At 34.3% G+C, this 144,179-nt stretch overlaps 6 protein-coding genes and 1 long non-coding RNA gene across 14 annotated transcripts; 1 reads left to right on the forward strand and 6 right to left on the reverse strand.

The window, feature by feature from the left end:
* Nucleotides 1–15,981: 15,981 nt before the first annotated feature.
* On the reverse strand, nt 15,982–24,401 carry LOC124826602 (uncharacterized). Its single transcript, XM_088113036.1, has 4 exons — nt 24,396–24,401; nt 23,174–23,917; nt 22,259–23,047; nt 15,982–16,047 (listed from the first exon to the last, which is right to left on the reverse strand). Exons 1-4 carry the CDS (start codon nt 24,399–24,401, stop codon nt 15,982–15,984), a joined length of 1,605 nt encoding a protein of 534 aa, XP_087969162.1.
* On the reverse strand, nt 24,398–25,089 carry LOC148200745 (uncharacterized). The gene is made up of 3 exons (XM_088113037.1): nt 25,081–25,089; nt 24,956–25,036; nt 24,398–24,826 (listed from the first exon to the last, which is right to left on the reverse strand). Exons 1-3 carry the CDS (start codon nt 25,087–25,089, stop codon nt 24,398–24,400), a joined length of 519 nt encoding a protein of 172 aa, XP_087969163.1.
* Nucleotides 25,090–25,134: 45 nt separating this feature from the next.
* Nucleotides 25,135–53,852, reverse strand: LOC124846071 (uncharacterized). The gene is given in 8 exon segments (XM_088111646.1): nt 25,135–25,191; nt 25,193–25,282; nt 46,333–47,160; nt 47,282–48,022; nt 48,495–49,307; nt 49,477–50,187; nt 50,300–50,533; nt 50,687–53,852. Coding segments are annotated over 8 exon segments (6,495 nt in total). The 5' UTR covers nt 53,708–53,852.
* Nucleotides 53,853–76,096: 22,244 nt separating this feature from the next.
* On the reverse strand, nt 76,097–79,816 carry LOC124833593 (uncharacterized). The gene is made up of 4 exons (XR_007028426.2): nt 79,612–79,816; nt 79,408–79,503; nt 79,213–79,267; nt 76,097–76,638 (listed from the first exon to the last, which is right to left on the reverse strand). It is a non-coding gene; the product is annotated as an uncharacterized LOC124833593 (long non-coding RNA).
* Nucleotides 79,817–88,320: 8,504 nt separating this feature from the next.
* LOC148200746 (uncharacterized) lies at nt 88,321–89,007 on the reverse strand. The gene has a single exon (XM_088113288.1). It carries the CDS (start codon nt 89,005–89,007, stop codon nt 88,321–88,323), a length of 687 nt encoding a protein of 228 aa, XP_087969414.1.
* A 12,784-nt stretch (nt 89,008–101,791) lies between these two features.
* Nucleotides 101,792–102,307, forward strand: LOC148200747 (uncharacterized). The gene has a single exon (XM_088113039.1). The coding sequence runs from the start codon at nt 101,792–101,794 to the stop codon at nt 102,305–102,307; it is 516 nt and encodes a 171-aa protein (XP_087969165.1).
* Nucleotides 102,308–110,739: 8,432 nt separating this feature from the next.
* LOC148200748 (cuscuta receptor 1-like) lies at nt 110,740–120,211 on the reverse strand. 8 transcript variants are annotated; one of them, XM_088112431.1, is made up of 12 exons: nt 119,827–120,208; nt 119,573–119,716; nt 119,230–119,388; nt 119,010–119,159; nt 118,837–118,920; nt 118,552–118,707; nt 116,473–116,628; nt 115,884–116,039; nt 113,748–113,822; nt 113,360–113,512; nt 113,123–113,272; nt 110,740–112,986 (listed from the first exon to the last, which is right to left on the reverse strand). In XM_088112431.1, exons 1-12 carry the CDS (start codon nt 120,179–120,181, stop codon nt 110,816–110,818), a joined length of 3,909 nt encoding a protein of 1,302 aa, XP_087968557.1. In that variant the 5' UTR covers nt 120,182–120,208; the 3' UTR covers nt 110,740–110,815. The 8 variants fall into 8 exon arrangements, with proteins under 8 accessions (XP_087968557.1, XP_087968561.1, XP_087968558.1 ...); XM_088112435.1 differs by lacking the exon at nt 115,884–116,039 and having other exon boundaries at nt 119,827–120,210; XM_088112432.1 differs by lacking the exon at nt 113,748–113,822 and having other exon boundaries at nt 119,827–120,209.
* Nucleotides 120,212–144,179: the final 23,968 nt, after the last annotated feature.

The raw sequence follows: 144,179 nt of genomic DNA on the forward strand, positions 1-144,179 counted from the left end.
ATGTATTCTTAGCAATATAATCATTTTATTCTATCCTAATATTTGAGATGGTATTTGAGCGTTCAAATCCTGATAGCAGCCTCTGAGTCTGCTTCCCAAAAGCCCTAGATGACACAACTTGTCAATAAAGGCCAACTTCAGCAGATTCAGCAATGCTCAAAGAATATATTGAAATGTATAGTATTTTTAATAAATAATTATTTAATATAATTGAAATGTACATAATTATTTATCAATAAATGTCTGCAATTTGTTTGTAGTTATGGATCAATAGTCTCGAATTAGCTAACTTTTTATAATTTTATTCTAAAAAGACAACTCAGATAAGTTGGAGAAAGAAAATATTTATAAATTACCTTTCTATTAATCAATGTTAAATCAATTTGATGTGTCAGCCTAATACATCATATAAAGTTTTACATCATTTATGTAATATGTTTAAACAGAAAAAGGATTGAAAACAATAAAAAATAAATAAAACTATTGTTTCTTATACGGAAATGGTGAAAATTTAATAATGTTTTCTATAATAATTTTCATATCTTCACAACTTTTTTTATGGAAAAGGGTAATTTTTTTAAGTTAAAAAAATATTAATAGAGTAAAAATGGTCTATTGTGCTTATCAGCGTGTTTTGGTCTATTTTTCTAATGCCTTTCTTCTCTACTTGTGGTGGCTTATCCTATGTTTAGTTATGCTGATAGATAATATTTTGGTACCATGCCAATGATGGATTTCTCTATCTAACTTGCTGCCTGGGTTTTCTTTTGCTTCTGAGATGCTCCTAAACCTGCCATTGCTAGCAAAAACCTCCCTAATAATCATTCTCAATTATTTATTTTGGACAAATGAGTAATATATATGGTTATTTTCTTACATGTATTATTAAGTCATGCAGAATCTTTGATTCCAAAATTCTTAAACGTGGAGGATGTGCAACTTCTAAGGTTATTTTTACCTTCTTTTAGATTTCTTTGTAGCACTATGTACTTTGTCTTTTAGCATGACAGATTTTAAACTCTTGTTTAAGTGGTTATGCATGTATAAGTCATATATAGGTGGGGTTGAGTGTGATGCATTAGCATTATGGTAGCTGCTTATGCCACTTGATTACAATTAGAAAATGATTAGTCATCGTCACAACGGTTTCATGTTACTTTCTATTTATATATTTATGATTTAATTGTCTTTTTTTCTTAATAATTAGAAAAGTAGTTAATAATATGGAATATTTTCTGGTAAGTGGTAACAACTATTTGAAATTCTATTATGCCTCTGTGCCATTTCCAATTGATACATAACCTGTTTGACTATACTTATTTTCTGCAGGTTAATTCTGCGAATGGTATATGTTTTGGATGTGTAGGGCTGTGTCGTCTAATATCTTCACGTCCTCCTCTATTCGTACTTTGTGTGTCCGGTCCTCCGTACTCGCTTCTCAATTTTCTCTTCAGTCTGCGGGTGGGAGACCTGCGAAAGATTCTCCGATGCCAAAGTCAGTTGAGAGCAACGGCGTTTTTCTATCGAATAGTAATAGATGTGCAGTAAATGCAACCTGTCTACCACTCACCCTGGATCTGTATTTATAGTTTTCGCTATGGGCTTGGAATTAGTGAAAAGTTAATCACGGCCCAAATTCAGCCCAATACCTTTTAACCTCCACTTACCTTAAACCAGACTAATTAGCAGTATGGCCGACCGGTCTCCTAAGTTCGGCTCTTGGATCAGTCGGCCCTTATGGGCGTCATGTGTAACAAACGGCGTGTCCGGCCGGCCTTCATAGTGTATCCGGCTGATTAGGTAAAATCACGGACGACCCCTATGGGCGTCATGTGTAACAAAACGGCGTGTCCGGCCGGCCTTTGTAGTGTAGCCGGATGATGAGGTAAAATCGCGTGGTCTCGGACGTGTGGGCGTCCGGTTTGTTGCATCGATCCTTTGATGATGAACCAGAATAGCGCTTTTGGTCTAATGTAGATGCCTGACCTATCTGGCGTCCGGTCCCTACAGGTACACAAGCCCCCCAAGCCCTAGTATACGCAGTATACGTAGAACTTAGGGTGTGATGCGGGGAGAACTGACGGGCTCGTACTGGGCCGGATTTCATGGGCTTCTGGATTTGGACTTTTGGCGGGAAACACGTGTCATCTCTGCAGTGGCGGAAATCGAAACGGCTTTGAATTTGGAACGTTGATCGTGCTGGCGTTTGACGGTGCGGATGCGTTTGACGGTTACCGAAATTTTTCTATAAATAGGAGATAGGAGCGCTGTCATTTTCACTCTCTCCGTTTCTGCTCAAGCTTTGAAATTCTTTTTCCCTCAGGTAATAAATGACTGTTGTCCATATTGAGTCTGCTTCTGAGTCGTCGAGCGGAGTCCAAGGCTGTTGTCCATATTCAGTCTCCTCTCGTTTTCTGGAGGAAGCCGTCAGGTCCTCAGGGCCGAATCCGGAAGAACCGGCAACGACGGGCGACCGGATATTCCACAGCGTCCCTCTCTTCTTACTGAAAGGCGGTGTCCGTGTAGAGGGTTCTCCCTTCGAGCCGGACGGTCAGGGAATAGTGGTGTCTGACTGGGCTCCTTACGTTGCTAGCTTGTATGCGTCGGCTTACGCCGCCCGCAGGGATCTGGAATGGAGGGTCAGTCGCACCCATGTTGTCCGGGACGTAGAGGACTCGAGACTGATCCGGGCGGGGGTCAGTTTGAGAAACGAAAAGGTCTACTACGGGAAGAGGTCAAGCCCGGACGACTTCTTCTGCATGTACGTTAATGTCTTCAGTCAGCTTTTCGTCCGGGTTCCCTTCACAAAATTCCAAACGGCCGCCCTCCGGCAAGCCAACGTGGCCCCAGCTCAACTGCACCCCAACTCATGGGCGGCCGTGCAGGCGTTCTTGGCTATGTTCTTGGCCGTGGGCGTTACTCCAACGATCCCGGTCTTCTTTGATTATTTCGAAGTCCGTCCGCCTCCCAATGGCGGTTGGGTGTCCTTCACTTCGGTTCGGGATAGGACCCTCTTCCGCCCTTTCTCGGATTCATTCAAGAATTTCAAGCACTACTATTTTAAAGTCATTATCGACGCCGCCGGTCACCGTGAATTCCACGATGGCGAGGGGAACCCCTTGTTCCCATTTTACTGGACGAGGGAGCCCTGAAAAATAAAGGCGTTTCCTGCGGGAGTGTTGAGTCCGGCTGACTTAGAGGCTGTGCGTACCATCAATGCCCTCCCCCGCTGGATTTCCGCCCGTCACTTGGTCGAATGCCTTAGTCTTGAGGACTGTGGACAAAAGGCGTTCGGTATGGTATTATTATATTGGGTTTGTTTGTATTTAGTACGCTGATCTTAACGTTTCTGAATTGTTCTGTTTCTTTCAGATCTCTTTACGACTCCTGCTCCCCGTCAATCCAATTACATGGCCGCCAGGAGGCGAGGTGGGGCGAGCTCGTCCTCGGGCAAACCGAGGGTCGCGTCGAACGCTCCCCGTCCTCCGCCCTCGAGACGATCTTCCTCGACTGGCCGCCTGACTCCGGTGCTTTCCGCGCAACCGCAACAAGTCCCCCCAGCTGAAGCGGCCGGGGGTTCTACTCGTGGGAGCCGGGCGCCGGGTCTGGACCTCCCCCCCAACCTTGTGGCCGTTCATGTGGATCCGTCATCTGAGGCGGCCACCGTCTCTGTTGCTCCGTTGATATGGAAGAGGAAGGACCCTTCGGGCCATGGTCACAAAGAGAAGGAGGTCTCGTCCTCCCGGTCAGCTTCTAAGAAGGCCCGCAAGGGTAAAGAGAAGGAGAAGGTCCCCTCGATTCCTCTGTCGGGCGGGATCTTTAGTCTGGAGTTCAGCATGAGCGACCGGACAAAGTTTCATATGAGCTCCTCTCAGCGAGCTCTTATTGAGCCGCTTTCGGAGTTGGAGCTGACCAACGCCATGCTAGAAATGTCAACCCGGGCGGCTTCCCTTGCATGGTATCTGAAGGAGTTCGCCGACCGTCCGGGGATGGAGGACATCCGTGTCGAACTCTTGGCCGAGAAGAAGAACTCGACCAGCCTCCAATCGACTATGGAGCAGCTGATCCTGAATCAAGAAGAATATGACAAGAGGATCGAGCAGCTGGAGGTGACCTTGAGAAGTCTAAGAGGAAGGTTGCTGATGCCGACGACCAGCTGGCGGTTGTCCGAGGGGATCATGAACGGCTGCAGGAGGAGTGCACTCAGCTGAAGATCAAGGTTTCCCGGCAGAGGAGTTCTGAGGTCGGGCTCCTGAAGGTGAACCAGGCTTTGACCAGTGATCTATCCAAGGCCATAGAGAAGATTGCCGAGCTCAAGGCGACCGTCGGCTTTGAGCTTGAGGAGGGTTTCAATAAAGCCCTCCGTCAGGCGTCCCTTCTGGCTGGTGTACAAGAGTCGATCACCCTGGGCTTTGACATTGAGAAGGACTTTTTCAATGGCGTCCTTGTGGATCTTAACTCCCTGGTCGAAGACGAGGAGCCGGGGATCGAGGGGCCCTCCGGAGCTGTGGGAAACGTTGAGGCGGGGGAGGCGGAAGCTGGAGAAAGGGAAGAAGATGGAGGAAACAATTAAAACTTTTGCTTTTATACTTTGATTTTTTGCACTGTGTATTCTTGTGGCCGCCCGCCCAACATCTTGGGTTGTCGAGATGTTGGCCGGGTCGTCCTTTTGTAAATGCCGGCACGTTTTGGTGCCATTGCTGATTAATACACAACTCCATTTACTTCGCCTCTTTTAAGTTTCAACGATATATTTATTGCTCATTTTTTGTTTCGCGCATTGATTATCCGGGGATAAACCCTTAGACCTTTTTGGAAAGACCCTTCCATTTACCGTCCGTCCAAGTTTTCAGTGGTTCCCGGGGGAACTCTCCATTCATCAACTTGGATTTATGTGGCGCGGACGACAGTGGTTCTTCGGAAAGAACTCTCCGTTCACCGTCCGGCCAAGTTGACATTGGTTCCCGGGGGAACTCTCCGTTCATCAACTTGGACTTTTGAGGCGCGGACGGCAGTGGTTCTTCGGAAAGAACTCTCCGTTCACCGTCCGGCCAAGTTGATAGTGGTTCTTGGGGGAACTCTCCGTTCATCAACTTGGACTTTTGAGGCGCGGACGACAGTGGTTCTTCGGAAAGAACTCTCCGTTCACCGTCCGGCCAAGTTGACAGTGGTTCCCGGGGGAACTCTCCGTTCATCAACCTGGACTTTCATTGTGTTTTAACGAGGCTAGGGGTGAGATAAGGCGGACGTCCTGTTATTTGAATTAATCATTGAAAACAAAAATACAAATTGGATAGCTCATCGAAGCAAAATTCAACTGAAATAAAATTTTAAGTGCGTGGTGTTCCAAGTGTTGGAAATCGGCCGTCCGTCCGACCATTGCAGCCTGTATGCCCCGTTTCCTAGTGCTTCGACCACCCGGAATGGTCCTTCTCATTTCGCCGCTAGCTTCCCATGCGTAGAAACTCGGTCGGCCTCTCCAACCTTCCTCCATACTAGATCTCCCTCTTGAAACCTCCTTGGCTGGACCTTGGAGTTGTACTTCCTCTCCACCATTCGCTTGCATGCTTCGGCTCTTAATGTCGCTCGGTCTCGTCGCTCGTCTAGAGAATCCAGTTCAATCCTCAGCTCTTGATCGTTCAGCTCTAGGTCTTCCACTTGTCGTCGCAACGAGGGCTCCCCCAGCTCAACTCGTAACATGGCGTCAGTGCCGTATGTTAAGTTAAAGGGAGTATCCTCGGTCGTCCCATGAGGCGTGCATCGGTAAGCCCACAAGACTTCCGATAGCTCGTCGACCCATGCTCCCTTCCTTTCTCCTAATCGCCTCTTGAGCTCGACGACCATAGTCTTGTTCATTGCCTCCACTTGCCCGTTCGTCTGGGGATGCTCTACCGAGCTAGTGACATGTTTAATCCCCAGGCCTTTGAAAAATTCGGCCAGTTTCTTGTCAACGAACTGACATCCGTTATTTGTGATGATTGTTTGAGGAGGCCGAAACGACAAACCAGTTTCCAGCAGAACTTCTGGACCTGGGCGGCCGTTATGGTTGCCAGAGGTTCGGCCTCCACCCACTTGGTGAAATAGTCCAAGGCTACTAGAAGGAACTTCTTCTGGGCCCGGCTTACGGGGAATGGCCCCACGATGTCAATGCCCCATTGAGCGAACGGCCATGGCGACGCGATCGTATGCAAGGGGTGAGGAGGCAGGTGGGTGTTGTTGGCGTGCGCCTGGCAACTGAGGCACTTTTGGACAAACGTCTTGGTGTCTGCTTCCATGGTCGGCCAGTAATATCTCGCTCTCATCAGCCGAGCTTTCAAAGTCCGCCATTCGGTGTTAAAACCACAAATGTCGTTGTGGAGTTCGTCCATCACATAGTGTGCTTCTTCTGCCCCCAAGCACTTGAGAAGGGGGGTGGAGAACCCTCTTCTGTACAAGTTGTCCCCCACCAGCAGGTAGCAGCCGATCCTTTTTGCCTCGCTCGGTTTGACGGGTCGTCCGTCATCCTGCCGGGACATGATGTCCCTGATCTCGGACTGCCAGTCCCTCTTCCCGCTTGATACCGCCAGGCACTCTATTGAGGGTTTGAGCAATACCTGACGTACGACAGTTGTCAGCTGCCTTTTTTCTTTTCTTGAGCTCAGTTTGGACAGCATATCCGCCCTGGTATTTTCCTCCCTTGGGATGTTTTGGATGTCGACTTCGAACGTCCTTGCCAACTCTTTTGCGCGGTGGAAGTATTACAGCAACTGCTCCTCTTTTACCTGGAAGTCGCCATTCATCTGGCCGACAACCAACTGAGAATCCGTTCGGCAGGTGATTCTCTTTGCCCCCACATCTCTTGCTAACTCTAGACCGGCCACCAGGACTTCGTATTCTGCCTGATTATTGGAGACCTTGAACTTAAATATCAAGGAGTGTTCCAATAGGAATCCCTTGGGGCCTTCCAAAACTATGCCAGGCCCGCTGATTGACCTGTCGGACGCCCCATCCACGTATAGATTCCACTCGTCCCGGCTGGAAGAGGGTAGTTCGGCCGCGAAATCTGCCAAGTGCTGGACCCTGACCGACCCCCTTGGTTTGTAGCGTAGGCCGATCTTTGACAGTTCTACTGCCCATGCCACCATTCGCCCAGCCAGGTCCAGTTTTCTCAGGATTTTGAAGATGGGGAAGTCGGTTGTGACAATCACCTGGTGACTTTGGACGTAAGGGCAGAGTCTTCTTGATGCATTTAGCAGGGCCAACGCTACCTTCTCCACCTGCTGGTACCGGGTTTCTGCATCCAAGAGAGTGCGGTTGACAAAGTATATCAGCCTAGGTTGGGGCCGCTCCTGCGTCAATACGGCGCTGACGGCCGAGTCTGACACATCGAGGAAGACATGTAGATCTTCTCCTGGTACGGGGCGATTCATCACGGGCGGGTTAAGCAAGATGGTTTTGACATTCTCAAAGACCAGTTCGTACTCGGCGTCCCATATGGGGCCGGCTCCCTTCTTCATCCTCCACAGGACGGGTTTGACCCTCTCGGCGAGCTTAGGGATGAATCGCGATAACGCTGTAAGGCGTCCGATGAGCCTCTGGACTTCTTTAAGGGTGGCCGGGCTCTGCATCTGTACTACCGCCTCGCATTTATCGGGATTAGCCTCAATCCCTCTGGATGTGAGCATGAAACCTAGGAATTTTCCGGCAGCTACCTCGAATGTGCACTTGGCCGGGTTTAGTCGCATCCTGAACTTCCTAACCTTGTGAAAGACCTCCTCCAGGTCCTTGACGTGTCCAACTCCGTCCGTCGAACGGACGACCATGTCTTCCACGTAAACGTCCATGCACCTGCCTATTTGCTCCTGGAAGATCCGGTCCATCAGCCGCTGATAGGTGGCCCCGACATTCTTCAAACCGAAGGGCATTACTTCATAACAGAAGTTCGCCCTCTCCGTGATGAAGGCCGTCTTTTCTCGGTCCGGCCCATGCATTGGTATCTGGTTATACCCAGAATACGCGTCCAAAAAGCTTAGCATCCGATGTCTAGAGGCGCCGTCCACCAATGCATCAATGCTAGGTAAGGGATGAGAGTCTTTCGGGCAGGCCTTGTTCAAGTCGGTGTAGTCAGTGCACATGCGCCACTTCCCACTAGTCTTTTTTACCATCACCACATTAGCTAACCAAGTAGTGTAGCTGACCTCCCGGACAAAGCCTGCCTCCTTCAGCTTTCCCACCTCCTCTTCGACGGCTTTCCGCTTCTCTTCGCCCATCCGCCACTTCTTCTGGGCCACCGGACGGGCCTCCTTGAACAGTGTCAGCTTATGGCACATGACCGTAGGGTGGATCCCCGGCATGTCGGCCGCCGTCCATGCGAACAACTCCCTATTCTTCCACACGAGCGACCTAAGCTCTTCCTCCACCCTAGGCTCCAGTCCCCGGGCTATGGTAGTCGTCTGGGAGGGGTTCATCCCTATCAGGATGGGTTGGGTTTCTCCCATCGGTTCCAGCCGGTCTTCTGTGTTCGTCCTCGGGTCGAGGTCGGCCATGGCGACCTCGAAACCGGTCGCCCTCCGTTTCATTTGTCGAGTGTGCAATTTCAAACCGGCGACATAGCATTCCCGGGCCGTTTTCTGATCGGCCCGGACAGTGCATATGGTTCCCTTCTCGGAGGGATACTTCATCGTGAGATGGGGTATGGATACGATTGCCCCGAGGGCATTCAAGCATGGTCGCGGATGTCTTTCTTGAGCTTCCCTGCCCGGATCAATTCTTCGATTTTGTCCTAAAGGGTCACACATTCCTCGGTAATGTGGCCCATATTCTTGTGATAGGCGCATTGTTTGCTCCCGTTCGCTCCCGACGGAGTTGGTCGCTTCATCGGCTCGGGGAGCAAATCCGCGCTCAATGCCTCCCGGAGGATCTTCTCCCTTGGGGCGTTCAGGGGGGTATATTGTTGAAAGCGGGGCCCCCGCCTTGGTTCCTTCTGTCTCTAGCCGGCCGACTTTCCAGCTAAGCTGCTGGGCTTCCCACCGTCCGTCCTTTCCCCCCTAAACTCCTGGCTTTCCTTCTTGTAAGATAATTTCATCTCTTCTACCCTTATCTCGTCTGTCGCTCGTTCTCTCAACTCTTCCATCGTTTTGGGAGCCCGTCGGCAGACGCTGTCCTTAAACGGTCCTGGCTTGAGAGCCGAGACGATGTAATGAAGGGCGAGCTCGGGGCTTAAAGCCTTCACTCGCCGGACGGTCTTCTGGTACCGGTCCATGAATGCTCTTAGCGTTTCTTCTTTTCCCTGCTTGAGGGTGACCAATTCGAACACGGTCAAGTCTTGCTTCCTGTTGGCCGCGAATTGCCGATTGAACAGTCGTTTCAGGCCGGCGAAATTCTCTATAAAGTTGGGGGGTAGAGAGTTGAACCATTGCAGTGCCTCGTCCTCCAAAGACAGCGAAACGCCCGGCACCAAATGGCGTCGTTGCCTGTTCTGAACACCATGGCGTTTGAGAACGTTTTGATGTGGGCTTCGGGATCCGTAGTCCCGTCATACATTTTGAATTGCGGTGTCATGAACTGTTCCGAAATCTGAACGTCCATTATGTTTTGTGTGAAGGGAAGTAATAGCGTGGATGAAGGCTTCGGCTTCACCACCATCCGCCTATCCTCGGTCGCGCTCTCTGCGTGCACTGACTTAGCTTTGCTCCCTTCGGCCTCGGATTCTGTTGGCCTCCAAGTCTTGTCACGCCCGGTGTCATGTCCCGTGTGTTCCTCTGTGGCGGCTTTTCCCTTCTCTTTTGCTCGCTCGTCTTCCCCGTCCTTTCCTCCGATCTCCTGGGCTATCTAGGCCTCACAATCGGCCTTCACCGTCGCCAGCTCGTCCTCATGACGCTGTTGCATCTCGTCCATCTTCTGCTGTAGAAGTCTGATCATCTCAATTGGGTCATCCATGCTCATATTTCTCGTGGTCACCATTGGGTTTATAGAACTACACGACCCCACGGTGGGCGCCAAATGTTTCGGATGTGTAGGTGATAACAGTTGAAAAACTGTTATTTTCATGCTTAAAATTGATACTAAAAGCAACCTTTAGACTTAGAAACTAGCTTGAAATCATACTTTTATCCATATTTTCATAAATAAGAGAGCTGGACAGGTTTATGCTTGATTTCAGTGTTTTTGTGCAGGTTTTAAGGTGAATTTAGTGAAAGAAGTGAAGAATGAGAGAGATGGAATCAGAAAAGGAATCAAAGAGTGCAAAAGGAGAAGCCGAAGGCACCGCTCAGCGGCACTTTACCGCTGAGCGGCACTCAAGAGGTCACGGGAGGTCCGCTGAGGGGCAAAATGGCCGCTGAGGGGAAGAAACGAGACGCGCACTCACCGCTGAGCGGTACTTTACCGCTGAGCGGCACACTTATGGGCTTGGGCCTAGATTCTTTGTAATTTTAGAATAGTATATAAGCTTTAGGACGTCCTAGGGTTTGTATCTTTGGCAGAAACGAAGCAAACACTCTCTTTTCACCCCTTGAGGGTAGATTGGGAGATGGTGACAGCTCTCCTCTTCTCTTTCTCGGGTTTTTCTATCTCTTTCATTCTTTCATTATTGTTCATCTAGGTTCACCATGAATATGGTGAACTAAACTCTGTATGTTTGTTGGGGAATCAATGTAATCTTGTGAAGCTCTCATATATGGAATCTGTTTTTACATCTTTTAATTAAGACTTATGCTTTCTTTCATCATTAGTTAGGGCTTTTCCTCTTTGCTTAATGCTTGCATTGTTTAACTCATTCGATGCATGATTATTGGTTTTGTCGATACGGGAACGTACGGGGAAGTCTAGATCCGGGGAATTTCTCCCAATATTATGTTGGTTGTCGTTAAGCTCCTGAACTTATGAACTGATCATTAGGAATGCTAGGAATTGTATGAACTCGTGATTAGGGAGAAGCCTTCTAGAAAGGTACTTTAGAGAGTGGCATTAACAATGATGATTTGAATGTTGAATTCCTAAAATATATGAGAGTGGATAAGATGAAATTGACCCCCAACAACATATTCATTCATATATTTCATTGAAAGTGTTTATCTTTTGCTTTTGCCATTGATCAAAAACTCATGCATACATGTTTATTTTCTGTCTTGCATATTAAACTTCAAATATTTCGTTCTTAAGTCTTAGCTAATCAACAAACCACACAACTAAACTAGGCCGTGAGTCCTTTGGGAAGAACGATACTTGGTCTTACCAAGTTTATTACTTGAACGATTCGGTCATACTTGCCGATTGTGAAACAAGTTTGTGACATCATATTTTGGTGCTCATAAATTTGTCCATCAGTAGGGCTGTGTCGTCCAATATCTCCACGTCCTCCTCTACTCGTACTTCGTGTGCCCGGTCCTCCGTACTTGCTCCTCAATTTCCTCTTCAGTCCGCGGGTGGGAGACCTATGAAAGATTCTCCGATGCCAAAGTCAGTTGAGAGCAACAACATTTTTCTATCGAATAGTAATAAATGTGCAGTAAATGCAACCTGTCTACCACTCACCCTGGATCTGTATTTATAGTTTTCGCTATGGGCTTGGGATTAGTGAAAAGTTAATCACGACTCAAATTCAGCCCAATAGCTTTTAACCTCCACTTACCTTAAACCAGATTAATTAGCAGTATGGCGGGCAGGTCTCCTAAGTTCGGCTCTTGGATCGGCCAGCCCTTATGGGCGTCATTTGTAACAAACGGCGTGTCCGACCGGCCTTCATAGTGTATCCGGCTGATGAGGTAAAATCACGGTCGGCCCCTATGGGCATCATGTGTAACAAAACGGCGTGTCCGGCCGACCTTTGTAGTGTAGCCAGATGATGAGGTAAAATCGCGTGGTCTCGGACTTGTGGGCATCCGGTTTGTTGCATCGATTCTTTGATGACGAACCAGAATAACGCGTTTGGTCTAATGTAGACGCCTGACCTATCTGGCGTTCGGTCCCTACAGGTACAGTACAGTTTTTAAGATTTGGGGATGTTAAGATTGTTGATAGAGGTGCACTGGTTTAGCTGAACCTACAATCTCAGAGCTTCTAGTTTTTTATTATGACAACATAATTAATATTTATGTGTTACATGTTCTATTGCTTACATGCTATATGTTTTAATCAATGTGTAAATTTGTTTAAAGCATTGAGAAGATGATTGTGTTGATACATTGCATTTCACTGTGCTACATAATTGATTTTATTTGTGAATGCATATATGATGTTTTATAAAAGGAAAACCACAAGCACTTATGTTGAACTTTTAATTGTGTGGCAAAACAACAGTTTTAAGTCGACTGCATTATGAAGTGAGTCGATTAAAACTCGTGGCTTTGCACAAACCATTTTCAAAGTGTGCTGTGAGATTTTCAAAGTGAAAGTTTTTCAAAACTTTGTTTTTTGTGTTACATAATCGATTACATGCAATCTCCATTCAACTAAGTCTGTTACAGTTTTGAAATTCTGTTAATGCTTGAATTAAATTTTACAACGACTATATTTTTAAATATGTTGTTCAATTAACTGCATTGATTGCTGCTAACTGTTATAACATAATTGTTATATTCGACTGCATTAGTAGCTAAGTCGATTAAAATGCGTCATAATTGTGTTTATCTATAAATTGTCGTGAACTTCATTTTTGTAAGAACTTTTGTGAATCTAACATTTTTGTGATATCTTTTGCAGAAAGTGTATACTTACAGAAAGAGGGAAAGAGCTCCAAGAAACAAGAAGTGACCGTGGTGATCATCTCCTTGTGGGTTATTGAAGAGCAAGTTAACTACACTTACAAAGGCTGATCAAATCTGCACATTGGGTGTAATTGAGAGATCAAAGGCTATAATCTTGTAAGGATTAGATTGAGGTTCCCTGTTGTGATTACAGGAAGAAGAGCATGTTGTGTTCTTGACTTTGAGGGTGGCTCAAAGGGTTTAGACTGCAGGAGAGGAGATTCTTGCTCCTAGTCTCTTTTGTATATGTCTATATTTTGATTAGAGGGTTAAAGAGGTGTTGTATATTTTTGACGTGAGGTTGCTATAAAAATCTTGTTGTAAAAACCTTGATCATTATAATGCATTGGCTTCCTGTGGTTGGAAAGACACTGGATGTAGGCTTGGCTGGACTAGTATAAAAACTCAGCGTTTGATCTTTCTATCCTTGCACTGTTTTATTCAGTCAACTTCTTACTATAAATCGATTTTATTTTCGCTGCATAAACAAATCTTTTTCCTTGCGTTTCAAAAAAGTTTTTAAAGGCATCCACTTTGCGAAAAAGATTTAAAGAAAAAATTATTTTTATATTTCACCAATTCACCCCCTCTTAGTGTGAGAAATTAAGTCATTTTATTTTCAACACGGGAGTTGAAGGGGGCAATAATTGAACAAGTTAAAGGGTTTTTATATTGAATTTTTTCTCTTCTTGGTGCAAGCCCTTTCCTTCCAAGAACAACATATATGGTGATATAGAAGAGAAGCATAATGAATCAATAACAATTAATGAGATGAGCATGAAGTCATGTTGGAGTGTTTTAAAATATTATTGTATCAGTAGTTTTTTTTTTATTCATATTAATAAACATTCTTTCTAAAACTTTTTGTTTTATCATAATTTTTTATATGATAGAATAATAGATTTGTACATAGTAAAATTAATATTTTATATTTTTTCTAATTGTTTTTGAAATATTTTATTAAAAAAATTATTTTTTTAAAAAAAAAATTATAGCACTTATTTAAATAAACACTATCTATTTTAAACTCATACTTATATTTTTAAGATAATCTGATGTTATTATTAGGCAGTTCAAATATTTTTATATTACAAGTTTTTTTGTACCATGTATTCCTCATTTCTTCAACCGGGTTTACCCTTATGAGTTTACTATATTTCTTACTGCATAAATACTTAGTTGTCTACAACTAGTTCACAAATATGTTATTTCAATCCTTATGTTACTTCAATCCTAACAAGCATTTCTAGCTTTAGCTGAATAAAGATTCCAAAATTCATAGCAGTTGTAATTATTCAACAAATTCAATTATTATGCATTACACATGTCTGATTTATACCTCAACATTATTAATGTAAATTCTAGAAGAATATAGAAAATCTTAAGATAGAAGTATTGAAAAGTAATACAATATTTTAAATAGGGTTAAATATGTTTTTAGTCTTAAACTATCAAGCGAATTTGTTTTTAGTCCCTCTTTCAAAATAAAGTACATTTTAGTCCTCCTTCTTAAAAAAACCTTAATTTTTGGTCCTCCAAAACTAACAGCGGGAGGATAAAAAATTAACGTTTCCTTAAAATAGAAGGACTAAAATGTATCTTACTTTGAAAAAGGGACTAAAAACAAATTCGATTGATAGTTTAGGAACTAAAATCATATTTAACCCTATTTAGAATATTGTAGAAAGTCCTAGGATAGGAATAAAAAAATAAAAGTCGTTCTATATAGGTTAAAATATAGAACATTTAGCACAAGTTTGTGGCTAGCATTTTCTAAAATAGTTTATACCCATGTACTCTACCATTTTAAGAAAGACACTATCTAACAAAACTAGGACAACTACAAAATATATTACTTCCAACTACTGCTTTCACATTTTACTATCTCTATATTTTCTTTATCTCATCAACTATTCATTTCACAACCTCAAAATATACTAACAACGATACCAGAGCTACATTTCGTCATTTACTAGGTGCAGATGAATTTTCTCACCTCCTTTAAATAAAATATTATAACTCCATTCTATACTAATTCCAAATATTTTCTACACCTATAGCTACTACCAATTAAACATCATTAATTCCAATACCTATTTTCATTTGAGAAAATTATGATTTTTGTGAATAAAGACATCTCTCAAGACTTGGGAGCTCGTAAACTACACTCATTAAAAAAGACATCATTAGAGTGAAATAGATATATAAAACAAAACTCAATCATGCTGAAACTATACAAAAAGCATAAGGCAAGATTTGTCACTAAAGGCTACTCACAACAAGCAGAAATCAACTATAATGAGACCTTTGCTCCAGTCACATAACAAAAGACCAAATTGCGGATATTTTTATGAAGGCGTTACCAAGACCAAGTTTTGAATTAGTGGGCGCTATACTTGGTGTTATCAAATTTGCATCAAAGAGAAATATTAAAGTGTAATGCAAATTCTAGAAAAATATATAAAATCTTAAGATAAAAGTATTGAAATGTAATATAATGTCTAGAATATTATAGAAAAACCTAAGATAAGAAAAAAAACATTTTACATAGGTAAAAATCTATACATTTCAAATGTTGTGGCTAGCATTTTCTAGAATAACATATAGGTCTATAAAAAGAACATCTAACACAACTAAGAAAACTACAAAATATATTACTTCAAACTACTACTTTCACATTTTATTATTTCACAATTTCTTTTGTCTCATCAACTATTCCTTTCACAACCTCAAAATATTAACATTCACCAAACTACCCCATTCAATGCGTATAATCTTTCTCCCCTTTCCTTTTAGATTCTTACTTAGTCTCCACAATGATATATATGAGATAACTACGTTAATTAACACCTAATTCTATTCACGGCCTCAAGTTATCAAACCTTTGGTGGTTCTTACCACCTTATTCATGACCTTACTGGCTCTTCCTAACATTTTACTCGCAGTTACCCTCACGCCGGTCTATTTGAAACCCGATAGAGATATGTCTCTATGTGATGAAATACATGTATATCCTGCCACCGCTTCCAAAGCCATGCCCCCAAAATATAGCAAAAATACAAAACTTAAAAATAACAGGGGTGGGAGAGATGACATTGTTACGAAGTTCAATCTTCAAAGTATTTTAAGTTCAGGACTAACATGCATATACAGAATATAACTAACTTAATCCCATACAAGATGACCGTGTAGGTCATCGTTATTTGTATTTCAATCATTTCAAACAACAAAAGAGAGACTTAGAATAAACTTTTGTTCATGACACTGGTATCATCATTGTTCCCTCCGCGTCTGAGAATGCAATGCGGAAATCACAGCTGACCTAACAAAAAAATAATAAACAAAAGCACAATTATATGTACAGAAGTTTAACTAATTTGTTTCAAATAAAGTAATCAAATTCATGCAATGACAATAAATTCAACTATTTTGGTGGGGGGCATACAGTCCCTTGTTGTAAATAGTTACGAAAAAGTATGTGGTAAACAGCATACTCTTAATTACTATATTTCTTATATTGCCAGTGATCCATGTGTGTAGTTGGCAACCTAATTTATTCAAATGAAATCCTAATTATTTTAAAAAGAATTCTTTTTATTGTATTGAGATTTAAAGTCCGATCTTATCTTTTAATGTGTCTCCACTTATTAAATAAGAGAGAATTAAGAGAAACGAATAACACACTCCATACTTTACTTTTCATGTAACGAAATTCATCAGACTTATCTTTTGCTTATTTTAAACTAGTTATTATAAAAACTCGGTTGGTTTATGAGCATTGTTACTGCTCCCTGTTTTTAATCAATAATAATAGAATAATTATTTCCTTTTGCACCCTTTTATCTCTTTCTGCTTATATGGTATTTAGAGCAAAAAATCTTCTCCATGATTTCGTCATCTTCCGCCAATATCAACCTGATTCATCTCCTTCCTCTTCCAATTTTCTTTCTCATACTTTTCATATCCCAATTTCTCTAAAACTTGATGATGACAATTTTCTTCCTTGGCAAAGCTCTTGCCACCATTCGGGGACTCAAATTGATGAATTCTTTGGTGGATATGTGCCTCCACCAAAATCCGTGTCCTCTGATAATGCGACAACCCATTTCTCTCAATCCCGCACATGTTGAATATGACCAAAGATCAATTGGTGGTTGCTAGCCTGCATGACTACTCCAATCTTAACAAAATTGGTAGGCGTTGATTGTTTTTGTCAAATTAATCTGGACTTTTAGAAATGTGTAAACCTAATTGTGTGTAGTTGGGCTCAACCCATATTTTCATTATAAATAGGCTATCCTATGTGTTGTTTCAACTCAAGGGGATATACCCCACACCTAATCTCTCTCTATTTTCACATTGTATCTAGAGCTAGGGTTCTCTAATAAACTCACAGATATTGTCACCTTTGTTGCCACCGTCGACTTTGTCACCGTTATCTGTCATTGAAAGATTTGTCGGAGCACTTGTTATGCTGTCGAGAACGCCACAATCGAAGATCCAATAGATAGCGCTTTTTTTAAAATAAATGTTATCTATTGGTAATTTATTCATTGTCAACCACCAATAGATAACACTTATTGGTGGTTGACAATGAATAACGTTTTTTTTAAAAAAGTGCTATCAATTGTCATCCACTAACACTTATTTAAAAAAGCGTTATCTATTGATGATTGATAATAGATAACGTTTTTTTTTAAAAGCGCTATATATTAATAGATAGTCTATATATAGATAGCGCTCAAAAAGCGCTATCTATGATAAAGGAAAAAAGCGTTATCTATGTACTTTCTTATAGTGAAATAATGATGTGAATGCTCTAGCTAGAACAAGCCAAATCTAGAAGCAAATCAAGTCATAAGTTCATGGATGAAGATTGCGAAATTTGATGGTGGTGAAAGGTGTTAAGAGCTCATGGTTTTGGTGAGTTATATGGTGAGGGAAACCTTTGTTTTTCCTTCCTAACTCTTGCATCAAAATTCACATGTCAAAACCCCCTTATTTGAACTTAAAACCTTCTAAAACCATCACATTGACCTATACCAATTTCCTGATCATATTTATACCAACTCATAATGCTAACAAATCTCAAATGACATATAAAGAGACCTGCAATACCATATTCCTCCATCCAAACACTATATCACCAAAATGCATATTAAAACTTCCATTTTAACTACCAAAACTCCTAGATTTTCAATTCCTTGTTCCATAAACTTTACAACACATATTCCTATTAGTAATACAACATATTCACATAAAATTCATGACCAAAGTATCATCCAAGATATCTCACATTAGAATTTCATCATCAAATACTCAAATAAACCCATTTAAATGTGTTAACACTAGCACAAAAATAGAAATCACCAAATCAATAATACTCATACAAATACCGTACTTACACCACAAACATCAATTAAAGAAATAGTCTACCTTCCGTTACGTAATATTAGAGCAACAGAGCTCTATAATCACTAAACCCTTCATTAGAGCTCAAAGAACTCTAGAAACGTCTACAAAACATTGAACAAAGATCGGAGAAAGTTCTTAGGACCTCTGATCAACAGATAATTAGGAAAAGACATTACAATTCACAATCGACAAGAGATCATTAAGCATGATCTCAATTAAGAACAAAACGAGAAAAAGGAGTCGAAACTTACTTGTTCTATTGAAGAAACTAATCGGGTAGAATCGTAGACCTCGTTGTCGTGGTCGTTTAGGTACCTCCTGATCATCAAAGAGATGACTCAAGAGTTAGAACTCTTAGAGAGAATGTGGAGAACTCTAGAAAAGTGGTTTGTAAAGAGATGGTACGTTTTAAAATAATGGAACTCGTTTATAAATAAACTATTTATAAATAAACCATTTAATATTAAAATAACGGAGTCTCACTATTTTTAAGCAATCACCACTTCTAAAATACCATTTTCTAGGGTTTTACAGAAATGGATGAAGACATCGGTGCAATTTTGTGTAACAATAGGCAGGAGTGGTTTGATTTCTCAAAAAAGAATTCTGATTGTTGACAAGTGCCTAATGAGTACCAGTTTGGCAAAAAAGAAGAACAACTTTGCCACCGAGAATGCAAAGAACAAGTCTTCCAAAAGCAAAAGGTAGTCTCCGTTAAAGCATTAAGGTTGAATATAGAATTGTAGCTACTATTTTTATTGAGATACTTTTCATATAGTCTCTTCTTGATGAACTTTACATCAATGAAGGAATACCAAAGCTTTATTATGATAATTTGTGTTGTTCTCATAGCTTTAAATCCATGGATGCATTCAAAGTTAAAGCATTTTTAAATTGACCATCACTTTGTTTGTGATCATATATCCAACAACATCACATTTAGTTGATTCATATTCCAACCATGTGTCAAGTTGTCAACTTCTTTACCAAAGAAGTTTCAAGATCTTCTTTTTCTACTATTAGAAATAAACTTATGGTTGTCCATTGATATGATCTTGAAGGGTCTTTGAGAATTAAATGAAATATTAGTGGATACTAAATATTTCTTTTTGTGAGAGTTTTTTGGAATTCTACATTTAGAACAACTTGATAATTATTTACATGACTTATCATTCACATTATCATTTTTTCTTGCTACAATCCTTCCTCAAACTAAATATCATACCCCTGATTTTTTATCACCAATAATCTTGAGGGATATTACATAGTGTAATCTATTTATGTTAACTAATAAGTGTTTTATCAGTTATATTGTGCTTTATATAACTCTCTACTCTCTATTTTTAATCAATATAATAGAATAATTCTTTTTTTTTATTTTCTTCCTTTTCACTTTTTTGTGTCCGTCTCCTTGTAAGCATTTCTAATTAAGCTCATTAAACAATGAAATATTTATGATTGATATTTGAGACAAAAATAATTTAACAATATAATGAATATGTTGAAGATATATACAATGGAAAGGTCTCAAAGAGCACAAAGAAATATATAAGTTGTTAATTTTGAATTGTAATTAATGAATTTTTGTTAGAAAAATAATTTTAAAAGATTAATCATTTTAGTTAGTGTTGTCAAAACGGATAATCTGGCATGACCCAGCTCGATCTACTACGGGTTGGTCATTTAGTAGTCAATCCAACCCAACTTATTTATTATTGAGTCAAAAAAATTTGAACCTGACCCGGCCCACCATGGGTTGATAGGTTAAACGGGTTGACTCACTGTCTCACTTGATTACAAGTTTTTTTCAAATTAAAAAAATTACAAATTTTTGTAATTCAAATATAAAGAAATTTCACTCTAAAATGATATTAAACTCCAAAGATAATTCAAAAGAGAAAAACTATCATACAATGCAAATGTAATCCAAATGTAATCCAAAAGCAAATACAAAAGGCTAACAAATAAGTTTTTAATATTGATCATTTTTTGTGTTTCTTATCCGTATATAAGAATCTTGAATAGATAAATCTACAATATTTTTGTATCTTGAAACATCTTGTTTTTTTATCCCAATTTACAATACACAATACAATAAAAAAGCAAAAAGTGTCAACTAATAATATTGAAATACAAAACAATAAATAATTAAATTAAATTAGGTGGGTTGGTGGGTTGGTGAGTCAATCCAACTCACTACGGGTTCAACCTAAGTGAGCCAGATTCTAAGTGGACCGGGTTAAAAATTAACTCATATAAAAAATTAACATATTTTTCAAATGGGTGTTGCTCCCTCCACCACCCCAAGTGTTCCTGCATCTCCCCACTATTTTCTTTTATTCCAAAAATACTCTACACCTCTTCACTATTTTCTTTTATTCCAAAAATACCCTCATTCATATGGCTCAGATTTAAACTTGTGATATATTGCAAAATTTTATTTACACTTTTCCTTAAATAAGTTTGATTCAATCTTATTTTCACTGTTCAATATATTTTTTTTTTCTTCAAATTACTTAATAAATGATAAAATTTTGTTCTAAATTTCTAGAAAAATGTTTATATGTGTGTGTGTTTTTTTTACATTTAATATCTATAATTTTTAACATTATATTATGTTTTAACTTACCCACATGTTTGACTCAAATAACTTGAATAAAGTATTTAATTTATTAGATAAATAATATAAAAATATTATTAAATACTTAAAATATAAAAGAAAAGTTATTTATTAAATATTTGAAATTTATTTAGTTCTTTCGTCATTATAAAGTTATTATATAATAATAAAAATATATTATTTACTATTAATTTTATTATATTTATTATTTTGTATTTGCATCTAACTTTTAAGTTTATCAAATGGAAGTGGTAAACGCACTAATATTGAAGTTTTCTTTGAATTTTATATTTTGCAATATATCACAAGTTTAAATCTAAGCCATATGAATGCGTCATTAATGCAGAGAGAAACAGAAAGATTGTTGAGGATAGTGGGAAGATGTAGGGTATTTTTTAAATAAAAGAAAATAGTGGGGATATGTAGAGTATTTTTGGAATAAAAAAAACAGTGGGGAGGTGCAGAAGCACTTGGAGTGGTGGAGGAAGCAACACCCTTTTCAAATCCAACTTGGCCCGACCTATAGTGGACCGGATTGGTTCGTGTATTCTAACCCATTTTGACAATACTAATTTTGGTGATGTTGAAATAAAAACAAAGAGAAAATTTAAGAGTTTCGAGATATAAAAAGATTATAGTGAACGAATTTTATTGTATTAGTTTTAATATATAACTGCAATTAAATTTGAACAAAAATAAATAAGTCTCACACAATCATAATAACATAACTAAGAGTATAGTTATACCTAAAAAAATATAACTGCTCTTTTCAAATTTATGTATACAACGAAAGAAAATATATAATTTTGGGTGTGGTATTAATTGGTAACTGCTCTCCAACTTGGACATGTAAAATGCATATCTTTGCAAGATATATTGTGTAAAACATAACATTGGGAGTTTTGAACTTTGTGAATCGTTGAATGCGACTAATCTTTCTATTCTGATTTATTTCAATTTCAATTATAATTTCAATTTCTAGTGTTGTATATAAATATGACGAAAGGGAAATTACGCTGAATAAAATATCAAACACTAATAAGATTTTAAAGGAAGGAATTTGAAGTATGGTTGACATGCAGGAATACATATATACCTACCAAATGGTAGAGGAAGAAGAACTCCAAACGCTCATTACTGTCATCATGACTGATGGATTACCTGAATATACGAAAAAGATTCAGGTTTAATTTTTAAGCTAAAAGATTTTATAAAGAACCTGGAATTGTTTGTAGGACAAAGATTGTAATGAGATCTTATTCAATTTACTATGAAAGTTTTGATATTGTAAAATTCATTTGGAAAATAACATATTGCATCAAAATAACGGACGTGCACCAATGAGTTTCATTCTCTGAATAAATTAACAAGTATTGATTTTGAATGTTAGTATGATTAGTGAAGAAAAGACTTAGGATATATAACATCATTGTATTAGAAAATATTATTTAAATATACAAAAAATAGCAATGGAATTAGGATATTAATGAGTTCTTACCTGATTGGGAAACAACTTTTGGATCGTTTTGTAAAGATCGCCGTGAAATGTTGACACTTTAATGACTCCTTGAGAGAAAGTCATCGTATTGGGACATTCAGCTACCATCACGTTTTTCAAATATGAGCATTGCAAAGTGGCATTCCCTGAATAAAAACTTACTAGCTTTGGTAAGGAATTCAGCTTAATTGATCTGAGTCGTCTACATATTATCTCATCACAACCATCTTCATTCTCCTTTTTTACAATTTCTTTTATTGATTCACAATTCTTTATGCTTAGAGTTGTAAGTTTCACCAAACTTTTGAGTGTTGCAAACGTGAATAAATATTCCATCTTTTCACATAGCTTCACAGATAACTTTGTAAGATTGATGAATGACACTTCACAAGAAACTATGCTTTCTACTCGAGGGCAAGTGCGAAGCTTTAACAATTCAAGCATTTTGGAGTATGGTTGTACCCACGTGTGCTGTAAACCTATGGACTCTAACTTAGGTAGTTCGAACAAATATAATTGTTTCAATCCAGCAAGTACATTGTCGTGAACTTGAAGCTTTTGAGAGGGAAATATCTCCTTCAGACCAAAGCATTTTTGTACTGTAAGATATTCTAAATTAGGTAGCTTGTGAAAGAAATCAAAAGGCAAACTATCTTTCCCATTGTTATCATCCTCAAAGGATAGTATAAGATATTTTAATTTACAAAGATGGTCTTCTGACAAACGTGCATCACTCATTAGCCTAATGTTTTCCTCATTGAGTGTCAGTCCCACCGGTTTGGGAGATACCTGACAATTGAAGTCAAACAAATTCAAAAGACGAGATGTGTTGATGTTAATTAGATACTATAAGACAAAAATATATCAATGAAAAGAAAAGGAAACACAAAAGGTTAAATTATAATACTTCGTTACCTTTTCAATCGAGAACAAAGGTTGTTGTAAGTTAATTGGAGCCTCTAAAACTTCTTTTTTACTATCATCATCAAAGCTTGATCTGAATACCTTCAGCTTAGGACAACATTCCACATATAACCTATCTAACAAGGGACATTCTAGATGATGCTTTCCAGGGTAAAAGCAACTCAATAGTGACATCTTTTCAAGAACTAGATATGACAAACATGGGAATTCAATCAGTATTGTCGTTCCATGTTCCGTTTCATCTGGCCTTCCAACTATTTCCACCATTTTCTCACACTCCTGTATTTCAAGTGTCTCCAACTTGCCAAGATTTTTGGCAAGTGATAAAGGGAACAATGTTACTAGGCTTCCACAACCATCAACCTCCACTTCTTGCAAATTGGAAAAGCTGACAATTTCTTCGAGATTTTCTTTCCACACACAATTTAAATGTGACAAGTGTTTTAAGGTAAGCTTTTCCAAACCAAATATTATTCCCTTTGTCTCAACCTCAATCTCATCAGTGTCAAATATTATTTCCACTTCATCGGAGCTATGCACATTCAATTCTTTTAGGTTCTTCAAGTAAGGAAGTATATGAGATGGAATTACGAAGGATCTATTGCAAGTTATACCGAATTCCAACTTTGTAAAGCTGCCAAAAAAGTTGTGTGATACAGTAGGTTTTGTGTGTTGAACTCCCATCATCCCAAGATAATCATCAAGAATCATAAGCTTTGAGTAGTTGAAGAAATCCTTACAAGACAAGAAAATCAATGTCAAGAAAATCATGATAATCGAAAAGTTTCATATGCTTGATATTTGAATAAGATCATTGGGATTTGAATGAATACTTAAGTCAAAATTTGTTAATAGGCCTGCAGCTTATTTATTTTGTATTTATGTTTATAATAGGTTCCAATTATCTAAGATATAAAAAGAGTAGGGAATTAACCTTCTAAGTGATAGGATGAACCCATTGGTGATAGTTCTATACAGTAGTAGAGACCACCACAAATGCATGTCTCTAGTGAGTTCAATGTTAATGCATGTATCTTGATAATTGAGTCTAGAGAATTTGTAATTATATGTTTGATTATTCTATGAATTGTTTAAAATATGATATTTTATGATTAATCAGTTTCTATTATATTCTCATTTCTTTTATAAACTAGCTTCCACTTTCTAATGTTTGTATTTCTTGTGTTTGTTGTTTTTATTCTATAATTATCACCTTCATTTAAGATTGGTGAATGACACCGCACAATAAACTATTATTTCTACCAAAGGACACTCGTAAAGCTCTAACAGTTCAAGTCTTTGAGTGTATGGTTGTACCCACGTGTGCTCTAAACCGATACACTCTAACTCACTTAGTTCCAACAAAAATAAACGTTTCAATCCAGCAAGTACATTGTCGTGAACTTGAAGCTTTTGAGAGGGAAATATCTCCTTCAGACCGAAGCATTTTTGTACTGTAAGATATTCTAAATTAGGTAGCTTGTGAAAGAAATCAAAAGGCAAACTATCTTTCCCATTGTTATCATCCTCAAAGGATAGTATAAGATATTTTAATTTACAAAGATGGTCTTCTGGCAAACGTGCATCACTCATAAGTTTAATGTTTTCCTCATTGAGTGTCAATCCCACCGGTTTGGGAGAAACCTAGGAATTGAAATCAAACAAATTCAATAGATGAGATGTGTTGATTTTAGTTAGATACTATAAGAGAAAAATATATCATTAATGCAAAGAAAAGGATTAACAAAAGGTTAAATTATAATGCTTCATTACCTTTTCAATCGAAAACAAAGGTTGTTGTAACAAGTTAGTTGGAGCCTCTAAAATTATAATGATTATCCCCTCTGTCTCAACCTCAATCTCATCAGTGTCAAATATTACTTCCACTTCATCGGAGCTATGGACATTCAACTCTTTTAGGTTCTTCAAGTAAGGAAGTACATGAGATGGAATTACAAAGGATCTATTGCACGTTATATCGAATTCCAACTTCGTAAAACTGCCAAAAAAGTTGTGTGATACAGTAGGTTTTGTGTGTTGAACTCCCATCATCCCAAGATAATCATTAAGAATCATAAGCTTGGAGTAGTTGAAAAAATCCTTACAAGACAAGACAAAAAGCTCAATGTCAGGATAAATCGACAAGTTTCATATGCTTTTTATTTAATTAAGATCACTTTGGATTTGAATGAATACTTAAGTCAAATTTTGGTAATTGGCCAGTAGCTTATTTATTTATGTATTTATTTTTATAATAAATGCCAATTATGTAAGATATAAAAAGAGAAAAATAAAAATAAAAGATGGCTAAAGGTTTTCTGACCAAAATGCAAAAAAAAAATGTTATAAAAGGATAATGGAGTGATGGCAAGTAACTTTGTTTTGAGAAATAGACCAACCAGTTGAATCCAAAAATCCGTTAACTCATTTAGTGTTTGGCCTTTTAGAATTACAGACTCAATCTTCAATGAATTATTCTATTGTATATGGTCAATTACACTTACAAATCCGATCTCCATTTGAATGATCAAAAACTGGAAAACTGGAACAAAACCAGCTTCTAAAATTAAAAGTTTTGTTGTGAAGAATCAATTGGAATTTTTTTTAAATGTTTTGTAAATTTTATTTGGATATTTCCTTAAAGGTAAAAAACATGAAATATTTTGTATTTCTTTCGAGAAACCATTTATTTTTAAATAATATTATTTTGTATTGTTGAACCTTAAACCTAAATACTATGAAAATATTTAATTTTTATGCAAATTTTGAAATAACTACGAGTTGAATGATTTAGTTTGTGATGTATAACTACAAGTGTAAAAGTAGACAAATTCGAAAACTTGTTGCTCTTCTATTTGATAACATTGAATCAAATGATGAATGGGTAACTAAAGAGACATATGATGTTGTTGAAATTGAGCATGTTGAAGATGAAAATATTCACTTAGATGGACCAACAAGAGATCTTGTTCTAGATTATCTTGATCTTGATAACATAACATTTGGAGACAATGAGGATGCACAACATTTATTAGAGGAAGAGTTGGATGAAGATGATGACAGAGATGATGATGTCATTATTAGAGGATTAGACATAGAGACTTTGACATTTCAGTTTAAGCTTTACAATACTTCTATGAACAATATTTCTATGAACTTATGTATTTGAATTTATATAATTTTGTTAACTTATTTGAATTAGGATGTTATTTATTTCTTTTTTTTCATACAAAGTAAACTCTTATGAGTTTAAGAGTCAAGTTTACAAGTCAAGTTTGCTGGACTCTCACGAATTTACGTAAACTCTCGAGTTTGAAAACCTTGTGCATGCCTCAGTGATTGTGTATTAGATGAGTACGCTTCATTGAATGTGTGCCCAACATGTTATTTATCACGGTTCTAAGAAAAAAGTTAATGCAAAAAATGGTTATGAAGACAATGATGATCCACCTACTAAGATGATGTGGATCTTTTCTATACTACCTAGGTTGAAACAATTGTTTCCCATTAAAATAATGTGAAGAACAATAAATGGAACGTTGATGAAAGAAACTGTGATAATCTTCTTCAACACCCAGCTAATTCCCTACAATGGAAGAAGATTGATGAAACATTTTCAGAATTTGGTTCATAGCCAAAAAACTTAAGACTTACATTTGCTATTGATAGTATGAATCCTTATGAAAAGTTAAGTAGCAAATATAGTTTATGGCCAGTGTTGTTGATGATTTATAATTTATCTCCTTTGTTGTGCATGAAGAAAAAATATATAATGTTGTATATAATGATATATTGGGTCATAGGTAACCTGAAATAACATTGGTGGGTATCTAAAATCGTTAATTAATGATTTGAAAATGTTGTGGGAAGAGGGCATCGAGATCTTTGATTCATATTCTGGTGAAACTTTTCATTTACTTGCAATGTTGTTTTGCATTGTAAATGATTTTCCAATATATGGAGATTTGAGTGGTTACAATGTTAAAGGTCATTTTGCATGTCTTATTTGCGAAAAAGGTACTAGTTATCTTCAATTAAGCATGGTAGAAAACTATGTATACAAGACATCAAAGATTTATTCCTCGAAATCACCCTTATTGTAGATTAAAAAAAGCATTTAATGAAAGCCACTAGTGCAGCGAGGGACTTTTACCGCGGTTCATTTTCACTATACGTCGCGGTTTAAGAACCGCGGCATATTCAGCCGCGGTAGTAAGTCAGACACTTTAGGCCGCGGTTATAACCGCGGTATATAGGTTGAGGAATATGCCGCGGTTGTCGAGGGAACCGCTGCCTAAAGCCATTTTTTTAAAAAAAAAAATTAAAAAATCCACTATATGCCGCGGTTCAACCGCGGCAAAAGACGGAAGAATATGCCGCGGTTAATGTTAAAACCGTGGCCATATGTCTCGTTTTTAAAAAAAACGAAACACTATATGCCGCGGTTGTGGTTAGAACCGCGGCATATTCCCCTGCAGTTTTTTAAAATTGCAGGTCTGTTTTTGTGATATCCACTACCACAAAAACAGACCTGCATATAAAAACATGTACACAAATTCAATTTGAACATAACAAACACATGTTCAAATGTATTTCAACATCAAATAAAGTACAAAGTCTAAGAAAATTCTATCTAATCAAATGCATTGTTTAAATCTAAGAGCTATTGTATAATCTAACTATATACTTCGCAGCAGCGTTCCTAATGAATAATAGTGACTTCTCAGGAACTGGTGTAGTAGTCTTGAATCTCTGCAAAAGACAATTCATTTTAATTAGTGTATATGAATTCAACATTTGTTAAAAAATCAAAATTTGTTAAAGTTAAATATTACCGTTTCCCAGCGACTTGTGATGTGAGAACGAACAATATGGGTCATCCAATACATTACATAGTATCCACACTCATATGACCCATTTTGTCTGTTACACTACAATATATCATCACAGTTGATAATAGTTAGTGAATAACATTTGTTATAAAACAATCATAACAAAGTATGACTTTAGCATATGTCAAACCTTGAGAGAAATCCAAGCAATCTTTCTACTATTAACAATTGATCTCCCACCCATCATCATACTTGCTGGAATAGAACTGTATATAAAAAAAGGTTTTAGCATTCAGTTATATAACAAAGAAAGTCCAAACATTGAGGTTCTTACCAATCAATTGCTTGTTTGAGTTGTGTGGGAGGAGGCCTGTGCAATGAGCAGAACCACAAAGCATAGTTGTCTTGCGTAGACATAACAAGAAGTTGCCAATGGCGCCTGAAATTCATAATAACGTAACTATTAAATATTAAAATCACATATGGAACATTATCATGTTAACAAAGTTGACTTACCCGGATATATAAGGCAAAAAGTATATTTTCTTGCCCCTTCCAAAACTTCTTATCATACTCATGTTGATATGCTCAAAATCATTTGATTCATGAATTGATTGGGGATCAATGAATCCATAATCATCAGAACGCCCCAACTTATTAGTGACCCCAAACATATACCTGAAATCAAAAATTAACTTTGATATAAGGATACTTGATATATAAATCAATTTTATATATAAATAATTGATCATAGACTTACATCGTCCATAGTTGAATAATTGAAATATTCAACTCTTGTGTTCCCGACGCAAGCTCACGGACATCTTGGCTATTAAGGTATATTGGGACCTCAGAGCCTGCCCCAAATACATTAGCGTCATAGTCAACCTCCAAAGGCTTATCATCAAGGATGTCAGCAAGTAGATGCAATGAAGAAAGAGGGTCATCCTCAGATAGAGGAATCTTCTCTTGTGCCTGCGTCTGTTGTTACATGAAAAGATAAGATAAGTTTTGACATCAAAAACCTTTAAAATTGAGAAGTGTAAAGAAGAATTTCATACCGAGGGGTCAGAAACTGGTTTAACCAAAAATTTAGGCCAAGTGATAAACGACTTATATGCTTGTTCCACAGTGAAAATCTCTTCCGTGGACAGAGGAACCGAGACATCTGGTATGATCATTTCATCCATTGAGACCTTCACCTCATCCTCTAATAGTTGCATACCATGACATACAGTCGCTGACCTAAACTCTGTTCCACGAGCTACCAGCACCATCTCAGTATCCTCTAAAATGTATAGCAGACATGGACTACCATCGTCCATGTCATCCTTTGGGATGGCTGATGCGGAACAACTTCCTTTGCCGCTTCTCCCTGTCAGAGTAAATGTTAGATTATACAAGAGATAGAAATAATTGCACATAAATGTTTATTAAGTTTACCTGTGGGAGGGGGAGGGATAACATGTTCCCCTATAGGAGACTGCACCGGGCGCATGCTCTGAAACTGCTGCTGGTATAGCATCTGGAATTCAGCCCTCACCTCGGCCCTGATCTCCTGTATAAGGTCTTGTCGGACCTTTTTTGTGATCTCTTCTGTCATCCTTTGTGTATCGCTGTATGAATATGAAGGCTGACGAGAAGAGCTCCCAAAATAATCTGTAATTCCTACTCCAGGACCTGCAGCACGTACACGTCCAGGGTGCTCAGGTCGTCCAATTGCAGCAGCAAGAATATCCTGGCGACCCTCTGGAGTGAATTGGCCTTGGGAGCTCTGCTCAACCAAGGCGTCCTGTAACATTACAAAACACCATTATTCTTTAAATAGTTTAATGTAGTATGTATAATGACAATATTTATTATTTTAGGAATAGTGATAACTTACAATTTTTTCAGAAATCTCTCGTGCAGTGTCGGAAGAGTAGGTGCCCGATGGTCGCATACGGGCCAACTTCCATTTCTCATGTCTAGACGGTGGAGAAGGAGGCTGAGGAGGGCTACCACCCTGAGATGGTGGTATAGCATCTGCCTTTTGCTTGAGGATTTTCTCCTCAAGCTTCCTATACCCACCATGAGATAATAGGTGGGGGTTTTTGTTCTGAGCACTTGTTCCTTGTGCTTTGCTTCTAATTGCCTGTCACATACACATTAATTAATTAGTTCATATGATATATATTTGTTAATGAGGAATTGAATAATATGAACTACACTAACCTGCCATTCCTCTGACATCCGACTCTCTTTAAAAAGCCGCCAAGTCTCCTCATCAATGGACTTATATGAACTACATGGACTTTTATGTTTAAGGTGTCCAAAGATGTACCTTGATGTCAACTTGCTTTTAAAGTTTTTGAAATTTTCTGCAACAGTTGACAAACACTTATTTCTAAGTGTTGGGACATTTGGAATGTCAAATGTCATCTGAAAAAAACATAATAAAGTTGTATTAGTACAAAATTATCAATATAAACAAATTTTAATTCAAATGCTATTAACTAACTTACCAATATATCTTGCCAAATAATGTTCCGATCACCCTCGGACACATGATCAAAAGATGGAATGAGAATGCTAATCTTATCACGTGCCACTACTCCAAGGTATGATCGGAAGTCATCTGCATGGGGGCCAGTTGCCACACCCGTGGTGACATTCACATTCACCGGAGTTCTTTCACCACTATTTTTCCTTATCAATAGTTATTTCATCCTAGTGGGTCCTCTAGTGGATCTGGTTGGGGGAGCCTCATCCCCTGAAGAATGTGGATGATCAGCCATATATCTGTCAAAATAAATAACAACATTAAATTTTCTTTCAAGACTTATGTAATATCATATAAATTAACAAAACATGTAATAGTAATCATAGGAAATGTATAAAAGGAAACCTTATGTTATATTAATAAAATACTTATACAGAAATTGAAAATTCATACATAAAGACTTGGATTCATCATATGTATATTCTCTCATCATGATCTGACCGAATTGCATGTACATCATCGTCAACTACAGATTGGTCATCCAAATTTGTTGTAGTTTGAAATGAATGGTTGTCAGCAATATAAATATTAATCAGATTGTCTTCGTTAACTTCAATTTGTTTTTTGCCTTGAAGAGCAACATACCAATGGTCAGACGCAGGATCTTTGACATAAAAAACTTGAGATGCTTGATGTACCATGATAAACGGTTCGTCTCGGTAACCCACCTTGCGAAAATCAACCAGTGTCATACCCGAGTCATCTATTTTCACACCACTCTTATTGTCAAACCACTTACACTTGAACAATAGAACAAAAAACTTGGTGTAATCAACCTCCCATATCTCTTCTATTATACCATAATATCTCATTGATCCAAGTACAGGAGATTGATCTTTTGATGTGGAAAATTGAAGTGACTCAGCTTCTAAACTGACTCCACTATTTTGTACTGTGCTTTTATCATCCAAAGTCTTCGTATAGAATGTGCAATTATTGACTTCATAACCTGTACAACACACGACATCAAACTTCAAACCATTTGCAAGCCACAATAAAGTTTCAGAAGAATGTGGCTCTTTGTCAATTTCATATTTGAACCAAGACATAAATGTTTTGTTATGCTCCATCAATTGCCATTTCTCTGATTGTCTTGGATTTTTATTCTTAACAATGGCTTTGTGTGCTTCCAAAAAAGGGATCACCTCATCTGTGTTGTTCAATATATAAAGATGCGCTTGCAACAATTCTTCGCGATCTTTTGTCACCACATTGACACCTCGGATGCTTTTACTTGTAGAAAATTTATTCAACCATGCTGTGCGAGGAACTCCTATTGGATTCGTTGATGTCATGTAATCTGAACAAAACTCAATACTTTCTTCAGCAATATACCTTTCAATCATCGAACCTTCAAGACGATATGGATTTTTAACGTACCCTTTCAAAATCTTCATATAACGCTCAATAGGATACATCCATCTTAAGTATACCGGTCCGCACAACTTGATTTCTCTAACCAAATGAACAAGTAAATGTACCATGATGTCAAAAAAAGATGGAGGGAAAAACATCTCTAGTTGACACAAGATGATAACAATCTCGCCTTGAAGTTCATCTAACTTTGTAGGATCGATGGCTTTACTACATATTGACGAGAAAAATGAACACAAACTGTTTATGGTGTGCCTAACATTTTTGGGCAAAATTCCACGAATAGCCACCGGTAACAACTGTTGCATTAAGACGTGACAATCGTGAGACTTCATGCCAACAAGCTTTAAGTCCTGCATTGACACTAAACTCTTCATATTTGAAGAGTATCCTTGTGGTACTTTGATATTCTTTAAACATACACAAAAACTTATCTTCTCTTGTCTAGACATTGTGTAACATGTAGGGGGCAAATAAGTACGTTTACCAATCTCCTTGGGTGCCAACTCTTCTCGGATATTCATGTCAACCAAATCCAAACGAGCATTCACTCCATCTTTTGTCTTTCCCTGAATGTTGAGTAATGTACCAATCAAGCTATCACACACATTCTTTTCTACATTCATCACATCTATGCAATGTCGAACATCTAACTTTGACCAATATGGAAGATCAAAGAATATTGATTTCTTCTTCCAAGGGGTCGTTACAGATGACTTCTTCGATGTTTTCCCAAATACATGATGTATTTTATTAACTTTTTTAAGAACTTCAAGGCCAGTAAGTGGATTTGGTGCTTCGTCCCTCTCTTGATCTCCATTGAATGCTTTTTTTAACCTTCGATATGGATGATTACGTTTTAGAAATCTCCGATGACGCAGATACACCGTCTTTCTTCCATGTTTCAATTGATGAGCTGCAGTGTTTTCTTCACATATAGGACACGCTTTATGACCCTTGACACTGTACCCTGACAAATTACCATAAGCAGGAAAGTCATTAATGGTGCAAAATAACATTGCACGCATCATAAAAGTCTCTGAAGCGAATGCATCAAATATTTCAACCCCATCAACCCACAAAACCTTCAAGTCTTCAACTAGTGGGCTTAGATAAACATCTATGTCATTTCCAGGATGCTTTGGACCAGATATCATCATAGACAACATCATGTACTTCCTCTTCATGCACAATGCAGGAGATAAGTTGTAAATTATCAATATAACTGGCCAACAACTGTGATTGGTACTCAGATTACCAAATGGGTTTATTCCATCAGTGGCTAAACCAAGCCTAAGATTTCTACACTCTTTACCAAATTCGGGAAATTGTCGATCAATATTTTTCCATTGCTTTGAATCAGCTGGATGACGAAGCAGCCCGTCAATTTTCTCTCATCTGCATGCCATCTAAGATTTTTAGCATCTTTGGGATTCGCAAACAAACGCTTAAGTCTGGGCACTATTGGAAGGTACCAAACTACTTTCAAAGCAGATCCATTTTTTTCTATCTGACCATTATCTTCACTATTGTTTTTTGACTTGTATCGTGATAAGCCACATTTTGGACACTTTGTCAAAAATTCAAACTCTTTCCTATACAAAATGCAGTCATTGGGACAAGCATGTATCCTTTTATACTCCATACCCATTGGACAAAGAATTTTCTTCGCATCATAATTACGAGTGGGCAGTGTATTTCCATCTGGCAACATTTCATTCAACAACGTCAACAGTTCTGTAAAACTCTTATCAGTCCATCCATTGCTCGCCTTCAAATTCATGAGCCTTAACACCGCTGATAAACGTGTGAACTTAGTTGAACCGACATACAAAGGTGTTTCCGCATCAGTCGACATCGTCTCATACACATGAGCTTTGGCAAAATTTTCTGCTCCAACATCGCGGATCATGTCCTCCAATTTGTCTTCATCCGGTCGATCTTCTTCCATGGTGGAATCAGTAACATTTACACTTTGAGAGTCAGTGGGAAAATGCATTTCTTCGCCGTGCCAGATCCATGTTGTATAGCATCTTAGAAAACCATCACATATAAGATGTTCTTTAATTTGAGTTGCGTTCAACTTTCTCCCATTCAAACAGTTCACACAAGGACATCTAAACTTCACTTCATCATCACTTCTCCCCTCATTACGTTGTGCAAATTGTATAAATTCCTCTACACCTCTCTCGTACTCAGTACTAATACGTGGTAAATTAATCCAATTTCGATCCATATTCCTAAATATTACATAAAAAGATAAGCTACTAAAAATCAAACTTGCAATTTCATACATATCATTGAAACTTAGTGAATAATATTTTAAGGTTTATAAATAATACAAGAACTACAACACACATTACCAAAACTATAGCAAAAACCATACCATACATTACCAAAACTATAGCAATTTCATGCATTACCAAAATTAAAGCAAAAATTATACCATACATTACCAAAACTATAGAAACTTCATACATTACCAAAACTATAGCATTATGCAAAAACTAATGAAGAAATCACGTTAACAATGCAAAAGGGCATAAATACCTGGAAGAGGAACGGCGAAAACGCTTGGTGCAAAGAAAACGAAATCGCAGCGGAGAGGGAATGACGCGTTTCAAACGATTTTGATCGGCTAAAACTGTTTTTTCTCGTCAAAAATGAATAATGACCGAACAATATCAAGTTTAAACGGTGAAAAATGAAGAAACGGAGATGAACGGAGTCGGAGGGAGAAGAAAAACGCGAAACAGAGACGGGCACGCGAGGAAGACGACACTGTTCCAAGTTTTAATTTTTAACCCTGAACGGGAGAATCTACCGCGGTTCACTACTTAACCGCGGTATAATATGGGTATATGCCGCGGTTTCACGCCCAACCGCGGCATATACTGATTAAAAAAATAATCCTAAATGGCATTTTTGAAATTATTTTCAAACTATATGCCGTGGTTCAGCGGGCAACCGCGGTATATACCTCGAAATATTTCAAATATATATTAAATTAATTTCAGATAGGGGAATATGTCGCGGTTTCTCGTAGAACCGCGGCATATACCCCTGTAACGTGCTAAACACAACTGTCTCCCCAACTGCCTTTTGGGGAATTTCAGTAGATGACAGGGGTATATGCCGCGGTTGCCCTGCGAAACCGCGGCATATACCCCCTGTAACTTCTGAAATTCTCTGACTGGCAGAGAAGTTGAGAAGTTACTGCGGTATATGCCGCGGTTCTCTGGACAACCGCGGCATATACCCTTGTAACTTTTGAAATTCTCTGACCCAGTCAGCACCTGCAATAAATTGGCAGGGGTATATGCCGCGGTTGTCCAGAGAACCGCGGCATATACGCTGTTATTTAATTTTTTATTCACACGTGGCGTCAAAGGTAATGGTTGACTGGAGTATATGCCGCGGTTCGGAGCAGAACCGCGGCATATGTGTTCGATTTATTTACAAAACTGCCACCGCGCACCATTATGTTGCGGTTTCCATTGAACCGTGGCATAATGTGCGCTGTAAAAACCCAATTTTTTACTAGTGAAGTGTTGAAGATGATGTTGTGTCGAGACCTCAAAATGAAGAAGAAGTATACAATCAAGTGAAGAACATTGATGTTGTGTTCGGAAAACATCAAAAGAAGACCATTGAGAAAAATATTTGGAAGAAATAATCATTATCCTTTAATATTTCATATTGGTGTAAACTTGATGTACGACAATACATAGACGTGATGCTCGTTGAAAACAATGTATGTGATAGTGTTATCGGGACTTTACTAAACGTAAAAATAAACACAAAAGATTGAGTAAAAGAACGACAAGATTTGGCTAACATGGGCATTCGTTCTGAGTTACATCCACAATCAATTGTAAGATGAGCCTACTTTCCTCCAACTTGTCACACTTTTTCTAAAAAAGAGAAACAATTTTTTTGTTAGTGTTTAAGTAGTGTAAAGGTTCCACAAGGTTACTCATCAAATATTAGTAGTCTTGTTTCTATGCAAGATTTAAAATTAGTTGTTTTAAAATATCATAATTGTCATGTCTTAATGCAACAACTTTTTGTAGTAGTTATTCGAGCCACATTACATGCTTGTGTTAGAGGTATTCTCACACGTTTAAGCTTGTTTTTTAATGTCATTTGCAAGAAAGTTATTGATCCTCGACCGTTACATGATTTGCAAAATGAAACCATTAGACTATTAAGCCTATTAGAAATGTATTTCCACCCTCATTTTTCGATATCATGGTTCATTTGATAGTCTATCTAGTGAAAGAAATTCAAATATGTGGGCTGATTTTCTTGAGGTGGATGTATCCTGTTGAAAGATACATAAAGATCTTAAAGATATATGTTAAGAATCAATATCGATTACAAGCTTCGATTATAGAGCGTTACATTACAGAAGGAGTCGTTGAATTCTGCTCAAGTTATATTTCCAAGTTGTGAACCAGTAGGGCTTTCAAAGAATATACATAAGAGTAAGTGTGAAGGTAAGGGTGTTCGACGACTGAAGATTCAAAGTGTTAATAGAAAAGAAGTTAACCAAACTCATTTGTACATCTTAAACAAGACAAACGATGTTATTCCTTACATTTCGCAACACATTGATAAAATAAAGTCTGCACACTCACGGATGAGTGAAAAATGATTACTTACCGAAAATAACAAAAACTTTCTTATCTCGGTTTAAAAAAATATTTATGCGACTTCAAATGTTTCTAAAACTCTATTCAAAGTAGGAACATAACAAAAGTAGAATTCAAAATAGTGGAGTTACTCTACAAGTTGAGGTTGTATATTTTGCTAGTTATACGGACAAAAATCCAATTACAGTATCCATGAGTTATTTCAAAATAATACAAGAAATATGGGGAGATGATTATGTCAGTTTTAGAGTTCCAATTTTCAAGTGTAAATGGATTTATAGAAATTATGGTGTAGTGACAAATGACCTCAGGTTAACTTTGGTAGACCTTAACAAGATGAGTTATATAGATGAACCATTTATTATGATTAGTCAATCAAGACAAATATTCCATGACTGATCCAGCGAATCATAATGGTTAGTGGTATTAGAAGGTAGAACCATGCATGTAAATGATGATGAAGACTCTCTAGATATACTTGAGACAATGAAATCTCAAGTATGGGAGAAAATAATTTCACAATTTGAATTGATCACAACGAAAACATATGGGAGAAAACAATTTCACAATAGATGTCTTTTTATTATTTTTCACACTTTTACAATTTCTTTATTTTGTCTCTTGTAACTTTATAGAAAAAAATTTGTTTTGTTCATTATATATGATTTATTATCATTGTGTTTTGAGGAATGACGAACTCTGGATCAAGAAACAGTGGACATGGAAGATTTGTGACTTGGTTTCCTGATGTCACATCCCATCAAATTGCCATGGAGAGGTTGGTGGTGGAGATTGATCCTTGATCGGGTACACCTAGTGGCCCACATGCAAAAAAAGTTTCAAAACTATTTGGACATGTTGGCCAAAAGGCATGTCTCAATTGTCATTGCCTCTTGGGATGACATATCGGAGACAAAGAAGAATCTCCTATGGTAGGATATTTTAGAATGTTTACTTAAAACATATATATTGTTTAAAATGTTTTACTTCAATCATTAACATTCCTTTTGTTTTCAATAGTAAAACTTTGACATTCCGAATAATGAGAAGATAAGAAAGAAAGTTTTATCTTGCATAGCAATGAGATGAAAGGGCTTTAAGACTAGACGAACACGTCTATACATTTTCAGAGACAGACAACATGACACTCCTTACTAAAGTATAAAATAATGGAGGAGGAATGGGTGTAGTTTAGTGAAAATCTGGAGAGTTTGGAGACTTGTAGGTTTGTTTCTTAATATTTTCTAATAATCAGACAAGACATCCATTTCTTATTTAAACTTATTAACTTTTATGGTTTAATAGGAAAAATAGATTGTCGCTCAACAAAGACATAAACGTAACGCCACACGTACTCTTGTGTTGTGGTTATGCATTATTAGAGAAAAAGATAAAAAAGTCTCGTGCAGAGGCTTTAGGTCTTGAGTTTCCTAGCCTAGCACCTCAGCTTGCTAGACACGAGATGTGAAAGGTTATACAGACTAAGTTCGATGATCAAATGACATCACAATAAGCTCAACACATATCGCAAAGAATTGTAAGTACAAACTTTTAACCCATTACCATAATTTATATCAATTTTATGTAACAATTTTTTTAACATATCAAACTTCATTATGATATGTAGGAAGAGTTTATTTACTAACAGACTTTAGGAACATATGTTAGCTAAGGTATGGAGGACATTCTCATAACGACCATTGGAAAGTGAAACCACCCAGGTCGTGTGTGTGGTGTTGGAGGAGCTATTGGAATGAAAGACTACTTTTAGCCCTAAAAAGTGTAGAATCCTTTAGTCAGTAAGTGTTAAGGAAGTCGGAGCTCCAAATGGAGGCAAGACTAAATGAGCATATGACTGTTATGGAGCAATGCTTCATGGAACGCCTGCAACGACAACAAGAAATTGAAAGGGCACTTGAAGAAAGACTTAATACCATGACCCAGGAAAAGAACGATCCCCCTACAAAAGATCCAACAGTATGTTGTGTGACTACCAAAGGCTCATGCTCTACTATAGATCATACTGACTACACTTGTTAGTATGAGCTATTGGTTGATGGAGATCCCCTAGGCATAGTGGCCATGGGATGACAACTTGTAGGAGGGAAAACTATTCATTGTGATCATTTATTGCCCCACTATGTGCACGTGAGAATTGATGAAGTCAGAGACCCTCACGCTCAAGTACGTGTTCCAACTTCTGAAATACAATTCGTGGGGAAGGCCTTAAGCACATTTATAGTTTGGTCTAAGACTTTAATCATGCCATATTTTGGCCCACCACATGTATTATATTTTTATTCATAGTATTTTTATTTCCAAGTTAGAAATAAATCATTCAAAACTTTTAAAATTTTTATTTCAGTTCTACTGTCCTAAGAAATAGCCCATGCTTGAACTTGTGAGCCATAAGATGATGACATTGCAGAAAAGGATGATCCTCTAGCAAAGTTGATGAAAAAATTACACAGGTTGAAAAAGGATCGATAGAGTTGGAGTAGGACTTAAGAGTATTTGGCATCTAGTGTCATATATCATTATATATTACTCTAAATGATGTACTAAAGGTCATATGTAGAGAAATGATGTTAAACATTTCAATCATACAACTATGGTGCATATTGTCTTCCCTTTTTAAATATTCAATTTGTTACTTTTTAATATATATATACTTAACTTTATTGTTATAGGTACATTGACAATATCATTCTGGACAAAGGTTAGGCATCCATGTATGAATGTTTTGAAACTCAGATGATTACACCATTTGAAAACACAGTTTAATTCAAGCAATCATATATGCAAACATAAATGGTTGAGTCTAAAAGAGAGATGTACCTTACACCATACATTGATGGGTATTGTGTTAATGATTGTAAAATTTTATGAAGGTTTACTTAATTAACCGAGTCACTGTTTTTGATTCATGATAGGGGTCATTGACAACTAATGGTGATCATACCAAGACAATGCACAGTTGTATGGTTTTGTTTCCTTCACAGAAAGATGAAACATAACTTGAAATCCTTATTACAAACGTAAGTATTACATTCTTTCATATCAATTCATTATGATATTAATATATTAACCTATGTTTCAAATTTAATTAGAGTTGAGAGTAGGCCTAAAGCACAACGAATTTCAAATACTATATCCAAAGGTTGGGTTCATTGATCTTTAACTTATTAATTTTCGTATGTGAAATTTACATTTTTATACTTGATCATTTTCTTTGTCATGTTCAATGTAAAAAGCAATCAGATTCATAGGCATGCGAATACTACATCATGCCTTGGATCAAGGTCATCATTAGAGAAAAAATTAAAAATAATTGGACTAAGGTAAGAATATCTTGCACATATTACAAATCACATTCAAGTTTGAACATTAGAATGCAAATATAGCAAAGTTGTCTTGTTTTTATAGTGATTCAACAATCCATCACCAATCACAAAGGTCACAATGATAAAGATACAATAAGAATTAGCAGCATATCTTTTGGAGAGATAGAGTTAGGACATTCAATAATAGTTTAGTTTCAATACTTTGTATTATGATAGCTTTAGTTTTTAATTTGAATTTGAATAGCTTTAGTTTGTAGTTTGAATTTGGTAGCTTTAGTTTATAGTTTTGATATAGAAAAATTTTAAAATGAGTTTTAGATATATGAAATGCCAAAACTAATTATCTACTTTTTCATGTTTGATAAACCTATAAAAACAAATCTTTTATTAAAAAAAAACATACAAGGAACGTTGGAAAGTACGCTTTTCGACATTAATTGAGGTCAACAAGTGCATTTTCAGATGTCAAAAGTTCCCTACTTCATTTCCAAAGAGAATCCTTCTATGAACGAGGAGGAATGGCCTAGCGAGAAGGATGTCGAAAAAAATGAATTCTAACATCTCCATTTTACATTTCAAAGACCATTCAGAAACTTTCGCTCAACGACCAAAGCGTAAACACTGAGCGTTGAAGGACGTTGGAATTGCCTGTTTTTCGACACCATCCTTTTTTCCTTACGACAGTTAAATTGACATCTCCGGTATGCTTTTAGTGTTTTTGCAAAAATTCAAGGTTAAAAATAATCCACATCGAAGTTTTTTTTAGTAGTGTTAATTTTGTTTTTAAGTTATGATATTATATTTTTAATGTTATTTTGTATATTATTACATATTGTATTACTCTACTACGTGTAAAGTTTGGTTTCGTATTTAAGTAAAAAGCCACCTAAAATGTCTTTGACATATCTTTTCCACAACAATACACTTTAAATTATAAAAAAAAAAGTAGTTTAATTCTTCAAATTTCAAAAGTATGATTTTTGTAGAGATTCAAAGAATAAAAATATTAAAAGAGAACAACACTATATCTCATTAATATTTAGGATAGTTTTTAGAGAAAAATAAGTAAGTTTAAAACAAATTTAATCATATAACTGAATTATCTATTTTTTAATAAAGATGAATTAACTAATCAGATCTTAAAAAAAGTAGAGGAGAGAGTAATAACGATAGAATGTTTTGGGCTCATGATTAAAGCCGAAGATCTTCTGAAAAAAAAAATTGCATGGGGATTTATTTAGTTGTAATTAAAGCAAAAGAAATATAAGGCCAAGAGATCCAATTAGAATGGAGGTACGAAAATAATAAAGGAAAAGTATATAAGGATAAAAAAAATGTGTTGTTTAGGCTCAGTAAAAGAATGAGCAAATATATATGATAAAAAAGAGAAAAAAAAATACAATATATAAACCAAGTAAGAGAAAGCAAAATATGTTTTTTAGACCGTAAATGCAAATAGAGAGAAAAGGAAGCTGAAGAGGAAGGAAAGTAAACATGTGATAATTATAAATTCAATAGGGTGACTAATGTAGCAACTTAATCCTTTAAAATTTACTATAACAGTAAAAATAATTAGCTTTTAATATTTTATTGTCAAAGGCACCTTAGTAAAAATAACAAATTAATAAATTAATTATATTTTATATTTAAAGTGAGTCATCTCGAAGCTAATTAACTTTGAAATTTATCTGAGTGATTATGTCGTCTCCTATTTAAGTGATTATTAAGTCTCCTGAGGGTTTATTATTTGAATATTTTGTAAGAATTTATTTATGTTAATATAAAGTTATTCACATTTATAATTTTAGAATCGATCTATATTGTTATTTGTAATATTTAATGTTTCCGTAAATCTTCTATATGAATCTCAAATACGTTTATTTTCGTCTTAATTAAATATTTTTTTTATGTAAAATTAAAATAGTTAGAGGTTTACCATTAAATTGAACAAAGTCGTTTAAGTTTGGGTTACTAGACGTCAGTATATTCATTAATCTAACATTTTTATGGTTTCAGGGGCAAAGTGGACAAAATCTAAAAATTTAAACCCTACAATTCAGAAAAGCAAATGAGATTGGAAAAAGAATCAGGGCTTTTGAGCAAAAAACAAAGTGTTCGATTCGATTTGAAGCGCAGGATTCGTGGGTGAAGAACATCGGAGCGTTGGTAGTTTCTTCACCTTTTCCTGGCCGTTCGGAGCGTTGGCAGTTTCTTCAGCTTCCTCAAGCTCTGCAAGCAGTTGTCCTTTATTCTCAAGTGTGTTTGCCACTGGGCCCTCTTCGACTTCGACCTCAACGACGATCCCAGCGTTAAAGCCGTCTGCTTCAGCTACTACTACAACGGTGTCATCTAGCTATTCTGGACTCTCTTTCGCTTCTCAACCCTCTTTTGGATTCCCCAATGCTGCTTCAGCTACGGCTTCTTCTTCAGCTTCTTCGGCGGCTTCTGGCACATCGGCTTCAAAACCAACGGGTTCTTTTTCGTTGACCACATCTTTAGCGCCACTGTTCTTGACTGTGACGACCACCACGACTTCTACTGTGGCTACTGGCAGCACGACCCTTTCATCTTTTGTGCCTGCCTTTGGTGTTATTACTACATCTTCTGCTACACTACTTTGGTGGTTCCTACTGCTTCTACTGGTGCAGCACCTTCTGCCAATACAGGATCATCTTTTACAGGATTTGGCATAGGAAGCACAGCATCCAATGTTTCTCTTGGGACTAGGTTTTCCTTTGCAAATAAGTCATCAACGAAGACAGCTTCTACCACTACTACTTCTGCATTTGGTGGGCTGTGCAGTTTGAATCCTTTTAAAAATATCTGTTTAAAATCATCTTTGCTGCTATCTTTGAAGTGTATGAACTGTTTTTGTTGTTAAATTTTGGAGATTCATTTGTGATATAGATCTACGATGATATTTTCTTTTGAATCAATTTGGGGCAGGGCCTGCACTTTAGATATTGTCTACTTTACCCTTCCTTGAATCTGAATCTATATATGTGAAATCCAAATTTGTAATATAAAATTCATTTTTAATGCCATATCAAATTAAAGAATAAATTGACCATGCCACGTATCATAAACTTAAACGGTCGTTTGTTTAATTTAACGGTAAACCTCTAATTATTTCAATTTTATACAAAAAAAAACTCAATTAAGACACCGAAAAAAAAGAACCTATTTGAGATTCACGCTAAAAACAGGAATCTACCGATACATTAAACTTATTTGTAAAAGTTTTTTCTTTTCTCTAAAACCAAAAAGGAACCCTCTTGAAATCGCTCCTCAAACTCTTTCTCTTTGTTTCAACACAAAAGAGAAGAGATGATGAGAGCTTTGAATTTCACTCACCTCATATCAGTCTTAGGATAAGTAAATGTTGATACCCTCTTTTCTTATTCATGAGTCACTTTGAGGAAACTTCCAAGCACCCTTTTTTTCTCTTGCATGTGCCATTAGAAACCTTCTTAGGAATATTCTTTTGTTTGTGGCTACAAGAACCTTTGGAGTATTCATTTGTGGTTCTAGAAGTACCTTGAAACTTGAGAGCCTCAGAGTATATTACCTTTACTGATGTGTGCATATGAGAATTAAATGAGATGTTATATTATTTCGGTCTCACTATATATGACCCATACTAAAAGTAAGTCTTTTTAGTGATTACTTGTTATTGAATTAACATTATAATTTAAAGGTGTCAGAACCATTTAAAACACACCCAAAAACCCTCTGAACGGACTCCAGGTGTCAAGCGAAGAGGATCCGGAAATCAGATAGTGGAAGGCAGGTCTCGGCAGATGAGCGGACGCTCGTTTTGACGTAGGAAGGAAAACTTGATTTTCAGAAAATTCACATCACACTCTCTACATGCACACTTCTTCCCCAAATTCTGAAAATCTCATTTCCTCCTCCTTCTCTCTAAAAATTTCCCCCTTCTCTCTACGAAATCTCACTTTTTCTCTTCTCCGATCTCTGTTCAGGCACCGTGGAAGCACTTCTGGCGTCAAGAGCTTCAGTTTGAACCAATCAGTTTTGGGTTCTGAACTGGTAAGTTCTTCTTCTCCTTTAGTCGTTCGTTCTCTAGCACATGCAAACCACGTTCTGGTTGGATGAGTTCATAATCTAGTTCTGAGCCATTTTGGTCTTTTGTTCAGTTTAATTTTGGAGAAGTGTTGAGTGTTGAGGGTAGAAGGACTTGTAGTAGGGCGAACCATATTTCTGCCTCAGTGAACGTCCGGTCACGCTAGAGGTAAGGGAAGCTTAATAATTTAATTTGTATGTTACTTATGAACGTTTGTTGAATTGACTGAATTAATATGATATATGATGGTTGCTATGTTTGGATTGTATGAAATATGAAAATTTCTATGATATGGTTGTATGAACTTATGTAGATAAATGTTGAGAAATTGAATTGAGATAAATGATTTCTAAGTATGAAATTCCCCTATGAGAGTGTACGTTCGTAACTGAATGGTCCTTGACCATTCGGTTTTTCTAGTAAACTTGGTTAGAATTGGATCCTTTCATTTAGGAAGAATCCTAGTTGAGGACGAGCGTCTTCGTTTCGAAATACTGTGCATGAGCGTTCGGCCAAGCATAGTTGGTTCTTGGTATTCGGTTATAAACTTAAGTATATATATATATATATGTGTGTGTGTGTGTATTTGTATATTTTTGTTTATTCTTAAACACTACTCCAATAGTATCTTATTATATTTATCAAGCCTTCTAATATAAGTTTAGTAGTGCTCGGTCTTACACCAAGCGCTCTTACTGAGTAGTGTTGGGTCTTACACCAAGCGCTCTTACTGAGTAGTGTTCGGTCTTACACCAAGCGCTCTTACTGAGTAGTGTTCGGTCTTACACCAAGCTCTCATTCTCTTTCATATAATCTATCTTGATGAAAATAGTGTTCGTCCAACTTCAATAGAGTTTTCTCTCTACCGTGTTCGATCATTTACTGACATTCGGTTTTCTTGATGATTAAACTCAAATAAGTTAAGTATTTATAAGCGTTCGGTTTCTTCATGTGAATTCTTCTAAGTATTATTCCTTGGATGTCTTGAAGTGTCTGCATCCATTGGTTCCGGCCTAGAGTCTTAGTACTTGGCATGATCATTTCAGTGTTCGGTTGGAGCTCTCAAGAGTCAGTTCATCTAATTGGCTCACTTTGTAAGTAACGTTAGTTCTAGTCGTTCCTGTAACATATGATTGTACTCGGTTTCTTTCTCAACCCGACAGTAACCCTCTGGGTCTTAATCTGTTATGGAACTGGAGACCTTTCGGTCTCACTTCAAGTGTTCGGTCTCGTAAAAGGTTAAAGTCTAACGTTCGGTATTTGATACCTTTAGTGATCCTTGAACGAATGGTTTAATTGAGATGATTATTAATGAAAGATGAAGAGAATATGATCTGGATGAAATGTTTTGAATTATGGACAAGCGTTCTGGGGAGGAATGACTCATGATTGTATATTGAAATTGGTAAAGTATGAATGTGGGCATGCTAAGCTGGCGGTTCATCCTGATGTTCCGTGATTACTCATCCTCACGTAGAGGAGGATAAGTCATGTGTGGGAACGGCAGGAGGTCCTAGTCCTTATGGTTAATTTGGACAGATAGGACTAACCTCAGGTGGCAGTTGTTGAGGGTATCCCAGTTACTACATCACCCGGGTGCACGAATGTCGTAGCTACACAGATTTCATACAGTCAGTCTAGTATTAGGCTTTGCATGAAATGTATGATGAATTATCTTGTTTGGTTGATTGTGTGAAATGTATGTTTATACATAAATTAAATTATATAATTTTACCCTGTGTTTTCTGTCTTGTCTGTTTTGTACGTTCGGTTGTCCTTCTGTTGCAATGATCATCCATGTGGATGTGAGCAGAAGGAGACGAGCTGATGGAAGAGGCGCTGGAAAAAGAAAACCTAGTAGAGGTAGAAGTTAAGACCGAACAATAGAACCGTTCGGTCAGTAGTTTAGTTTATTAGAAGGTGGTCATTCGATCACCTTTTCCTTTTATTTTGTATGACCGTCCGGTGTTGGCTTTTGTAAACTGTTCGATCAGACTTGCTTATCTTGTACAGTTTTAGCTTTAGTTCTTTCTGTAAGGTCGTCGGCCATAAACATACTCCTCTTTTATTGTAAGACTGATCTGTAATATTATTCAATGTAATTATTCTATCATATAGTTTTAGACTGTATTTTTGGGATCTTACAAAAGGACCGTGAATTTGTGCTTTAGGGATATATCTTTCAAGCCAAAAGGATATGAAGGGTATTAATGAGTAATGTTAGTAAAATATTTAATTCATATTTGTGTTCTTAGTAAAATAAATATCTATCAATCAAAACCTACTGTTAAATAATATAATATGATAAGTAATCCTAACCTTTTCATGAAATAAGCTTTGGACAGTTGTGTTGAGATCGACGTGGAAAGCGAAATCAGAATCTTGGGCTGTTTGAATCCCCGAAAACATTGCTAGTTTTATGACTCCTTCAGAGAAAGTTATCATATTCGGACATTCAGCAACCATCATCTTTTTTAAACATGGGAATTGCAATGTGGCATTTTTAGTATAAAAGTTTATTAGCCTCGGTAAGTATTCCAGCTTAATCCATCTGAGTCGCCCAAAGATTATCTCATCACTACCATCTTCCTCTTCATTTCTTGCAATTTCTTTGATTGATCCACAATATCCTATGTTTAGAGTCTCAAGTTTCACCAAACTTTTGAGTGTTGCAAACGTGAATAAATACTCCACCCTTACACAGTGCTTCACATATAAATCTTTAAGATTGATGAATGACACCGCACAATAAACTATTCTTTCTACCAGAGGGCACTTGAAAAGCTGTAACAGTTCGAGCTTTTCAGTGTATGGTTGTACCCACGTGTGCTCTAAACCTATACACTCCAACTCCTTTAATTCCAACAAATATAATCGTTTCAAGCCCGCAAGTACATTGTCGTGAACTTGAAGCTTTTGAGAGGGAAATATCTCCTTCAGACCGAAGCATTTTTGTACTGTAAGATATTCTAAATTAGGTAGCTTGTGAAAGAAATCAAAAGGCAAACTATCTTTCCCATTGTTATCATCCTCAAAGGATAGTATAAGATATTTTAATTTACAAAGAAGGTCTTCTGACAAACGTGCATCACTCATTAGCCTAATGTTTTCCTCATTGAGTGTCAGTCCCTCCAGTTTGGGAGATACCTGACAATTGAAGTCAAACAAATTCAAAAGACGAGATGTGTTGATGTTAGTTAGATACCGAGAAGAATTTATCAATAAAAAGAAAAGAAAAACAAAAGGTTAAATTATAATGCTTCATTACCTTTTCAATCGAGAACAAAGGTTGTTGTAAGTTAGTTGCAGCCTCTAAAACTTCTTTTTTACTATCATCATCAAAGCTTGATCTGAATAACTTCAGCTTAGGACAACATTCCACATATAACATTTTTAACAAGGGACATTCTAGATGATGCTTTCTTGGGTAAAAGCAACTCAACAGTGGCATGTATTCAAGATTTAGATATGACAAACAAGGGAATTCAAACATTTTTGTCGTTCCATGTTTCATTTCATCTTCCCTTCCAACTATTTCTACCATTTTCTCACACCCCTGTATATCAAGTTTCTTCAGCTTCCCAAGATTTTTGGCAAGTGAGAAAGGGAACAATGTTAAAAGGCTTCCGCAACCATCAACATCCACTCTTTGCAAATTGGAAAAGTTGACAATTCCTTCGATATTTTCCTTCCATACATATTTTAAATTTGACAAGTGTTTTAAAGTAAGATTTTCCAAACGAAACACCATTCCATACGTCTGGATTTCACTCTCATCTATGTCAAATATTAGTTGTGCTGATTCGCATTTCTCCACATTCAATTCTTCTAAGTTCTTCAAATAAGGTAGTACATGAGAAGGAATCAAAGTATCTCTTTTACATGCTTCATCAAATTCCAATTTCTTCAAACAACCAAAGAAATTGTCCAGAAAAGCAAATTTGCCATGTCGAACTTTCCCCTCAGGATAATCAACAAGATTTATATCCTTTGAATATTCAAAAGAAACCTTAAAAAGAGAAGAAACTAAATGTCAGATGTACAAGACAATCAATGATTGAATAAATATATAAAAAGTCTTTATACTAATTCTTATGGTATACGTGACCCGCACTTTAGTTCATTATATAATTTGTTATAAAAAAATTTGGAAATGTGAAAAAAGTGGAAATTGTTTCAAATAATTCAAAGAGTATGATAAAGGTCATCATTTGCATAAATTTGATTATGAAATTGCGCTAGACATTTGGAAATCAAATCCAACTTGATAATACAATCCATTAACCTTATCCTATGAAAATAAGAAATAAATTACTTAAATATGTACAAAACGACAATAATGTTCTTGCTTCGTATTATTTATGTTTTGCAAAATAATTGAATTATTAATTATGAACGTTTTCAAAGAAATTAACATTAAATTATCTTTGGAGATATGATGCAATGAAAATTTCTTATAATCAACATACTTTAATGCATACCTGGTTTGTGAAATGTATGTGTAGAGTGACATTCAAATCACCTTCCCAATACCATTTGTCTTTTTCTCTTGCTTCAACATGTACTTTTTGTAGGTTTGGAGCACTTTGAACTTCAGATAATTTTCTCATTTGAGGGCATTCACTTACTACTAATTTTTCTAGTAGTGGGAATTTTAATCCACACTTCTCAGCACAAGAGAAACTTGTGAGATTTTTTAGAGACACCAATTCTAATGATTTTAATTGTTTAAACTCAACCTCTTGGACTTTTTCCTCTTCATTTTCCTTAACAATTTCCACAATTAATGGACATGAACTTATTTTCATAGTTGTGAGTTGATTTAAGGTTTTAGCAGTTGAGAGTGTCATTAAATTCTTCATCATACAGTTCACCACTTGTAAGGATGTTAAGTAACTAAAAGATACCGAGGATGATGCTAGATTTCTCAATTTTTTGCATCCACGGATGATTAAGCATTCTACCCTTTGAAGAAGCACATCATGTTCAAAACCAATCTCCTCGAGAGACCACATTCTACGTAATTCTAACTCTTTAAGTTGCATAACACCACCTATTTTTTCACATGAACTAAGACTTTCAGGAGTCCAAATTCTTTTCATGTGACAATGTCCTAGTGTTAGACTTTTCAAATTGGGAAGTCTATGAAGAAACCAAAACAGAATTTTATTATTCTTCAATCTATACCAGGTAAGTTTTTCTAGTTTATGCATTCTATAAATATTAACAATGTATTTCTGCAACCACTCTGCTTCCTTCAAGCTCACCGACATGTTTTCCAAGTCATATATTGACTACATAAATAAATAAAGACTTGTTGTTAGTATTAAAGCATACTAGTTGAACCATAATGTATTATTTGGATTTAAGAAATAAAAGACGTAAACAGGACATATTCTATATTTCCAACAAAAGAACTTCAAAAAAGAACTTCTAAGCTCTATCTGAACGAACTTTATGTACCTTTTTTGTAGCTAAAACAATTGGTTGCTCTTTTGAATTTGTGATTTTTGAAGTCAATCCTTCGAGCATGCTACAGTCAACTATTTCCAATTTCTTTAATGGTGGCCATTCTAAAGTATGAATTCGTGAGTAGAAACTCCTCAATTCATGCAAGTCTATTAATGATAGAGTGTTTAGATGAGGAAATTTAAAGGTGATAGCAGTTTTACTTGAATGTTTGTCCAAACCAATAATCTCTGTCATTGCCCAACAGTACCATACCTCAAGGACTTCTAGTTTTTGTAGGTCATTGGCAATAGAAACCGGAAAGAGATATTTCAATTTTGGACTCTCATCAACTCTTATGCTTTGCAAATTACTACATTTGAATATTTCACCGGTGTGACCCTTCCATACGTTCACCAAACTCGGCAGATTTTTTAGAAATATATTACCCAAATTTGCTTCAATAATACCACTAGTGTGCGGAATATTTGCAAAATCAAATATGTTTTCAACCAATTCGCAGTCTGTAACTGTCAAGCTTTGAACGCTTTGCAATCTTTGTCCCATATAATTAGGAAAAATTGTAACGAGTTCATTACACTCTCTTATCATCAAAGAGTTCAAATTGCTAAAGGAATGTAAACCAATATCAGATTTCCAAATGGTACAGAGTTTCTCCATGTAGATAATCTCCATTTTTTTCAACTTAGGAAAAACATCAATATACTGTTACAATAAAAATACTTTATAGGTGAGCAATTGAAAGACATAATTACTTAACATATCAAACAACAAAGGATAGCATTAATCAAACTCACTATTAAATGAATCAACACACCTCTGCATCTTCCGGACGAAATATATCCTCCATCATTGCACATTCGCTTATAAAAATGCTTTGAAGATTCACCAAACTTTCAGCCATAGAGAATGATAGTAAATACTTTAAATTACTGCAATCTGTCACATTCAATGTGAGCAAATTTTGAAAACCATGGTTACATTGGTCACTCCATATCTCATGGATGTTGAGGGAGGATAACTCCAACCATTCTAATTTGGGAGTTGAGACCTGTAAGAACACATAAAATGTCACCACAGTAAGACTTTTCTCCCAAGAGAAATGACAAAACTTAGACAGTAGATTTTTTTATATTTCTATTAAGGGAAGAACATCATAGAAATTAAACATTACACATGTAATTATGATAAGGTTCTCACATACCTTTTCATTGAAGAGTGGAAGACAAGAATGGGTCACCTTGTGATCAACATCAACAACAATATCTTTGTTCCTTTGTTGGAATATTTGGTCTTGCAACGAGTGTGCACTACCAGGAATCTTATCAACACTATATAAATAAATAAATGTTGGTAGATACTTCAATGTTAAAAGTCGTAACTGGGGAAACTCAATCTTATCATAGCTGATAGTATGAGTTTGACTTTCTTTTGAAACTATCTCCTTCAAAGAATCACAATCACACACTTCTATTGTTTCAAGCAAAGTGAGGAGTCTAACCATAGAAAATAGGAAAATGTTTACCAATTTAATGCATGTTTGAATCTTGATGACCTTTAAATTGCAGAAAGAGGTCTCTACAAGCTGATTGTCACATATTATTTCCAAATTATCCAATTTGTAAAGCCATAAGGATTCTAATTTGGAAAAAGCCACAAAAGAGTGAAATCGCTCTCTTGGATTGATAATATAGTTAATGCCAAAATTGTTTACGATGGATAAATGTTTCAAATTTGGAAATCCTTCAATATTTAATTCAAAGAAAATATCTTGAACATCATTGAGTTCTCCCAACAACAAACATTCAACAGTTTTGAACAACATTTTAATCCATTTTTCAGAATGAATATCAATACCTTCTTTTAGGTTTATTGCCAAAAATTTCACCTCCTCATACTTGTTAGGGACTTTGAATTCTCCCACTGTAAGCAAGTTAAGTAAGTTGAATTCACCAATGATAATCTTGTAACTATTCAACCTGTCAAAAAACAAATTCTGAGGAAAATGGGAAGAACAATGGATGTGTATGTCTAGATTTTGTAACTGATTCAAGTGCCTCAACTCAGAGAGACTAGCATTTTCACTTTTCATATTCTCTTCAGCCTCCCATATAATCAAGTTGTCTCTCATATAAAACTCCTCTAAAAGGCCCATCCTCGGTATGATATTGAAAGTTATTTGTCTTAGTTTTAAGCAATTGCTTAAGTCAAGAAATTGAAGCTTATCCAATTGCCCAAATTCAAGAGGCAAATTTTCTATATTAGATCCTGAAAAAGTAAGGATTCTTAAATTCTTTAACTCGCCAATGATTGATAGTTTCTCTCCTAAAGTGCATTGCTCCAAACAAAGCATTCTCAATTTTTTTAGGCATTTAATTGATGAAGGTAAGCAAGATAAATTAATACCAGTCAGTACCAACACTCTGAGTCGAACCATAGATTTAAAAAATTCATCTGGTATTTCAAAAGATTCATTTTTATTGTCAATATGTAAGACTTCAAGTCGAGGACAATGTATACTCTCAGGAAGCTTATCATTGATGTCACAGAAGTGTAGAAAAATGGCAGAGTACTTGTCAAAGTCATTTTCGTGAGGCCACTCATCAAGTTTTGCATTTTTCATATAAACCACATGTTTTTCCTTGGATAATATTGAAAGAGCCACATCTCGCACAATGTCATGCATGTTGAAGCGGTCAATAGAATAACTTTTAACCAACAAACTCGATTCTTCTAGCTCTTGTATCATCTCCTTTACTCTTTTCCTGGCATCTGTAATTGTGTGGACTCCTGGAAGCAAATTCAAACCAACACAAAATTTCACCAAGTCCATAATCAAAGCATCATTTCCCATTCTTGCACAGTGTAAGAAAATACACTTAAGCTCCTCATTTTTCAGATGATCATAGCTCAACTTTATTGAGAAGTCCGTAAATCCCCATTCTGATGTAAAATTTTGTCTTTTAGTTTGTTGACAGACATCTTCCCATGTGGATAAGCTTTTATTCTTTAGTGTCCTTCCTATGGAAACTAAGGCTATTGGAAACCCAGCACTCCATTTGGCAATTTCAGTAGCATTCCTATCAAACTCAGAATTTTTCACACCAGCAACTTTCTTAAGCAAATTCTCTGATTCCTTTTCATCAAGGACTCCTACCGAAAATATTGAGCTTTGTTGCACATCCATTTCATTACATAATACTTGTTTATTTCTAGATATTAGAAGAATTTTGCCTCCTCTATAATCGTTAGACAACTTTTCCTTTTTCACCTTATCCAAATCAACTTTTGACAACTCTTTCATTTCTGTCTTATTATAACCAAAATCAGATGGGTCATTGTTGGAACCAAAATCAGATATGTCATTGACTTCTTGTTGGCTTGCATCATCATTACATGGAATCCCAAGTTTATTAAAGTCCAATCCACCCCAAAGATCATCAAGGATAATAAGGGTGTTCTCCTTTTCATTCTTTAACCTCTTTTGAATACGATCTATTCTTGCAATCTCACTTTCTCCTTCCAATTTCATTCCTAGCATGCCAGCAATTTGCTCTTGAATGTTTTTGAAGTCAGGATTTCCTGTAATATTTGCTATGATGACTATCTTGAACAACTTCTTTTCTCGAGCTTTCCTAGCAATTTCTTTGACTAAAGTGGTCTTACCCACACCACCAGGCCCATAAATTCCAATCATACCAACTGTAGGGTCTTGCAGTGCTTTCATGATCATCTCCATAGTTTTAGTTCTTGATGCAAAGCTTTCATAACCATTGTTTGAAAAAGTAGCATCAATGGATGGAAATTCTTGGTACGAAACATTGTCAAAAGAAGTTTTCCAAAGCTCATCTCCTATGATTTCTTTCACCATCTTTGTAGCTTTTCTACCCAGTTGATACCTCAGTAGGAAATTATTTGGAAAGAAACCAATTGAGCAAATTGTCTTTGCATGACATTCATCATTAATATAAGTTTTATATTCTTTTATCTTATCATCCATGAGCGTTAAGCAACGTTGAACGTCCTTTTCAATTTCTTCTGCACTCCTTAGTGCACTATCAACTTGATGTTGTAGTCTCTCCTTATTATGTTCCAACTTCTCAATGTAAGATTCCAATTCTTTAATTTTTTGTTTGTAATTAAAGAAGTAACACACTTGTCGTTTGACCACACTTGCTGTAATATTAAGTACACTTTGAGTAGTTGTAGAGACAATTGGATCCATGGTCCCTTGATAATGGACGCTTTCGACTTAATTATTTCTAAATAATACAAATGCAAAATTTCCAGATTTTATTAAGAAAAACAAATAGATAAAACGTTCATACAAAGGGAACAGGTATGTTTATAAATATTAGAATAATTTATAAATAAACACAACATTAAAAGGCATCATAAGGTTGTTAATGAAAATTAAATAAGTTACATTTATAGTCACATTTGTGATCGGTGGAGCGGTGTCTATTATTGCCATGTCACATGGATACTCACTGGAATGGACAAAAAAAATATTGTGTCCACATGCAGATAAAGTATTATACTATGTTACTAAAAAAAATTAAAATTTAATTTATATTTTATACTTTTTTGTAATTTTATTTAAATTTTATTTTTAAAAAAATAATTTTTTTTAAATATATATATATATATATATATATATATATATATATATATATATATATGCGGATATCTACTAATTTTTTAAAATCGTATTTTCTTAAAAAGATGTCTAGATAGTAACAAGACAGGGAACAAGTTGGATATTTTGTTGCAGACAAAGTAACATGATAGATACTATCCGTGTCCAGTCCTAATAATACCTATTATTGGCAATTAAGATTGTTTAGCTATCTTTTGATTATTATTTTTGTGACTTTTATTTAAAAAATAAAAACTAGTAGTAAGTTTGGGTTCTTGACGTCAACTTATAGTATAGACATAATTTATTTTATTCTGCTTATTAGCTTTCATAGTCTTTATATTTATATTTTTGTTATAAAATTACAAAGTAAGTAAACTTTCAGTGTAAATATTAATATATTAAGAGATAAATTTTGATCTCTTCTTCTTCTGGTCTATTTTTAACTTCGTTAATTAGGTTTCGGTAATAAGTTATCTAATTAAGCACTAAAACTTTTAACACAATAATTAAAAAATATAAATAAATGCAAGATTCAATACAAATTTGATATAATATATAATTTTTATTTTAATTCGAAAACTCAGTTAGTTATTTATTATTTTTTTAGCCATACATTCATTGCTTTCAAATTTGGTGATAGGGTGTTTTTATTGTTTTCTCTCATTTAACTTAAGAGGAGAGAGGTCTTTTTAAGTCGTGCAAAAAAGTTGTACTGGAAGAAAAAAACAGAGAGAAAATCTGTTAGCAAACTCACCTAGTCGTTTCAGTAAAATATTGATTCTTATTATGTTTGTGACATACCATTCAGATCGTCAATTGAAAGTTTATGGTTAGAGAAATTAGTCTCCATGACGGCTCCTTCTTAGGTTTCTCTTTTTTTTTATTATTCATATTTGATAATATTATTGATTTGAAGTATTGATAGGAGGTAGGAACTTGTTTGCATTTTTTTACTTTATTATACCATATTTGATCTTAGTGACCCATGATTGATTGATTTGTATGTGTTGATTATTACTTCTCACATCAAGAAGGTTTTCCATATTAAAAATATTGGTGTTCTCTTTTTGTGATTATTATTGCAATTTATATTATTGTTGTTCCTCGTAAATTCTTGCAAGTTTGGGAGTTATTTTTGTTACATACTCGTTGTGTTGTTTCTCTCATGTCTCAAAGTCTATTTTGAGCTATATTTACTTGCTTGATGTAAGCAAATACAAATATAGTTGCTTTAAATGGTACATATTATTGTTTGGAGAAGAGTAAGACGAAAGACTTGTTTGTGAAGAAATTGAATCTTCACGTCTTTACTACATAAAACTAATATTCTATGTTGGTGAAGAATGAGACTTTGAACACCAATAGGTGTACGGTTTTATTCGACAATATGTAGAAGACAATGTTTATAATAACATTGCTAAATAGACACAAGATAGAACTTTGTGAGAAAAGATTGAGTCTTTTGAATTGTGTTTTTTGAGTTGCTTGATAAATTTGAGGTACAAAGAGAGTTCTTCCCTTTCAAATCACTTAGATGAGTTCCAAGGGCTCCTAAATCAATTGTTGGGAATGAGTATCAACTTTGATGATTTTTATTTTGGAATTATGACTACTAAATAATCCATCAGAGTCTTGGGAGATATATTTTAGGTTTCGATTACAAACTCAACCTCTAATAACACAATTTCTTTCTAGATGACAAAAAGTGGTGCTTTAATAAAGAGATGAGAAGGAAGGCACATGGTTCTTCTTCTTAGTTTGAGATGCTAGTCACAAAGATAAGGAGAGAAGTCAAAAAAGGAATCAAAAGGTGATGGAGAGAAGAGTAGGAGTAAGTCCAAGTCAAGAACAAAGAATATGTAGAAGTAATCAAAGTCTTGATCATATAAGTCAAAAAGGGCTTAATGGTTTAGCCCAAAAGAATGTGCTTTTGGGATTCAAGAGAGAAGAGTTAAAGAGTTAAGGAAATGTTCTAACTACATGGTTTTGTAAACAAACCAAAGTATCATTTAAGAAGCATCTCCCTAAAGGAGGTAAGAGTTACTTGAATTAGTACATTTTGATGTCTGAAGGTAAAATCGTTTAGTAGGTAAAATCGTTTAGTTATGCATTTTACTTTTGCTACTTGTGATTGTTTCAAAAAGCTATATATCTATGCATTTCTACAAAAGGATCAAGTACTTGAAAAGATCAAAAAGTTTCATGCTTTTCTTAAGTGTAATAAGGAAAAAGTTAAAATATATTGTATATTATTATTTGGTCTTAGTAAAACATTATCTTATAAGTCAATATGTATGTTAACTTAAAATTAAATTTTAATTTCTTATAAAAAAATAAAGATAATGGAATACTTCCAATCATTACATTGAATTGTTGAGTGGAATAAATTATGTTGAGCCAATATCTATATTTAAAATTAAAAAAATAAAAATAATTATTATTGTTATATAATAATATTATTATTAATATTATTATTACAATTATTATCATTATTAATATTATCATTATTATTAATATTATAAATAATAAAATTATTATTATTAATAATGTTAATATTATTAGTATTAATAATTTTATTATTATTATTAATAAGGAGGGGAAGGATGTTAAATGGGGAGTGGATTTTTTCTGCCAATAATATATATATATATATATATATATATATATATATATATATATATATATATTAAAAGAAGAAAACTAATTATTTATACAAATAAATAAAACAGAAAATTTCTTTTATGAAGTTGTAATTTAAAATTAATAAATAAAATAAAAATAATTACTATATTATTGTTAATAATATGTTGGGGAAGGAATCGATAATATAAATAACAATGATTCTCTCTAATTAATTAATATATTTATGTATTTATTAAAAAAAATTATATATGAATATATATATATATATATATATATATAAAGAAAAGAAAATTATTTTTTTAAATAACAGAAATATTACTATTTTGTATTTATTTCTAATTACTATTATTTTTGTTATTGATAATATATATATATATATATATATATATATAAATTAATCTTAAAATGAAATTAAATTTATCATTTAAAATAATAAAAATATTATCATCAAAATAATTAATATTTTTATTTTATTACAAATAGACCTGTTGCACCCAATACAATCATAAAATGTAAAAAAGTTGAAAATCCAAGTTTAAATACTCTTTTGGTTTCTGGTTTTGTGAACCTATTCAATGAGATTTATGTTTTTAGGAAGTTCAATATAGTCTTTAATTTAGTAAATTATATTCAATTTAGTCATTTTTCATAATGTCATCTAAATTATTAATACAAAATGAATTGTGTATAATGTGTAAGTTTGTATTTTTTTATTTTTTTATTCTTTTTTAATTTTTCTTAATATAGAAAAAAATTATTTACGTATTTATACATTTTGATAATGTTAATGTCACATGTCAAATAATTTTCTTTAAATTTTTTAATTTAGTTCAAATTTTTGTTAATTTTGTTTAATTTAATCCTAATTTCATTAATTTCTAAATTGAGACTAAATTTAATTTTTATTAAAATTCATTTTAAACCAGTTTTAACTATATTATTGAAATATAATTATTGGATTTATTTTTTATTTTTTTTACATATAAAAGAATAGGCTAAGAATTAGTTTAAAAATAAAAATAAATTCTTATTTTAAAAATAAATTAAATATTTCCTTCTAATTTAAAAATGATGAAGAATTTTTCATATAATTTTAAAAACAATAATGAAGAAGTTAAAAAATAACGAAGAATTTTCATTCAAATTTTAAAATTAATGAGAAATTTTTCTTTTAATTTTAAAAATGATGAAATTTTTTTTATCTAATTTTAAAATGAGGAAGAATTTTCTTTTTAGAATTTAAAATTTAGACTGAATTGAATAAAATTAATGAAATTTCATATTAAATTGAAATTAACAAAAATTAGAAAAGATCGAACAAAAACAGTGACATTATATAACATAATTTTAACTTGAACTATTTTAAAATAAAAAAATAAAAAAGAAATTACGACTTATATGGGACATTTAAGTTTATCTTTAGTTAAAGACTTAGACGAGAGAAAAATATGATTAAATATAATTTACTAAAATAAGAACTATATAAAACATTCGAAAAATAATCTTATATTAAATAAAGTTGACCAAAATAGAGATAAAAAAAATATTTTAAAAAGATCATTTAGCATCAATTTTTTATGTTTTGAAAATTAAAATCCAACCCTCTCTTTGAAATATGTGCTTTTACTTTTTTTTTAAATACGTTAAAATAAACCGAAGAATCACTCTTGGTACCGTAAATCTGTTGAAACAAGAGACTTACAGATTGTGTTGCACTGATCTAGAAAATGAGTTTTTGAAGAGGATGAGACTGAGACAGAGTTGGTAGCTTCTTTTTAACTCACACATTCAACAATGTGAACCAGATTTTATCACTTGAGAGTGAGTGATGTTGCGGAGAGAAATAAAGAAATCAGGATGAATTTAGGGCTAGCTGATGTGCGTCCCTCTGATTTGTGGTGATATAAAATATTCACACAGATACAGAATAATAATTGAAATAATGGTGACTTATGCCCTTTGGTGGCTGTCTAAAGTTAATGATGTTTTCTGACGGGGAATCACCGAGGAGAAAATATCCAAGATATGATCAGTTTAATTCATATATAAAATATTACCATTATTTTTAATTCAAAATCTTAAAATAATATATTTGAGTCTTAATTTTCATTTAATATTTAAATTTTTTATTTTTATTTAATATGAGAGGTAGAATAATTTGGATTTTCAATAATATTCTTCCTACTACTTTAAATTTTGAAAAGTGACATTGATTTATTGATAACAGAAATACCGTAAATATGACTTTAACCGTTCGGTTATGTTAAAACATTTCATCATTCGGTTATCGTGACGATGATAACAAAAATATTGTTTGATATATCTTACCTTAACCGTTTAGCTATGTTGAATCATCTCACCGTTCGGTTATTGTGATGATGAGAACAGATATACCGTTCGGTATATCTGATTTTAATCGTTCGGCTATGTTAATCTACACTGTCTGGTTTACACTTAGGAATGATTTTTTTTTATTCTGTTTTAGTTTCTATTTTTTTATGGTTTTTTCCCCTATATATTTATTACCTTTCCTGTATCTCCTTTGATAATAAGTTTTTCACATCTTTCTCATCCTTTCTTTTCCCGGGTCTCTCCTTCCTCTTTTCTCTCCTTTATTAGCTTTCTTCTTTCACTATTGCATAATAATTATGTGATGGTATCGGAAGAAATTTCCGCTGTTTTCTAACTTTCTGCATCCTTGTTCTTATTTTTTTTTCTCCCTTTTTAATGGCAACCACTTAATCCCATCTCTTAAGCCATGATAACATCCATTCATATCTTTACCTTCACCCCAATGAAAACCCTGTCATATCCCTTGTATCATCCGTTCTTAACACCACAAATTATCATTCCTGGAGCATATCTTTCGTTACGGCTCTTTCTTCCAAGAACAAGGTAGAATTTGTTCTTGGATCAGCTATTCAACCTGCAAAAACGGATGCTTTCTTCCCTGTTTGGATCTGCTGCAATAGTATGGTGGTTTCATGGCTCCTGCATTTTGTTTCTCCTTCCATCCGTGAAAGCTTAATATGGATGGATCATGCTGTTGATATATGGAATGACTTGAAAAATCGATTTGCCCAAGGTGATCTTGCTCGCATTTCAACATTACAAATGGAAGCTGCCACCATGTCCCAAGGCGAGCTCTCCGTCACCGAATTCTTCACCAAACTCAGAGTTATTTGGGATGAACTTGACAACTTCCGTCTAGATCCCGTCTGCATTTGTCAGCACAAATGTTCTTGTACAGTTTCTTTGATACTCTCTCAACGGAAACATGAAGATCGTGCCATGCAACTCTTACGAGGTTTGAACGATAACTATAACAATATACAATCACATATTCTTCTTCTTGATCCTCTTCCTCCAATTTCCAGATTTTTTTTCACTTGTTATTCAACAAGAACGTCAATTAGTGACCGACCATGTTACTACCCCTGTGAAAACCAATTCTTTTTCTAATCTCTCTTCTTCACCGAACGGTTCTACTCTTGTTACTTGCACCTACTGCAATCGGGTCGGCCACCAAGAAAGTTCCTGCTTCAAAAAACATGGTTTTCCTAGTCAAGATCACCGTTCGGTCAAAACTACAAATAATAATACTCGTAAAATCTGCACTTATTGTCATAAAACTGGGTACACCATAGATGTTTCCTTCAAGAAACATGGCTATCCTCCTGGTCATAAACCCTTCAACAACAAGATCGGCCAGATTCACAATGTTGTTTCATCCACTCATGGTGATCGTCAACCGAACGACTTGGATCAAGAACGACCTTCTGCCGAGACTGTTCAACTCACACCTCAGCAATATCAGATTCTCGCAGAATTATTCAAACAATATGAGCCTAACGGTTCTAATGTGCACATTAATCAAGTCGGAACACTCTCCACAAACACTTCTCCAGGTAATATTGTTTCAGCTCTTCAAGTGCATTCTGTTAATACTTGGCTTCTTGATTCTCGTGCCACCGATCATATTTGCATCTCTTTAAAATTCTTTTCTTTTTACCAAAAGATTATTCCTATTCCCGTAACTTTACCAAATGGCAAAATTATACATGCTCATTAAAAGGATACCGTTCGGTTCAATCCTAAGTTTTGTCTTTCTATTGTCCTCTGTATTCTTGATGTTTCTTTCAATCTTATCTCTGTTTCACAGCTTATTGCAAATCTTATTTGCACATTAATTTTTTCTCCTTCTGGCTGCATTATGCAGGACACACAAAGTCAAGAGAAGATTGGTTTGATTAGACATCACAATGGCTTATATTTTTTTGACTCAACTGCCTGTAAACATGATACTAGTTGTAATTCTTTAATTTGCTCTATTCAGAATCCAAACTTATGGCATGCTCGTCTTGGACACCTTTCAAATGACAGGTTACATCTTTTAAAAACCAAACATGCTTATATACAAAATGATACTCAGATTCCTATGATGCGTGTCATCGAACTAAACAAAAGAAACTCCCTTACACTACTAGTAAATCTCATTCATTGTCTTCTTTTGATCTGTTGCACATTAATATATGGGGTCCTTGTATTGCTTCTATGAATTGTTTTAAATACTTGTTAACTATAGTTGATGATTTTTCTCGCTACACCTGGGTTATACCTATGTTAGATAAATCTTCTGTTAAAAATCATATTCTTACTTTTCTTTGCAACATAGAAACTCAATTCAATAAAAAGGTAAAAAATATCCGAACTGATTATGGTGTTGAATTTCTTATGTATGATCTTTTCTCCAACAAGGGCATTAATCATCACACTACTTGTGTTGAAACTCCTGAACAAAATGGTGTTGTCGAACGTAAACACCAACGCATATTAAATATCACTCATGCCTTACTTTTTCACTCGCATCTTCCCACTGTTTTCTGGTGTTATGCAGCCCAACATGCTGTTTTTTTATCAATCAGATGCCCACACCTATCTTACAGAATGATACACCATACGAACGTCTTCATTGATCTCCTTGTGACCTCTCAATGTTGCGTATCTTTGACTGCCTCTACTATGCCAACACCATTACTGCTCACAAAAAGAAGTTTGATGATCGTGTTGTTCTTGGAATTTTCTTAGGTTTTAAACAGCACACAAAAGGTTATCTCTTTTTAAATCTCAAAAATCATAAGGTTGATATATCCCGCAATGTTATTTTCCATGAAAATATTTTCCCATATAAAAATACTCATAAAACCGACAACTCCTTATCTCTGCCTTTGCCCACCAATTACACCAATAACTATGATGACCTTTTACTGATCGACCCTACTGCAGCTGATAATTTATCTAATTCAACTATTCCTTGCACTAATGATCTTACTCATAGTACATCCACAAATATCACTTCTATTGATGTTACTGGTAATGATACTTTTGATAGTATAAGACGGTCTTCTAGACCACGTAAGATTCCTGCTTATTTAAAGGATTTTAAAACTAATAGTATTGTTCACTATCCTATTACTAATTATCTTAATTATGATCATCTTTCTACTCATTTTAAGCATACCATTTTATCCATTTCATCTGATACTGAATCAACATCTTATTTTGCTGCTTCAAAACAACCGCAATGGGTTACTACTATGTGTACCGAGCTTGATGCTCTACAGGATAATAATACTTGGGTTCTAACTACTTTACCACCTAATAAAACTGTTATTGGTTGTCGATGTGTTTATAAAATCAAATATAATTCTGATGGCTCGGTCGACCGATATAAATCACGACTGGTCGCCAAAGGATATAACCAAATTGAAGGGTTAGACTACTTCGATACTTTTGCACCTGTCGCCAAACTCACCACTGTTTGGTTTCTTCTCGCCATTGTTGCTTCCAAGAATTGGTCACTCAAACAATTGGATGTTAACAACGTTTTTCTACATGGTGATCTTCATGAAGATGTCTATATGAAAGTTCCACCTGGACTTACCACCTCAACTAAAAATTAGGTATGCAAACTGCAAATATCTTTATATGGTCTCAAACAAGTTGGCCGACAATGGTATGCTAAGCTACACCATTTCTTACTCTCAAATAATTATAATTGTTCCACTTCTGACAATTCTCTTTTTCTGCAACATGATGGTGATTACATTACGGCACTTCTCATTTATGTTGATGATATCATCATAACCGACAACAATAATGGAGAAATACAACGTATTACCAACCTTCTCCATTCTACCTTTCGTATAAAGAATCTTGGTAATCTAACTTACTTTCTCGGTCTTGAGGTTGCACGCAACTCCAAAGGAATCCATCTTAGCCAACGAAAGTACGTTCTGGACCTCCTTACTAACACTGGTCTGCTTGACTGCTCTCATGTCCCTACTCCAATGGTTCACAAACAACAATCTTTATCTATCGATCAGTCACTGGATGATGCTTCAGCTGCCTCTTATCGTTGACTCATTGGAAAACTCATCTACCTTACCACCACTCGTCCGGATATAACTTTTGTTGTTAATCACCTCAGTCAGTTCATGTCTACCCCAACTTCTGCTCATCAACAAGCTACTACTCGTATTTTACGATACCTCAAAGGTACACCTGGTGCTGGTATTTTTCTCCCACATAATTCTATCATTCAGCTAAAGGCCTTCTGTGATTCTGATTGGGCCACCTGTCCCGATACTCGACGATCGGTCTGGGTTCGTTGTATACCTCGGAAGTTCACTCATTTCATGGCGCTCCAAGAAACAACCGACCGTTTCTCGTAGCTCCTCTAAGGCTGAATACCGCTTGCTGGCCAGCATAGTGTGTGAACTCCAGTGGCTCACTTATTTACTTCATGATCTACACGTTCCTTACATCTCTCCTGCTCTTGTCTACTGTGACAATCAATCTGCCATACAAATAGCTTCTAATCAAGTTTTTCATGAACGCACAAAGCATATTGATATTGACTGTCATCTTGTTCGTGAAAAGGTTGTTGCTGGATTGATCAAATCACTTCCTATTTCCACAACCATGCAGATAACTGACATATTAATTAAACCCTTACCCCCTCTTGCTTTTCAACTTTTGCGTTCCAAGCTGGGTCTTCAAAATATTTACACCCATCTTGAGGGGGGCTGATAACAAAAATACCGTTCAGTATATCTGACCTTAACCGTTCGGCTATGTTGAATCATCTCATCGTTTGGTTATTGTGACGATAATAACAGAAATATCGTTCGGTATATCTTACCTTAACCGTTCGGCTATGTTGAATCATCTCACCGTTTGGTTATTGTGACGATGATAACAGATATACCGTTTGGTATATCTGACCTTAACCGTTCGGCTATGTTAATCTACACTACCTGATTTACAATTAGGAATGCTTTTTCTGTTATTCTATTTTAGTTTCTGCTTTTTATGGTTTTCTTTCCTATATATTACCTTTCTTGTACCTCCTTTGATAATAAGTTTTTCACATCTTTCTCAGCCTTTCTTTTCCCTGGTCTCTCCTTCCTTTTCTCTCTCCTTTATTAGCTTTCTTCTTTCACTATTGCGTAGTAATTATGTGATTTATGTACTAAGGAGGAGATGATTTTGGCATGCATTTAAATCTGCACCTGTGTATGTTAATTTCTGAACATTGATTCTGTGGTGAGTTGAGTGTGTTGAGGATGCAAAGAGCTTGTGGGTATGTTCTGTTCATGGTTAGGAATCAAATCACATGTTTCCTTGGATAGTAAGTACTTATCTGTTTTTTCTTTCATTAATGAACATTAGGTGCTTCTTTCTGTACTTCTAACATTTCATAAATGAACATTGTGTGCTTCTTCCTGAACTTCTAACACTTATCCCTGCACCTCTTCATTTTTCACTCTCCTTCCTTCTTTTTCGTTTTACTTTTTATGGCTTGAGGGAGATTGAAGATGAATCACGTATTGACAGAGGAATCAAGAAGGGGGAAATGTATGGAGATTGAAGATGAATCGCATGTTGATAGAGGAATCAAAAAGGGGGAATTATGTGGAGGCCGGTCAAGGTGAAGGAAGAAATTATGGAATAAAAGATGAGAGAGCCTTGTCGAAATGAGAATGGGATCCAAGTTTGAGATGAACTCATACAACTTTGATAATTTGTCATTTTCTCCATAATGAGAAGGTCAACCTACTCTTCACCAACATTCATCTTAATATAGCGTATTTTAATTTAACATGGCGAATGGCAAATGTTTTGCTAATAGTGAAACGTGGCTGATTCATCTGGAGACAACTTTTACCAAAAAAAAAGAAACATGGAAATGAAGATAATAAATTGGCAATAGAAGAAATGCAAAAAAGTTATTATATATTGGTTTGATGTAGAGTCACCATTACCTCCTACACTTTATACCCTCAAACTTAATATAACTATTTTTTTAATGTCCATGGGTATGGAAGCTCGCTCAACCTTCTTTGTTCACTCAGCTCTAGCAACCTTAATTATCCTAAAGTATGATGCCTCTTCAAAACATAGAAATTTTATGTTTTCAAATAATGTTAATCCTTATATCAAATTCCTAGTTTAGATATCATACAAACAGAATCATTGCAAGGTTATACAACAAACCAGTATAAAAATAAGAAAGCAAAATACATTAAGGAACAACAGAAAATAAAAATGGATAGCAGCTATGATGTTATAGAAAATATAACTGGAATCGAATAGATTACATACCTATAGAGCCTTTTCTTCTACCTGTAAGCCTGGAGTCTTTTTGTTTTGCTGGAAGCTTTAAACTAATCAGTTTGACTTGAAAATGCCAATTCCAAGGTAAGGATCTGCACTAAAAATGGAGATTTTTTTTTTTGGAAAAATTATTTAAGCAAATGATTTTTTTTTTTTTTTTGAAAAACAAAGTAGAATGAAATAAATACAAAAGAAAATCTTTTTTATTTTTTTAAATTGTCTACAGAAAATTAAATTTATAAATGACAAGAAAAACAAATTCGAACTGAATGAGCTGAAATAGAGACGAATTTTTCCCCTTTTTATGAGTTTTTTTAATTGTTGTAACACAAAACTAGTAAAAGACAAATCTCGTTCCAGAAAATATAAATGTTTTAAAACTTTTTTTTTTTTAAATTTGGAAACACAAAGATGAAAAGAACAAATTAGAATGTAAATGTAAATGCAAAAAGTTTTATCAGATTGACGACACCAGATTGTATTCACTGAAAAGAGAGTTTGGCTTGGTTGGTTTCTTAGAATGAGCAAACAATGATTGAGAACGGGGATGGTTTCTTGTGAGAACTTCTATGTCATCATGAAAGGCTAAATTCTTTGCTTGGGAAGAGAAAGAGTGAGAACTAAGAAAAGAAAATTGAAGAGATCCTTTTTCTTCCGTTGAAGAAGAGACAGAAAAAATTGAGTTACTGAGAAGTTTTGAACACAGTAAGATCAGTGAAGCCTTTTAAGCACATGCAAGCTTAATTACTTTTGAAAAGACATAGATTGTTCAACACTTCAGAACAAACAAGGCAACTTTAGTTTTTTTTTCTTTTAAAAAAGTAGAGTTCCTTATCATAATATTCGGTTATAAACTATTTCAAACTTACTGTAAAAAGGAATTATCTTCTTAAACTCATTGCAAGAGAAACCGACAAGAATAAAATTGTAGGTCCCATATCTCACTATCATCATTGTGTTTGTTTTGTTAGTAGAAAAGTATGACAAAGTGTGGTTTTGTTTTCCTTTTCTTTTGGCATATTGTAATCGATGAAGGATCTTTGCATACAAATTCTTCGCTTGAACAAAAGAGTAGATGTGAATAAGCAAAAGGGAAAGGAATAATATTTTCCTGGAGAGTAGATTTCTCTGTCTTAATAAAAAAATAATAAACATATTAATGGTCAATGCTTAGACAAAACCATTATCAAGTTTGACGAGATCAAAAACAGCTGCAAACTGAGTTTGAAGGAAGGAATATTAGGTGTGTCTAACTGAACACTAACTTATAATATATTTTACATAGTCCAATCAAGCAATAGATTTCAAAATATAAAATCTGAAATATAGGCGTTGAGTAAATGGGTCAATCCACAGATAAGTATGAAGGCAATGAATTGAAGGAAGACCGATTTAAAGGGGACAATGGAGCGGCTGAGAAACTAAGGGGCTGAAGGGGAATGGGAAAATATGCAATGGCGATGAAAAAGTTACTCACTTTCTGGCAAACCAGGACGTTGTGATGCTCCAAAGAGTTGCCGGTGACGAACATGTGCTCCAATTCCCAATCTTTGATTCCAGCGATCGCATTCCTTCGTCGTTTCTTCTAGTTGCTTCGTCTTTTCCTTCCTCTCCCGAACGGCGTCGTCTCGTTGGCGTTCAAACTCATTGTAGAGTGCGGGTTATTCTTTTTCTCTGAGCTTTTTCTTCTTCCTAGCGCTGTCACATTGCGGATTCTTCTTCTTCCTTGAGCTTTGGTACATTATGGATTCTAGAATCAGAATGTAAATGGTCGGAATTCTGTTGCTAAAAGTCTAAAATGTATAATTAAAAATACTAATTTTACATTTCAAATTATACCATGCCAAATATAAAAATATAACATTTTTTTTCCGGAAAGATCTAAAAATTCGCAATTGAAAAATCGAAAAAAATATACATATGATATTTAAAAAATTATGAGCTGAAGAAATAAAATAGGAAGCAATGATTAATCGGAGTTTCTTTATGCACTCCATTGTTGCACATATTTCTTTGTTTTTTTGGAATCCAAGTGTAAGAATATAAGTCTTACGTTAAATAAAAATGAGAAGATAAACTACATGAAAGATTAGTTAACATATTATTTTTTCTTAAGGTTTTAGATTGAACTTATATGTTATTGGTGGTATTTGTATCTCTCTGCACCGAGATAAACCATAATTGAATAACTCTCGTCTTCTTCCTACACCGAGATAATTGAAAGAGCTTATTAGATTTATCAATCTGATAGAGCTTTTTTTGGATTCGGAGATATATGTTGGATTGTTCAATCTGGTAATTATATTCCTGAAAAACTAGATTGAAGGTTTTGATATACCTCTCTTAGATTAGGTAACACATTGTCACTTCCGAATCTGGGGCTTCAAAACGAAGTTGTAATTTTGGTATAAATGAATCTTACTCGAATTATGTAATTCGATTTTTTGATCACTTAAATGGATTTGAGAGAGAGTCATTGAGTGAATTTAAGTGGATTTGAGAGGATTTAAAGATAAATTTTTTTGTTGTTTATTTGAGTGAATTTGGAGGTAAGTGAGAGTGAATTTGGAAGCAACTTTTGTGAGAATTAGTGTATGATTTGATTGATGTGACAGATTAAAAAAATTTACTTTCAAATCCATTCTCACCTACCTCCAAATTTACTCAAATAAACAACAACAAAATTTATTTTCAAATCCTCTCAAATTCATTCAATCACTCTCCTCCAAATCCATTCAAATTTAAGAACGGATTGGTGATTTCATAAATGATTTATGCGGTCCAGTTGATATGCAATTATATTAAGAATTTTTTAGTGATATTAATTTGTGTTGTTTGTAGTTGATTATAATTTTGATATTGGAGATGGAAGTTTATTCTTTAGGGTTTAAGGAATCAAATGATAATATAGATTCATCTTATATTAGAATGATTGTGATGTGTTTGTGTTAAACTTCTTAAGAAAACTCTAACAAAATTCCCATTGGACATTAAAATAACCAAAAAGTTATTACATAGTTCAAATAGGAAGAGAAGGTTGAATTCTAACAAATAAATGAGAGAACAGTAATGAACATAAAAGATGCATAAGCACAAAGAACATAAAAGAACATGGAATAAAATACCAAAAGATGAAAAAGAATAAAAGGGATAGGGAATGGAATAAGGCACAACACTTAAAGGGTAGCAAAGTCTCTCCAACTCAAGATAAGTGGTAGTTGTCGCCACTTGAACCAAAGTTCAAGATAAGACCAATGATAAACACTCTCACAAGAGCAAAATTCACAAATCCATACAAAGGTGTCTCTCAAATCCAATAATATTCGATCATTTGCATGTGGTTTCGAGGCTCCCTTAAATAGGCATAGTTAAGGACCTTTTAGCAAATACGAAATGTTATGTTCTAGAAACTAGGGTAACCTAGGCAACCTATGCTTTTTTCCTTGTGTCCAAGCCATCTAAAAAGTCAACAAAAGTATCTTTTTTCTCTCGAAGGCTCTTTCTCACATTTTTTACCATCTAGAAGTGGCTTATCAAATGAAGTAACTCATATTTAACATGGAAGACTCTATTTTTGTGATTGGAAGTGAAATGGCACATGGAGATTACACTACACCTTTTACAACTGATGAGATATTTTTTACACATGATAAGTTATTCGAGTGGGTGCAAGGTATTGCTTTAAGCTTGGTTTTATTGTTGTTATTATGAGATTTGATAGAAATAATGACCAACCTGGAAGAAAGACATATGTGTTGTTAGGAATGAAAGGTGGAAAGTATAGGAAATATAAATCTGATGTGCAGCCTAGTATAACTAGCACAAGGAAATGCGATTATCCTTTTAAATTGTGAGGTAAACCAATTGATAATAGAGAGGAGTGGTTATTAAAGGTAATAAGCAAGTCTCAGAACTATGATTTGTCAAATACTTTAGTTGGTCACCCTTATGTTGGAATATCAAAACCACATAAACATTCAATACTTGTTGACATTAAGAGTCAAGACAGCCTGCAGACATTATGCTTACCTTGAAAGAAAATAATGTGACAACAATAAAGCAATTGTATAGTGCAAGATATACTTACAAACGGTCTTTGAAAGGGTACAAAACTGAATTACAAAAATTAATGATGTTGCTAAAGCATGATAAATATATTCATTAGAGTATATGTGTAGAGAATTCTAATGTGGTAACACTTCTAGACCATGCAATCCATACAAATGCACTGCATTATGTAATCTAGTATCTCATTTGTTAACCGGAACATATAATCTTATTGTCTTCTTCAAAACAGAACCAAAAGTTACATTCTCCTCCAAAATCTGGCAACCAAGAACATCTTTACAAACATATACAAAGCCCTATTGTTGAAAATAAAACAATATTTATCATATGGCATACCGTTAGCCACATCATAAAAATTTAATGGTATTGGTTGGAAGATTAAATCTTGAGTTTCTGTAAGAATAAAGATGAAAATAAATAAAAGTTTAAAAAAAGTGATTAAAACTAAAATCGCATAATAGTTGACAACTGTTTCATTTCTGTTTTATTATATCCGTAATCAGATATGTCATTGTTGGAACCAAAATCAGATATGTCATTGTTGGAACCAAAATCAGACATGTCATTGACTTCTTGTTGGCTTGCATCATCATTACACGGAATCCCAAGTTTATTAAAGTCCAATCCACCCCAAAGATCATCAAGGATAATAAGGGTGTTCTCCTTTTCATTCTTTAACCTCTTTCGAATACGATCTACTCTTGCAATCTCACTTTCCTCTTCTAATTTCATTCCTAGCATACCAGCAATTTGCTCTTGAATTTTTTTGAAGTCAGGATTTCCTGTAATATTCGCTATGATCACTATCTTGAACAACTTCTTTTCTCGTGCTTTGTTAGCAATTTCTTTGAGTAAAGTAGTCTTACCCACACCACCAGGCCCATAAACTCCAATCATACCAACTGTAGAGTCTTGCAGTGCTTTCATGATCATCTCCATAGTTTTATTTCTTGATGCAAAACTTTCATAACAATTGTTTGAAAAAGTAGCATCAATGGATGGAAATTCTTGGCACGAGACATTGTCAAAAGAAGTTTTCCAAAGCTCATCTCCTATGATTTCCTCAACCATCTTTGTAGCCTTTCTACCCAGTTGATACCTCAGTCGGAAATTATTTGGAAAGAAACCAATTGAGCAAATTGTCTTTGCATGACATTCATCATTAATATAACTTTTATATTCTTTTATCTACTCATCAATGAGCGTTAAGCAATGTTGAACGTCATTTTCAATTTCTTCTCCACTCCTTAGTGCACTATCAACTTGATGTTGTAGTCTCTCCTTATTATGTTCCAACTTCTCAATGTAAGATTCCAACTCTTTAAATTCGTCTTTGTAATTAAAAAAGTAACCCACTTGTCGTTTGACCATACTTGCTGTAATATTAAGTGCACTTTCAGTAGTTGTAGAGACAATTGTATCCATGATGCCTTGATAATGGACGCTTCCGTCTTAATTGTTTTCTTACGATTAGTCCTTTTTTACCTAAATGATAATAGATAAAACATTCAAACAAAGAGAACATAAATGTTTATAAATATTAGAATAATTTATAAATAACCACAACATTAAAAGCACATAAGGTTGTTAATGAAAAATGAAGAAGTTAGTTTATAGTCACATTTATAGTTGGTGGAGTGGCGTCTATTATTTCCAATGTTACTTGTATATTCAAAGGAGTGGTATCTAGGAATGACAAAAATATTGCGTGTGGAGATAAATTTCGCTTTGGATAGTCGGTAGAGTGGCGTCTATTATTTATTTATATTTTATTTTAGAAATTTATAAATATCATTTTTTAAATATTTATGAATATCTACAAAAATCCGTGAATTTTTTTAAATTATATATTTTTTAAAAAGTATCATCTAAAGAGACATTAAACGAGTTGGATTTTTTTTGTTACATTGAGTTTTTTTTTTGTGGCTTTTATTTAAAAAATAAAAACTAGTTGTAAGCATGGATTCTTGACGTCAACTTATAGCATAGACATAATTTATTTTCTTGTGCTTAATTAGAGGTTTCGTAGTCTTTATATTTATATTTTTGTTATATATAAAATTACAAAGTAAGTAAACTTTGAGTGTAAATATTAGTATATTAAGAGATAAATTTTGATCTCTTATTCTTTTCTTTTCTTTTTTTGTATATTTTTAACTTAGTTAATTAAGTTTCTTTAATAAGTTATCTAATTAAGTAATAAAACTTTTAACACAATATTTTTAACTAAAAAATATATAAATAAATATAAGATTCAATACAAATTTGATATAAAAATATATAATATTTATTTTAATTTGAAAACTCAGTTAGGTGTTTGTCCTTTGCTTATCCATAAATTCATTGCTTTCAAATTTGGTGATAGTGTTGTGTATGAAAAGTCCAGTTTAGTTAAACTCGTTTTCTCACGCGCTTAACCTAAGAGGAGAGAGATATTTTCAATCAAAAGAGATTGTGAAAAAGTCTTAGTCTTTGGAAGAAGAAAAAGAGAGAAAATTTGTTAGCAAATTCACATGGTCATCTTATTGATACTGTGATTCTTCTTTCATTCGTCATTGGATCGAACTAAAATTTTTGCAACACGTTCATGACATATAGTTCCTTAGTTTGACCGTTGAGATTTCCAATTGGAAGTTTGTGGTCAGAGAAATTTGTCTCTCATGATTGCTCCTTTTTATGTTTATCTTTCTTTGTTGTTTATATTTGAAAGCATTTTTGCTTTGGAGTATTGGTCGATTGTAGGCATTTATTTATGTTTTTTTTACTCTATTATACCCATATTTGATCTTAATGAAGCATGATTGATTGGTTTATATCTAGTGAGTTTTTACTTCTCATATTGAGAAGGTTTTTTCACGTTAAAAATATTGGTGTTATCTTTTGTGATTATTGTTGCAATTTTTATTATTGTTGCTCATAAATTCTTAAAGTTTGGGAGAATTATTTTTGCTGCATAATTTAGTACTTTTTTGTTGTTATGTGTTGTTTCCCCATCATAGTGGTTTCAAAGTCTAGTTTAGGGCTATATTTACTTATTTGAACGATGTAGGCAAATACAAATATGGTTGTTTTAAATAGTACAAATTATTGTTTGCAAAATATCAAGATTAAAGTCTTGTTGCGAAGAAATTGAACCTTCATGTCTTTGCTACATAAAAGTTATATTTTATGTTGGTGAAGAATAGAACTTTGAACACCAATAGGTATGTGGTTTTATTTGACAATACATAGAAGACAATGTTTATAATCACATTGCTAAAGAGACCCAAGCTAGAACTCTGTGAGAAAAGATTGAGTCTTTGTATACTTTTAATTTAGGCAATAATAAATTGTGTTTTTTTAGTTGCTTGATAAATTTGAGGTACAAAGAGAGTTCTTCCATTACAAATCACATAGATGAGTTTCTAGGGCTTCTAAATCAATTGTGGGTAGTGTACTTAAAATGAGTTGAAATTTGTGAGCCAACTCGGTCGACCACGGGTTTGGATCAGGTTGGGATGGAAAAAAATTGAAAATTTTAATACAGACTAATTTTGAATCCAACTCACTTGGATTAAACTTGCGGCGAGCGAGTTAGCTCACCAACCCACTTAATTTTTTTAATTTATTAGTTAACAGTTTTCTTTTATTGTATTGTAAATGGGGATAAAGAAGAAGATGCTTCAAGAAAACAAAATATTGTCGATTTATCCATTCAAGATTTTAATCTTATTGATGGATAAGTGATGCAAAAATTATCAATGTTAGATACTTATTTATTTTTCTTTTTGTGTTTGCTTTTGGATTGTGTTTGGAGTTTAAGATGATTTTCGATTGTATTTGGGTTATATGGTTTTTTTTGTCTTCAGAGTTTAACATCATTTTGGATTGAAATTTATTTAGATTTGAATTAGAAAATTTTTGTTATTCTTTTGGAATTGAAAAAAAAACTTGTAATTAAGTGTGCTAGTAAGCCAACCCGTTTAACCTATCAATCTATGGTAGGCCAAGCCAGGTGGCCCGTTTTGACAACATTAATTGTGGGAATGAGTATCAACTTTGATGATGAAGTTTTGGGACTACGACAACTAAATACTCCATCAAAGTCTTTGGAGATATTTTCGATTTCAATTACAAACTCAGCCTCTAATGGTATTGTTTCTTTCCATATGACAAAGAGTGATGCTCTAATGAAGGAATGTACATCATTCATTTTCTGCTTGAGATGCTAGTTACAAAAATAAGGAGAGAAGTCAAAAAAGTGAATCAAAAGGTGGTGGAGAAAATTAGTAAGAACAATTCCAAGTTAAGACACAAGAATATGGAATGTCATTATTGTAATGAATTTGAGCACATTTAAAAATATTGTTTTAATGAAAAAAGGAGAACGAAGGTAAAAAGGGAAAGTAAAAGAAGAATGATTGGGATGATGATGATGATCGTGTTATTGCTACTACATGTACTGATCTTGTTCTTTTTCGTGACTGAGTTTGTTAATCTTGTATCAAATGACAGCACGAGGATAATTGACAATGGTGCTACATTGGATATCACTTTAAGGAAGGAGTTGTTAACATGCAAAACTTCTAGTGATTTTGGAGTGTTGAAATGGGTAATGATAGTGTGTCAAAAGTTGTTGGTGTTGTGATGTTTGCTTGCAAACCAACATGGAAGTGTAGTTATTACTTAGAGGAGTCAAACATACTCCAGATGTTCACTTTAATATAATATTTGTGCATTTTCTTGATGATAGTTATGGCAATCACTTTGGTTCTGGTAGATGGAAACTTACTAAAGATAAGTTAGTTATGGCCAAAAGGAAGAAAAATTCTAAATTATATAGGATTAAAGTTTTGGTTTTTGAAGACAGTGTGAATATTATGTATATGGAAGCATCTTTGCGGCACCAAAAGGCTTGGTCATATAAGTCAAAAAGGGCTTAATTGCTTAGCCAAAAAGAATGGGATTGAAAAGTGTATAGTTAGTTAAATGTTCTCACTATATGGTTTGTAAACAAACCAAAGTATCATTTAAGAACCATGATAAATGTGAAAAATACTTGTTTTTATACTTATTAATACTCTCAAAGTTGTAATTATTCATGAGTTATGTGTTTTCCTCATTGAAAAATGTAATAGTTGTTAGGAAAGTTTGTGTTAGCTCATTGTACAGGAACTTGATACATCATTGAAGATCTCTTAGCACTTTCTCGCTAAGCTACTCATAACTCTCTCAACTGAAAGAAAGGTCACTCGCTTAGCGAGTAAAGTGGCTCACTCAGCGATTGGCATCAGTTAACAAAGGATCAATTGACTTTTCGCTCTTTGAATGCATACTTGTTCGCTGAGCGAAGCATGTATTTTTGGAGTAGTTATTAAGTCGAGAAAGAAAGAAAACGGGGGAGTTCTAATTAGAAAGGTAGGAAAATATTTCACGAACTTGTGGGAGGATACTTCAAGACATCAGGACATCGTTCTTCACCAAATTTCATCAAACGTGTATGTTTTAGATGATTAAGAGTAGCTAAATTTCTCTTTCGTTGGAATTGGATGTAATAAACTCAATGTGATGAAATTTCCTGTACAATATATTTATGTTGTTCATATGCACTTTCTTATTTTGACTGTCAGTATATGGAAATATAATGTAATTTGAATGGTTATGAATACTGGAAAGTAATCTTGAATGTGGACATAAGATAGAGCAACCAAAATGAGTGATACTAGGAATGATGTCAATTCTTCTTGATCATTCTTGAATATCTGATTTTAATGCAAATTATATGATAAATGGATTAAGGAATTAATAATTTAACATATATATTTAAAACTCGATCTTAAAGAATTAAACCGAGTATACCTTGATGTGAATGTGTGAACAACAATATGTTATATTGTACAAAGTTTTATTCTGATGTGATTCATGAAATCCAATTCCAATGAAGCTTCTTTTCAAATTTCAATCGTAATCTTTAAATTATTGTTGTTATAATTCAATTTCATCATCATCGTTTCTAAGTTGACTTTGGTGAATAATTAAGATTAAACAAACAAAACACAAGTCTTTTGGGAGAACAATACTTGGAACTTACATTTACTACTTGAAACAATTTCTTTCACTTGCCAAAAAGTTATTAAAGCATCATCCCTCAGTGAGGTAAGAGTTGCTTGAATTAGTGCCTTTTGATATTTATGACCCATTGATAATAAATTCATTTAGTGGTGTACTTTACTTTGTTACTTATATTGTTCTAAGAAGCTATAGGTCTATGCATTTCAGTAAAAAGATCAAGTACTTGAAAAGTTTGATGAATTTCATACTTTTTTTAAGATGCAATAAGGAAAGAAGGTGAAATGCATTCGTACTTATATATTTTGATTTGGTCTTAATAAGGCATCACCTTATAAGTTAATACATTACAAAAATCCATGGAATTACCAATGAAATTTTACCAACAAAAATAAATTTGTTGATAAATTTGAATTATCGATGGATTTTGAAATTTTTATTATTAATAGATTTTACCGGCTAAAAGATTTGTTGTTAAATTCGTCGATAATACATATTTTATATAATGACAAATTTTTTCATCGATAAAATCCTTCGATAAATGAAACATGTATTATCAATTGATTAATCTGTCTATAAATCCATCGATAAAAAGAAAGTCAAATTTTATGTCCAAAATACACCGGATTTAGACATAAAGATACACTGGCTCTCTTGTTCACTCCTTTCTCTCTTCCTCTCTTTCTCTGCATCGCATGGAGAACCACCAACTTCAGTTTCGACAATAATGCCATGCTAAAACAACATGGTGAAAAAGCACCCACCTCCACCACCACAGCACAATGTTCCAATTGGGAAAGCACTAAATCGTCCAATGTTATCGTTGTCGTCGTTATGGATGCAATGCAGTCATCAAATCCAACAAAAAGCTCTATGGCCTCATTGAAATGCTGATCTTCATCACTATCTCATCGTCTCCTACTCTTGGTTTTGGTGGTAGCTTTCGTTCTCAGATTAATTGAGAGGCCATTGATCTAAACTACCAAAACCTTAATGTGGAGGTTAAGAGAATGAGACAATTGAATCTCGAGGGGTGTAGAAGCATTTGCACGATGGAAAAGCAAATACTTGCAGCCCTAAAAGAAAGAAGAAGAAGGAGAGAAGAAAAAGAAAAATTAACTTGTGATATGAAATTTATCGATAAATTTTTTTTCAATAATTACCAACAAATTTTTCTTTAATATTCACCAACGGATATAAATTACCGTCGATAACATATTCCCAACTGCATTATATTGATAGATTTTGGTTCATCATAAATCTATCAAAAAAGTTATTCCCAACTGTTTTTTTCCGTTTTCAACAAATTTTGACTATCAATAATGTTTATTTTATTTGGAGTGATATGTAAAGTTGATAAAGAATTAAATTTTTTAAAAAATAAAGATAATAAAATACTTTTAATTATTGTATTGAATTGAAGTGTTCGGTTAAATAGTTTGAAAAGACTAATTACTTTTTATATAGTTCAAACACTTTCATTTTCAAAAGCTTTTTACCGTTGATGGAAAAAAATGGATGTGGAGAGGATAAGGTGGGTGTTGTGGCGTTGTGCATAGGAACACAGAAGAACAAGTGGAAGTGAAGAGATTTTAGATTTTTTTTTATTAAATTTTTTATCATGAATAATTAGATTATTTCAATAAGGCTACAAGGGTGCAGGAAGAAAACATGATGAATCAATGAATGAGTACAATGTGAAATTTACTATTAAAATTTTGGGGCCAATCTATTGGTCCAATAACAGAAACTGAGCTTTTTGCTTTCTCCACTCTGACGACTTATTCTTGTACTTTCATTTTTTTTCTTCAGTTTATCCTTTATATTTTATAACAACCATAATCCATTTTCGTTGTAGGTTTTTGCCAGGTTGCGTTTTTAGGTTCGAATACTGACAAAGATTATTGATGAAGGTGAAGTTCTTTAGTTGGGTGGAGTAATTAAAAAGCTATTGCTAAAGTTTTTTCTAATTAGTTATATATTATCTAATCATTTTATAAATCTTTTGTAGAAACAAGAAGGAATGAATAAGAAACAGAAACGAAACGATTGTAGTGTTTTTTTTTAGATTAAGAGAATTAAAAGAATGAATAAAACTATTTGAAGAAAAAGTTTATAAATATTTGTGTATCATATAATAAGTATAATATTATTATTATTAATATTATAAATTATAAAAATATTTGTATTATAATAATAATAATTACTTTTAATTATTATTATTTTTGTTATTAATAATATATACACATATAGAAAAATTATCTTAAAATAAAATTTAAATTATTCTTTAAAATAATAAAAATATTAATATTATTATTATTATTATCATGAAAATAATTATTATTTTTATTTTATAACAAATGAATCTCCTGCATCTCATACAACTGTAAAATGTAAAAGGAATTAAAAAAAATCATACGGTAATTACAAAATTCGTCCACACAACTTTTTTTATTTTGTGAAAATGAAAATCTAACCCTTTCTTTTAAATATGTGGTTTTACTTATTTGTAAATCCGTTAAAATAAATTGAAGAACAGGTCCAACTTTGTTGAAGCAACCAGAGGCTTACAATTATGTGGCTTCTGAGAAAGAGAGAACAGGTCCAACTTTGTTTATGTAAATTCTTAATTATTATTAACTTTGGTCTTGATGGTATATTATGTTCTAATATTTTATTCTTCCTAACCACTATTATTTGAAAACAGCTGTCAGACTCAATTATTTAATCTGTACAGTGGTTGTCAGCATTCACCATCTCTATTTATTATGATTATGATTAGATCTAGGTCTGATTCAGACTTGTTTCCACAAATATGTTTTATAAAAAATGCTATCAACAAAATACTAGGGCATATATTATCCTTTAAATTTCCTCCACTTTCTTTCGTTAATATCATGATAAATATTAGAAAGTGAATTTAAAACCTAGTTCAATCCTATAAAACTGGTTTATAGGTGGTTTGCACCTACTTATAAACTATGAATTGGTTTTATCTCAGTATGAAGGGATGTGTTGAAAGTTCACATCGATTAGAGATAAAGTCAAATTATAATATATAAGTGAAGTGCAAATCTCACCTTACAAGCTGGTTTTATGAGGTTGATTTAGACTTAAACTCACCTTCTAATATGATATCAAAGTAGCCTATAGTGGACATTTATGTTTTTCATATTTCTTCTATTATAAATAAAGTACTCCTCTATGTGTATATTCAACATAAGTACTGTTAATCTTATACATAGTTTTCACTATATTCAACCATACTTATTTTTTTTTATTAATAGTTGTATAGACTTTTTTTATCATAATGTGTTTTCTTACGTATAAAATTTAAATAATTTATTTATAATTTCAACGACATATTTATATTTCAGAGAGTATCAAAGGATGCATCACGAACAAATAACAAGAGCACACAAATATAACAATTTTAAACATTCAATGCTTTTCTTTTTCTTCCTCTTCCAATATTTATTCTTAAACAAAAAGATGAGCACAAAAATAAATATTAATACTAATCACAATTTAAATTAAGAAAAGCTTAATGAACATAACTAATAAAAATAAATAGAAATATGAAAGAAATACTAATCACAATTTAAATTATCCATCTATATATATAAAGGTTTATATCATATTGACGTTACCTTGTATGAATTTGACAGTTCTCACTTAATGCGTTGGAGTCTTTTATAGGGTTATCTGGAGAAAAAGTTGTGGATTTTGGTGAAATATTTCCAGAACCCTTGTAATGAAGAAAATGTTTAAATAATGAAAAGGGAAGGAAGAGAGATCTGAGAACTGAGAACTCAAAAGTGTGTTGAGAATAGAAGAAGACTTACATATTGCGTTGCTCTGAGCTGATCTAAGAAAATGAGTTTCTGCAGAGGATGAGACTGAGATGGAGTTGATAGCTTTAGGACTAGCGTTCTCAAAGCCTTGTCATTAAGAAAAGTTGAAAAAGTTAAATAATGAAAAAGGAAGGAAGAGAGATATGCGAGCTCAAAGGTATGGTGAGTATATACTGAGAATATAAGAAGATTTACAGATTGTGTTGCACTGAGCTTATATAAGAAAATCAGTTTCTGCAGAGGATGAGAGTTGGTGGTTTGAAGAGTAGGTTTCTTTGTAACACAGTTGATGATGTGAATCAGATTTTAGGAGAAGAAAGAGAGTGTTGGTGTCGTTCTACGAGAAATAAATAAATAAAGATGAATATATGGTTAATTGCCTGTGGCTCCTTCTCATTTGTTGTTGTTCTGATATAAAGAAGTAGTGTTGTTGACGTTTTCCAAACATATATATCTGCAAATTGTTTATAAGTAATATTTAAATTTTTTACTTTTTATTTAATACCAAAGTTAGAATAACATGGATTTTTAATAGAGTAACGATAGAGTGACGTATTTTTTAAAAATAAAATAAAAAATATAATATTAAATAAATATAAAAAATTTGTATATATTAAACTATCATTTATATTTTTAATAATACCCTTCGTATTACTTTAACTTTTGAAAAGTACCATTGATTTATGTACTGAGGGGGAGATGATTTTTGCATTCATTTATATTTAGAAGGGGTGAGTGGGGGAGTGATAGAGGAAGGGTGTATGGCATAGTAAAGTGGATGAGCATAAATTTTTTCAAAAAACAATAAGAATAATTTAAAATGGAAATAAATTTGAATGATAATTACAAATATAAAAAACACTGGCAAAAATGCCAAATGAAGGACTATTTATTAAAGGAAAATGATACTTGAACAACCATTTTTGACAACATTTAGACACGCGCACATGTGTCAAAATCTGAGTGGTCCATTTTCATTTAATTTTTCCAACTGGACCACTCAGATTTTGACACGTGTGCGCGTGTCTAAATGTTGTCAAAAATGGTTGTTCAAGTGTCATTTTCCTTTATTAAATAGGAGAGATGTAATACAAATTCAGTTTCTGATCCAATTCAATCCTAATTTTAAAACACTGATTTCATGTTACTGAACTGCAGTTAACTGAACTGCAAATGCAAACGTTTAGTTTAAAAAAGTGAATTAGAAAATAGTATAATTTAGTTTTTAATAAAAGTAGTGTAGTTAATATAATATAAAATAGATTAATTATGCACAGCACTAATTCATGGATAGGAATCAAATCACATGTTCCCGTGGATAGTAAGTACTTATATGTTGTTTCTTTCATAAAAGACATTTGATGAAGTTTTTATTTTTTCGCCTTTGTCGTTGCGCAATTTGTCGAGCCCAATATTGTGCTATACACGCCTGCACTCAGTCGTGGTAATTGTTGTTATAATCCAAACTGCTATAATGTATGACAGTTAGACCTCTTGACTGTATATACTTGTCATAATCAGTTTTTTCTGATTACATATATACTTGTGCATCTTCATTCAACAATTAATGAGATTCCTCTAAGTTTCTCTATCTCTGTACCACTCTCTCTACATTATCCTTTTGCCTTTGCTGCATAATTCCAAATAGCGTGAACTAACAGTGTATTAGAGTCAGGTTACGAAAACCTGGTGAAGAGTGGTGAAGCTCAAGAAAACACATCAAGAAGAGGAAAGTCTCGAGAGAAGTAATGGCTGGAATGGTCCACAACAATCTGCTAGTGTTTGATGACAAAGGATATGATGATTGGTGCGTCAAGATGGATGCAATTCTTGGCTTCCAAGAAGTGGATATAAGATTTTAAAAAAAGGTTTCAAAGAACCTTCAAAGAGTGATTCAGAAAAGATGAAGAAATTGTACAAGGACAACATGAGGCTAGACTACAAAGCGAGAATGTTGTTGCATCAGTGTATATCTGCTGCTATCTTCCAGAAAGTTTCAAAGGCTGTAACGGCAAAGGAGGTTTGGGACATTCTGCAAGAAGGCTATGGAAACTCTGGAAATGTGAAGAAGATCAGGTTGCAATATTTATAAAGGTAGTATGAACTTCTGTGCATGGGGGAGCAAGAAACAATTGTGGAGTACATTCGAAGAATCCAAGTTGTGGTGAATGCAATGAGAGCCTATGACAAAATCGTGAAAGACAGGAAAATTGTTGAGAAGATTCTCAGAACGGTAACTCCTTAATATGACCATATAGTTCGTCGCCATAGAAGAATGCAAGGATCTTGAAACTATGAGAGTGGAAGAGTTGCAGAGATTGATGGAAAGGAAGAATGCGGAAAAAGGCTTGAATCAAGGCACAAATCAAGCCTTACAAGCTAGAAATGACCAAAAGTTCAAGGGCCGTGGAGCTGGAAGGGGCAGAGGACGTTCAAGAGGTGAACGAACTGGAGGCAGAAACACAAACTTCTCTGAACAATCTGCTAAAAAAATGGCAACGAACAAAGAGAGGTAAACATGAGAGGAGGAAGGTAGTCAAGAGGTAGAAAGAATCTTGATAAAAGAAACACTAGTACAGGAGAAGGAAATGGCATCGGTTAATTTTGTTTATAGGATTCGGTTCTACAACCGAGTCATATTCGGATGATGTAAAAGAGGGTGGCTTTATGCCTCGGTTCTGAACCGGGTTAAAAAGAGACAGGATGATGCCTCGGTTCTTCCATAATCGAGGCAATTGCGTGTTTTTTTTTTTAAAACCAATCCACTTCTCCCTCTTCGTTGCGTAGTCCAAGCAAGCAAAGGGTTATTGAATTTTTTTCCCTTTCACAGAACCAAATCTCAAAAGATATCCAGAACCAAATATCAGAATAGCAAAGGGTTATTGAATTTTTTTCCTTTCACAGAACCAAATCTCAGTACATACAGAACCAAATATCAGAATAACACAGAAAAATCAACTACACCAACCTTAACAAAATCGCTCCCAAAATAACAGAGAAAAAAAGTATGGGTTTTGATACAATGAGCATTTAGGGAAGAAGAAAAGATTTGGGGAAGAAGGGAGGTTGCTCGCCACCGCTGCAGGACGCCTCGCCGCCACCTCTTCCTTGCTCGCCAACGCCAACGCCACCGCTGCAGGACGCCCTCGCCGCGACCTCGCCGCAACCTCGCTGCAACCTCGCCACAACCTCGCCGCGACCTCGCCACCACCTCGCCAAGGAACTCCGTTCAACTCTTAGATCGGTGAACCTCCCATCATCTCCAAGGCACCATCTTCTCTGCTCGTCAAACGCCTTAGATCGGCGAGCCTCCGCCGTAGTACTCGTCTCCACCATCGCGTCTCCCCTCCGCTTTCGACGCCGGCCACCATCGCGCCTCCCCTTCGCTTTCAACGCCGGCCACCATCGCGTCTCGTCCTCGCACCGTGGCTGTCAAGTGGGAGAGGAGAAGAGAGATCGCGCCCTCTCTGTTTCTGCCAGATGGAAATGAAAAAGGGGAGATGAGAGTGAAAGAACCGCTTCGTGTAAAATGAAGAAGCGAATATGAGATGAAAAAGCGAATATGAGAGTAGGTGAGGTGAGATGAAAAAGCGAATATGAGAGTAGGTGAGGTGTGACTGATTTGACCGGGGTAATAGGCCTCGGTTCTACCTTTAACCGAGTCAATATGCTAAAATACAGTCTCAGTTCCACTTTTAACCGAGTTAATAGCCCAAAACACAGTTTATATGCTTTGGTCCTTACTAAACCAAGGCATATAAATTCATCAAAACTACAAAATTGCCACCACTCTCTCATAGACTTCGGTTTTCCTTAAACCGAAGTATATTGGACGAGTTAAAAAGCATAATTTTTACTAGTGAAACATTCAGCGTTATACTTGCAGCAAGTATGAGCACTACTCATCAGAATGTTGGCATAACGAAGCTGTGAAGAAAGGAAAGAATGATGAAGCAAATCTTGCACAAGATACATGTGACTCAGAATCGGACCATGTGTTATTGATGAGCACGATAGGGCATGATGAAGATGAATTATGCTGGAAGTTGACGCTGGACAGGTGTGAAGAAGAATTGGGTCATGCGCTGGACAGGTGTAACCGAGAGACAGACCACATGTTGCTATCAAATGCAACGAGCCATGTAGAGGATGAATCATGCTGGTACTTGGACACAGGGTGTTCCAACCATATGACGGGTAAGAGAGAATGGCTGATAGACCTGGATACAAGCATAAAAAGCAATGTGAGATTTGTAGATAACAGTGTGATCATGGCTGAAGGAGCGGGCAAGGTCTCGATCACTCGCAAGGATGGCCGATTCGCCTACATGATCAATGTGTTGTATGTTCCAACGATGAGGAGTAATTTGTTGAGTCTGGGACAACTTCTGGAAAAAGGTTACACCATGTCAATGGAGCAAAAACACATAGAAGTGTTTGATGAAAGGCAACTTCTAGTGCTCAAGGCTCCTCTTGCTAGAAACAAAACATTTAAGGTGAACTTGAATCCTACTATTGTTCAGTGTTTAGCTGCTGTTAATATTGAAGAGGAAGGATGGTTATGGCTTTATCGCTTTGGGCATCTGAACTTTAAAAGTTTGAGTCAATTGAAAGGCAAGGAATTGATAAAAGGGGTTCTAATGATATACATTCCTGACAAGGTGTGTGAGGGTTGCGCTATTTGGAAACAAACCAAAAACGAATTCAAGAAATCTGCTCTCAAGAGAGCAAAGCAACCTCTTGAAGTTATCTACTCTGATGTGTGTGGGCCCTTTGACGTGTAGTCACTTAGAGGTAATAAATATTTCCTGATTTTTGTAGATGAATGGATTAGGAAAATCTGGATTTATTTGTTGAAAGGAAAGAAAGAAGTGTACTTATGCTTTGTTAAATTTTGTGCCATGGTGGAGAGACAATCTGGTATGCAGATCAAGACCTTCAAGACCAATGGTGGAGGAGAGTTCAACTCTAGCAAAATGAGTAGATTTTGTGATGATAAAGGAATTATGCATGAGGTGGTTGCTCCATATACACCCAGCATAATGGCCTGGCCAAAAGAAGGAATAGGATGTTGCTTGACATGACCAGGTGCATGATAAAAGGAAAGAAGCTGCCACATTGTCTATGGGGAGAGGATGTTTCTACTGCAGCCTATTTGTTGAATAGAAGCCCAATAAGAACTCTACCGAATTGTACTCCTAAAAAGGCCTGGTCAGGAATCAAGCTAGCTGCTAATCACCTGAGAATTTTTGGGTCTACATGCTACCACTAGTGCAAAAACAACGTATAACGTCACGCGTTTAACGTCGAACCACTAAATAGCCAACATTCACTAGTGCAGAAAGGGCTTTAGACGTCCGTTCTCTTGGCTTTTTGACGTTCGACCTTCCCCCGACGTCTTTGTGGGTGACGTTACTCAGACGTCGGGGGTTCCACATCGGACGAGTGTATAGACGTCCGATGTGTCAGGCCCGACGCCTATGCAGACGTCCGGTGTACACCCTCGGATGTCCATATAGACGTCCAATGTGCCCCCGTCAGACGTCTATACAGATGTTCGTCTTCTCCTCCCCCCGACGTCTATTCACACGTCCGAGGTGTGTCACCCGACGACCACATGCCTGAATTGTCTTGTGCTAGGGGTGGGGTTGGACGTTGGTGTGTGCACTGCCAGACGTCTATAGACGTCCGACAGTGTACTAACCGACGTCTACTGGGCGTTTTTTTTTTAAAAAAATAATTTATTTTTGCAATAAAACCACACCTGAAAAGCAGAAAATTGTCCCAGAACAATTTTGCAATAATATATATATATATGCGTTTCATATAAACAAAGTTCTACTTAATGTAAAATATAATCCACTACCAAAACTATCAAGTTAAAACTTAAACTAAAACTAAGCAATGTTCAACAACAAATAAAACTATTCCTAACTCCATCTTTGCAGAAGATAAGCGGTCCACTCCTGCCTTATCTGTCTAATTGTGTCCTCTAGAATAGGCGATGTACTCTTGAAGCGCTGCAAAATTAAAGAAAGATTCATTATGGTTTCATATATGTTTGAAGATAAATTTGATTTGTAATGTATTCAAGGTATACGTCATTACCTCATTCCAGTCATCTGTAATGACAGCTCGAATGATGGTCTTAATCCAACACATCACATAGAAGCCACATTCCCATGAATCTAGTTGCTGGTTACACTAAAATAACAAACTAAATAGTTAAGAATTTAGATCATTCAATAACATAGAAAATAATGAATTAGAACTATAAATGACTTAAAACCTTTGGATACAAAATTTGAACCAGTTGACCACGTGATTTACCAATAACTCTGTACAGATGGAAAACACAAAGTATAATTAATATGACTATATTTATCATAAAAGTTGAAGGTGAACATCAAATTCAAAGTCATTTTTGGAGAAACACTTACCCTTGAAGCATTGTTCTCAAGTCATTTTTCATCTTCCTATGCAACGAACAAAACCATATAATTTTACATGCTTTGGGAATGATGACCATCAGTTGCCAGTGCATGCTATCATAAAGGATAAATAGTTATTTAACTAATTAAGGAAACTATAATAATGAATTGGTCACATATAACAACACCTACCCATCAATGTATGGCACAAGGTATACGTCTCTTTTTGACTCATCCATCCATGTTTGCAAATAATGTTGTCTGTTTTGAAGTGTGTTACCAGACAGTTGAATGGTCTGAGGTTCAACAAATCCGTACATGGAAGACCGACCTTGTTCTACAATGATTGTGTCCATGTACCTAAAACAACAAAGTTAAGTTGTTAGAAACTATAAGAATCTAAATAAAAGTAATATGAAAGACCAAATTGACTATTTTACATGTACCACAGCTGAATGACGGAAATATTCAATATCCGGTCTCCCCCAATCATCTCCAATACATCAGATAATGTGATATAAACTGGAACATGTGGGGGAAGACCAAATACTCTCAAATCCCAGTATAGTTCTAATGGTGCTTTCTTCAACCTGGGTAATCTTGTCATTAGCTTTGATAGAGGATCATCCTCCGCTTCAGCCATGTCATCATCTTCATGTATGACTGTATCATGAATTGGCTGCTTCTGAGGACGTGTGAACTGAAGATAAGAATTTACGTCAAAGAGTTATCAACAAATATTTGAAGAATAAACATAGAAATACTAATAAGAAATACATTATACCTATGGAGTAGCGATGTGTGACATGATCAATGCTCTAGGCCAGGCTATAAATGATCCTATGGCCTCCCCCACAAAGTTAATTTCTGGAGTGGGTACAGGCACCTGAGCCTGGGGATCCCGAACCTCGTCAATCGTCACACGCACGTGCTGGGGTAATATGGGAACACCATGAATAGTCTGTCCTCCCTCAAGCACTCGTCCGACAGCCACAATGCGTGGGAGATCCCCATCAACCAACAGCTCATACTGACCGCTATACTAAGTGGGTTCTACAGCAGAGCATGATCCTCTAGTGTTGACCCGAGGTGGTGTGGGAGTTTCAGCGCCCCCCATGTTGCCTTGCGTCATGAAATGCAGCTTTTCTTGAAGCGCTCTTTGTATTTCTTTTTGTTCTTGTAGCTGCTCCATGAATCGTTGATCCATTGATCTCATGCTTTGGTTGAGTCTTTCCTCCCACTGAAGATCCATCTGCCTCAGTGTCTCCTGACTCATTGATGGGGGAGTTTTCTGTGTAGGGCCAAAGTAGTCACGAAGACCAATCACCCCAGGAACTCCACGTACACATCCTGGGTGCTCGAGCCTTCCAATGGCCGTTGTTAGAATGTCGTCCCTACCTTGGCCAGCAAATGTGCCCTCAGTTTGCTGTTCAACCAACTCATCCTGCACATAAAACAACAATCGTTACTTAGAAGACATGTTGTGATAGATACACAATCAAACAAACTGCTTATAATTTGAACTTACAATTCTCTGTGACATCAAGGCAGCTGAGGAAGATGTCATGTTCCCATCAGATTTTGTCCGAGCTGCCTTCCACAGCTCGTACCTAGCAGGTGCAGGTGCTAGGTCCGGCGACTTAAGTCCCAAGGCATCCGCTCTAGACTTTCTAAGTTTCTTTTCCAGTTTTGCATAACCACCTCGTGATAACAAGTGTGGTGCATCGTTTAGCCTTTGTCTTTCTTGGGCGGCTAACCTTTTACCCTGTGAAACCGTGTATATAAATAAGTGTAAAATCATAAAAACTCAATGAATACATTTTTAGATGTTAAGAAACATACCTTTCATTCCTCAGACTCTCTAGATGCACGAAACTGCATCCAATCCTCCTCTGTGAATGTATATTGCTGACAGGGATTTTCATGTTGCCTGTCTCCAAAGACATATAGTCGTGTCAGCCTTGTCTTGAAATCCCTCCATCTTATCGCTATATGCGATAACACTTTCTTTCTAATTTGTATTGTGTTTGGAATATCAAAATGTTGCTGTTTAAAACAAAAAACATGTTATTGATAGGAAAACATGAAAGATAAGTATATCACAAATTGCATGAAGTATAAACATACCTGAATATCTTGCCATAAGAGGTTCTTGTCGACCTTTGGGACGTCATCCCAACATGCATGAAGGATAGAGACATGACTTTTTCCTAACTTACCCAGATAACTCCTAAACCTATCAGCATTTGGCCCTGATGGGTGACCTGATCTGGGGTCAATGTCAACATGTCTCCTCTGACCATCCACACGTTCGGATGTCACATCTGCCACTCGGGTGACGCCTCGACCACGTCTGGTCTTTCCCAATCCTGAGTCTGAGGCCAACATACCTAAAAAATTATACAAGGTTAGTAATAATTCAATTATGATGAACATACATATAAAGTCAATAAAAAACAAAAATATCAACCTATTAAGATATTGTTTTTTCCCAAATCCCTTCATTGTGATCACTACGAATTGCCTGGATGACATCAGCAACGTCATCAATTGGGTCTTCAGTGGGTCTAGATGCAACAGATGTTGTCTCAAGTATATCAAGAGAATCGTCATCATCATGTCCATGCATGTTTTTTCCTTCTAAAACCACTGACCATTTGTTATTCGCTGGATCATTTACGTAGAATATTTGTCTTGTTTGACTAGCCATGATAAATGGTTCATCAGTGTAATTCATCTTGTTCAAGTCTACCAATGTGAAACCAAGGTCATCTGTCATGACACCAGAATTTATATCAACCCATTTACACTTGAAAACTGGGACTCTAAAAGTGGCGTAATCAACTTCCCATATTTCTTGTATTATTCCAAAATAACTAATGGATGTTGTGATTAGATTTTTGTCTTTAGAACTAGCAAAGTGCACAGCCTCAGCTTGTAGTGTGACGCCACTATTTTGAACTCTGCTTTTGTCATCTTCTACCTTTGTCTGAAAAGAAATATTGTTTATATAGTACCCACCATATGTAATGACATTCGTGTTCGGCCCACGAGATAACCTCAATAAGGTTTCAGAAACATGTGGAGTCGCATAAATATTTTTCTTAAACCATTGTAAGAAGGTTTTCACATGTTCATTAAGATGCCATTTTTCACTCATTTTCGGGTTTGCTGCCTTTATTTCATTAACGTGGTCAGAAATGTAAGGAATCACATCAACAGTGTTGTTTAAGACGTACAAATGAGCTTGGTCAATTTCTTTTCTGCTAACACTTTGAATTCTCACACCTCGGACACCCTTACCTTCACATGTTCCTTCATGTCTGCTCTTGGGAAGACCCACGGGTTCACAAGATGACATATAACGTGAACAAAATTCAATGGCTTCTTCTGCAACGTATCGCTCTATGATTGAAGCTTCTGGTCTATATTGATTCTTGACATATCCCTTTAAGATCTTCATGTATCTTTCAACTGGGTACATCCACCTTAAGAAGACCGGCCCACATAATCGAATTTCTCTGACTAGATGAACAATCAAATGTACCAAGATGTCAAAAAATGAAGGTGGAAAATACATCTCCAATTGACATAGTAGTCTTATACCCTCATTTTCCAATTCATCTAAACCTCGAGGGTCAACAACTTTCTTGCAAATGGCATTAAAGAAAAAACTCAGATGTGTCAGAATACCCCTAATAGAAGGAGGTAATATGCCTCGAATAACAACAGGTAACAATTGTTGCATCAATACATGACAATCGTGAGACTTTAAACCAACTAGCTTTAAGTCTTGCATAGACACAAGGTTACTAATACTTGAAGAATAACCTTGTGGAACCTTCACACTTCTTAAACAGTTACAAAAACTTTGTTTTTCTTTTTTAGAAAGTGTGTGACAGGCTGGGGGCAGATAGGTGCGTCTTTCTATTATCTATGGATGTAACTCAGATCGGATTTCCATGTCAGCCAAATCTTGTCGTGCTTTTATTCCGTCTTTGCTCTTCACTTTGACGTTTAATAAAGTTCCGATGACACTGTCACAAACATTTTTTTCAACGTGCATCACATCAATACAATGTTTAACATCAAGTTCAAACCAATATGGAAGCTTAAAAAATATTGATCGTTTCTTCCAAATGTTTTTTGCAGAGGTAGTTTTACGATGATTTCCAAACACAATGTCAATGTTTTTGACTTTGTTGTACACCTCTTCATCATTCTGGGGTCTGCACATGATGGGGAAGTGCATACCTAGAGAGAATATATTGTTGCCCCATCTATGATCATATCAGCACACAACCTCATCCTTAGTACTTCCATTAAATGCTTTTTTCAATCTACGATAAGGATGATTACGAGGAAGGAATTTTTGATGTCTTGTATATACCGTCTTCTGACCATGCTTCAACTGAAGGTAACTAGTGTTTTGTTCACATATGGGACATGCAAAATGACCTTTAACACTATAACCGCTCAAGTTTCCATACGCTGGGAAATCATTTATAGTGCAAAACAACATTACACGCAAACGGAACTGTTCCTGAACATGTGAATCAAACACGTCGACCCCTTCTTCCCACAACAATTTCAAATCATCAATTAAAGGTTGTAAATAAACATCAATGACATTTCCAGGTTGTTTAGGACCCGATATCATCATGGACAACATCACACATATTCTCTTCATGCACAACAAAGGAGAAAGATTGTAAATCATCAACATAACTGGCCACGAACTGTGTTTGCTACTTAAGTTTCCATAAGGATTCATACCATCAGTTGCAAGTACAAGCCTTAAGTTTCTTGGATCTGCACCAAATTCTGGGAATTTGTCATCAATCTTTTTCCAATGTGGTGAATCAGCAGGGTGTCGAAGAAGATTATCGCACTTTCTTCCGTCAGAGTGCCATTTAAGGTTCTTTGCATCTTCTTTTACAGAGAACATACGTTTGAACCTAGGTATTATAGGCAAATACCACATCACCTTAGCAGGTGCACCATCATTACCTTCATTAGCAGTGATTCTGTCAGATTTCTTTTTAAAACGGGATAAACCACATGTTGGACAATACTTTAGCGAAGCAAACTCCTTTGTGTACAAAACACAATCATTAGGACAAGCATGTATCTTTTGATATTCAAGACCCATTGGACATAAAAAAAATTTGGCCTCGTAATTACGAATAGGTAGAGTATTATTTTCTGAAATCATCTCCTTCAACCACGCCAACAACTCGGTGAAACTTTTATCGGTCCATCCATTCCTTGCTTTTAAACTAAACAACTTTAAAGTTGTAGACAGACGTGTAAAGTTCGAGCATCCTAGGAACAACGGTTGCTCAGAATCATTAATAAGAGAATCATACAAATTAGCTCTTCCAAAATTATCTTCATCGACATCACGTATCATGTCCTCTAAATGGTCACTCATCCATTCTTCCACATAATTCGTTCCTCGTGACGTGGTAGGCTGGTCCAGTACTTCTCCATGCCAAGTCCAAACGGTATAAGTCCTCATTATGTTGTACATGAATAGATGGTCACGCACATTGCCTAAGTCTTGCCGTATTTGATTAAGACAACGAACACAAGGACAAAAATATGTCCCGTTCACAGACTTAGCATTTTGTTCAACGTATTGCAAGAACTCCGAAACACCCTTATCATATTCTTCACTGATGCGACGTTCATTCATCCAGCTTCGATCCATACTATGTTCGTAAAATCATCAGTATAAGTTTTTTAACTCTCACAAGGTTAGGCCCTACCCATTCAAAAAAATTAATTTTCATAATTTGCTAAGACACGTGCAAAGAAGTCTACATGATAAAATTGATAAGATTTCGGCAGCATTTCGCATTGGTCTCCGAAATACACGAAATGAGAGTAGTCAACGATGACCACAATCAAATATGCATCCGGAGAACAACATAAATACTGAACCGAAATTTTATCAATCTTATCCATAAACTCCAATTGACATGTTTTGTAAATTGTGAAAATTAATTTTCTTAAACTGTCCAATCGGACAATTCAAAATTTAACACAAACGATTAAAAGATTAATTGTTTGTGTTAAATTTCAAACGGGAACTAAGTGTTACTCAATGATTTGATACTTACATTCTAACATATCACAATTATAATAACACAACTAATACATGCATATTCAAAAGCCAATAACACATGCATACCTTATAGAGTCAAAAACATGCATACACAAAAACCAATAACATGCATACAAAAAACCTTTATCAACGTACAAGCTAACCTGAAAAGTAGATTCCAAATGAAAGGGAGGGAAATCGAGGAGGGCACGGCCTAAAACGTAGGCCAAAAACAGTCGAAAAAGCCGCCCAAGAACACGCACCAAACTGCACCAAAACGCACCGAAAACGATTTTTAATCGGTTCAAATCAAAGATATTTCATCACATAGCAATGTAATCGGATTGAAAGTAAATTTAAACGGTCCAAAAGAGAGTAAACGCACTTGGAAATGCAATGCCGCAGAGAGAGTTCGCGGGGAAGACGATGAATAGTGAGCGTAACTGCTCGCGGGTTCGTGTTTTAGTATAAATACCAATAGACGTCCGGTACTATGGGGCCCCGACGTTTATAATACTATAAACGTCGAGGCTATCACTAATATGACGTCTTTGGGGATTTAAAATTGATATTCGCGGGGGGTTTTAGACGTCCATGGAAGGGGCCCGGACGTCTATTATATTATAGACGTCCGACCCCCTCCACAATGGACGTCTAAGTGGCTGAAGAAATGAACGCTTCAACTCCCCCTGTCAGCCCATTGTGGGGGGCGACGGACATCTATAATATTATAGACGTCCGGGCCCCTCCTACGGACGTCTAGGAGGCTGGAACAATCACCTCTTCAACTCCCTCTGTCAGCCCTTAAACGTCCTTTGTGGAGGGGGCCGGACGTCTATCATATTATAGACGTCCGACCCCCAATATCGGACGTTTACGGTGCTGATTGGGTGGTTGAAGAATTAATTGTCTTCAGCCCATTAAATGTCTGTTGTGGAGGGGGGCGGACGTTTATAATATTATAGACGTCCGGCCCCCTCCACAACCGACGTTTAAGGGCTGACAGAGGGAGTTGAAGAGGTGATTGTTCCAGCCTCTTAGACGTCCGTGGGAGGGGCCCGGACGTCTACAATATTATAGACGTCCCTCCCCCCGCCCCCACAACGGACGTCTACAGTTTCACTTATTTACGGATATGTCACCGGTCAATTATTTACGTTGGAGCTTTTGTGGACGGACGTCTATGAGGTGACGTTAAAGGCCAATTCTGCACTAGTGATTAAAAATGACCGGTGGCATTTTTGTAAATAAATGTAATTATTAAATGTCGTTTATAATTATAATTCGACGTAAAAGGATATAAAACATTGAATGTCTTAGCGTTAGACGTTAAAATGTTAGTGAATTCAATAAAAAATTGAGCGGGAGATTGAAAATTCATTAACTTTATCGTAGCGCGTGAGACCCTCTTTTCTTCTCAAACTTTTTTCGAACGAAGTTTGATGACCATCACGGGTAATCTTTTTTTCATTTGATACAAATGCATGTTAATTAAGTACTTTATGTATGATTTTTGTTTATTTTAACCGATTATTTTCGTGTTCTTGTCCTTCATAGATGCATTCTGTTTTCTCTCTCACAGGTGACGACACTTTATTCCGATGAACCCATCTTTTGAAGGTTAGTTTTCGTTTTCATTTTGAAGAACTTGTTTGTTGAACTTGTTTGTTGAACTTGTTTGTTGTTTTTTTTAACTTGTTTATGGTTGTTGTTTGGTTGAACTTGTTTGTCGTTGTTGTTTGGTTGAACTTATTTGCTGTTGTTTGATTGAACTTGTTTGTTGTTGGTTATTGTTGTTTGTTGTTGATCAAAGTTCATGCTTTATAAAATACCAAAAACTTGAAATTTTTTGTTTTTCTGCTTTTCAGATATCGTAGAGTTGTTAAAAAGGATCACAATTAATTAAAAAAAAATAATAAAAAAATTGATTAATCGAATATTGACAAAATTCGACGTTAAGTTAACGTCGTATATTGACAAAATTCGAAATTCGACGTTAATTTAACGTTGAATTTTTTTAAAATTCGACGTCAATTTAATATCTCTTGATATAACGTCGTTTGCGAATTCGCCGTTAAAAGCCTAAAATATTCGACGTTGTAAGCGATTTTTGTACTAGTATACAAACATATTCTAGATGAGAGAAGAAAGAAGTTGGATGATAAGAGTGAAACCTTCATCCTTGTTAGCTACCATTCAACAGGTGCTTATAGGTTGTACAGTCCAAAGAAGAAACAAGTTGTTATCAGTAGAGATGTGATAGTGGATGAGGCTACAACATTTGACTACAAGGAAGCCGAGGCAGACGTGAAAATAGGTTCAGTGCCTAGTTGGTTAGAAGACAGAAACTATGATAGTGTTAAACATGATGCTACTAATGTTGAAACTAATAGTAGAAGATCTCAAAGAGCAAGATTTCCCTCTACTAGACTCGCAGACCATGAGGTGTTTGCAGACAATGATATAGCATATTCTGGTGATCTCGTCCACCTTGCTGTCTTGGCTGATGCAAAAACACTTACTTTGAGGCAAGCAATTGATGTAAAGGAGTGGAAAGAAGCATTGATGGAGGAGTTGAAGACAATTGAGAAGAATAGAACATGGGAGATCGTAGAATTGCCTCAACACAAACAACCCATTGAGGTCAAGTGGGTGTTTAGGACCAAGTACAAATCGGATGAAGGTATAGAAAAGCTCAAAGCTAGATTGGTTGCAAAGAATTTTTTGCAGAAACCTGGAGTTGACTTCACATATGTCTTTGCACCAATTGCAAGGCTTGAAACAGTGAGATTAGTGGTTGCAGTGGCCAGTTTTAAAGGCTGGAAAATTTCTCAAATGGATATGAAATCAGCGTTCTTGAATGGACCATTAGAAGAGGAGATTTATGTGAGACAACCCCCTGGATTTGAGAAGAAAGGTGAAGAGCAGTAGGTATATAGGTTGAACAAAGCCTTATATGGGCTTAGACAGGCACCTCGAGCCTGGAACAACCACATCAATGCATTGCTTCTCAGACTGGGATTCCAGAAATGTTCTATGGAATTTGGAGTTTATGTGAAGTCAGTTGGACAACAAATTACTTTGTTGATTTGTCTGTATGTAGATGACCTTCAAATGATTGGAAACTCTACAGATGAAATTGAAGAATTCAAAAAGAGAATGAAAGAAGAATTTGATATGACAGATCTTGGCAATCTGAGTTACTTTCTCAGGCTGGAGTTCGTGCAAACAGCGGATGGAGTATTTCTTCATCAAAGAAGATACATTAACGAAGTCTTGAAAAGATTCAACATGAAGAACTACAACAGTGTTCTAATTCCTGTCATAGCAAACCTAGTTGACAGATCAAGCAGATGAGAAGAAGGTAGATGTTACTCTATACAAACAAATTGTAGGGTCACTCAGATATATTTGCAACAGTAGACCAGATATTAGCTATGGAGTTGGATTGTTGAGCAGATTTATGAATGAATCAATGTTATCACATCTGTCAGCTGCCAAACATACTTTGAGATACTTGAAGGGAACAACTCATTTTGGTCTCTTATTTCCTAAAATGCAAAGCAGTGTGGAAGGTGTTCTAGAGGTTTGGTGTGATTCTGATTGGTGTGGTGATAAGCTTGATATAAGGAGTACGTTTGGCTATTTTTTCAAGTACATGGGAGCACCTATCTCGTGGTTCTCTAAAAAGTAAAGTGTGGTGGCACTCTCATCCTGTGAAGCAGAATACATTGCATCTACAGAAACAACTTATCAGTGTGTGTGGATGGAGGCACTTCTTGATGATTTGAGGCTAGAATGTAGAAAACCAATACAACTTCTGGTAGACAATAAATCTGCCAATAGTTTATCAAAGAACCCAGTATTCCATGGAAGAAGTAAACACATTGAGACAAAATTTCATTTCTTGAGAGTCAGCAAAGGAAGATTGGAATTATTACACTGCTCTACAGAAGATCAAGTAGCTGATGTTTTTACAAAGGCTTTGAGGCAAAATAGGTTTGAAAGATTGAAAGATTTACTTAATGTTAAATCTATAGAGAGTATGGTTTAAAGGGGAGTGTTGTTATAATCCAAACTACTATAACTGTCAACATGACAATTAGACCTTTGTTTTCTGATTACATATATACTTATACATTTTCATTCAACAATTAATGAGATTCCTCTCAGTTTCTCTATCTTTGTACCACTCTATGCATTATCCTTTTGCCTTTGCTGCATAATTCCAAATAGCGTGAACTAACAGTAATATCTTCAACTAGTGAGGCTGGTGCTCGAGCCAAATATTGCGAGTGATATCTCTTGTGCTTGTGGGGAGGAGGTTCTGGCGTGTCTTCTTCAATGTTGGTGTTTCAATCAAAGGCCTTGGTGCAAATGTTAGAGTGATACTTAGTGGTGAAGGAACAACTGATGGTTTTGGCGCTTTGCTTTTGTGTGCAGGGGCTGGTGTTGGAGCTGACGTTGTTAGTGCTTCGGTTGGTGTGGGGTATGTTGTTGGAGTAGGCAATAGTGGTGACTCAGCTGGTGGTAATGGCAATGGTGGATGTGAAATAGGTGTTCCTTTGGGTGGCTGTGGTGGTGGGAGTTTTGGAGACAGATATTTTGTAGTTAATGTTGTTTTTTCAAGTGCTATTTTGGAGGTGTTATTTTGGGAACGAGTGGTTTTACGGGAGGTGCTATTTTGAAAATGGATATGCAACTGATATTCACAAGTTCAAAAAAATTTTAATTATTCAGTAGGTGTTTATTTCAGGTGACTTATTTTAAATTGGTCTTTCAATTATTTTTTTCCTTCGATTAGATTCCTAACTATGAAAAATTAATACAATTAGATCTCTCCTGTTAAATTGGTTGAAGAACGGTAAAAGTATACATAACATATTGATGTGAATTATTTAAATGATATGGCATAGTAAAGATATTTTAAGTAGGAGCAAATGATGAAATGTCACTATCATCTTCATCTTCTCTGTCAGAACCAAACTTTAGATAATCATTGAAGCCACCACAGTGTCGTCAGCCACCGCCCATTGACGTTGACGACGCACTAGATCTAGCCAAAACCACCTCGCAAACAACATCATATACCTCCACATAGACCCACTTGTAGTGAATCGCATCTCCATCGCACCACAAAACGCAAAGCAACCCTGTACCATAGAGACTACCATCGTGACACACACCTGAAACAAAATCCAAATTGGAACAGAGATCTGAACCACGAACCACCTTGCAGCAAACCAAAACGTGAAGCACCAGCCTAAATCTTCTCCTTATATCGCACAAACAAGCAGCAGAGCACAACGATGAAACCGTAAATGCACCATCGTTGTTCGAAAATGATCATGCACATAGCCACCAAATGTCGCGAAAACCTAGTACAAGAAGAAGAGGAAGAAGTTCGCTCAATCAATCTCTAATTTCGCTCGCTCTCTCAATCCCTCACTCAATCAATCCCTAATTTCGAATATAGAACCTTAAAGTGGATGAAAGAACCCTAATTTCGTGACAAACATTCTCAATTTAATTTTAATTAAACTTTACTAAATTTTTAATGTTTAAAATATCAAATGCCCTGACACGTGTTTTAATTAACTCACGGATTTTAATTAAACCATTTTACCTAACATTTAACGCCATTATACAAATTTAAGAGTAGAATCAAATTGCATCAATTTTTCACACACGGATTTTAATCAAACCATTTTACCTAACATTTAACGTCATTATACAAATTTAAGAGTAGAATCAAATTGCATCAATTTTTCATTGAGGGACCAATTGGTACATGTCACCACTAATAATAACCTCCCCAATCATTAAACCTTCAAAAGAAAATATGTGATTATTTTAATGTGGATATCTAATAGGTAGTGAGAGGGTAACAAGTATGATAACATATTATTCATGTTCAACCTGACATGTTACTATCCTAATATATAAATTTAAATAAAGTTATAAATATACAATTAAATAGCATTTAATATATAATCGAAACAAATAATTTAAACATGTTCAAATTAATCTCTTGTAAAACAATTTTATTATACAATAAAATCTATAATCCAATAAAATTTCATTATAATAATAAGTTAACTTATTAGATATGTAAATTTAAATTTAATGTAATTTTATTTTTGGTGAATATGAATATTCACACACACAAATATAATATATATATATATATATATATATATATATATATATATATATATATATATATATATATATATATATATATATATATATTCCAGGTATTAATAGGTACTTGCAGATAAAAAAAAACTGGATATTTTTTTATAAATACCTTATAAGTAATGGGACAAATTTTAGACGGGACGAATACTGAGCATTACCTATAGTCAATCCAAGTTCTTGTTATCCTTAGTTACACCTAATTCTCCATTAAAAATTGTGAAAAGTTTCACTTACAAAATAACAAATGTTTACAAGTGTTCTTCAGTATTACTTTTATCTTATGAGTACACAAAGTCTCTTCGGGTTATCCATTAAACTTTCCCTCCTAAGTTTAATAATAAGTACGAGTTGTCTTTTCAAGCTAAGTACAATAAAGTTGTTTTTACAAGGTTACACATTAAAATAAAGTGGATATGAAATTTGTAACATCTCAAAATATAGTAATTACCATAATTTAGAATTAATTACAATTAACAGTAAATAAACAGTCTTTACAATTAACCAAGTTCAAAAGCCGAACGGCTTAAGGTTGCAGAGTTTCAATATAGGGCTCAACACAACGAGCGCTAATAACGAACGGTTTTAGATACAAATAACGTACGCTCAAAATAGGGTTCAGGGATAATTAGGACGAACGGCTTTACAAAATATTTAGCCGAACGTCCAACTAAGCTAACAATTCATAATTCTGATCTATCGAGCGCTCTAAGGCTCGGCCTTTACTTCTACCTCCACCAGATTAGCTTCATTCAAATTTTCTTCTTCCAGCATTTCTTCCAGGGACGTACCACCATCTGCTCACATCCACAACGGATGATCATTGCAAAACAGGACGAACGTACATGGACAATTGACAACACAAGGAAAACGAAAGGGTAAGCTTATAATATTTAATTCAAACATCCAACGTACACATTCAACATTTCAATGCACACGTACAACATACAATTGAACATATTCCATCATAGTAGTTTATAAGTATATAATAGACGACTGTCCGGACTGTATGAACTATGTAGCTACAGGCGTCCTTGCACCCGAGTGATGTAGTAACTGGGATACACTCAACAGCTGCCACTCGAGGTTAGCCCTATCCAAAGTACCCCTAAGGAATAGAACCTCCTGCCATTCCCACACATGACTACCCCCTTCTACGTGAAGATGAGTATCACGGAATATCAGGATGGACCAAGCCAGCATTAGCTAACCACAGTCATACTTTACCAATTCAATATTCCACATATCTGAGACGTTCCTCCTTGGAACGCTCGTTCAAATTCCATAATCATAAAATCACTTAATATAACGTTCGCACTGTAATTTATCATAATTCATAATCAATCTCATCTTTAACTTTAAGAGTACAAAAAGACGAACGTTCAGTCCTTTGAAGAAAATAGGACGAACGTCCAAATACAGTACTGGACGGACGGACGTAACTCTCTGTTTGACCAATTAAATGAACTGATGCCAGTACTGAACGAACGTAAGAGAATAAATATTCAAATATTGGAACGAACGCTATTTTGAACGAACGCTTCGGTATAAGACCGAGCGCTGTTTAAGACGAACGCTTTGGTAGAATACCGTGCGTCATTTAAACGAACGTTCGGTATCAGAGCGAACGTTACTATGGACGAACGTTCGACATAAGGCCGAACGCTATCAAGAACGAACGTTCGACGTAAGGCCGAACGCTATTAAGAGCGAACGCTTCGGTTAAAGACCGAGCGTTACGTATTTATAAAGTTTCAAATATTTTTAAACAGCTGAGCTGAACGAACGCTCAGACATCCAAATGGGGACGCTCGTTCTCGAGCAGAATTCTTTCCAAATGAAAGATTTCCATTCTAAGTGATTTTAAGGGAAACCGAACGGTCTAAGACCGTACGATGACGAGCGTCATTTATCAAAGGGGATGATTTAAGTTTCAGATTTCTCAAACTTAACAAATTTCCAGATTTCAACATTTTAACCTATACTTTATACTTCAAATGATTCTCAAGTCTATGAACTTTATAACTTTCACTTCCAGATTAATTCACATTCAACAATCAACATATTAATAACTCATATATTACAATATTCATCCATCATTCATACGTATCAAACCAACATACAGTTCAACAACCCAGAAATCATATCCAATATAAGAGAACGTTCATAACAGCTCAAACTTCATAATTTTCATACATACAACTCAGATCATACAACATGCAGTATAAATTAAACATATAAGCTTCCCTTACCTGGATAGCAGTGTTCGTTCTAATAATATCACTTGGACTTGCCCAACTTATGGTTTTCTACCCTCCAAGATCTTTCTTATTCTCTTCAACTAAGTCTAACCAAAGAAACGTAAACGATATCAACTTAAGCCCTTGCATGTAACTGAATCTGGGTTCGAAGGAATTCCAGAAACGAGCTTATGAGTTGGAAATCTTACCGTCAACAGAATCTGAAGTTGTTCGGACCAAAATGAAGTTCACGGCGTAAGGAACGTTCCTACGGTTCTGAATGTTAAACGGAGAAGAGATGAATGAGTAACAGTAGAGAGAAGTTTTAAGGTTTCTAGAGAGAGGTTGGAGAAGATGAAGGATTTGAGTTCTGAGGAAGAGGATGAGTGGTGCAGGTAAGAGAGAGAATTCTAGGAAATCTAGTTTTGTGAAATTCACGTTCGTTTGAGCGAACGTACCCCAAGCTGACACGTGCCCACTAAATTCTGAACTAGAAGCTTCTTCTGCAACACGTGGCGTGTGTGCATGTGAAGCCATGTGCGTTTTCAGAGAATGATGGGCGCGGTTTCAGTGTATGTCAGAGAGTTTATCAGATTTGGAAATGGGTTTTAAAATGAGATAAGCATGGATTGAGGGGTGCATTAATGGTGATGTGACAGGTAATTTACAGAGTAATTTTCAGGGTCTCACAAAATTCAGTTACTCCTTCTATAAAATCTCACTTCATGACATATGTGAAAAATATTTAACGAACACAAACTCGTTCTCAAGTTGTCTTAAACACATTTGATTTTTTAAGCATTTGAAGTTTTAAAGAAATAAAAATAGTTAAGCTATTAGAATAAACAATAAACATTTCAATTTTCAGTTACATTCAGTTCATTTCATGTGTATAAAAGCTGTAAACACATACTTTTGCTACTAATGAAATTTTGAGAAGTTATTCAGTACCTTGAGTGTCTTCATTTGTTCTCTGTCTCATTCTCTGTTTGCTCCGATGTGTGGTGGCTCTGGCTGTCGCTGGTGGAAGAGGGAAACCCTAGCAGAGCATCTCACTCTACGCTCTCTCTCTCAAACTCTCGACTTCTACTTTCTCTTTCTTGTCACGTGGTTGCATTACTTTATCATCAGAGATATCTGAGTTGGTGTTTTCTCGCTTTTGCCCCTAAGTCTAATATGGTATCAGAGCATAGGCTGTATTTCCTGGTGTGTGTGAAGTGGGTGTGATCTGTGACTGGAATTGTTTGTATCGAGAAGAGGAGAAAGAAGGTTTCTTTGGGTGTGTGAAAATCAAAGAAACTACAAGAATCTAGCAAGAAAGGATGGCGGGAATTGGAGGAATACAGGGACCATTACCAGTGTTTGATGGGAAGTAGTTTGATGACTGGCGCATCAAGATGCAAGCCATCTTTGGCTTCCAGGATGTTTCAGAGGTGATAGAAGACGGACTGCCTGAGTTGAGTGATAGGGCTTCTGAAGAAGAGAAGAAGAATTACAAGATACAAGTGAAATTGGACAGCAAGGCAAGATTCTTATGGTACCAGTGTGTCAGCCCAAAGATCTTTAACAAGATCTCCAAGGCTGCTACTGCTAAGGAGGTATGGGACATCCTAGTGAAGACCTATGGTGATGGAGACAAGAACAAGAAGGTGAAATTGCAGGCATTGAGCAGACAGTTTGAGATTCTTGTCATGGATGAGAGTGAAGTCGTGGCAGAATACTTTGACAAGATACAAGAATTGGTGAATAAAATGAGGGCATGTAAAGATGGGATATCTGGTGAGTATATTGTTGACAAAATTCTGATAACTCTAACATCCAGTTTTGACAATGTGGTGGTGGCTATTGAGGAGACTCGAAAAATGGAGATCATGGAGATTGAGGAGCTGTTGCACTCATTAAAATTCAACTAATTTTTTTAATTTTTATAACGTAATTAAAAAAATTAAAAAAAAAAACAGATCTAATTAAAATAAAGACCAAACGAGTAATTATTTTAATAAAAGAAAACATAAAAAAGAAAAAAACTCCGTAGAAAGAGATAGGGGATTCAACTTGGAGACATGACCGGCATTATTTTTTTCTATTTATATTTTTTTTTTTCACGTGCTTTGTTTTTATTTTGTTCTGACTGCAAATTTATAATTTTTTTCTTCCTTGTCCTTTTCACACATTTTAAATACCATTGAATGTTGACCATAAACATTCAATTTGTATTTTATAAAAATATGAATGTTGACCGTGGATATATCCACAAATTTGTTCAACTAGTAAGATTATTATTGAATCTAATAAAATATTTGGCGCTGTAATAAAGTCCAATAATGTCTAAAATTAAGTATATGCAAGTAAAAGCATCTTGATATACCCAAACTACATACATCTAAAATATTTTTTTAAAAAGAGAATATAATCGAAACACTCTTTCAAAAATTAAAAAGTAATTGGAATTTCTTTTAGAACTTAGGACGTAATTGAAATCTTTTAAAAAATAAAAACTAACTTAAAATATTTTTGTCTACCAAACCAATAATTACATTTTATTTAAACAAAAGGAAAGATAAGAAAAGAATAAAACTTCGTAACCGTTTGAACTTGGAGATAAGACATGCATTATTTTTTGTCTGTTTCTATTTTTTTTTATGTGCTTTGTTTTTATTATCATACGTATTGTTCTGATTGCAAATTTATAATTTTTTTCTTCATTGTCCTTTCCATACTTTTTAATATACCATTGAATGTTAACCATAAACATTCAATTTCTATTTTACAAAAGTATGAATGTTGACCATATCCACCAATAAAATAAATTGTTAAGGCGTAAAAGTCTTTGTAAGGATATATACTGGAAAGGAAACTATATAGTAATTATTACTGAATCTAATCACTAGTGCATTGAGAGGATATGACACCGGTTACTTTTGCTTATAGGTATCGGTTCTACAACCGAAGTATATACCAGCGAGGTAAAAAGGGGTATGTTTTATGCCTCGGTTGTGAATTGGGTTAAAAAAGATAGGATTTATGCCTCGGTTTTTACGTAACCGAGGCAGTAATGTGTTTGTTTTTTAATTTTTTCCACCAGCCTCTGAACCTCTGTTCCTGGAGCTCTCAAGCAGAAACCCAAAAATTGATAACAGTGAACAAGCAGATTCAAAAACCCAAAAATTTGAAATAAAAATTGAATCAGGAAATAGGGAACAAGTAGATTGATTGTTCTTGTCATCTTCATCACAGATGAATGTTTTTGACTCAGCAATACATGAACCCCGTTCAAATCCCTAACCCCCAATCCAGTCAAAACCCCGTTCAAATCCCTAACCCCCAAATCCAGTCAAAACCCCATTGAAATCCCTAACCCCCAAATCGGATGACCAAACACCCCAAACCTCTGCCAACAGTCGCAAAGTCCCCAAACCTCCGCCAACAGTCGCTGAAGAGTGGAACTCCCTTGCGCCGCAGAGACGCTTTGTCGTGACCACCATTGGCACCAAAAGGGGGCTAGACCGGGTGCTAGGCCAGCGGCTCCACCACTGGCACGGGCCGCACTAGGCGGTGGAGTAAGATCTGAGATCGCGTCCGGTGGTGGAGTGAGATCTGAGATCGCGTCACGGGTTGGGGTTGCGGGGTGGGATGCAGCCATGGCTTTGGGCAGCGAAAACGGAGCGGCGGCGTTGAAGGAGAGGTGGCGATGGCGGAGCAACGGAATGGTGGCGACGACGAGGCGGAGCGGCGGAGTGGTGGCTTTGAGATTTGAGCGAGAGAGAAGAGAGAAGAAGAGGAACTGTGAGAAGGAGATCTGAGCGTTTGAGAAAAAGAGGAAGAGTGAGAAGGGTACCGTGAAAGCAAAGCAACGAAGTGGCGACGACGGAGCAACGGAGCAGCGGAGTAGCGGAGTGGTGGCTTTGAGATTTGAGCGAGAGAGAAGAGAGAAGAAGAGGAACTGAGAAGGAGATCTGAGTGAGAGAGAAGAGGAACTGAAAACCATTATATTTTACGGTGCAGTAATAGCGTCTTTAGGCACCGGTTCTGCGTCGGGTAGCTTAGACAATCGAGGTAGTATCACTTTCAGGCACCAATTCCCCATTAACCGAAACATATAAGTTTCCATTAATTACAAAAATGCCACCACGTTTGAATATGCTTCGGTTTTTCTAAAACCGAAGCGTATTGGGCGCCTTTAAAAGTTGTTTTTTTACTAGTGAATACAATATTTGGGGCTAAAGAGGAAATAAAGTCTAATGATGTCGAAAGTCAAGTATATAGAAGTAAAAGCATCTTGATATACCCAAACAAAAAGAAGTAAACTTTTTATATATTACAGTATTAGATATTTTAAATATTTTTTCTTTTATTTTGTTATTATTTCTTTTATATATTACAGTATTAGCTCATATTTCCTTTATTATAAATAAAGAATTTTATGTGTGTATTCAACACAAAAGAGATTAATTTTATACATAATTTTCACTATATTCAACATGATATCTAGAGTCAAGTTTTTTGGAAAAATGTTCGTTGTTCGGACTCAACTACAATCGTCGTTGTTGTCGCTACCACCATTATCACTATCGTTCGAGCATCAGTTTTAATCGACAACACGTGATTTTGCTCGTCTCGCCCAAGCGACCAGAATACTGTTGGTATCACTATCATTGGAGTCCAGACGTGTTCTCATGCACCAATCAGAATTTGCTTCTACTATATTAGTCGTTAGTGGCAGTGCGTGTGTCATCCTCTCCGACGCCGATCACATTCGTTGGTCTCGTCGCAACCTCCTTTCTTTAGATATATCCTGTTGTGTTGATTGAGCCTCTTTCAGGTTTTAGGTTTTTACTCTCTCTTGCTTGGTCATGGCTTCTTCCCCTTCTGATATCTCTTTCATCACCAATATGTCTGACTCGCCCATATATACTAACTATGTCAATGTGCAACATTTATCTATTGATAAGTTAGATGACAATAATTATGCGATTTGGGCATGAGATGTTAAACTTTGGCTTAAGAGTCAGAGGTATGTTAATCATATTACTCAGAACATGAAAACTATTGATTTCGTTGCGATTACGTGTTGGTTGAAAATTGATGCTCAATTATGCATTGTTCTCAAGGGTACCTTTCACTCTTTTTTAAAACAAATTTTTCATTCCTACTAAATAGTTTGTGTGGGTACCTGCATCAAAACCATTAAGTTGTTTTGCAGAAAAGTAGCTACTACTATACCAGAAACAGAGCTCAAGGATGAACTTCAAGTGCAACAAATTTTAAGCTCTTAAGTATCTACTTGTGGTAATTGTATCAATTTATTTTTCATCCATTCATGCATCATAAATAACTGTATGAATGATTGTTATATGCATGATGGATAAATGTTTGTATGATTGATTTGTTTGTGTGAAAATCTGTTAACACGATTTTTAATCGATTGTATTATGAATAGAGTCGACTATGTTCTTTGTATGTGTTTCTCTGTTTTTGGAAATGCTTTGTAAAACACAAAGTTGACTATGAAATTAACAAAATTGATTATTTCTCTGTTATGAGCCTCCTCTATTTTGAAAACCTAAAACTGTTGAAATCGATTGAATTTTGTTTTACTGCGTAAGTGGAAATTTTGGGTTCCCTCCAAATTAGTTTTACTGGTCTATTAACTCTAAACGAAGAAATTTGTCACTCACGCTTTCTCCGTAAACATTGAAATCCTTTCCTCTTTGGTATTCTGAGATTTATCTTCCACACCCTATATCAAATGGCATCCTCTTCATCTCAAAGAAAGAGAGTGAAGACACTGATCCACAAGAATATGAGGAAAGGATCAAACTTGGACGGATGGATCAGCGATGATAGTACGTAGTCAAATTTCCTAGATTGTTGGAAAAGGAGGAAGCTGATCACTCACAAATATCTGAAACTGAGCTTTTTCAGGAAAGAGGAATTTTTGTTTCAAAGTTGGTTGAGCCGTTAGGGCTTAAAGAAATTCGTTGAGATGGTCGACCCATGGTACCCTGAACTTGTAAGGGTCTTTTACTCTAATCTCAAAATAAGTGATGGAACACTTTGTTCCAGAGTTAAGGGTGTAGATATCAAGTTGACTGATAAAGTATTGACGAATATTGTTGGCTTCAAGTTAGGAGGAGAGAAATGTTATCTGGACATAGAAGGATTTCATAAATTCTCAGTATATTAGGATAGTCTAAGAAATCCAGATGAAATAAAAGACTATTCTCACTATAAGACCGGACGGATGAAGAAGGATGAAGGGTTGGTTGTCTTTGTCATATCCTAGATATTGATGTCAAGGGGTAGTAACCATGCACAAGCAACTACGGAAGACCTGTATCTTCTAAAGGATATCAAGGAGAACATTTAAGTTGACTGACCTGCTGTAGTATCTGAGAACATGCTAAAGGTAACAAGATTGGAGTCGGCCATGCTACCTTATCGTGTCTTCATCTCTAAAGTTTTGATTCATTTTGGAGTAGAGTGTGTCAATGAATCAAGCGAGTCATATGGCAGGACAAACATGATATAAAATCTGAGTTACACCGCATGGGTCTACAACATACTCCTGATGGTTGGTAATTTAAAGATGAGTATATTGAAGAAGATAATGATGTTGTAGGATCATCTTCCATTTCCTATAGACCTCGATCTGAATTTGAAAAAGCTATACTAAAGGAAATAAGGTCTTTAAAGATTGTTTGCCAAGGAATCAGGCAAGATGCATTGGATGTAAAAGAGCATCTGATTCTGGATGCTCAAAATGAGGAGGTGGCAGATGAAGAGATTCTGGTAAGGAAGGTAGTACACCAGTAGGGAGTGCAACGGAGGAGATGGAAGAAGATGAAAGTCATGATGACAATGTTGGTGAAGAGAGCAACAGTGACATGCTTCTTAGTAACTACTTGAAGAAGAAGAAGAATAAGAAAAGAATTTAAAATCAATCAGTTGTTTTGTTGCGATCTTATGTTTTGATGTTTTATTTTGTAATGGTTGGCATTATTTTCCATAATTCGTTTTTGGTTTATATCTGATTGTACTCATTGGTTGATTATTAATGAAATCAGATTTATTTTTTTCAATCTGTGTTTGAATGACTTGATGTGTATATCAACTTAATCAGATTGGAAATTGTTTATCATGTGTGTATGAATGCAATTTGCTCATTATATTGTTACATTCACATCATTGCTTATCCATACATTAACTGTGTTAACTATTGTAATGAATAAATGCTAAAAAAGCTTGATCTGGAAAAGCTTGAAAGGTTATGTAGGAACAATGCTTGCTGTCTGAGATCAAATGGAAAATCAATAATGTTGTACAACAAAGAAAGTCGATTATGATGATATTCAAATCGATTGGGTTTCGTCATTGGGTTTGAAGTTTCCAAACTTATGATATCTGATAGCTTTAAACCTTATTTAACTATCTCTTGATTGTTTATTCATCTTATATCTCTATGTTTATCCGTTGTGTATATGATTAATGAGATAATAAGAGATTAAAATGTTTTGATAATTCATCATGTATCAATATGCTCAAACAAGAAGTGATAAAATTTGATCTAATACATTGTTTGAATATGTTTTTATATGCTCTGATACTTACTCTGATATGTCTGCATTATGTATTTGTGCTTTGAGATTAATACATGTGTAATGATAGGGGGAGCATTGCATATTGATGATTAGTTCACATGTTTTCATTAAGGGGGAGAAAACATAAATGTCATGTGACTATCATTGATAGGGGGAGCATCTAGATCATTCAATTACTATAATTGATGCATCTTTATCTGATTGATTATCAATGTTTCAATTACAAATTGTATATCTTTTTTTTTATAATGCCCAAAGGGGGAGAATTTGATGTAATTGGAGAATTTGATATAATTTGTGATTGTGAATGTGTGTACGAACGTGATTTTATTAATCATGGTTGTGCATCATCAGAAAAAGGGGAGATTGTTGAGATTGATGATAGGAGGAGCACAGGTTTAGCTAAAACCTACACAATCTCAGTGATGACTGTGTTTTTGATGATGACAACATATATTTAATAATAACACATGTGTATACAGTGTTATACATGTTATATGTTTTTGCTTACTGTGTTATATTTGTACAAGCATATGTGTGAACGTTATTGTGTTGTGTAAAGCATACAATTGTGTTTAATATGTGATTTTATATGTGTATGCATAACATAAGTGTTCGGAAATGAAAAACCACAAGCACTTTGGTTGAACATTAATGTGTGACAAAGCAACAGTTTTAAGTCGATTACATTATGGGATGAATCGATTAAAACTCGTGGGTTTGCACAAACTCTTTTCAAGTGTGCTGTGAGATATTTTGAAGAGAAAAGTTTTCAAAAATTGTTCTAGGTGTTTTACTTAATCGATTGTATGCTTCTTGTATTCGATTAAGTCTGTGAAGTTTTTGAAAACTGTTAAATGCTTGTCACAACTGACATACCGATCATATTTTTAAACATGTTGACCAAGCATTTATTGCAAGTCGATTGTATTAAATGTGCATTCAATTCAATGTTGTGATTGTTGTTAGTATGTTATAACTGCAAAGTGTATTCAACTAGATTAATAGCTAAATCAATTGAAATGTGTCTGATGTGTGTAATACTATAAATTGACGCTGATTTGAATTATGTAAGGACTTTTGGATTTTAACACTTTCATATCTTTCAGAAAACACTGTGATTCCTTACAGGGAAAAGAAAAGCTCCAAGAACCAGAGGTTGACCGTAGTGATCAAGGCTTAGAGGTTTCTTGAGAAGCAAGATTTGCTGGGTTTGAACGTTTGATCAATCTGCATAAAGAGGTGTACTCTACGCGATCAAGAATTTGCAATCTGTGAAGATTGGCTGGTTTCCCTGTTGTGGTTACAGGAAGAAGAATTGTGCTCTTGACTTTGAGGGTGGCTTAAAGGGTTTGACAACAGAAGAGGGTGTTCTTGTTGCGTGTCTGTATTGTTTATTGCCTATATTATATTAGAGGGTTAGAGAGGTGTTTTACATTTTTGACGTGAGGTCGCTATAAAAACCTTGGTGTAAAAACCTTAATCTTTATAGTACATTTGCTTCTTGTGGTTGGAAGGACACTGGATGTAGGTTTGGTCGAATCAGTATAAAAACCAGCGTTTGAATTCTCTAATCTTATACTTTTTCATTATAGTCGATTAAACTGTTTGTGTATTCGATTAAGTGAATTGCTGCATTACATATCATTTTACTTGCGATTCAAGAAAAGCGTAAAGGCATCCTATTTTGTGAAAAAGATTTTGAAAGCTTATATTTTTATGCTTCACCAATTCACCCCCCTCTTGGTGTGAGAAACTAAGACATTATTTTTTAACAGACATGAATTTGAGGTGAAAATGCGAAGGGGAAGCATAATTGGAGCATGGAACAACTGCAAAAAACCTTGAGAAACGTTGTGCACCTCTCTACGTTTTTAATTTCTTCCTTATCTCTTCAATTTTGTAAAACCCTAAGTTCTCCTCCATGAAGGACTTTTCCTATTTGTTGAGATTAGATGTAATAAACTGAATCTTATGTATTTTGTGATGTTAATACATATGCTTTTCTATTTCAAAGTTAGTATTTGATTTTTGTGCTTAATGCTTATTGTGGCTTGATCACCCATGGCTTGAATTGTAGTTCTTGATGTATTGGGAAATATGAAATGAACTTAGAACTAAAATTGGATATCTAATGAAGCTTGTATCCAGGGATAGAACATGATACATTAATAATCTTAAAACTCTTGAACTTAATGCATGGTTACTTGTTGAGGATTCAAGGATTTGGAACTTGATGAGTTTATTATAGGTGCAAAGTCACTAGGGATAGGCTTTAAGTATAATTGTGATTTTGGCTTGAATATGGAATTGAGATGATTATTAATGCATGAGAATAAAGTGGATGAACTCTAGTTTTAACAAATTGTAGATACTCTATGTTAAATTTCTTACACAAACTATTTGATAAAAATACCAAAAAGAGTTTATTGTGTTTTTGTTCACTTTGATGTCATGTGTTGCATGAGTCTTTTGGGAGAGAATGATATTTATCACTTGCTATACTACGATTGGTGCACTTGCTGTTGGTTTTACAGTCCAACACACATCTTAAAGTTATTGGATATCAAAATTGTGTTTTTTGTAATACGAGATGTCTCTATGTAAGAAGTTAATATCTTACATTTTTTCAATTGAGTTCAGTTCATATATGTTGTTAAAATGTGATGAATTTGTTGGTTAGAGTTAGGTTTCATTTAAATTAGAAATACATGGAGTAAAAGTTTATTTATTATAGACATATCTTAACTTAGAAATAATTGCATGATTTACTTTATTGAATAACTCTGAAATAGATATCCTAGGAATACAAGGTTCATGCTACATATTCCTCACATTACAAAACCTACAAAAATTGTCCACAATAAAGTAATAACAATTTAAACTGACCAATTCCATGTTGTAAAACCATGCTTGCCTCCAGTAAGGATTGATGTATAAAGCTCCAATGGTTGCTAACAATGCTAATGTGTATGATACAACAAAGCTCACACAAAAGACATACGTGTCCACCAAACTATTATTGTCTTTATCAATACTTAAGTTCTTTGGAAAAATTGCAGAAGATGGATTGCAGCTCTTTAGTAGTGGAGGTCCACAAAGGAATGGGTTACCCTCGTAGCTACTTTCATCAAATGTGGCAAATTGGTTTGTCTGTTTAGGTATTGGGCCTGATAAGTTGTTATGTGCCACACTTAATACTTCAAGTGAGGTTAGGACACTGAGCTCAGGAGGAATTTGGCCACTCAACTTGTTAAAAGAAAGATCTAAACTCTCTGTTTGCTTCAAATTTGAGAAAGAATTTGGAATTTGTCCAGTCAAATCATTATGAGACAAGTTCAATGCTCGAATTCTAGTCAAGTTTCCAAGCTCATGTGGAATATTTCCTTTCAGTTTATTTAGGGATAAATCAATTCCAGACATGTAAGCAAGAATGCTTCCGGTGAAAGTAAGGGTACTTCTCTTTGTACTGAAACTTGCTTTCTCTTTCTTATGCTCTGATGGTAATGGTGCTTGAGTATATTCTTGAACAACGAAGCTTCCCTTTGATGCATTCAATGATGGATCAAGGTTCTTATTATCAAAAGGCATTGTCCCCAAGCAATGGGGAATTTCTCCAAACAATTTATTGTCTGAAAGATCCAACATGGTTAAATTTATCAACTGACATAATTGCTTAGGTATATCCCCACTAATGTGATTACCTTTTAAAAGGAGAAAATTCAACTTTGTATAACTAAGGTCTTGCATCATATCTTGAATGTTGCCAGATATTTCATTGTAGCTAAGGTCTAACATCACTAAAGGAGAGTTTCCATTGAACATCTTTTTGGACAATCCTGTTAAACGATTATTGCTCAAATGGATAAATTTCACAGAAGAATTTAGAAATGATGGTACAAGACCAGTCAAATTATTTTGGGAGAGATCTAAATATCTTAGATCTCCAAGTTGTTGTGTCAATTGTAATGGAATGGACCCTTCAAAGTGGTTATTGGACATACGAAGTTCCGATAAACTTGAAAAATTTGTCAACAGGCTTGGAATGTCTCCTACCAAATGATTATTGCTTACGTCCAATAAAATGATGGATGTGTTAAAAATATTGCTTGGAAGTTTACCACTAAATTTATTATCATTTAATGATAAAGACCTTAAATTAGCGGGTATTGTAAAGATGGGCCCCTCGAGCGTATTATTTGAAAGTATCAACAAATCGAGTTGTTGTGCAGCTTCAAATGTGTCATCTGATATTTCTCCAGACAATTGGTTGTTTGAAAGATCCAACTCAGACAAATATTTCATTTGGCCAAACTCACGCGGAATTGAACCTTGGATGCGGTTTCTAGACATGTTTAGATTTTTCAAATTTGGATAAATTGAACTGATATTCTTACTTGGAATTTCACCAATTATGATATTGCTAGATACATCAATGCTCTTCAACTCAAGAAGGGGATGCAATGGTAATTGCATAGTACCAGTCATAGAACAATTTTTGAAAGTTACTTCAGTCAATTTTGTGTTGTTTTCTAACAACCAATGAGGAAATCTTCCTTCCAACTTCAAACTACTAAAATCTATTGTAACTAACTCTTTTTGATAAAGAAGAAATCTGGGGAGCCGAAAAGAGCTAGTCTCAATTTTTGAAGACAAGCTAAGTTCACTTAATTGAAATTTTGGAATCCAAGTGCGCAAATTGTGTTGTGAGTCCACTATGATTTTATTGCCTTTACCCCGGATGACTTTAAGGTTTGAATGATTGGCAAATGACGAAAAAGAAATAGAAACTTCAAATTGGTTTTCTTCGAAACCAAATTCTTCAAGTGATGTAAGTGTTGCAATGTTAGAATCAAACCTTCCAATGAAGTTATTTTGAGAAAGTTCCAATATCCGAAGAGATGTCATGTTAGCAAAAGAATTGGGAAGAGATCCTTCAAATCCATTGTCTATTAGATATAATTCTTCTAACTTCTTCATCTTAGACCAATCTGAATGAAAATTTGAAGAAACAAGAAAACATCTAACAAAGGTTATAATCAGAAAGGTATAAAGATTTCAATGAAACTAAGAAAAATGGTATATAACATCTATTTCATGAATAACGTTAAATAATAATATAATTACCATCTTCAGGAAGGGTGTCATTTATATCACAGTATGAAAGAGACAAAGCTTTCAAGGATGTCAAGTTTCCAATACTTTCGAAAAATTCATTCTCCATGTTATTATTTCCATCCAATCTCAAACGTTCTAGGTTACTTAAATCATGAAAATCTGCGCAGTAGAAAATATATATATAAATCTTAATGTAACACAATTATGAAATTAATTTATCTTTGTGAAAATCATTAATATTACTACCTTCAGCTAAAATTGTTCCTTTGAAGTTATTGTAAGATATAGAAAGCTTTCTAATGGATGATGATAAAGCTCGTAATGACTCTCTTAGTTTGTTTCCATCTATCATATTCCAATCTAAATCAAGGACATCCAATCCACTGAGACCTTTTAAGCCTGAAAGATATGTCAATTAAATTAAAAACAAATGTAAATAAGCGTTAGACTAAATGAGATAGATAATATATGCATTTAGGAAGGTGACAAATATATTTTGTGCAAAGTAAATATACCAACGTTGAGAAAATTATGGGATTCTACAATGTGTTAGTATTATAAATTTATCTAATATATCTTTTCTTTGTCTCTAAACAATAAATTAAACCATTTTAAATCATTTTTTCTTTAATACCTTGATGGTTAACAAAATTATGGATATTATTATGGCGTAGATAAAGATTCGTCAAATTGGATGAAGTTGATAATCCTGCAAAAAAAAAAAGAATTAATAAAAGTCAACAAACATTAATGTGAAGAGTTATATTTTTCTTCGCCCAGAAGCATTACAAAACTAGTTTACTTTCAAATAACTAAAAGTATTATTTTTCCAAAAAGTTAGTCTAAGTTTAACCTCTAAAAGTTGACTATGATGAAAGATATTAATGTAAATTTTAACTTTTACTATATTTACTTACACCACTTTCATAGATAAAAAAGAGAGGTAGAAATGATAGTTAGAAATCTTTCTAGCAAGCATAATACATAAAAGAGTTGCAATACTTTGACTAAGTATTTGATAAAGAAACAAAGACTAGACAAATAACCATTGAAAAACGTTATTGATGATAACATTCATGAGAAATGCAGAGAATCTATGAGTGTTGTGATGTCATGAGTGGGTAATTGGGCCTCACATTATGTAGGTAAATTGTTGCTATTAGAAATCTTTCGTTATATATTCACGGCATGCAAGTCGTCATTATTGGATAAATTAACATTGGATATATTAGTTACTAATATTACCTATGTGTAAAATTTCACACACATTATTTACTTCCAAAACCAATTTTGTCAAGTAATTTATTAGTACGAAAAAAATAATCCATACAATCAAAATTATTTATCCCTTTGCTCTATATAATACCTAATACAATATTATTTAATCATATATAATAATTTAAATTAAATTTATTCAAACATAATTCATCAAATTGAATGATATTTAATACAAATCAAATTAAAACATAACACAATCCAATATTTAAATAAAATTGAAACATAATTTTAATGAAGTTTAGTTTCACCCATAATCCAAAACTTAAAAGATAAATAGTCCAAATATAATCTAAACATAATCCAAAGAAAGTTATCCTATGTTTTTCTTATAGTGAATATAACTATCGATAGTTTATATCTGTAATACTTTTTTTATAATACAAACGGTTGTGTTGTAATTTAACTTTTGAAATATTAATTATCTTAAAAATAAAATTAACCATAATTTATTAATTGATTGATTAAATAGATTTTTTTACGTACGTTAACATTGGATAAATGTTAAAATAAGAGTAACTTAAAATGTTAAATTTCTCATAAAAAATTATCCACAAAATAAAATTTGTATATAAATTATTGTTATCTACGGATTATAATAACAGAAAACATATTGACTACGGGAAGAAAAAGGAGAATGAGACAATTTACCAACAAACGAAATTGTCAAAATAGATTAAAATTCATGAATCAATTTGACTTATCATGAGTTCGAGTCAAATTAAGTTAAAAAAAGTTACAAATTTTGACACAGATTCAAAATGAATGTGGTCCACTAAGAACCCAACTCACCTATGTTGAATCCGTGATGAGTTGGGTTTGGTTCACAAAATTAATTATAAATTCTAAATATTAAATTATATTAAAAAACCAAAATTCCTAAATGTTATCATATCTTTAAATAATTTGAACTATATTGTGATTTTGAATTGTATTTAGAATTTAACATCATTATATTGTATTTAGAATTTAACATTATTATATTTAGATTGAATTTTATTTTGATTTTAGTTAGTGTTACCACATCAGTGTTAAACTCCATCAATAAATAAATAAATAAATAAATATATAACTATTTAGGTTGAAGAATATTGAGAATAAAATTCCATATTTAAGAGTGGTTCAACATGAGTTCGATAACGGTGACACAGGAAAAGAATACAAAAATACATATTTTTTTTACCAATAATTAAACAAATTTTATCTACTCTACAAGGGTCAACTTATCTGTAATCACAATAAATAAAAATAAGGAGCATGCATATTGGGAAGGAGTCACATCTACTTAAATAAAAGTGTATTTTTTTACAATATTTTATAATGTGAACTATTATGTATACGGTAGTTTATGGATATTTTTAATCTTAATTATCTTAACATGAAATTAATTATGACTTGTAATCAAGTGTATGTATGTTTATTAATTCTAAAATATTATAATATAATATCTGAATTTTTTTAATGTTTTAATAAAATAGAAAATAAAAATACTGACCGCTTATATCTACAGCTCCTTCTAATTGATTGTAGCTTAAATCAAGATATTGAAGATGTGGAAGGTTCTTCAGAGATGAAAGAAATTCGTTGCTCAAACTGTTTTCACCCAGTTCTAGATGTTGTAAATTGGTTGGCCATTTAAATGTCTCATTCTCTGATAAAAATAAAATTGAAAACATCAACTTATCAATATTCACTAAGGATAAGGAGCATGCATAGATCTTTATGTTTAATATTACTAAACATATTGATTATATAGAAATGATAATGGATTATAAGTATATTTTATGCTTAATAGTTGAGAAAGTTAAGGCTAAAATGTTATTTTGATATATCTTTGATGAAAGTAATTCAATAGTAATTTTTTTGTGCAACTTCTTTAGTATGAAAATGTAATTGTTGAGATGAGAGTGTTATTGATGTAAAACGAATATGTTTACATGAATATAAAGTATATTTCTATTGATATGGATGTTTATATTAATTTACCCTAATATATCTATAATGTTGAATGAATAATTAAATATTAATTCTAAAACATTAGAATAAATAATGAATGTCCTAAAATAATAGATAAAAATACTGACCGCTTATATCTACAGCTCCTTCTATTTGATTGTAGCTTAAATCAAGATATTGGAGATGTGGAAGGTCATTCAGAGATGAAAGAGATTTGTTGCTCAAACGGTTTGAACTCAAGTATAGATATTGTAAATTGGTTGGCCATTTAAATGTCTCATTCTCTGATAAAAACAAAATTGAAAGCATCAACTTATCAGTAATCACTAATTAATAATAAGGAGGATGCATATGCTAATGTTCAAAATAAGTGATATCTTGTTCAAAAGAATATCAAATACTAATCACAACTAACCTGAATACCGCAATATAATTTCAAACTCATTCAAGTAGTTCTTTCCTAACTCAAGGACCTCCAAATAACTCAATTTTTAAATATCTAACCATTTATATATGCTGTTAGATATACTTTCTAATAAGAAAAACAAACGATGAAGATTTTGTAATATGGAAAGTATATGGTGCCCTACTATTAATTGATTTCCAACTTAATCCACTGTCTTAAATATAAAAAGTTGAAAAGTTGAGAGATGAGAGTAGACTAACACTTTTATATTTATTTATATTTTATACGTTAATTTTATTTCTAATCGATATTAAACATTTAATTCACCTTAACTAATGTATATACATATTAAATATGAAATTAGATAATTAATTGTTTAATAATAGATAGAATAATTAATTTAGCAAACATCAAATTTTATTAAGATAAATTTTAACTCATAATTATGTTACGTTGATTCAATCTTATAAAATAAGATTTGCAAATTAAATTATATATTATAAATCAAATTTATTTAATCGAAGTATAACTTTCAACGTTAACACAGATAGATGTTGAATAAACTTTTATGTGTTTTTGTCAGTAATTCAGACATTACGTAAGACTTACAATCTCTCGTATGTAGGTAAATTAGTTGCTGCTGGTAGAAGTTTGTGGTCATTATGCCCGAGACGGTCATCATTGGATATAAATTAACACTGGACATATTAATTTGCTAATATTACCTATGTGTAAAATTTCGCATTATACTTCCAAAACCAATTTCGTCAGTAATTAACTAATACGAAAAAATTATTCAGACCATCGATATTATTTATCTCTTTGCACTATATAATATCTAATACAATGCTATCTAGTCATATATAATAATTTAGATTAAATTTAAACATAAGTCAAATAAAAAAAATAAATTTATTCAAAACATAATTCATCAAATTGAATCAAACATAATTCAAAACCGAATTAAAACATAACACAAATATTTTAAAAAAATCGAAACATAATTTTAATGAAATTTAGTTTCACTCATAATTCAAAATTTAAAAGATGAATGATCCAAATATAATAAAAATATAGTCCATATAAAGTGGAAACGCAATCCTAATATAAGCTTTTCTTATAATGAATAAATAAATCGATAGATTATATAATAGTGTAATACTTTGTTTTATGATATAAACAGTTGTGTTGTAATTTATGGACTTTTGAAATATTGATTATCTTAAAAATAAAATTAACCATGATATATCACTTGATCGATTAAATAGATTTTCTTACGTACGTTAGCATTGTATTAATGTTAAACTCAATAAAGAGCAACTACTTTATATATTGATCATTCTAAGATTTGTTTAGATGTTTAGTAGAAATGGTTTTAAAAATAACAAAAATCAAAGTTCTAATTATGTTAAGTATATAAATTTCCGAATTTTACTATCTCTCTATAATTTTTTTTTCTTCATCTAATTTCTAAACTTTTTTCTTTCAACTATTAATCTTTTTTCCAATCAAAAGTGATCTTCTAAAAGATAATAGAAAATATAACATAACTTAATCTAAAAGATTTAATTTTATTTTAAAGTAAGTTTTGAATTTTGTTGCTCAAACGGTTTGAATTCAGTTCAAGATGTTGTAAATTAGTTGGCCATTTAATTGTCTCATTTTCTTATAAAAACAAAATGGAAACATGTGGTTATGAGTCTATTCACTCAGAATAAAAACAAAACTGAAAGCATCAACTTATCTGTGATCACTATATTTTTTTTAATGTTGTAATAAAATAATGAATAAAAATACTGACCGCTTATATCTAGCACTCCTTGTAATTGATTGTAGCTTAAATCAAGAAACTGGAGATGTGGAAGGCCCATCAGAGATAAAAGAAATCTGTTACTCAAACTGTTTTCACTCAAGTCTAGATGTTGTAAATTGGTTGGCCATTTAAATATCTCATTCTCTGATAAAAAGAATTGAAAGCATCAACTCATGAGTAGTCACTAATTAATAATAAGAAGGATGCATTTGTTGAAAGGGAGTGATATCTTGTTTAAATATAAAATGCTATCAAATACTAATCACAACTAACCTGAACCCCACAATATACTTTCAGACACCTTCAAGTCGTTCCAATATAAGGAAAGGTTCTCCAAAGAACTCAATTTTGATATATCTAACAATTTATAGGCTGTTAGATATGCTTTCTAAAATAAAATAACAAATGATGAAGATTTGTAATATGGAAAGTATACGGGAACGTACTATAAATTGATGTCCAACTCAATCCACTGTGTCTTAAATATAAAGAGTTGAGGGATGAGAGTCCACTAAGAGCATAGCCAATATCAGTTTGGTTGAAGTTGTTAAAGGACAAGTCAAGGACCTCAAGATTCCTCAATTTTGACCATAAACCTGTAAGGAATATATCCTTCGTTAATTAAAACGTAAAAATGCTCAGCTTTATTAATGAAGTGGAAAATACCTTCAAAGTGAAAATCCGAGTCCAATTCAGTTTCAGCCAAATACAGTTCCTTTAAAGATGTGAATCCCTCCAGATATGGCAAGATGTCATTAGTCAAATGGTTCTCACTTATGTCAAGGGCCTTCAGATTACTACGCAGCTTTGGTACACTTTCAAAAACTTACATAAACACACCAAAAGTTGTGAAAGAACCCAACAAATGTGAAAAAAATAATATATATATATATATATATATATATATATATGTATATATATAGTATAAAAAAATTAGAAGATCTTCATGATAATAAAAAATAATATTGTTGTCATTTTCTTAAAATAAATAAAAAATAGCTAGTCTCACCGTGGTTTAATGAAGGTGTATTCAACCTGTTATATCCTAAATAAAGATACTTAAGAGATGGAAGGCCATCCAAACAAGATATAATACTGGCAGCAGTATCCAGCTTGTTAACAGACATGTCAAGGAGTTCGAGATTTGGCAACTCTGGAAAGTATGCAAAAGAAAGTTGAAATAATGAGTATTCCATAAAACATAACAGACAGATTTGTAGTTTTGAGTAAGCAAAAGAGCAATAGAATTATAGGAAAGAATACCTGCATCCCCAACACAACCAACTATATTGTTAAATGGCAAGGAGAGGTTCTTCAAATCTTTGAAGACAGAAAAATCCGAGTAATTAATATATTGTTCTGTTGGCTTCCACCGGACACCGTCAAGATGGAGTTGGGCCACTCTCCCTGTGGAGGAGTTGCAGAACACTCCATACCATTCACAGCAATCTGTGTCGACGTTCCAAGAGATGTCGACGTTCCAAGAGATGAAAGAATAATCTAAACGTAGACCCAAAAGTGCTTGTTTCTCTTCTTTCCAACATCCTTCACAGCACATTGTTTCCAATAAAAGGAAAATGAGGAAACACACTCTCACACTCTTCATTTTTTTCTTCATTGAATCAAGAACTTCTCCCTCTCTTAAATAGGAAAGCATCACCTATACATACTTTATGTTCCAATGCATCTATACTTTCAATTTTAATTAGAAAGTCCATGTGTAAGTTTTGCTAAGTGACTTTTTAATTTTTAGAGCACGAAACCGATTTAATTCATTTTTATAAAAATAAAAAAACAAGAGACGGCTTAAAAAAAACTAATGAAAATACATTCATTCTGTTTTTTTAATATATGAATTATAATGCTTATTTGAACGAGAAAATTTTAAGGATTGTTTATTCCACCAGATTTACTTTGATACTTTTTAATTTTATAGTTTTCCAATTTATTAAATTATAAAATAATTTTTATTTATTAAAATAAAAGCATCAATAAATTATAAAATAATGTTTATCAAAGATAATTATAAAAGTGATTAATTTTTATAATTTATTTATAGATAACTATTTTATTGCGTAAATAATTTTATCATTATGAATAATTATTTAAATTTTAAAAAGGTTGTTAGGATAAAAATATAAATATAAGTAATTATTTTATTATTATTAATTATATGAATTTTAAAAAACATTACTAAAAGATTAAAATAAAAAAAAATAATTACACATTAGAAAGAGAAAAACTTTTTTTATAGATGATCACTTGAGCTCAATCCAAAGGTGGAGATGAATTTAAAACATACATTTCTCAATAATTATGTTATAATTAAAAATAAATTTACACTATTTAAATTACTTATAAATGTTAAAATAAATATAATTTATATATTTAATAATTATCCTTCATAAATTTATAATACGTTTTTGTAAACAAAAGGTAATTATTTATTATTAATTTTAATTATGATAAATAATTATTAATTAAACATATAAAGACTTAAAAAAATTAAAACAAAATTGATTTCACGTCAACTAATAAGCCAAAACCAACACCAAGTGAAACCCAAAATACACATACGTCTACAATTATTCTACAATTAAAAGTAAAGTCATATCAATATAGATTATTTATTATAAATTGAAAATATAATTTATACACTTAAAACTATTAGGTTATCATAAATTTAAACATAGTATAATTTATATTATTCAATTAAGTATTATTTATTTAATTTTAATTTTAATTATATAAGACAAATATGTATATAATATATATATATATATATATATATATATATATATATATATATATATTCACTAAAGTATCGTTTATTATTTAGTCCACCCAAAGGGTGACTTATCCAACCAAAAGTCACAATCATCTTCAAATAGAATTCAAGATAAACATAACTCAATAATTGTGTTATAATTAATAAAATAAATTTTCATAATATGAAATCTTGTTTAGAAATCTAAAATACAACTCATATTTAAAAAAAAAATAGGTTTATCATTGCTTTTAATCGTAATATAAAGCAAACAATTTAAATGTTTGTTGATTACCGATTGTATTTAATTAAAATAAATATTAATAGTTAAAACATACAAAGACGAAGAAAAAAAAAACGATGACTTGACTTCATCCACCACCAACTTCAATCCAAGATAGACATGGACATGTCTCAATAATTATAATATAACTATAAGAAATTACATTAATATAAATTATTAAATTTAAAATATAGTTTATATATTTAACAATATTTATTTTATCATAAAATTTAATTGTAAGATAATTTGTTTATTTATTTAATTATGTAAGGATCTAGAAAATAACAAAGAATAGTAGCAATATTTGACACTCAACTATTTTATTAATAATATTTATATTATAAATGAAAGTTTTTATTGAACGAGTTTCATCTTACAAGAGTTACTGTCTCTTTAAAATCTTTTATAAACACTTTTTGTCATTCTCTTAAACTTTTTGATTTTTTATCTTGTGTTTGACAATCAGAGACCACCAATAGATTTATGATAGAGATGACTACACTTCTGACTGATCAATATCTCTAATATAGTAAGTTCACTTTTTGTTCTATTTTTTAATTAGTTTAGCATTTAGAGGCACACATGGTTCTAATATTTGGTTAGTTAATCGTAATGATATGGTTATACATGAGATATATTTTGTCTGCTTAAGTAGTTAAAATAGAGCTCTAAGGAACAACTTTGAGTTAAAGGGTTATTTAACCAATATAATGGAAGCTAGATATTTAAAAAGCTTTGTTGAGATTGACGAATGTGTGTGATTGGTGAATTTGCTCTTATGATAAATTTAATTTAACATGTATTATGGTTTTGTTTATTTAGGAGTATGATTCTTTGATATAGTAAATTTGTTGGTGAAGAGTAATGTATGGGTAAGGGAAGTTAGATATTTAAAATTGATTGTCTTCTAATGGTATTCTAGTTTAATTATGATTTGGGTTAATTGGATTTTATGTTTGGAATGAATTGATTGATTGAGAATGTGAATCAAATTGATGATTATGATAAATGTTGTTTTGTGAAATTGTGAATTGAAGATGGTTCCATTTTAGGAATTAGTAACTCTTATTCAATTGGTATCAATGAGTGTGTTTTTCTCTTGTAAAACATGGGTTTTGGATTATTGATGAGAACTTCTTTATGAGACCTTTGATTGATTAAATTGGTACTTCTTGAGTTAAGATATGATTATACTATAATTTTTTAAAATTTATTAATTGGAGAATAGCTCAAAAAGAGTAATTTACCTAATTAAAACTCAGAGAAGAAGTTCAAGCTTCTAGTGTAGCGTTAGGCGTCCCTATAGTGTCATTAGATGTCAATCGAGCAGTGATCTCTACCTTTGCTTGCGTTGGGGGAACTTTAGTACCCTTGTTGGCATTGGACACCACCAAGGGACAATGTAACTCTTGAGTGAAAATTTTGGAAGGATCTTGTTAAAGTAGATGAGTTCCAACAATCAATAAGATTTCGATGATATAACAAAACACTTTACTAGATGAGTAAGTCTCTGGATAGAAGTGAAGATGTGGTTAAACGACTGAGAGAAAGCCTTTAGTGAGAATTAGAAATTGATCAAATGTTGTTTGAAGATTAAAATACATTATGTGTAGTATTGCTTACATGTGCTAAATTGATTTATGCTCATGCATTACATATGTCAACAAAAGCAATAAGTTCGAAAAATTTAAGGTCATATCTTAGTATTAGACGAGTCAAGATGTTAGACAAGTCTAATAGTTGAAATCATCAAATGAATACATTAGACGACTTAAGTATCTATTTTAAACGAGTAAAATGTTAGATGATTACAACATTAAATAACAAAGGACTAGATAATAAGTGCTTGATATTAGTATATTTTAATATTAATTTATTACTTATATTACTTTGATTTGTGTAAAATTCATCATAAATACCTAAATTTCACTTGTTTTTGCAGAATAACTGTGATAGATAACTTTGACAGAAAAGCGCTACCTCAAGGAGTCAAACATGTAATTTGGAGAAAAATCAAAAGATATGTAACACTTTTATGAGAATTTGTCATAAAACGGCTATAGCACCATTCTGAGGGCTCAAGTCATATAGGAAACCCAAGAAGTTTTCCTCAAATCCTAGCCTAAAGCTCAAGCTATAAAAAAGTCCTTCATCAGTAATACTTAGCAAGCTCCAATCCAAAATATCAAAGCCATAGATAAAAGAAACCTACTAAGAGATGGAAACTTCAACGTTGAAGCCGTGGACCATCACTCAAGTTTAAATGCTCAGAAATATTTTATTTACTAAAAAATGTAATTATTATTATGAATTTTACATTAAAATTATTTAATCCATATAAATTTTAATAACATAAAAAAATATGTTATACTTTTTACTAAAATACGAGTTGTATTTAAATAAGACTAGCGCATGTGTGTCTGTTATAGTAAAGTTTTATAAATTATAAAATAATTTTTAATTATTAAAATAAAAATACCAACAAATTATAAAATAATGTTTATAAAAGATACTTATAAAAGTGAATAAATTTTATAATTTTATTATAGATGATTATTTTACTGTGTAAAAAATATCATTATGAATAATTATTTAAATTTTAAAAAATTGTTAGGATAAAATTGAATATATATATATATATATATATATATATATATATATAATCTCTCTTATTAAAAGTATAAATATAAATAATTTTTTTTATTATGATTAATTATATGGATTTTAAAAAATAATTACAAAAAGTTTAAAATTAAAAAAACTTACACGTTAAAAAGAGAAAACCTTTTTTTTCCAACGTTATAGATGATAACTTAGCTCAAACAAAGGTCAATATGAATCCGAAATATTCATTTCTCAATAATCATGTTATAATTAAAAATAAATTTACGCTATTTAAATTACTTATAAATGTTAAAATAAATATAATTGATATATTTGATAACTATCCTTCATAAATTTATAATACGTTAATTATATATACCTGCTTATTAATAATTATCGAAACAAATAAAGATATAGAAGATTAAAAAACAAATTGATTTAACGTCAATTAATAGACCAAAACCAGCACCAAGTGGAACCCAAAATAGACATACATCTACAATTGTGCTGTAATTAAAAATAAAGTCATAATAATATAGATTGTTTCTAATAAATTTTAAATATAATTTATACACTTAAAAATATTAGGTTATCATAAATTTCGTATAATTAATATTATTCAATGAATTAATATTTATTTAATTTTAATTATATATGTATACATACATATATATATATATATATATATATATATTTATATATACATACATATATTTATACATATATATATACATACATATATTTATATATTTATATATATATATATATATATATATATATATATATATATATTAATATAGTAAGTATAGCTTATTATTTAGTCCATCCAAAAACAAAGAAATGTGACTTATCAAACCAAAAGTCACAATCATCTTCACGTAGAATGCACGGTAAACATAATTCAGTAATTATGTTATAGTTAATAAAATAAAATTTCATAATATGAAATTTTGTCTAAAACACAACTCATATTTAAAAAAAATTATTTATTATTGTTTTTAATCATATTATAAAGCATTCAATGAAACTGTTTATCAATTATAGATTTTATTTATTTAAAATAAATATTAATAGTTAAAAGATACAAAGACCAAGGAAAAACAAAAAAAGGATGACTTGACTTCATCCACCACCCACTTACATCAAGATAGACATGGACATGTCTGAATAATTATGATATAACTAAAAGAAATTACATTAATATAAATTATTAAATTTAAAATATAGTTTATATATATTAATAATATTTATGTATCCTGAATTTTAATTATAAGATTATTTATTTATTAATTTCATTATGTAAGGATCTGAAAACTAAAAAAAATAATGATATTCAATTATTTTATTAACAAAAATTATAATATAAATAGGTATTTCTATTAATTGAGTTTTATTTTACAAGAATCCTAATCTTTCCACAACTTTTTCTAAATTTTTTCTCTCTTTTTCTCAAACCTTTTGAGTTTGTCTCTCATATGTTTGACGATTATAGAATAATTGTAGATTTACAATAATAAAGTCTATATATTAAACAGAATAAGCCTTAACCACATTTAATTCATTTCTATAAAAAACAGTGGTTTAAAAAAACTAATGAAAATATATTCATTCTGTTTTTCTAATATATGAATAATAATGCGTATTTGAACGAGAAAATTTTATGGAGTGTTTATTCCACCAGATTTAATTTATACTTTTTAATTTTATATTTTTCCAATTTATTAAATTATAAAATAATTTTTAAGTATTAAAATAAAAGCATCAATAAATTATAAAATAATGTTTATAAAAGATAATTATAAAAAAGAATAATTTTTATAATTTTGTTATAGATAATTATTTTATTGTGTAAATAATTTTTTTATTATGAATAATTGAATAAATTTTGAAAAAGTTGTTAGGATAAAATCCAGATCAATTACCAATTCCTTTATGTTTGTGAAAATTGGATAAAATTAGATAAGACAAAAGTTATAAAATGAAAACTCATTATAAAATTATTTTTTGTAAGATTATTTAACCCTCAATGTTTCTGATTTTTTTTTTCAGTTGGGCTACCATAGGATAAGAGAGAAAATGTTGGAGTGAGAGAGATGAAAGAGAAAGGATCGAGAAGAACGAGGGAGATGAGTAACAATTTGATGGGTTTCCTTTTTTCTTTTCTAGTTTTGAAAATAAAAATTATTAAAATACCTTTAATCTTAAAAGTTAGAATTCATGATATATAAGAATATTTTTGCCTACTAAAATTCGGTAGACATTGCTAAAATATACCAACTGAAAAACAGGCGTGCACACGTTAGCAAACCCATATATATATATATATATATATATATATATATATATATATATATATATATATATATATATATAATCTCCTCTATTAAAAATATAAATATAAGTAATTATTTTATTATTATTAATTATATGAATTTTAAAAAAATACTAAAAGTTTAAAATTAAAAATAATAATAATTACACATTAGAAATAGAAAACCTTTTTTATAGATGATAACTGAGCTCAAAGTTCAAGATGAATCTGAAACATACATTTCTCAACAATTGTGTTATAATTAAAAATAAATTTACACTATTTAAATTACTTATAAATGTTAAAATAAATATAATTTATATATTTAATAATTATCCCTCATAAATTTAAAGTACGTTTTGTAAACAAAAAGGTAATTATATATTATTAGTTTTAATTATGAAAAATAATTATATATTGACCTTCTTATTAATAATTATTAAAACATATAAAGACTTAAAGAAAAAAAATTGATTTCACGTCAACTAATAAGCCAAAACCAACACCAAGTGATACCCAAAATAGACATACGTCTACAATTATTCTATAATTAAGAAAAACAGACATATCAATATTATTATAAATCTAAATATAATTTATACACTTAAAAATATTAGGTTATCATAAATTGAAACAATGTATAATTAGTATTATTCAATTAATTATTATTTATTTAATTTTAATTTTAATTGTATAAGATAAATATGTATACTATATATATAATTATATAAAATAAATACTTGTACTATATCAAACCAAAATCATAAGTAAAGAGCAATGAAGTTTTAGTAATTAATACCTTCATCCGCCACACAATGACAAGTCGAGAATCTTCAAATATTTGAAGACAAAAAAATCCAAGTAATTAATATATTGTCTGGTTGAATTCCACTCGTCGCCAAACTTGACTTGGGCCACTCTCACTGTGGAGAAGTTGCAGTGCACTCTTTTCCATTCACAACTTCCAACATCTTTCAAACCACACGGCTTTCAATAAAAAGGAAAATAAGGAGTCTTCATTTTCCTCTTCATTTCCTTAATAATTCGGTCTTCATCCTTTAATCAGGAAAGCATCACTCATCCAACGTATGTAATAATAGTAATATAGACGACTTCACGTCAACCCAAAGGTCACACTCACCCCCCTAACTAAAATCCAAAATATACATTTCTAAATACTTATAATTAAAAATAACTTTACAACGTATGAATTACTTATAAATCTAAAAATAAATTTAATTTTTCTAAGAGTCGAACCAGTATAAATTTTGGTGTGTCTTGATTTTGTTTTTACTTTTCTTTACTTGTTTGATTCAAATACCATTGACTAATGATTTCAAGATTAAAGGTCTTTTAAAGAATTAAAAAAGCTTATTAATCCAATTCACTTCCTCTTGGCTGAGATATGAGAGCTTCTTTTATAGTAATTGGCACCGAAGCTGGTTAATTGAAATTTTAATCGATTAACAAGATCCTAAATGGCCAATTTATCTCAAACCTTTGATGAAGAGCATCCATAATCAGGCCACCACTGTTTGCTAGTGAGAACTATCATTTTTGGAAAACTAGAATGAAAATCTTTTTGGAATCAATAGACAAGGGTGTGTAGGATGCTATGATAAATGGTCCCTATAAACCAACCAAGATTGAAGATGGAAAGACCAAACCTAAGGAGTTTTCTGAATGGACTCCATATGAGAACAAGAGGGCTCACTATGATGTGAGGGCTAAAAATATAATTTCTTCTACACTAACCATTGATGAATTTTATAGCATTTATGTGTGTGAATCAACAAAAGAAATGTGGGACGTTCTTGATGTCACACATGAGGGAAGCGATGAAGTTAAAAGGGCTACAAAGAACTCCTTGATTCAAGAGTATAAAATGTTTAGAATGAAAAATGGAGAAAGTATCTATGATGTGCAGAAAAGGTTTACACACATAGTCAACCATCTCCTTGCCCTTGGTAAAACGTTTGACAAAGAAAAATTAAACATCAAGATCCTAGAAAGTCTAAACATTGTTTGGAAAATTAAGAGACCTTACCACCATGAACATGGCCACATTGTTTGGAAAATTAAGGGAACATGAACTGGAACTAAGAAGGCTGAAAGAAGAAGAAGAAGGGGAGAAAAGACATACAATTCCCCTGAAATTAACTGCAAGAACAGCCAACAACCCAACTCAAGAAAGAATGACTCTGAAGATGATCAAGAGGCTGAAAATTCTGACAGTGAATAGAACTAACAATGATTCTGCATAGAAGGTCCTATAGAAAGAAAGAAAATATAAAACCAGAGTGCCCTGTTTTAAAGATGAAACAAAAGTTGGAGGAGAAGAATGGATCTAACAGCAAAAACAAGAAAAAGAAGAAACAATATATAACTTAGGAAGACAATGCTTCCAACACTTCCAATGAATCTTGTGAAAGCATTGAAGAAAAGACAAACCCATGTTTGATAGGTGGATCAACTTCATCATAAAACAGTATAAGTAGTCTTGAAAATGAAAGCATAGAAGATAAATACTATCAACTGCTTGATGTATTTCAAGAGCTGCATGAAGAGGCTAGGAAACTTCAATACACAAATAATAGGCTTAAGAGTGAAAACAAGTGCCTAGAAGGAAAATTAGAAAATCTGGATAAGGAAAAGAAAAGTCTGAAATCTAAACAAAAGTCCTTAGAAAATGCACCTAGGCAAAATATACATGGAAACAAAGTGTGTACTCAAGAGTGTCAACATTGTTCAAGTCAAATGGAAATAGTAAAATACCTTGTGAAAACACTATCCAAGTTCACCCTAGGAAGCTCCAACTCAGAAGCTCTTCTAGGATCACAAAGAAGTGAGTTAAACAAACAAGGAATTGATTACACAGGACAAAATAGCAAAATAAAAGCTATAAAATTTATTGACATTAGCAAACCATCATCAATTGCATGCTTTTACTGTAACCATATAGGCCATGCATCAAAATCTTACTATTACAAAAATGTGAGTGTTCTAAAAGGAAAATTCAAGTGGATTCTTAAGGAATCATTGAAACCCCCTAATATGAGAGGACCCAAATTTAACTGGTACATGTCATCAACACTTAAACTATTTTGTAGGGAGATGGAAGAGGAAAGGAGTCCATGTGGTATCTTGATAGTTGCTGCTCAAGACACATGACAGGAGATGCTACAAAATTCAACAGCATATCTCATAAAACCAATGGACATGTCACCTATGGAGACAATAATAAGGGTAAAATCCTTAGTATTGGTAAACTACAAACTCCTTCCTCATATACAATTTAAAATTTATTACTAGTTGATGGACTTAAACAGAATCTACTTTACATGATGACTTAGGACATGGACCCATTACTAGAAGTATGGCTAGAAGAATCCAAGAAGAGCTTGAAGATATGGACACAACAGGGCACGTTCTTTTCCTTCATTTTAAGTGGAATTTGGAGACACCAAGAGAAGGGGTAAAACTGTCCATATGATTGTCAAAGTTGCTAGCTGCACCACCACTCTTTGTTAAGCACACCACAGAAGAACCCTCCGTCCCTCAACACCACCAGATCACGTGCTGCTTTAGTTTTTAGCACATTTTTAATAAGTCTCTCTAGAAGACTTTCACATTTTACACATGGGCCACCACATGGCAGCTGATCCACCATTCTCGGTTCCTTACTGCAGCTCCATGAAAAGCCTATAAAATCATGGCAGCTACCTTTGTAAAAATACTTTTGGATGAATGAAATTTTTGCTGAGAATTGCTTTTGCCAACTTTCGCTCCGAAAGTCATTACCTGCTTAAATCTTCCCTGCAACTTCCTTCCTTGTATGGATGGCTGCCTGAGTTGTAGTCATTCACTAAGCATAGCTTCCATCTCTATTAACCTCTCAGTACACTTCTTCCGCTGCCATGACCACATTTTCCATCTTTCTAATGGAACTACCGAGAAGCACTTTTAGTTGAATCTCGATGTGCATTTCTCGAAATCCAGTACAATTTAGTCTGACCCAACTCTCTCGGATCAGCAGATCAACCACCATGCGTCAGTCATCAAGTGGTATTCAGAGCAAGGTTGTTGGATCCGTGAGATAAGTTCTTCATTCTACAATTTAGATTATGTCATCACCATTCCTTAACTGTCTCTATTGTCCTGTTCCTGTTTCATTGGATTTTTTTTCATATCTTTAGGATCTTTGAGTCTTTGAACCATGCTATTGTTTTATTGCTTCAGTCTTTTCATTTTTAATTGGTTGAATTTTTTGTTTGAGTCATTTTAATTTGAACATCCATTCTGTTATGTCATATGTTATGTGCAATCCCAATTTTGTCAAAATTCTGGTTAAGTAACCGTGTAATCTGCATCTGTACTAGAAACTCTATGAGATTCATGTTCTTCTGCATAATATATGAGCAATGACAACTGAGATGATGAGCTCATGTGCATGAATTGGTAACAAAGTTTGGAGAGTCCAGTATATCAATACAGAACACTCTGCATATATTTTGAAAATTTGAAATTACTGTTTCATTGGCTGTAACTGCTATGAGACTAGTTTCTGCATAAGTATTTGTCGCAACCGGAATCGCGACGGGTCGACAATCCAAAAAAGAGAAACGGGGTTTTAGAAAAAAGATTTTGGAGTCGCCACCATAGTTTATTATGGGCAACTACGGGAAAACCATAAAACGATAAAACACAGTCCGTGAAAACCAGATTCTGGGTTCGGGAGTCGGTTACGCGTGGGGAAGGTGTTAGCACCCCACAACGCCTGCCCTAAGGCAGTACCTTTAACTAAATGCACGAATATGATGTGGTTTTCAAAATGTTTAACTATCCCCTAAAATAAAAATTCTAAATAAACAAAACATATTTTTTTATTTTTTTGGGCCCGACAAGGATTGACCTTGCTCCTACGTATTCTCATTCAAAATGAGAAATCAGGGTTACGTAGTTCTTTTTGAAAAAGTTTGAGAGATTTGTTTGAGAAATTGATTGAAAGATTTGTTTGAGAAAATGATTGAAAAATTTGTTTGAGAAAATGATTACGGATAAATTTGGATTTTTGGGAAAGTGAACCTGACAAGGGCTAGCCTTGCTCCTACGTATCTCCACTTTCGATGGAGAATCAAGGGTTACGTAGTTCTGGGTAGCCATTTGTTTGTTGTTTGAAATTTTAGATATTTTTAGTTTTTTTGTAGATTTCTAAAATAAAGAGAAAAGGTTTTTTAGCACAAGGACGATGCGTGCGATCACACATGCGCCTAAACCTTTAAAATATATTTTTGTAATTTTACTTAAGAAAGGGAAAAGGTTTTTAGCACAAGGACAATGTGTGCGATCACACATGTGCCTAAACCTTTAAAATATATTTTTGTAATTTTATTTAAGAAAGGGAAAAGGTTTTTAGCACAAGGACGATGCGTGCGATCACACATGTGCCTAAACCTTTAAGATATATTTTTTGTAATTTTAGAAAAGAAGAAGAAAAGGTTTTAGCACAAGGACGATGCGTGCGATCACACATGTGCCTAAACCTTTTAAAATATTTTATTACTATTTGAGAAAAGAAGAAGAAAAGGTTTTAGCACAAGGACGATGCGTGCGATCACACATGTGCTAATACCGTTATTTACTTATTTAGGAAATTTGAGGGTATTAAGTGCTAGGCTGATGCGGACGATCGCACGAGCACTCATACCATTATTTAAATTTTTTAGGATTGAGAATATTAAGTACTAGGCTGATGCGGACGATCGCACGAGTACTCATATTATTATTTAATTTTTATATTTTATTATCATTATTTATTTACTTTATATTTTTTACCTTTTTTTTTTCATTTTTTTGTAATTTTATACTACTAAAATAATATTTTCATAAGCGTTTAAAATAGAATAAAATTTGTGAAAACAGTAACTATACAATAAGTTTTAATGTAAAATAAAGAGTTATATTTATCTAAGTATTTAAAATAAAACAATATAACATAAAGAAAAATAACGTATATAACATAATAATAGAAAAGAAACTATATTTAGTTTATTATTATTATTTTTTTTTTAACTTTTATAATTATATTTTTTTTGTGATTTATATAGAAAATAAAATTAACAGCGTAATAACAATAAAACAATTAGTACACTAAACGAACAATAAAACAGGTGCAGTAAGAATGTATATGTAATGATCAATATCTAAGAGATAAAATAAAGACAAGTAAACATAAGTAAAACACAAGACATAGGGACGCAGACGTGGGGCTAAAATTATGAAGCACGCGAATATAATAATAAAATAAAACATTATAATTAAGAAAATAAAAATAAGATTGCAGATACTAAAATCCAATAAGCAAAGGGTGCAGAGGTAAACCAGGGTGTCTTACGCAAGTTTTGGTCCAGGCCCAAACTTTTTCAGATCAGAGTAGGGTTTCTTCTTCGTCCATTCAGAAACAGGAAAGCTGGGAGTTGCTTCTTCATCATCCGTGGCAGCCATCAGCCCTCGACGAGACCAACCCGCCGTGTGTCCCCGTGGCCGGCCGAGAAAGTCGCCAGCGTCTTCACCTATGCTGGAAGCAAAACCGCACACCGCACCGTTTCTCCACCACCACCGTGTCCACCACCCGCAACCCCATACCCAGGACCAGCACCTTCACCTCCTCTAGCTGCACTTCCATCACCGTCACCACTCCCATTTGCTCCATCTCCGCCAAACCGGCCACCGCGCCACCACCCTCTGCCAGTCTCCGCGCCACTGCTTCGTCAAATCCAACCACCACGCCACTGAACCAGCCACCGCGAGTCGCGCCAAGCTTTCTCCTCTCCTCCGACGTGACTGAAGCGTTACCGGAAACAACCAAACTCACCGTGCTTCTCACTGTTCCTGTTTTTTTTTACTGTTGAATTATTTGTGATTCTGTTGGATGAAGGTTGCAATTAGGTGAAGATGGAATCAAGGTTCGTCTGTGGTTTGAAGAATACGTTGGCAAAAATGAAAGATGAATCGTGATGGCTAGTGCGAGTATGATGGTCTCTGTTTTTGGTGGTTTTTGATGGTTCCTAGTGAATGCAGGTGGGTAGTGTGAGAAGTGTATGATAGATGATGAAGGCGTTGAGTTGAGGCGGTTACGGGTGAGAGGAGTCAAAGGTTGAGGTTTTTATGGTTATAGTGGGCAGGGGCTAGGAAAAAATGAGTGAGTGAAGATGATGGGTGTTGGAGGCAATGGAAAAAAAAAATGTTCAGAGTGATATGCGTGAGGGAGGAAATGACGAGTGGGAGTTGGAGTAGGGGAGAAGGTCAGTGTTGGACTTGAAAATGAAGAAGAAAAGGGATGATGATAGGGGTTGGCCGTGAGGTGAAAACGAAGAGGGAAGGGATGAAAATGATGGTCGTTGGCCCTTTTGAAGCTTGGTTCGGTCTTTGTCAGCTTCGTCTCCGGTGATCTCTCCCCTCTTGGCTGGCGTCTTTTTTTTTTTTTTTGTGAAGAGGAAACTCTCACGGAGACCGGATGGTGATCCCATGAATGAAGATCCGAAGGTCCCCAGACATTGTGTGAAATCTTTTTTTTCTCCCCTAAACCAGAATCATAATCCCTTTTTTTCTGCTCTCTCTGTGCTTGTTTTTTCTTTTTGCAATTCTTTGCGCCAAAAATGGTATTGTACTGACTTCGTACGCACCCAAATCGCGTCTGCCACTCTGCTCTCCTCTTTTCCTGTTGTAGTGCCCGCCAGACTTTACAGATGGAATCTGTACAGGCACCACATGGGCACCCGTGGCAGACAAAAGTGAAGGTGTCAGCCAAAATATTCTCTTTTTCAGAAACCCATGCTGTCAGCCGCTTTCACTTTAGACAAAATATGCAGTTGAAGGTGGGAATCTTTGCTGTAAAGCTCAGACGAAAAAAGCAACCACCACTGCTTTTGGACGCTCGGTCCATACGGGAAACGGACGACCGTGCACATAAAATGAACGAACGTCCAGATCGAACGTTCACAAGGTAAAAGTTCTGATCCAGGTCGAACGCGAACGCTTAAGAGTTACCCGAGTATACCAAAACGCCAAAACCGAACGCTCAAAATCACTACACATAGACCAAACGCTTAAGACTCAACCCGATAATAAGACCGAACGCTCACGAGGTAAACCTGAGAAAACCGAGCGCTCACAAACACTACCACAAAGACCGAACGCTCATAGACACTACCACAAGGACCGAACGCTTAAGAAATTAAAGGACGAATGCCCACAATCATCAATCCCACAAGACCGGACGCTCGAGATTGCTTTATGAGAATATACATCATCAAAACCAAAAGCTACCTATTGACGCTCGCTCCCCAATAGGACGAACGTTAATATAGGACGAACGGTCACGTAGGATAGAGGACGAACGTTTGAAAGCGTAGAAAACGAACGCGCACGGTGCAGGACGAGCGATCTAAAGGTGGAAAGCCAAATGGTAAAGATTGCCGAACGGTCGTCAATAGAGGACGGACAGTTGCATAGTGGAAGAAACCGAACGGTCGGTCAAGGCAGAGGACGAACGGTAGACCCATGCAGAGGACGAACGATCCTCGGAAACGATCACGAACGCTCGGTCTGAAAGCTACAATAGGGAACGAACGCTCGGTCCGAAAGCTACAATAGGGAACGAACGCTCTCTTCTTTTTTTTTTTTTTTTTTTTTTAACACTCCCCATGAAAATAAAAATAAATCTATTAGCCAATCCGAACGAAATTGGGTGTTGACAGCTGCCCCTCTTTACTTAGATTTTACTAGATAATATGAAAATTTGGGATTTTTTGTATTATCAGAGTAAAAGCTAAGTAAAGAAAGAAACACTAATTTCGTCCGTATTTCAAAGTAAACAAGTGACAAACAGAGAATTTAAAACAAATATGAACAAAGCTAAGAGAATTGAGGTGTAAGAACCCTATAGATAAGAGAATGAATGAGGTGTGCAAACCTCGTGGAGGGTGTCGTTGATGGACAAATTTGTAAGCACCAAAATATGATGTCACAAACTTGTTTCACAATCGGCAAGTATGACCGAATCGTTTCAAGTAATAAACTTGGTAAGACCAAGTATCGTTCTCCCAAAGGACTCACGGCCTAGTTTAGTTATATGATTTGTTGATTAGCTAAGACTTAAGAACACAATAATTGAAGTTTAATATGCAAAGACGAAAATTAAATATGTATGCATGAATTGATCAATGACAAAGACAAAAGATAAACACTTTCAAGGAAATATATGAATGAATATGTTGTTGGGGGTCAATTTCATCTCATCCACTCTCATATATTTTAGGAATTCAACATTCAAATCATCATTGTTAATGCCACTCTCTAATGTACCATTCTAGATGGCTTCTCCCTAATCAAATAGTTCATACAATTCCTAGCATTCCTAATGATTAGTTCATGAGTGCAGGAGCTTAAAGGCAACCAATATAATATTGTCAGTATAATATTGGGAGAAATTCCCCGGATCTAGATTTCCCCGTACGTGTCCGTATCAACAAAACCAATAATCATGCATTAGAATGAGTTAAACAATGCAAGCATTGAGCAAAGAGGAAAAACCCTAACTAATGATGAAAGAAAGCATATGTCTTAATTCAAAGATGTACTCAACAAATCCATATATGAGAGCTTCAAGAGATTACTTTGACTCCCCAACAAACATACAAGGTTTAGTTCACCATATTCATGGTGAACCTAGATGAATTACAATGAAAGTATGAAAGAATAAACCCAATAAAGGTGAAGAGGTAGCCTGAGCATCCAAGATCCTCCTTCAAAGGGGTGAAAGAGAGAGTGTTTGCCTCGTTTCTGCCAAAGATGCCTAACTATAGGACGTGCAAGCCCTTATATACTAATCTAGAGTTACAAAAGATTACAAAAGTCCAAGCCCAAAAAGTGCCGCTCAGCGGTATTTACCGCTCAGCGGTGATTGCGCGTCTTCTTTCTTCCCCTCAGCGGCCATTTTGCCCCTCAGCGGTTCCAACGTCACCTCTTGAGTGCCGCTCAGCGGTAGTTTGCCGCTGAGCGGTGCCTTCGACTTCTCCTTTTTGCACTCTTTCTTGTCTTTTCTAATGTCCTCTCTCTTATTCTTCACTTCTTTCACCAAATTCACCTCAAAACCTGCACAAAAACACTTAAATCAAGCATAAACCTGTCCAGCTCTCTTATTTCTGAAAATATAAACAAAAGGCATGATTTCAAGCTAGTTTCTAAGTCTAAAGGTTGCTTTTAGTATCAACTTTAAGCATGAAAATAACAGTTTTTCAACTGTTATCAGTCGTAACCCTATGGATGAATGAATGAGGTGTGCAAACCTCGTGGAGGGTGTCGTAACCCTATGGAAGAAGTTGTTGAGGTGTAGAAACCTCGTGGAGGGTGTCGTAACCCTACGGAAGAAGTTGTTGAGGTGTAGAAACCTCGTGGAGGGTGTACCAACCCTATGGAAGAAGTTGTTGAGGTGTAGAAACCTCGTGGAGGGTGTACAAACCCTGTGAAAAGAATGATGTGAGGTGTACTAACCTCGCGGAGGGTGTACAAACCCTGTGAATGAATGATGTGAGGTGTACTAACCTCGCGGAGGGTGTACAAACCCTATGGATGAATGATGTGAGGTGTACTAACCTCGCGAAGGGTGTACAAACCCTGTAGTGGATGAATGAGGTGTACTAACCTCGTGGAGGGTGTACCAACCCTATAGAAAGTGAATGAGGTGTACAAACCTCTTGGAGGGTGTACCAACCCTATAGAAAGTGAATGAGGTGTACAAACCTCATGGAGGGTGTACCAACCCTATAGAAAGTGAATGAGGTGTACAAACCTCATGGAGGGTGTACCAACCCTATAGAAAGTGAATGAGGTGTACAAACCTCATGGAGGGTGTACCAACCCTATAGAAAGTGAATGATTTGAGTTTGATTGTTGGGTTCGACCATTGCCTTGCAGAGGGCCGAGATACCAATAGCAGAAAGTAAAATTGGGCTCGACCATTGCCTTGCAGAGGGTCGAGATACCAATGACAGAAAGTAAAATTGTTTGATTGTTTTGAAATTTGGATTTTGTTGAAATTTTGAGATGTTGAAATTTATTGATTTTTTTTTCTCGAGATAGAAATGAGTGTCCATTTTTATTTTTTGAAATGAGAAGCATGGTTGATGTAAATTTGGAAATTACAGGCGAAAGCTTTGATGCATGTTGATTTTTTTGTCTTTTTGAAGGAAGAAGAGTTGATAAATATTTACGAAAACAAATTCAAAGTTTTTGAAAATATGTACATGATGTTGACTCTGATGATTTTTTTTTGAAAGTTTTGAAATCAATAAACAAAGTGTTGCATTTTTGTACAAGGATTTGAAATCTCGATACGTAAGAGAGATATGGTGGATGTAAATTTTGAAATTTGAGGAGAAAACTTTGTTGTATGTTGATGATTTTTTTGTCTTTTTGAAGGAAGAAGATTTGATAAACATTCATGAAAATGAATTCAAAGTTTATGAAAATATGTACATGATGTCGACTCGTGATTTTTTTGTTTTTGTTTTACTGGAAGATTATGAAACTATGACACCTTTTTTTTTATTGAGTCAATTTGTTTTCTTTGAAATCATCAAATTTATGAAGATTTAGACCTTCATTTTATTTTTACGATGGATGTTAAATTCTAAAAGTCAAATGTTCAAACTTGTGTGCTCAACATTTTCTTTTGAAACATCAGAGTATGCATGCCTGATATCAAGGGTTGGGAAAAATGTGTGGAGGATGATTGGAAGGATTTGGAGAGTACCGGGTTGGCTACTTGGGCCTCTCACTCCTTAAAACGGCTACAAATGCCAATGTGAGGTAGTAGATACTCAGAAGCTGCTCCAGTTTGGGGCATGGTAAAAAGGTAGGTATGGACAAATGTATCTGTGAATTGTGAGAGAATAAGTCACGAATCAGGGAGTGAGAATATCATGTGTGATTTACAAATTGCCCCAATTTTGGTGGTGATGGATTTTTGAAGTTCGGGGCGAACCAAAATCATGCGAGGCCCGACAAGGGATGCCCCAGTCTTTGTATGAGCTTTGAATATTCAGATGAAAGATTAACAAAGTTACCCAATATTTTGAGTGGGCCAAAAACACATGAAACTCACAAAATTGCCCCTAGTTTTGGAGAACGGGGAAGAGTTCGAATGGGATATGAATTTGTGATGTATATGAAAATGATTGGCTTGAAAGGATTGCCCCAATTGGCTTGATTTTCCTTTGTATAATTTTGATCAACAGGGAGTTCCCTTCTTCCAAGGACATTTATTTTTCATCATTTTTTTTAACAACTCATTGTTAGTCATTTTGTCTTGTCTCAAAATTAAGCTTTATGAAAATTTAAGCAACCATCTTTCAATCAGTGTGGACTTTTATTTAGCTTGTAATGTGGCTTGGGCTAAAGGGTATTGAAAGAAAGGATATAAAGGCCCAAATAAATGTTTATGGATTTTTTTTTTTTGAAACAAGAGTTACCATCTGCACCTTGTATCAGTTATTCGTCAAATCCGTTTTGCCTATCTTGCCATTTCTCAAATTTCATTCTTTGTTTGTCATCACTTTGTGATTCTTTCTATTTTTTTTGCTTTGCTTTTGATGAATTCTCTTCATTTGATCACTAAGTGTGTTTTTTTTTGCAATTTGAGTTGACTTCTACTGTGATGGTAACCCTTGTTTGGGTAAACTTTTGAAAAGAAATTTCTTATTGGCTCAAATTTGGGTATCAATGGATATATCTCTTTTTTTTTCTTTTTCTTTTTTTTTTTTGGGTGAAGAAAAATGGCCACACATCATTTCAAATTTTGGTTGTTTTATTTTCACAAGATTAATTAGGAGACAAAACTAAATGATCTCAACAAGAGTCATTTTTTCTTATTCTTTTTTTTCTTTTTTGTTTTGTTTTTGTTTTGTCCTAACGGATTCAAGGATCTCCCAAATGAAAGCCAATGAAGGTAATCTTAACAAGGAAAATCTGCCCCAGTGTAAGAGTTTGCGTTTATTTGGGCTCAAGAACATGATTGGGGTCAATCTTTGGTTTAGTGAAGGTTGAAGGATGATGTTTCCAAGCAATGCACACACAAATACTTCTTAAGAATACGTGATTTGATCATTTGACTATAGGAGATTATGACATCCATTAAATTTTTTTTTGTTTTTTTTTTGTCATAAAATTGATGATTTGCATCGAAAAAAAAAACTGACTCAACTTTGATACGATATGCATATTTTTTGGGTTTTATGAATGAAGAAATGTAATATGAAATGAAAATGATGCACGTAACTAAAGAAAATCTATTTTTTTATTTTTATGATTGAAGACATGTACAACTGGAAATTTTTTTAGAGAAAATTGGGTTTAAGGGCCAGTCGAGCCTGACTTTGTGGGCCGGCGCTGAATCTGGGCTTTGTGGGCCAGCGTGAAAACTGGGCTTTGTAGGCCAGTGTGGAAACTGGGCTTTGTGGGCCAGTGTGAAAACTGGGCTTTTATGGGCCAGTGTAGGAACTGGGCTTTTGGGCTAGTGTAGGAAACTGGGCTTTTTGGGGCAGTGTAGGAACTGGGCTTTTTGGGCCAGTGTAGGAACTGGGCTTTTGAGCCAGTGTAGGAACTGGGCTTTTTGGGCCAGTGTAGGAAACCGGGCTTCTTGGGCCAATGTAGGAACTGGGCTTTTTGGGCCAGTGTAGGAACTGGGTTTTTATGGGCCAGTGTAGGAACTGGGCTATTTGGGCCAGTGTGGAAACTGGGCTTTTATGGGCCAATGTAGGAACTGGGCTTTTTGGGCCAGTGTAGGAACTAGGTTTTTATGGGCCAGTGTAGGAACTGGGCTATTTGGGCCAGTGTGGAAACTGGGCTTTTATGGGCCAGTGTGGAAACTGGGCTTTGCAAGCCAGTATGGAAAATAAGCTTTGCGAGCCAGTATGGAAACTAGGCTTGGTGAACAATGCAAAAATTGATATGGGAAAGCTTGATTTAGAAAAAACGTTTGAGAAATAAATGTTTTTTTTTTTCAAACTCCATCATTTTTAAATGTGAAAAATATTAAACCTATTAGAAGAAAAACTCTTTTTTTTTTTTTTGTGTTTTTATTGAAGATTATGTATGTAACTGGGCAAAAATGAGCTCATAAATTGTTTGAACATTTTTTCATTTTGATTTTTGATTTTTTTTTTGTTTTTATTTTTGTTTTTATTATTTTTTTTTGACGTTTTTAATAATTTTTTGGAAGTTTTTTTTTTGAAGGATAACAATCCGCATTTTATGAAAAATGACGTCCAGAAATTCAAAACAATTATCTATTTGCCCCCAAAATATGTACAATTTATTTTTTTTTTCAAAATTTTTCATGCCCCAAAAATATTTTTAAGAAATTCTAATTTTTTTTATTTTTTAGAATGATACTGAGAATTTAATTAATTATGAATAAATTTCATTTATTTGTTTTCAAGTTTTCTCTTTTTTTTTAATTAATTTTTTTAAAAGAAACATGACACATTTATTGTAAAATAGGAAATGACAGACAAACTGAAGAAAAATAGTCTCCCTTTTGTGCCTTATCAGAGGTCCCATGGCTTGGATTCGAGGTCAAGTATATGCAATTTCAACAGGATGGTCTCCTGAACCTAGAGGTCAATGGTCACTAGAGCTATGGCCCCCTTCATAGCATCTCCACAACAGTCGAGTAATCAACTAGATGAGGAGACACAAGTGAAGAGAACAGACTCTAGCTGGAGTTCTCACGATAGCCAGACAGGAAGTACATCCCAGAATGACACTGCTACACAACTCCTCTAATTCTAAGTTACGCTCAGACCCGGGTATAGGGCCCCACTCATGATATGCACAAAGTGTGTGTGTGAAGGGAGAATGCAATGCATACCCAAACCCTCACCTGCAAAACAACCAGAAAAATTCCCAGGCAGATATAAACATGTTTTCTACCCTAGGGTTCCATATTCAACAATTCACATGCAGTTATTCCAACTATCAGACACAGATAAAGAAAAAAATAACAGGGGAAGAAAAACACAAAGAAAAATCATGTCAAATTCGCGCATCTAATTAAATGGCCTGACTCTCGAGTCCCCAGCGGAGTCGCCATCTGTCGCAACCGGAATCGCGACGGGTCGACGATCCAAAAAAGAGAAACGGGGTTTTAGAAAAAAGATTTTGGAGTCGCCACCATAGTTTATTATGGAAAACTACGGGAAAACCATAAAACGATAAAACACAGTCCGCGAAAACCAGATTCTGGGTTCGGGAGTCGGTTACGCGTGGGGAAGGTGTTAGCACCCCACAACGCCTGCCCTAAGGCAGTACCTTTAACTAAATGCACGAATATGATGTGGTTTTCAAAATGTTTAACTATCCCCTAAAATAAAAATTCTAAATAAACAAAACATATTTTTTTATTTTTTTGGGCCCGACAAGGATTGACCTTGCTCCTACGTATTCTCATTCAAAATGAGAAATCAGGGTTACGTAGTTCTTTTTGAAAAAGTTTGAGAGATTTGTTTGAGAAATTGATTGAAAGATTTGTTTGAGAAAATGATTGAAAGATTTGTTTGAGAAAATGATTACGGATAAATTTGGATTTTTGGGAAAGTGAACCTGACAAGGGCTAGCCTTGCTCCTACGTATCTCCACTTTCGATGGAGAATCAAGGGTTACGTAGTTCTGGGTAGCCATTTGTTTGTTGTTTGAAATTTTAGATATTTTTAGTTTTTTTGTAGATTTCTAAAATAAAGAGAAAAGGTTTTTTAGCACAAGGACGATGCGTGCGATCACACATGCGCCTAAACCTTTAAAATATATTTTTGTAATTTTACTTAAGAAAGGGAAAAGGTTTTTAGCACAAGGACGATGTGTGCGATCACACATGTGCCTAAACCTTTAAAATATATTTTTGTAATTTTATTTAAGAAAGGGAAAAGGTTTTTAGCACAAGGACGATGCGTGCGATCACACATGTGCCTAAACCTTTAAGATATATTTTTTGTAATTTTAGAAAAGAAGAAGAAAAGGTTTTAGCACAAGGACGATGCGTGCGATCACACATGTGCCTAAACCTTTTAAAATATTTTATTACTATTTGAGAAAAGAAGAAGAAAAGGTTTTAGCACAAGGACGATGCGTGCGATCACACATGTGCTAATACCGTTATTTACTTATTTAGGAAATTTGAGGGTATTAAGTGCTAGGCTGATGCGGACGATCGCACGAGCACTCATACCATTATTTAAATTTTTTAGGATTGAGAATATTAAGTACTAGGCTGATGCGGACGATCGCACGAGTACTCATATCATTATTTAATTTTTATATTTTATTATCATTATTTATTTACTTTATATTTTTTACCTTTTTTTTTCATTTTTTTGTAATTTTATACTACTAAAATAATATTTTCATAAGCGTTTAAAATAGAATAAAATTTGTGAAAACAGTAACTATACAATAAGTTTTAATGTAAAATAAAGAGTTATATTTATCTAAGTATTTAAAATAAAACAATATAACATAAAGAAAAATAACGTATATAACATAATAATAGAAAAGAAACTATATTTAGTTTATTATTATTATTTTTTTTTTAACTTTTATAATTATATTTTTTTTGTGATTTATATAGAAAATAAAATTAACAGCGTAATAACAATAAAACAATTAGTACACTAAACGAACAATAAAACAAGTGCAGTAAGAATGTATATGTAATGATCAATATCTAAGAGATAAAATAAAGACAAGTAAACATAAGTAAAACACAAGACATAGGGACGCAGACGTGGGGCTAAAATTATGAAGCACGCGAATATAATAATAAAATAAAACATTATAATTAAGAAAAGAAAAATAAGATTGCAGATACTAAAATCCAATAAGCAAAGGGTGCAGAGGTAAACCAGGGTGTCTTACGCAAGTTTTGGTCCATGCCCAAACTTTTTCAGATCAGAGTAGGGTTTCTTCTTCGTCCATTCAGAAACAGGAAAGCTGGGAGTTGCTTCTTCATCATCCGTGGCAGCCATCAGCCCTCGACGAGACCAACCCGCCGTGCGTCCCCGTGGCCGGCCGAGAAAGTCGCCGGCGTCTTCACCTATGCTGGAAGCAAAACCGCACACCGCACCGTTTCTCCACCACCACCATGTCCACCACTCGCAACCCCATACCCAGGACCGGCACCTTCACCTCCTCTAGCTCCACTTCCATCACCGTCACCACTCCCATTTGCTCCATCTCCGCCAAACCGGCCACCGCGCCACCACCCTCTGCCAGTCTCCGCGCCACTGCTTCGTCAAATCCAACCACCACGCCACTGAACCAGCCACCGCGAGTCGCGCCAAGCTTTCTCCTCTCCTCCGACGTGACTGAAGCGTTACCGGAAACAACCAAACTCACCGTGCTTCTCACTGTTCCTGTTTTTTTTTACTGTTGAATTATTTGTGATTCTGTTGGATGAAGGTTGCAATTAGGTGAAGATGGAATCAAGGTTCGTCTGTGGTTTGAAGAATACGTTGGCAAAAATGAAAGATGAATCGTGATGGCTAGTGCGAGTATGATGGTCTCTGTTTTTGGTGGTTTTTGATGGTTCCTAGTGA

This window comes from Vigna umbellata, chromosome 4 (assembly GCF_029865625.1).
Source record: "Vigna umbellata cultivar VRB3 chromosome 4, Vumbellata_1.0, whole genome shotgun sequence".
NCBI lineage: Eukaryota > Viridiplantae > Streptophyta > Magnoliopsida > Fabales > Fabaceae > Vigna > Vigna umbellata.

What these genes read in the sequence shown, in the direction of transcription:
- LOC124826602 (XM_088113036.1), bottom strand. An exon ending in CTTTGTTCTCGATTGAAAAG is followed by an intron (nt 23,048 to 23,173) that starts GTAACGAAGTAT and finishes TTCAATTGTCAG; the next exon opens with GTATCTCCCAAACCGGTGGG. An exon ending in AAAAGTTGTTTCCCAATCAG is followed by an intron (nt 16,048 to 22,258) that starts GTAAGAACTCAT and finishes TTTTTTTGTTAG; the next exon opens with GTCAGCTGTGATTTCCGCAT.
- LOC148200745 (XM_088113037.1), bottom strand. An exon ending in CTTTGTTTTCGATTGAAAAG is followed by an intron (nt 24,827 to 24,955) that starts GTAATGAAGCAT and finishes TTCAATTCCTAG; the next exon opens with GTTTCTCCCAAACCGGTGGG.
- LOC148200746 (XM_088113288.1), bottom strand. Translation starts at nt 89,007, where the DNA reads ATGAGTGAAAAATGGCATCTTAATGAACATGTGAAAACCTTCTTACAA.
- LOC148200747 (XM_088113039.1), top strand. Translation starts at nt 101,792, where the DNA reads ATGCAAGCCATCTTTGGCTTCCAGGATGTTTCAGAGGTGATAGAAGAC.
- LOC148200748 (XM_088112431.1), bottom strand. Translation starts at nt 120,181, where the DNA reads ATGAAGAAAAAAATGAAGAGTGTGAGAGTGTGTTTCCTCATTTTCCTT. An exon ending in AGGAACAATTTTAGCTGAAG is followed by an intron (nt 113,273 to 113,359) that starts GTAGTAATATTA and finishes TCTACTGCGCAG; the next exon opens with ATTTTCATGATTTAAGTAAC. An exon ending in TGACACCCTTCCTGAAGATG is followed by an intron (nt 112,987 to 113,122) that starts GTAATTATATTA and finishes ATTTTCATTCAG; the next exon opens with ATTGGTCTAAGATGAAGAAG.